The sequence below is a fragment of the Halichoerus grypus genome, chromosome 12 (assembly GCF_964656455.1).
Source record: "Halichoerus grypus chromosome 12, mHalGry1.hap1.1, whole genome shotgun sequence".
NCBI lineage: Eukaryota > Metazoa > Chordata > Mammalia > Carnivora > Phocidae > Halichoerus > Halichoerus grypus.
Window position 1 is genome coordinate 71,565,916 of NC_135723.1, and position 144,179 is coordinate 71,710,094.

General features: G+C 36.3%; 1 protein-coding gene and 1 long non-coding RNA gene across 2 annotated transcripts; one reads left to right on the forward strand and one right to left on the reverse strand.

Annotated features, from left to right (window-relative positions):
* Nucleotides 1-16,896: 16,896 nt before the first annotated feature.
* On the reverse strand, nucleotides 16,897-62,359 carry PPP1R3A (protein phosphatase 1 regulatory subunit 3A). Its single transcript, XM_078059852.1, has 4 exons — nucleotides 61,572-62,359; nucleotides 21,854-21,912; nucleotides 21,617-21,741; nucleotides 16,897-19,701 (listed from the first exon to the last, which is right to left on the reverse strand). The coding sequence occupies exons 1-4, from the start codon at nucleotides 62,357-62,359 to the stop codon at nucleotides 17,305-17,307; spliced, it is 3,369 nt and encodes a 1,122-aa protein (XP_077915978.1). The 3' UTR covers nucleotides 16,897-17,304.
* On the forward strand, nucleotides 40,537-42,276 carry LOC118552104 (uncharacterized). The gene is made up of 2 exons (XR_004925362.2): nucleotides 40,537-40,625; nucleotides 42,117-42,276. It is a non-coding gene; the product is annotated as an uncharacterized LOC118552104 (long non-coding RNA).
* Nucleotides 62,360-144,179: the final 81,820 nt, after the last annotated feature.

Consider the following 144,179-nt stretch of genomic DNA (forward strand, 5'->3'; position numbering starts at 1 on the left):
ATTTTAAAAGTTAATTTTTAATTCCTTGGAAATTTCTTCATAACCTTTCCCTATTTCACAATGAAAGACAAACACCATCTTGAAGTTGAAATGCAAGTGAATTCTGAAAAAAAAAAAAAATGTATTTGTACTAGAACGGCAAATGTTTGACAGAAATTGGAAAGTGGCTCTTAAAGAAACTCTCAGCAGGAGAGCCATAATTAGTTTTAAGATTTACTTCTAGTGGTTTCTCAGATCAACAGGACTTTGTTTACTGTAGCATCTTGAGGTATCTAGGGGACATTCAGTCTTCAAATATCAAGGGATCTGTGTTTTACTGTAGTCAAAGAGCAATGTGAAAATATATGTGAAAGTCACAACAAAAGTTCCAAGTAGAAGTCATTTAACTTGAGGTCAGCTCTCTTTACATGGAATATATATTTAGACTTTTCAATCTTAAAAATAATCATTGTATAACTGTCCCATACTGTATGGATTTGTATATATTTATTTGGAGAAAAAAAATCCTCTTCCACTCTTTTGTGTGGTATATATTCTGGTTTTGGAGATAAGATATAAAAATACATACAATAAAAATATTTTTTAGCTTACATAGCAGTGATGGGAAAACAAATAATCATTTTACTTTTATATATCAAATTTGTCTGAAAACTAAGTCTGGTAAATTTTAAAACTCACTGGAAAAGGACCATAAAGGCAGAGAACTTCATACTGGCATTAATGAATTAAATAAGTATTTTTTGAGCCTATATGATATACTAATTTTTATTTAGATATAGAAGTATAAAATGTGGCTTTCAACTTACCATTAGTTGATAAGAAATGCAAATAAGGTAAAAAAATAATGATCAAAATATAGAATTATTTGCCAAATGAATGAAAATATTAAAAATAATTTGCCAAGAAAGGAATGATGTTCCTATCTGTCAACCATCATCATGAACAAAAATTATTCGTGACAGTTTTAAGCACAGAGTCAAGCACAGCGAGTCCATGACTTCTAGAAGCTGGTGATCATATCCTTATTTTATAGATGAGGAAACAGAGGATCACAATAGTAAGGGCCTTGTCCAGCGACACACATAAAAATTAATGATAGAGTGTGCCATTAGAATAATGAAGGTGAAATGAACTATGGCAACAAGCCTGAATTGGTTTTCATGCCTATAGTAATACCTCTGCCCTCCTGCCCTCCACTTTATGCCCTGCTCCCAAAATAATCTTCCAGAAATGCCTTTGATCTATCACTGACTTGTTTAAAGACCTCTTCCAGGCTCCATGAAATCTAAACTTAAGGCTGCTTTCCTTACTTTTTTTCTTACTGCCTTTCCCTCCCTCTATGCAAACTAAGTACAAATCAAGCTATTCTCCAAAACACTCTGAACATTTTTAAATGTATGCCTTTGTGCATACTGTCCTTTCACCCCGTAATGCCTTGCCTCTTATCTCTGCAAATGCAAGCTTATCCATCCTATGTTCTGCTCAAAAACCACCTCTGGGGCCTTCCTTAATCTCTTCCAGTTGGAATTAATCTCTCCCATACTAAGCCTATTATACCTCTGGGGTATGTATCTATTGCTCCTAAAAAACTGAAAGTTCACTGAAGACTGAGACCTTCAATCTATCATATTTGTATCGTCTGCAGTTCATTGAATAACTTACATAGAGCCGCAGAGAAGTAGCAATGACATAGCAATTTATTAGTAATAACAATAAACATAATTAAAATAGATGACTTTTATTAGGCACTCACCCCGTAGCAGGCAGTAACCTAAGTGCTGTAGATGGAATCAGAATTTGAAGCCAGACAGTCGACTCCAAGATCCTTGTTTTTAGCTGTGTAGGTTCTGGAGTCAGCTGCTCTGGATTGAATCCTGATTCTACCACTTACTGGCCGAGAGATCTCTCTGTTCCTCAGGGCTTCATCTTTAAAGTGAAAATATTAATAGTGTTTACCTCAAGTTTTTAAATAGATTAAGTTAGATAATTTGTGTTAAATGTTTAGGGTAGTGCCTAGCACATAGCAGTGCTGATTTGTAGTTAACTCTACTTATTATAGATTGTTCTAAGTATTTGGTGAGTTAAATTAACTCAACTATCTTGGGTAAAACACTTCTTACTTTCTCACCTCCTATCGCTTTAAGGACCTACCCGTGAGCCACCTCCTCTTGAAGTCATTCCCAATGTCAGGATTATTCTTTCACAGTGTGGTACACTCCTGATTTTCCACAGCATCTAACTATAACATCTGTTAGCTTCAGGAAATAGTTATGATCAGCTATGGTTAGCAATAATGTAAGAAACAGCTATGGAATTACCAACTTTTTCTCAGGATAATAGAAAAATGATTATCTAATTTTTTGTGTTTTGAATCTAATCTTTCCACTGACTCACCTAAACATGTAAAAACTATTCTTGTGGTTGGCAGAATACTTTGAAAATCCTGAGTAGGAATATTTAAAACAAAAACTCTATACTTGGTCACAACTACAGCAGAATTCTAATTTATAAATTGGAAGGCAAAAACCTCTCAAGGTCCCCAGGTAGCGTTAACATATCAAAGATGAAGTGTTTACTCAATATTCTAGTAAAATCCCAATTTAATTCAATCTTTTCCCGTACAAGAATTGTTTTGGTATCTGAGGAACCATACTCAATTTTCTAGGTTATATTAAAGCATGTTTTTGATGAGGTAATACATAAAGATGTATTTTCCTATAATGAAAAGTAAACATATAGTAGGCATTTTCCCTGAATAAGATGAAAGGGATTTTACACTTGTCAGGACTTGATAGCTTGTTAGGTCAGCCATACGCCATGATATGGTTCAGGAGGGTGACACAAATAACCAGAGGAGTGGTCGCAATGTATTTTGATGTTGCTGTGTTTTGGTCATGCGTTTTGGAACTGAAACATGATAGTAGTCTAAATCAGTCACTGGCTAATTGGTTTTCAGCACTAAAATAACTTTTTATTTCTTTTCTCTAGTTATTTAATGAGAATAATTTATACAATATTAGGTATTTTATATTTTAGTATTAGGTGTTATTTTATATTTTAGTAGGATATACTTTCGTGGGATCATAGCAAATACTAACCTGCTTTGACTCAGTCCTAAAATCTTGCAAGATGATATATATATATATATATTTAAGTATCTGAGATCATCTTAAGGCAGCAAAGATTATCATCACAATGGCAAAGATTAGGAAGAAAGAAAGGGAGAGTGTGACATAAAATGAAGTGGAAAAGAAAAAGCCTAGAAATCTAAAAGCTGAGTTCTCTCTCAGGTTTCTCTATGGGATTGTGATCCCTTATACAGGCCACTTTCAGCTTTTTCTGCTACAAGTGTGAGGAAATGAGAAAATAATATCAACTACTTCAAATGTATGTACCTAGATTTCATGACAAAGGAGATTTGATTCCATTAGGCATTTGGACATAGACCTTTCAAGCCCTAAGCAATCCTTGGAAACAAGCATTTTAGCGAAGGCCTAGGAACCTCTAATAACAAATCATTTCTTTCTCTTTAACATAATGATGTTCAAATGTAAGTTCTACATATTTTAAATTCCATAAAAGGATATGTGGTAGTATAATTTATGGATAAATCATAAATATTTGAAAAATCAATACCACAGCATTTCTGATCTAATTCTAACTTCTTTTTCTATTTTAAATTTTACTAATTTTTTATTTTAATTCCAGTACAAACATAAAATTCTAAATTCTTATTATTTAAAATTTTAGCACTAATCAAAGAGAATAAAAGGCAATATACTCAACCAATATCTGTTGCTATTGTTAAAACTGGCATTGATCAATGAAGCCTTTTAAACAAAGCCTTTCTTAGGAGTAAACTATCTCACTATATTACTGTGAGATAATCCTAAATGGACATTATTAAACAGAGACAGGCAGTGCACATATTGTTCTTCTCCCTTTAACACCCTTTTTAGCTAATATGCAGGACTGAATTTTTCTCCCCTCCAGTTCCCATTCCTGCCATTTCCTATGATATGACACATACAATACTGGGATAAATACAAACATTTGATAGTGTTCACAGTTTGAATCCAACAATTGGAGGTGGAGCTCTCTCATGAGAAAACACAGACCGAAACCTGGAATGCAACTTTAACAAGCTGCAAGTCTAAAGACATAGCCTCCCTGCTAAGAATAGCACAAAAACAACCAACTGACTTTGCAGCTGACAGAATCTGCAATGTTTCTATTGTCCCCACAGCACAGAAGCCCCCAAATCTGATGATATGATTAGGTTGTTCTGCATGTGAGGATCAAGAAGCCAGGTGAAAACAACCACAAATTAGGATGGAGACAGGGAGAAATAAACTCAGAGAAAGAAAGTGACAATGAGCTTATAAACAAAAATTCTAAAGCACATGAAGAAATCAAATACCAAATACAGCTAATCAAATCAAGAATTGGCACATTCACTTCAGGCTAAATTAATTTTATGAAATATTCTAATAAAGACTTTGGTTATCTACATTTATAATACTGAAATTGATAAATGGAAGAATACTTCTATTTTTTTTTTTTAAGATTTTATTTACTTATTTGACAGAGAGAGAGAGAGTGAGAGCAGGAACACAAGCAGGGGGAGTGGGAGAGGGAGAAGCAGGCTTCCCGTGGAGCAGGGAGCCCGACGTGGGGCTCGATCCCAGGACCCTGGGATCATGACCTGAGCCGAAGGCAGACGCTTAACAACTGAGCCACCCAAGCACCCAATACTTCTATTTTTTAAATGGCAAGGAATTATTTTTTAAAAAGAAGAACAATGAAAATGGCTAGGCATGAAAGAGAACAAATTCTATACATTTAAATAAAAATCATGGTTATTAAAATTTGAAAAATAATTTCTACATCAGAGTAGAAGAGAAAAGCAGTGAATTGGAAGAATAATTTAAGGAATTCATTAAGAATGCAGTATAGAGAACAAAGAGATAGAAACCATAAAATATAAACTCAAAATAGCATGGTACAAATAAATTCAAATATATTAGTTAATTAAAATACTGTGAATGGCTCAAACTCATCTAATTAAAGATTACAGATTGGATTTTTTTTAAATACAGCTATAAGTTGCTAGCAAGAGGTATGATAAGGTGATGTGAATACTAACCATAAGAAAACTAGTACAGCAATATTAATATAAGATGGCATAGAATTTAAGGTAAAATATTAATAAGGATATCATGGACAAAAAGAAAGGGAAAAATTCACTTAAGAAATGTTAACAATAATGAGCTTATTTGCAACTAAGAACTAAGAGTCTTGAAATATTTAAAGTGAAACAGGCATAATTACAAGAAGTGGATTCCTCCATTATATTAGTAGATTTCAAGGAATGCTAGTTGAAGCAGACTAAATATATAATAAATATGTACAGAATTCTATACCCAAAAATGCATACATAGAATAATAATTAAATTGATAATGTAGTAGGTTACAAAGGAAGTGTTAACATAGTTCAAATAATTGGCAATAAATCATATTCTATGACACTAATAATCAGAGATCATAAAAAAATTAAATGTCCTGTTAAATAACACATTTATGTGTTAAATTACAGTGGGAATTCTGGGAAACAGGAAATAATTAGAAGTGAATGGAAAATTTAAAAATATATATATATACACACACATACATGTTTTGAGATATAGATAATTATCTCAAAACCAGTTCAATGAAGTTAAAAATGTTAGCATTATTTTATAGTATTATATGAACTTTTTTTAAGAAAAAGGATTAAAAATAAATGAGGTATACATTCACCTCAAAAGAAACAAGGAAAAGGATTAAAAATAATACAAACTAGTTGTTCTAATGTGAGAGTTTTTGCAAAGTGCATAAAAGAATATGCAAAAATCAATAGTGTTCTTATACACTATTGGAATAACTAACAAAATGTCAAACTAATAACTATTAGAACTAGTGAGAGAGTTTGGCAAAGTAATTGAATAAATGACACATAAAAATCAAGTCTTACAATATATTAATAATTTCCCAAAAGAAATATAGTGGGGAAAAAATAACTCATTCACAATAGCACCAAAATCCATAGATTTATAGGAATAAATCTAATAGTAAACAGGCAATGCATTCATGGAGAATATTGTAAATCATAGCTGAAAACAAAAATACACTGTTCTTACAGATGGACTCAATATTTTTAAAATGTCAGTTCTTCTCTACACGTTCATTAAATTCCACTAAAAACAAGTTTTCCATGAAATTTGATAAGCTGATCCTATAATTCAGATGGAAAAACAAAGGGCCAAGAGTTGTAGAATTTTAAAGAACAAAATATAGGAACCTTACCCCACTGATAAAAAGATCTACTTTGCCCCCTTCTGATATCAAGATCTATAAATCTATAGAAATTAAGGCCTTATAGGAGGGCACTTGTGATGAGCACTGGGTATTGTATGTAAGTGATGAATCACTAAATTCTGCACCTGAAACTAATATTACCCTGTATGTTAACTAACTGTAATTTAAATAAAAACTTAGGAAAAAAAGAAATCTGGGCCTTATAGATTTACAAAAGGAAAAAGAGAGGCAGAAACATATCCACACACACAAAAAAATTGGTGCATTACAGATACATATTACAAATCCCTACCTACCCTTGAGAACTTGGAAACATTTCCTTTACAGGAAGTCCTCATCACTCTCTGCCTCCAGTTACTGGGATACAATGGATTCCATCTGGAATGAACATCTTATTCAGATGGAGCCAAATGAATTTCTCTCTCCTAGGAGTTTAGAACTGACATCCAGAAAACTCTAAGCAGTTAACTTTAGGACATTTATAATCAAGTTGTAATACTGTTATTGGATAATTCTATTTTAGGAACCATACATCTAGAAGAGTAAGTCAAAAGAGAAAATCCACTGACCAAAACAGGAAAATGAAGTGGACACAGGGAAAAAAAAAAGAAAATGGGAAAATATAAAAGCCAAGAGAAACTCCATTTCTGATGGCTTTTCATGTTCCTATTGATGCCTGTTTTCACTCTAGCCCTTCCTTATGATATGTTCTTTTTTTTTTCCCTTAAACTACTTTGAGAGGTTTTGGTTATTTCCAGACAAAGCACTTGGAGTGAATGAGTTGACTACTATCAAATTTCCATTGGCTTTAACAATTAAAAAAATGAGGCCCAACTTTATAAAATACTAGGATCTCTATAACTTCAAGCATAGAACAGCTTTATACATACATAAAATTGACCCCAGTGATTTTTTTTTTTAAATGAGGAAAGAGTATACATAGAAAGACCAGTATTCAGAAACTGCCCATCTATGTCTTGTGTGGGTAAGGTTAGGTTGAAGTCAGTAAAGGCACAGTTAAAGGCTTTTAAGGCAGTTATGCTAAGCTTTTGCCATTCGTTCGGCAGGAACATATTTTGTGGTCTTAAATTATGATAGTAGTTCTTTGGGTAAAATTGCAAACACACATCTCTTAAGCAGAAATGAAGGAAATGCTTCCATTTGAATCCATTGCCATTCACAGTCCTAGCACAGCACACCTGTTTTGAAGTGAGGCCAAAAGTTAAGGTTATTGCAAAGGCCAAAACTAGATGGAGGGACACTGGTTCTGTCTTAAAATGTCTTTGTCTCTCACTGAGTATCTTAGATCATTTGTTTATATTTTAATTTATTTTGGCTATTGTAATGCTATTGACTTACCTCATGTTTGTTAAATGCCAGTAGTATGATCTAATTTCTTTCCAAAAAATTTTTCTTCCTCTTACAGATAATGAGAAAAATGTATACTCATAATATAGCTTCCAGCAACATAGACTATTATAATTTTGAGTAACATAACATATAATTTTGAGTAACACACAGCTTTTGCAAAGGTTTCTTTTATCTTGAAAGGTCCACTTTGGCTATCATGTATAATGGAGTTATCACGTCCTGAGCCCTCTGAATAGTGTCTAGTTCCACAATGTTATAATTAACTTGTGTCAGTAGTGTAAATGACTTCTTTCCAATGGTTTTTGACCAGTGCATTCTTTAAATAAGTCCCTGCTTTTGTTTTTTAATCACTGCCCTCAGCATTACTGAATTGGCAAAAAATGTTGCAGTTCTTTACCTAGGATAACCAGGTGCTGGTGTATCTGAATTATATTCGACGACCCTAAGGACAAGAATTTTGTCTGTAGGTTATAGAGGTATTCATATTGGAAGCTTCCCCTTTTATTCATGTGACACAGAGTGATTTATACCTACTGGCTAGGATATTTTATTGGATTTTTAGGCAGACCTTGTCATTTTTCAGTCAAATCATGTAACTTTTGAAATTGAAAAGAGTACTATTAGTAATTAGAGTGAGACATCAGGCAAAAATAAGCACTATATCATTCACATCAAGATGTATCTTCATTGTAGTTATTAAGATTGTAACACTTAATTGTAATGAGGTATTTGGAGGGTCTTATTGTGGTTTCCTTGATGCCTAAAATTATAGTGTTAAAAAGATGGCACATCTCTGAAATTGAAGAAATGAAGTGTTTACAGGAACAAACAGTCCTTCCTTTATGCCACTTCTTTTCCTAAATCTTACCTCTATTATTAAACTGGTCACAAGATTGCAATTGTTGGTTTATGTCTCCATCTCCTTTGCTACACTCAAGCTAAGTGAGACATGGGACTGGTGCGTTTCTTGGGGCCTGGAAGGGAATCAATGTATACTTTTTTTTAAATTGAGGTCATCTGAATAAATTGAAAAGAACATAATAGTTTTAGGAACTTTCTTTTTTTTTTAGGAGCATTAATAAAGATAGGATTATCTGTGAAAAAGATCATGTGTTACATGTAATGTTTTTATATACGATTTGGCACCATGTAGCATGCCAGTATATAACTGTGATTTATACGATAACTTGGTATATCTGGATTGAAGGAGCAACACAATACAATGGTTAAGAGAGAAAATCTACTGGAGTCTGAATCTAGATTTTGCCCCTTACTAGCTGTGTGACCTTGGAAAAACTAGATTCTCAGTGCATCCATTTCTATCTGTAAAATGGGATGATATGTACTTCTCTCATGGAATTGTAAACATAAATGAGTTTTTGCACATAAAGTGCTTAAAACAGTGCCCAATTATTGTAAATGCTTAAGAGTTGGCTATTGCTTTGTTGTTATAATAACTCTTATTATAATAACTATAATAAGTGTTATTATTATTACTATTATTAAAGAATGAACCTCACATGCACAGATCAATAGAGATACAGATGTAGATATTATACTCAAATATCCAGACTAACTGGATACTGAGCAAGAATGATTTTCATTCATGTTGCACTTAAATTAAATACTGATTTAAGGATGGGAATAAGACCAGGTAAGCTAAATAACTCACATGGGAGAAGATAATTCATTAAAACCGAAATCTATAGGATTTACCCCAAATATTGAAGACTATGAAATGAGGGACATTTGTATGAAGGGCATTTATAATCTCTTACCTTTACTTCCTATTTCCCTTTTCAATTTTCAAAGAATAGAAACATATTTAAAATATTTCCACTTATATCTGTGAAGGTGGAAAATAAATTATCTTTTCTTTAACCTTTATTCATTCCTTAGGTAAGAGTCAGAACTTTTTCACTTGAACATGGGGATTTTACATGCATAATTAAAATGACAATTGAATTTCCCAAAAATTCATGGATTAATTGGGAAGAGTCATTTGATGTATAAAAAACATGATATTAATATCATTTTAGAATGTATGTATAAACATGATTTAAACACGTGATATTTTCATAAATGCTCCTTGCTAAAAATATTTTATAAATTGAACATTAAAAGCCTCCTACATAAAACTATTAAAAGTAGATTATGGTTTATTTAAGTGTTTACAAAGAGAATGTTTAACTTCTTACAGTGATTTTTAAGTACCACCTCTCTGCTGTTTGAGATTATGTTTTACAGAGTTTGTCTTTAGGAAATTTTAAATCTGTTTCCACTCAGAACCAAATAAATACATAACATTGATGAATTCTACAATGCAGTAGATGTGTATCTTTTTTTTTTTTTTAAAGATTTTATTTATTTGACAGAGAGAGACACAGCAAGAGAGGGAACACAAGCAGGGGGAGTGGGAGAGGGAGAAGCAGGCTTCCCGCTGAGCAGGGAGCCCGATGTGGGGCTCGAACCCAGGACCCTGGGATCATGACCTGAGCCGAAGACAGACGCTTAACAACTGAGCCACCCAGGCGCCCTGGTAGATGTGTATCTTACTTTAAGTCTTAAGAGACTAATTGCTGATAGTCTCAAGCTGTTATGTGACATGATACTACATTTCTAGGCCATATACTGCTTTCCTTTAGACTCTGCTGCAAAAATAGGCATATTTTTATGTTACTGTTTTAATTTCATATCTAATATATAAGATGAGTGTCTTCAAGGAAAGGATAAATCTTTTACATGTTATATCATCTGCATCACTACACATTGTATTAGTAGACTATCTTCACTGCCATTAGTGTTATTTGTCAGATGTTGGAATACCCATGTATCTGTGTGTGTGCATGTGCCTGTGTGCTTGTGTGAGTGTATTTGTGAATACATATATATATATTCACAAGAGTTTGTATATATATATATATATACATACTCTTTTATATGTTAATAAGGCAAATGTTTTCTTTAAAAAAAAAACCAGTGACTATTTTTGCTGGTTGTGTTAGTTGCTTAACCCGAAAAGTTGACATGCAGAACAGGTGTGAAATTGAGAGATCAGCCATTTTCAAAGGGCATGGCAGCAGTTGAGAAGATTGAGTTTCTTACACTTTATACCTTGTGATGTTTGTTGGTTTTTAAGCTACTGCACTACTTTATCTGAAAGCATGTCTTGTTCTTTTTTTTTTTTTGTATTTTTAAAAATTTTTTATTGTTATGTTAATCACCATACATTACATCATTTGTTTTTGATGTAGTGTTCCATGATTCATTATTTGTGCATGCAGAATGTGCCCTCTTTAATACCCATCACCAGGCTAACCCATCCTCCCACCTCCCTCCCCTCTAGAACCCTCAGTTTGTTTTTCAGAGTCCATCGTCTCTCATGGTTCGTCTCCCCCTCCAATTTCCCCCCCTTCATTCTTCCCCTCCTGCTAGCTGCTTCTTTTTTTTTCTTAACATACATTGCATTATTTGTTTCAGAGGTACAGATCTGTGATTCAACAGTCTTGCACAATTCACTGCACTCACAATAGCACATACCCTCCCCAATGTCTATCACCCAGCCACCCCATCCCTCCCTGATTGACTTATTTCGCTCAGCATAATACCCTCCAGTTCCATCCATGTCATTGCAAATGGCAAGATCTCATTCCTTTTGATGGCTGCATAATATTCCATTGTATATATATACCACATCTTCTTTATCCATTCATCTGTCGATGGACATCTTGGCTCTTTCCACAGTTTGGCTATTGTGGACATTGCTGCTATAAACATCGGGGTGCATGTACCCCTTCGGATCCCTACATTTGTATCTTTGAGGTAAATACCCAGTAATGCAATTGCTGGATCATATGGAAGCTCTATTACAAAGCTGTCATCATCAAGAGAGTATGGTACTGGCACAAAAACAGACACATAGATCAATGGAACAGAATAGAGAGCCCAGAAATAGACCCTCAACTCTATGGTCAACTAATCTTTGACAAAGCAGGAAAGAATGTCCAGTGGAAAAAAGACAGTCTCTTCAACAAATGGTGCTGGGAAAATTGGACAGCCACATGCAGAAGAATGAAACTGGACCATTTCCTTACACCACACACAAAAATAGACTCCAAATGGTTGAAAGATCTCAATGTGAGACAAGAGTCCATCAAAATCCTAAAGGAGAACACAGGCAGCAACCTCTTCAACCTCAGCTGCAGCAACTTCTTACTAGAAACATCACCAAAGGCAAGGGAAGCAAGGGCAAAAATGAACTATTGGGACTTCATCAAGATAAAAAGCTTTTGCACAGCAAAAGAAACAGTCAACAAAACCAAAAGACAACCGACAGAATGGGAGAAGATATTTGCAAATGACATATCAGATAAAGGGCTAGTATCCAAAATCTATAAAGAACTTATCAAACTCAACACCCAAAGAACAAATAATCCAACCAAGAAATGGGCAGAAGACATGAACAGACTTTTTTTTGTCCAAAGAAGACATCCAAATGGCCAACAGACACATGAAAAAGTGTTCAACATCGCTCGGCATCAGGGAAATCCAAATCAAGACCTCAATGAGATACCACCTCACACCAGTCAGAGTGGCTAAAATTAACAAGTCAGGAAATGACAGATGTTGGCGGGGATGCAAAGAAAGGGGAACCCCCCTACACTGTTGGTGGGAATGCAAGCTGGTGCAACCACTCTGGAAAACAGTATGGAGGTTCCTCAAAAAGTTGAAAATAGCAGGTCTTGTTCTATCAGTTTTCACATTAGTGAATTAAGGTATGCATTATTATTCTTTTAATTTACAATCTTTATATTATTTCCCATGAAATAGAATAAAGGGAATGTTTCCTGTGCTAAGAAGAATTCCTAAATATAGAGAATCAATTTAATTATTAAGAGAAACAGAGAAAAAGGATTATTTCTCTCTTTCCCACATCCTAAACCCACTGCATTACTCTGTCTTGTTATTCTCTTTCCCCTCTCTATGTGGTCTTTGGTAGTTTACTAAGCCATCCTGACTTTGTTTTGATTAAGTTTACTCATTTTAAAATCAGACCTCAGAGTATCCTGTCTACATTTTAGAAATAGGATAGGAAGGAGACATCACTGCAATTCAATTCTATCCATGAGTACTGAGTGAGGATTCCTACAGACTAGACCTTGTGAGGTGGTGGGAGGGAAGAAGAAACCATTGTCCCTATCCTGAACAAGCAGGCAGTCCAGTTAGGATAATTACTCAAATGCCCACTGCATGCAGGAAGATGAGTGTCAAAAGAGATCTGAAAACAAAGAGATCCCACAACCTGAACTAGGAGGAGACTTCAAAAGAATAGGGGCTTGAGGTGTATATAGAAAAAATGTGCAGAGTTGGATAGGAAGAGTAAAGATGCCTGAAAGTGCCCTAGACAGAGGGGTGTACATGAGCAGCCACAGAGGAACAGATGTACATGGCATGTTCTAGGGACAATATGACTTGCTTGACTGACAGAGGACTTAAGGCAGAGAGCAGTGGGAAATAAGGCCTTGTGGTTCAGGTGGGGTGATAAGGATGATGCACTAAACCAAGACCAGTAACTTGATTAGGCATTGAATGAAATGTGCTGCAATATCAGATTGTGGAGGCATCTCAGCCAAATAAAAATGAGTTCTCTGTAATCCACTATTGATTTACCCATACCACTCTTTATTATCATGAGTATAGAGAATTGGATATATTAGGGGAAAAACTTAGGGAATTTTTCCTTAAATTTTCACATAATATATTGTTTCACATTGAAAAATGAAGGTGTGGTGCCTGGGTGGCTTAATCAGTTGAGTGTCCAACTCTTGATTTCAGCTCAGGTCTTGATCTCCAGGTCGTGAGTTCGAGCCCCCATGTTGGGCTCCATGCTGGGCGTGGAGCCTACTTAAGTTAAAAAAAAAAAAAATGAAGGTAATATATATGCATTGAACAAATATAGAAACGACACAAAACAAAAATGCTGAACTTTTTAAAGAGTTGTTTGTTTAATAAGTTTTTAGCATACTACAATGATGACATTTCATGAAAACATATGAGTGTTCAAAGCTAGGCTAGTGAAAATTTAATTTGCTGTTTAAAGAGGTTCGGATAAAGTTATGGAAATGTATTAGATTAATAACCAAATCTATTTTTAAAGATGAAAAGTAGATTATGTTGCTATGATTTTTATTATGATCTATTTCTGAAAATAGAAAAGAATAGGCAACTTAAATAAATAGAAGTAACTTTCTTAGCTGTTCTCTTCATACATGTGTACAACTGTGAAGACACTGGAAGAGCATGACCTCCCATATTTCTTTCATACCTTGTTGTAGAATCCAGTTTGACCCTATTCCTCAGTTCCACAAGAACTGGCTGAGACAGGATTCAAAGAACAAAAGACAGTGCTTATTGCATAGTTTGATTTCTGTATTCACTCGGTGAAAATTTGTAAGAAAGGGCAGAGATCCTGGTAACAGGAATCAGTGGATGAACTGGCCCTGGGGATGACAGTCCTCCTGCCTGTGTCTTTACTAGTTCTGCTAGTTTGTTTTTTTGCTTTGTGTGCTTTTTTTATTCATTTATATGCAAAAGTCAGCCAAATACAAAAGGTAACAGGCCTGGTAATACCAAATAACACTCATGACTGAAAAAAATTATCAAGAAAGTGCCATGAATGCTGTCTGGGAAAAATAAAATAGTTTATGTCCCCAAATTTGGTCTGCATATTTTTAAGTTTCCGTTTACACAGCAGACTAGTTTAAGATAACAAGTAAAAGATGATCCTGTTTCTCTCACAAATGGTTCACAATGGTCACTATTTCATTATCAAAATATTAGAACTCAGCAGGGAAGCAGAACTGCATTAACCCAACGTTCTTGAATGTTGGGAGGTGAGTCATTTCACTGATTCATTTCCTTTTATGTGGAAAATCTATTGGGATATTGATGACTTATGCAGATGTGATTTTTTTTAAGATAGTTGATTTTACTACCTATACTTGCCAATTAATTTTCAGAATTTTGTTTCTAATAGTCAGAAGCCCAGCAAAATAAAAGGTGATAGTTATATCACATTTCTTAGCCACTATAGGAGGCAGATGTGCAATGCAGTTCTCTTTGCCTATTTTCATGCCACACCCTCTCTTTTGGCCCTTAACCCATATTTAGGGGGGACACAGTGAAGGCAGCTATACTTATAAAGATTACCTTGTCATGATGATTCACAGTCAAATCTTTATTAACCAGGGGCTCCCAGTTCTTTCTGAGATCCATTTCTCTTGCTCATCATAATGCTGCGATCAAAATGGGTTGCAAAAGTCTACCTCTCCACCTAGCAGTAGTTTCCTAAGTTCTTAAGACTTTATCTCAAATTCTTCATAAGAAATGTTTGGAAAGTCAGTTAAATCACCAATTATTTCTTCACTGCATGCAGAGAAATACACAATTAAATATTTAAATTCTTTGAAACTTCTATTGTCGTATTACAAATACGCAATGAGAAGGTTTAGTAAGTTAATGTTACCAAACTCAAGTAAAAGAGATTAAAAAAATTACATTCCTTTATGTATAAGGGAATAATTATAGTTCGGGCACCTGTGTTAATAAGTAATGTAGTTTCTTTGCATTAATAAGATATGGCATATTGACCGAAACTCTTAAAGGTAGAATGCAAAAACCAAGCCATTAAGATCTAAAGAAATACTAACCTTAACTCCGCTGTAATTTAGACCTGTCAACAAAATTATCAGGATAGCAATTTTAGAGATAATATTCTAGGTATGGCCTACAGTGTTCTACTTGTATTTAATGAAAATATGCTTTTTTAAGCAATCAAGTATTTGCCCTAAGTTCTACTTCAGGATGTTTGTATTTGTTCAACTAAAAAGTTAAAGTCAAGCATTCAATTTCAATGGGACTTGAGACAAGCATACAATTAGGGATTTGGAAATAGCTGTGTACCTAATGAAGATTAGGGAAATCATTTACTACTACATGAAAGTCAGTTTAAATGCTTTGTTCTCATTTTTTATTCCCATAAATGCATGTTTCTTAGAAGTATGGGATGATATATGCAAGTTTTACTCATTGAATTTACCTTTACAGGTAAATAGATGCTCTTTTCTCTCTGAAGATCATGTTACGTACTGTATGAAGGAAGTTCCTATGAAAAAGAAATCACCCAAATGGACTCCCACAGTTACTCTCTTCCATATTCCTGGCCAAATCAAAAGTACGTATGCCTCCTCCCTGGAAAGTAGCCATTCAGGGTATCAAAGGAAGTACTGTGCCATAGACCAGAGCACAGGATTTTTGCATCTAGCAATCATTTAATAAATGGTTGTTGAAATCTTGTATAAAAATCTTTGCATTCCCACTATGTGACCAAAATGATTAGTTCCATTATTTCACATACTTAGCCATAGAAAATAACAGTAGCTAAAGTCACTGCTACACTGGATATTCATTTCTCCCTGAGTAGATTGCCATATCTACTTATTTGCCCACTAAAAACTTGAGTTATCATCTAACAACCTGATGATTATATAACAATCACCAATGATTATTTCGTCTCTATGTGCACCTTGGAAAATAATTCATTGTCTTATAACAAAAAATAAAAATTTGTTTGAAGACAAAAAATACTACCAAGTAAAATAGTTCGTTTGGAAATATTTTTTAAATTATTATTATTATCATTTAATATTTGATGCTTTATAGGTACAAATTCGTTCTGAAGCAATGCTTGTGGAACTTTTAATTTTAGAACTTCAACTGAATAATTGACATCAAAATTGTTCAGCTGTGTTATACTTTCTCTTCTTATAAGAGAAAAACATTGCTTATAGACAGGCCCCCCACAAAATTTTGTAGATTGAGAGATCATCTCCCAATTGTTTCAGTCTTTGTCGGATTTGGCTTATGAGTGCTCTAACTTTGTAAATATAAGGGAGGTAAAAGATATCTGTGTATAAAGTATTATTCAAGCAAACAAGGTCTTTCTTTAAGTTTATGCATTTCGATATACATGGTTGTTGTTCTTAAAAATATGAAATCAAAGTTGAAAGATTTGATCTATCAAAATGTGCTGATAAATGATATAGGGATAAATGCAAATTTCATGGTCAATACCAAAAGACAAAAAAAAAAAGTCCTCTGCCATTGTTCATGTTTTATCTATTTTTTTAAAAAACCGCAGAAGGAAAAATACTCTAGGGAAAAAAAATGAAGCTTTACTGCAAAAGAAATGAATGCAAGAAATGGCACTTTAAGTAGTGAAGAGACGTGAAGCATTGCAACTTCATAGCCTGCTAAGGAGCAACAGCTGTACCTAATTTCAACTTGACGTGCTTCAGATCTCATATTCATATAGGTATTTAATGATCCAAACATAATGGTCCTATATAGAATAATTGCTTATATGAAGGAGCAAACTTCATACGCATTCCTTTTTAAATGATCCTTCAAGAGAAAAACTGCACTGGCTCTTTGAACAATGAGTAATTTCTTTCACCAATCCAAACGTTTGGGGCTAAAAAGCTCATCTTTTATGAGAAAATAATAATAGTGGTGAGGTTACTTCTTTTTGACAGACTCTTTTTGTCTCCCCCCTTCCCAAGATAGCCAGTACAATGAAAAAAGGTAGAATGCCAGGCCAATCATTAAGTCATACTGGTAGATGGTTACAAGAAATATGACAAACAAAAGGACATACGGTACTTTAGAGTTGGTGTATTTTGAAAGCAGAGATTGGTTGCTTTCAGTTTGACCCTCCTGGGCAGGGAGACTAGCAGAAGCAGAGCTCTCAGATTCCTTGTCACCTGAAGAGCCCAGTGATTGTCCAGAGGCTAATCCTTCATTTTCATGCCTGGCCTCTTCCACAGTCTCAATAGCTTCACTGACAAAAATCGTTGGCTGTAGAGATTTTTCCACACCGTGTTCTCCTTGTTGAGAAATCTGGCTTTTAAATCTTTCTCTGCTACTACCTGAGGTCTCTGTTCCTGAACTTTTGGAAACTTCTTCAGGTATAGACCCAAGATGAGGGTGCTTCTCAATACCCTGGATTTCACTTGTTGGATTACAATTATATTCTGATTTAGTAGAAATAGATTGGAGAGTCATGGTAGTAATTATATTCTCTACAGCAATTGCCTGTTCATGAGATGGCACTGAGGTTTTAGCATGGTGATTGGAAACGTGAGAGACATTCTGAGAAGCTCTGTTAGTGTCTGAGTTTAAAGCAGAATGAATAATAGCATCTCTGTCTGTTTTCTTTGATAATTCTTGGACCTGTTTATCATCTCTATTTTCTGGAAATGTTTTTTTGTCTTTTGGTAACATTCCCAAATGTGAATCCAGTTCTGAGGCTGCTTTTTGATTGCCTGTAATGACCTGGAAAGATTCTTCTACAGATGTGATATTTCCAATGCCACGTTTCTTCCTGTCATGTGTCTTCCCGGGATTGTACATAGATATGGTTTCTTCTTTCTCCATTTCATCTACATGTACATTACAAATACCTAAACGTGATTCCTTTTCAAAATCATTGTCATAGATTACACCTCCTGTATCTCGTTGACAAAGGGTATAATGTGAATCATCATTTCCCCCTTCATGTGGATCAAACGCTGTTTCCTTTACCTCGATGGGCCTGTCACTTCGTGCTGTCTCTTGAGGTAGCTTGGCAATTATTGCTTTTTCTCTAGCAGACATGCTTTCTAGAGCACTTTCTGATGTTGTCTTAATTATATAAGCTGTACCTGCTTCTGCTTTCTCAGTAACACCATGATCAGCTAGAGAAGACAGTTCACAGCTCACTGTTTCTTGGCAGGTAAACAATTCTTCCGTAGGAGTAGCTTTCAAATTCCTTGTATTATCTCTTTTTCCCCACATGTCTTCACAAGCAGATTGTTCCTTGTTCTGTTCTGTTCTATATGTCTTACTCTCTCTTGCTTTTCTCTGACTTTCTAGAACATTCCAACTTTGTTTCTGTTGTGCATTCTTATTCTGATCTTCAGGATTAATCCAATCTGATTTTTCTTCTTCAACTTGGAAAAGACAATCATTCCTCAAAACATTTCCACTTCTTGGTGAACAAACTTGACCAGGCATCTCTCGTAAAGTAGTGCCTTCACTAGTCAAGAGATCATGCTCTGGAGTTGTTAACACAGCGTTTTCCCAACTTAGACTTATCCTTGGTGAATGAAACATATCTGCTGTGATTGCCTGGTCGGGAATTGTGGTATCTTTACTCAGCAGGACAGTTAGGTCTCTGTTGCTAGTTTCTGTTCCTTCCATACTGATTTCAGACTGGCCCATCTTCCTTTCTTGGTCGTGTGAGAATGAATGAAAATTTTTGCTTTGTTTTACATTAACACCTAAATGTATTCTTTGCTCCTCCTCCTCAGTCTTACCGTTGCCATAATCTTTCTTAGAAGATCCTTTTTCCATTGATTCTTCTGAATGCAAATCCAAATGGAAATCTCCTCTTAAACATTCCCAATCTCTTATTTCAATTTTCTCAGCTCTTCCTTCATGTTTTTTATTAAGGTTGTCTGCGACTAGTTGATCTGAGGAAGGACAAGATATTTGCACTCTGCCTCTCCCTTCTGCTGGATTAGCATTATCATCCAGTACTTCTTTGCTGCCAATGTGTAATTGCACTAATTCATCACTACTAGTATCTCCCAATGGTGGCTTGATTTCTCCTATATCTGAAGTAATTTCCTCTGAAGGCTGATGTCTACACTTATTTTCTGAGGAATATTTTTCTTTGCAGTAAAAATCTCCCTTTAAGGAGCTTTCTGCTGATGAACTTGGAGACAAAGGCCTTTTAAACAAGTCAGGGTGTACTTCACCATGGATTTGCTTCTTCTCTAACCCCTCAGCTTTATTTGGAAAATTGACCGGATCTATTGCAAATGTATTCTTTTCATCTCTGGAAGCAGTACTTCTTATTAAGCATTGATTTATCTTAAGGGATAAAAAACAAAACAAAACAGATAATGATCAAATGATTTTAAATATACAAAATGAATTAGATTTCATTAGTGAGGCTAGCAATTAACTGGTAGATTTCCTTGATTCATTTCGTTTGTGGATTTTGTATAAATTCTGAAAGCCGGATGTTTTGGGGGGATCCTTTTAGGCTATGACTTGGGAATGAGATTAATAAGAAAAGGGACCAAAATTAATCACTCTCCTTCCCAGTTTCCAAATATCACATTGTATTATTCAACTATTCTTGCTTGTCATTGCACTTTCTCCTCACTTAGGTTATACACATTGATAGCTCCATGCTAATCAATTAGAGAGCAGCTTCCTGGGTGCCCCTTGCTGCATTTACACTTGCTATAGGTGCCCCTATTACAGTTTCTCTTATTAATATGTTTTCTGCAAAGCCTCTGCAAACTATTAATAGCAAAACGTCACTCAAAGAAAAGTGAGGGAGTTAATGTCTCTGCAAATTCTGTTTTAATGACCCTCTGCCAACTGGTACTCAAATGTATTTGAGCTCTTCAGTGATGCCAACTGTCAGGATTTAACAGTGAGATGCCTGTGTTTTTTTTTTTTTCTCCTTATAACTGACATTTGCATGATCTCAATAATTATATGCAAATCTTACGTTTTCCCCTTCTTCTCACATAAGGCTCATGTTACTTGTCAACTGCACAGCTGTCTTGTAAGCCAATGCCTGTGGGTTCCACAGATTTGGTTGTATTTCCATCTATTATAGAGCTTCATTGTTTTATGCATTAACGTCAGCATGGAGCAAATTAGCATCTAAATTACAGCTCCCTGTTCATTTATTGGATGTACAATCTCAGTAACTTCTAAACAAACTTTTATATTTGAGCCTGCTCATTGTAATGAGGTGTATTGGTGAAGCATGTGATTTTTCAGGGCCCTTTCATTATATTCTGTGGTTTGAAAAAAAAATGGTGATGTTAACTTTCAGCTGGTGAGAATTCTCACAATGGGTGACAACTTTGTAGTTTCTTAAAGTTGGAGCAAAGTAAATTGCATACTTTAGTGATGCAGCTTCCATATCACTATAGAAAAGGTGGAAAATGTGGGGAAAGAGATGAGTTCTATTTCTTTTCTGTTTCAGCACTGACACTTGAAGAGGAAATGTCATTTTAATCTTCGATGATTATGAATCCATGTATCCTAATGATATGAGCTCCAACCAAACACAGTAAAGGATAAATTGCATTATGTGACTCATTTACTCCCATTTCTTCCTTTGTGATAAAAATGCTATCTAAACCATCCCCCCAAAAATTCCAAATAGATTGAATGTTCACCAAGTGTGAAATTTATGATAACAAATTTAATACTAAATTGTACAGTACTGAATCTGTTTCCTGTTTAAAAAATATAGCACAGACTATTTTCTCCTCATTTGGTAATTTAATACTTTCCAATGATATAGAACTGTGAGATTCTCACAAAGATGGAAGTAAGTTTTAAAAAAATGCTGCTAAATGCAAGAATCAGACTTGAAAAGCTGGACAGACTCTAACAACCATCTAGCCCAGCCCTCTCATTTTACAGACGAGTTTATGCTAAGTGTACACTTGTCACAAAGATTAGAAATGCACATCAGGATAGTGCTACCTCTTCTATAATTCCTACAAACTATTACTCAGAGCCGCTGGTGAAGAGATAAGAAATGAATGTCATTAATTTACCACTGCAGAGACCAGAAGCAACATACTGAAATCAAAGTGCCTTGTTGATCAAGCTAGAGATGCAAGGACAGAATAGGCGTGCTTTCACATTTGCAAATTATATTAGTTGAAACTATTGAAAGGCAGGCATTGCAGCATCTTTGAAGCATAAATGGATTCATCGTCTGTAATACCGTGGCAACCAGAACACTTACCATCAACTCTAATTCTTTTTCATTATGTTCATCATGTTCCCTGTTTACATCTTTTACATTTCGATTACTGGTTTCCAAGGCTGCCTGGTCCTCATGAGAACAAACAATTGTTGGGATATAGGTATCTGCAAAGTTAATACAATTGTGTCTGTATAAGATTGTTATCATTGTAGGCTTTAACAAAAGACACAGATTTTGTTTAAAAATTAAATTGAAAAAATCAAATAAAAATATTACCTGTAATCTTTGAATTCTCAAAGTTACTCTCGCCTGATGTTACTAATGATTCTTCTTTACTGTCAAATTTAAAACAAAATGTTATAAATGTTTTCTGAGACTACCTCTTCTAAGTATTTTTGTACAGGGGAAAATTCAAACAAATAACAAGCCAAATAAATATTATATAACGTTTCATATTTTCTTGCATTACTTGGTATGCTTTTTAAATAAAATTGATCTCTTAGAATAATTCAATAGTAAATTACTAGTAGAAAAATTTAAAAATAATTTCCACAATGCCATATTTCTAAATAAGATTGTGTTGCCTATATTTAAAACTTACATAACCAAAGTAAAAATATATGTAAATGTTGATTAGTCCATCATTCATGAATTTAGTCTTTGCAAGTGAGAACATTTTTCTGTTGGTTTAAATGATAAAGTTTTATGAACTGACAGTCCATTTGTGGTCGTGGAAATTGCTTTTTAACGTTCCAATTATTAATTTTTTTTGTGTTCCATTTTATTCAAAATTCTTTCAGTTGGGTGGATATAACATTAACTCTCTCTCTCCAAGAAAGGAGAAAAAAACAAACTTACTAAAAACTGAAAGGCAGCTAAATTTATACTCAGTTCAAAGACTTTATGTGTGTATTGCCACGGGCTAATTTTACAACCAAGACTTCAGATTGCTCATATGAAAGCATGTGTTTTCTTTCTTTAAAATGATTTGGGTTATACTTCCTTTATGATAATCTTCTGCATAGTGATTAAGGAAGATAAATATATTTTTCTTTCAAATGTACTCTACTTGTAGGTTTATGTGTGGCATCATTAGAATTTAGATTTGTCCATGACACTCAGCAAGAAAAATGTTAGTGAAAAAGCTCACTTTGTGTATAGTTATGTCACAAGTCAATCTATCAGAAATGATTGGCCCAGTGTCCACATTTTCTTGTATTGTCTCAGCTGAATTTTCTTATAATGACTTTTCTCAATGACTTTTTTTCTCCAATAAAATGCATCTAGAGAGTTGGCAATTGCTGATAAAGTTGTGTAATGGAGTCTACTCTTCATTGCATGGATAATGTTGATCCAAATCCCAGGAAAGCCCATCTTTTTTCAACAAATCATGAGAAAACTAGCAAATTCTTCCATCTGGACTACACAAGAAGGTAATTCAGTTTTGTCTATATTTATATGTTTAATTTAGCTTTACCAAAAATATTTGGTATTTTCCAGTGGGTCCATGAAAGAAAATAATGTTTCTACATACATAAAATATCATTGGAAAAATACAGTATTTACATAACTGATACTGAATCTATAAACCTGTATTGTTTAATGAGTCCAATAACTATGCAAAGATTTATTTTTGTGGAATCTAACTGCAAGTTGGTGCATTTTTCTTTCTCCAAATACATGATATATAGGAGCTTAAAAATATATAAACCATTAAACATCATTTAGTTGTTCCTGCTTCCTCTTTATCTGCATAACAGTGTTGAAAATCTCATTTGTAGAAGGAAAATCATAGCCATTTAAGCCTTCTGTTTTTGACTAACCAAAATGCTATCAATCATTTTTCTAACTTAATTCTCTAAGGTACTTCAATTTTTAAAAAATTATTGCATCAAAAGGAAATAAATCTGCTTTTAACTAATTTGGGGGACAAAAAATTAGGTACTAAACTGTGTATTATTATATTGGTGTCTTATAAAACATGTAAATACATAAATATAGGAGAGAAATCTTAGATTCAGGGATAAATACAAGAAAGAGAAGCTGAAATACATGAAATTTAAATATTATACCAAATATCTATGAAGAAAAATAATAGAAGATGTGTAAGATTCCTACAAGGAAAAGAATAAAGTTGTATCAAGAAATACTAAAAACCGGGGGACGGAGCAAGATGGCGGAGGAGTAGGAGACCTGGATTTCGTCTCCTCTCAGGAATTCAGCTGGATAGGGATCAAACCATTCTGAACACCTACAAACTCAACAGGAGATCGAAGAAAACAATAGCAACAACTCTCTGAACAGAAAAGCGACCACTTTCTGGAAGGTAGGACGTGCAGAGAAGTGAATCCGAGGCGATATTCGGGAGGATAGATGGCGGGGGAGGGGCCTCCGTCGGCCGCTTCTGGCAAGTGATAGAGCCGCGGAGCACAAAATCGGAACTTTTAGAAGTCGGCCCTGCTGAGGGACGTCGCTCCAGTGGCTAAGAGGGGGGTGGAACCCTCGTGGGACAGTGTGGTCTCGGGACCCTCGAGGTCACAGAAAGACCGGGGGTGCCTGAGTGCAGCAGAGCTCCCAGGTATTGGAGCGGGGAAGCCGGCTGCAGAGACGGAGCCCAGGCGCGGGCTCTCAGCTCGGGGTTGCCATAAACTGTGATCCGCGGCACAGTCGGGCCACTGCTCCTCCAGCAGGGACCCAACAAGCGGCAGATCCGGGGAGACTCACCTTCTTCCCCCGGGAGGAGAGGTGCGGGAGCGCACCCCGGGGATCTGCTGGGTTTGGAGACTCCACCCGGGGTCAGGTGCCAGAGATAGAAACGCTCAGTCACAGGCCTGGTGAGCACGGAGTGCGGCCGGAGACCGGGGAGACGGGAGTGACTGATGGCTTTTATCTGGGGGCTCACTGAGGAGCAGGGCCCCGAGTTCTCAGCTCCTCCGGGGTGGAGACTGGGAGGCCACCATTTTCACTCTCCGCCTCCAAAGCTGTACGGAAAGCTTGCAGGGAACAAAAGCTCCCGAGAGCAAACCCGAGCAGATTACTTAGCCCGGACCGGGCAAGGGCGGGGCAATTCCTCCTCCGGCAAAGACATTTGGGAACCACGGCAACAGGCCCCTCCCCCAGAAGATCAGCGAGAACAGCCAGCCAAGACCAAGTTTACCGATCAATGAGAACGGCAGAACTCCAGCGCTAGGGGAATACTGCATATAGAATCCATGGCTTTTTTACCATGATTCTGTAGTCTTTCAAGTTAATTTTTTTTTAACTTTTTTTTTTTGAATTTTTCTTTTTCCCTTTTTCAACCAACATCTTATCAATCCCTTTTTTAAAAAAAATTTTTTATTTTTCATTTTTAGAGTCATATTCTATCCCTTCATAGTAGTTACCCGTATTTTTGGCATATATATATAAGTTGTTCTCTCTTTAAAATTTTGAGATAGTTTCTTCTAACAGATCAAAATATACCCTAAATCTCTAGTGTATGGTTTTTTTCTACTCCCCTGCCTGATCACATTCTCTCCTTTTTCTTTTTTTTTTTTAAATCCTCTTCTTTCTTTTTTCAAACAACTTCTTAGCCATTCCTTTTATAAAATTTTTTATAATTTCCATCTTTACAGTCATATTCCATCCCTTCATCATATCAACCCTTATTTTTGTACATATATAAGTTTTTCTTTCTTTAAAATTTTGGGAGGCACTTTCTTCTAACAGACCAAAATACACCCAAAATCTAGTGTGGCACTGATCTATATACCAGCCTGATCATATTTGATCATATTCTGGTTTTTTTTTGTTTTGTTCTGTTTTTGTTTGTTTTTATCTTTATCTTTATCTTTTTCTTTTTTCTTTTTCCTTTTTTCTCTCTTTCCCTTTCTTTTCCAACTGCTTCAGGTCTTTTCTGATTTGTTTAGAGTATATTTTCTGGGAACCTTGTTACCCTGTTAGCATTTTGTTCTCTCATTAATCTATTCACCTCTGGACAAAATGACAAGACAGAAAAAATCACCTCAACAAAAAGAACAAGAGGTAGTACCGACTGCCAGGGACCTACTCAATACGGACATTAGTACGATGTCAGATCTAGAGTTCAGAATCATTACTTTAAAGATACTAGCTGGGCTTGAAAAAAACATGGAAGTTATTAGAGAAATGCTTTCTGGAGAAGTAAAAGAACTAAAATCTAACCAAGTCGAAATCAAAAAGGCTATTAATGAGGTGCAATCAAAAATGGGGGCGCTAACTGCTAGGATAAATGAGGCAGAAGAGAGAATCAGTGAGATAGAAGACCAAATGATGGAAAATAAAGAAGCTGAGGAAAAGAGAGATCAACAACTACTGGATCACGAGGGCAGAATTCGAGAGATAAGCGATACCATAAGACGAAACAACATTAGAATAATTGGGATCCCAGAAGAAGAAGAAAGAGAGAGAGGGGCAGAAGGTATAATGGAGCAAATTATAGCAGAGAACTTCCCTAATTTGGGGAAGGAAACAGGCATCAAAATCCAGGAAGCACAGAGAACCCCTCTCAAAATCAATAAAAATAGGTCAACACCCCGACATCTAACAGTAAAACTTACAAGTCTCAGAGACAAAGAGAAAATCCTGAAAGCAGCTCGGGAGAAGAGATCTGTAACCTACAATGGGAGAAACATTAGATTGGCAACAGACCTATCCACAGAGACCTGGCAGGCCAGAAAGGACTGGCATGATATATTTAGAGCACTAAACGAGAAAAATATGCAGCCAAGAATACTATATCCAGCTAGGCTGTCATTGAAAATAGAAGGAGAGATAAAAAGCTTCCAGGACAAACAAAACCTAAAGGAATTTGCAAACATGAAACCAGCACTACAAGAAATATTGAAAGGGGTCCTCTAAGCAAAGAGAGAGCCTAAAAGCAACATAGACCAGCAAGGAACACAGACAGTATACAGTAACAGTCACCTTACAGGCAATACAATGGCACTAAATTCTTGTCTTTCAATAGTTACCCTGAACATAAATGGGCTAAATGCCCCAATCAAAAGACACAGGCTATCAGATTGGATTAAAAAACAAGACCCATCGATATGCTGTCTGCAAGAGACTCATTTTAGACCCAAAGACACCCCCAGATTGAAGGTGAGGGGGTGGAAAACCATTTACCATGCTAATGGACACCAAAAGAAAGCTAGGGTGGCAATCCTTATATCAGACAAATTAGATTTTAAACCAAAGATTGTAATAAGAGATGAGGAAGGACACTATATCCTACTTAAAGGGTCTATCCAACAAGAAGATCTAACAATTGTAAATATCTATGCCCCTAACATGGGAGCAGCCAATTATATAAGGCAATTAATAACAAAAGCAAAGAAACACATCGACAACAATACAATAATAGTGGGGGACTTTAACACCCCCCTCACTGAAATGGACAGATCATCTAAGCAAAAGATCAACAAGGAAATAAAGACTTTAAATGACACACTGGACCAAATGGACTTCACAGACTTATTCAGAACATTCCATCCCAAAGCAACGGAATACACATTCTTCTCTAGTGCCCATGGAACATTCTCCAGAATCGATCACATCCTAGGTCTTAAATCAGGTCTCAACCAGTACCAAAAGATTGGGATCATTCCCTGCCTATTTTCAGACCACAATGCTTTGAAACTAGAACTCAATCACAAGAGGAAAGTCGGAAAGAACTCAAATACATGGAGGCTAAAGAGCATCCTACTAAAGAACGAATGGGTCAACCAGGAAATTAAAGAAGAATTAAAAAAATACATGGAAACCAATGAAAATGAAAACACAACTGTTCAAAATCTTTGGGGTGCCGCAAAGGCAGTCCTAAGAGGAAAGTATATAGCAATACAAGCCTTTCTCAAGAAACAAGAAAGGTCTCAAGTACACAACCTAACCCTACACCTAAAGGAGATGGAGAAAGAACAGCAAATAAAGCCTAAACCCAGCAGGAGAAGAGAAATAATAAAGATCAGAGCAGAAATCAATGAAATAGAAACTAAAAGAACAGTAGAACAGATCAATGAAACTAGGAGCTGGTTCTTTGAAAGCATTAACAAGATTGATAAACCCCTGGCCAGACTTATCAAAAAGAAAAGACCCAAATCAACAAAATCATAAATGAAAGAGGAGAGATCACAACCAACACCAAAGAAATATAAGAATTTTATATTTAAAACAAACAATTATAAGAACATATTATGAGCAACTCTATGCCAGCAAATTAGATAACCTGGAAGAAATGGATGCATTCCTAGAGGTGTATCAACTACCAAAACTGAACCAGGAAGAAATAGAAAACCTGAACAGACCTATAACCACTAAGGAAATTGAAGCAGTCATCAAAAATCTCCCAAAAAACAAAAGCCCAGGGCCAGATGGCTTCCCAGGGGACTTCTACCAAACATTTCAAGAAGAATTAATACCTATCCTTCTGAAACTGTTCCAAAAAATAGAAATGGAAGGAAAACTTCCAAACTCATTTTATGAGGCCAGCATTACCTTGATCCCAAAACCAGACAAAGACCCCATCAAAAAGGAGAATTACAGACCAATATCCTTGATGAACATGGATGCAAAAATTCTCACCGAAATACTAGCCAATAGGATCCAACAGTACATTAAAAGGATTATTCACCACAACCAAGTGGGATTTATCCCTGGTCTGCAAGGTTGGTTCAACATCCACAAATCAATCAATGTGATATAATACATTAATAAAAGAAAGAACAAGAACCATATGATCCTCTCAATAGATGCAGAAAAAGCACTTGACAAAGTACAGCATCCTTTCTTGATCAAAACTCTTCAGAGTATAGGGATAGAAGGTACATACCTCAATATCATAAAAGCCAGCTATGAAAAACCCACAGCAAATATCATTCTCAATGCGGAAAAACTGAGAGATTTCCCCCTAAGGTCAGGAACACGGCAGGGATGTCCACTATCACCACTGCTATTCAACATAGTATTAGAAGTCCTAGCCACAGCAATCAGACAACAAAAAGAAATCAAAGGCATCCAAATCAGCAAAGAAGAAGTCAAACTCTCACTCTTTGCAGATGATATGATACTTTATGTGGAAAACCCCAAAGACTCCACCCCAAAACTGCTAGAACTCATACAGGAATTCAGTAAAGTGACAGGATATAAAATCAATGCACAGAAGTCAGTGGCATTCCTATACACCAACAACAAGACAGAAGAAAGAGAAATTAAGGAGTCGATCCCATTTACAATTGCACCCAAAACCATAAGATACCTAGGAATAAATCTAACCAAAGAGGCAAAGGATCTGTACTCAGAAAACTATAAAATACTCATGAAAGAAATTGAGGAAGACACAAAGAAATGGAAAAACATTCCATGCTCATGGATTGGAAGAACAAATATTGTGAAGATGTCAATGCTACCTAGAGCAATCTACACATTCAATGCAATCCCCATCAAAATACCATCCACTTTTTCCAAAGAAATGGAACAAATAATCCTAAAATTTGTATGGAACCAGAAAAGACCCCGAATAGCCAGAGGAATGTCGAAAAAGAAAAGCAAAGCTGGTGGCATCACAATTCCGGACTTCCAGCTCTATTACAAAGCTGTCATCATCCAGACAGTATGGTACTGGCATAAAAACAGACACATAGATCAATGGAACGGAATAGAGAGCCCAGAAATGGACCCTCAACTCTATGGTCAACTAATCTTTGACAAAGCAGGAAAGAATGTCCAATGGAAAAAAGACAGTCTCTTCAACAAATGGTGTTGGGAAAACTGGATACCCACATGCAGAAGAATGAAACTGGACCATTTCCTTACACCACACACAAAAATAGACTCCAAACGGTTGAAAGACCTCAATGTGAGACAGGAGTCCATCAACATCCTAAAGGAGAACACAGGCAGCAACCTCTTCGACCTCAGCCGCAGCAACTTCTTCCTAGAAACATCGCCAAAGGCAAGGGAAGCAAGGGCAAAAATGAACTATTGGGACTTCATCAAGATAAAAAGCTTTTGCTCAGCAAAAGAAACAGTCAACAAAACCAAAAGACAACCGACAGAATGGGAGAAGATATTTGCAAATGACATATCAGATAAAGGGCTAGTATCCAAAATCTATAAAGAACTTATCAAACTCAACACCCAAAGAACAAAGAATCCAATCAAGAAATGGGCAGAAGACATGAACAGGCATTTGTCCAAAGAAGACAACCAAATGGCCAACAGACACATGAAAAAGTGCTCAACATTGCTTGGCATCAGGGAAATCCAAATCAAGACCTCAATGAGATACCACCTCACACCAGTCAGAGTGGCTAAAATTAACAAGTCAGGAAATGACAGATGTTGGTGAGGATGCGGAGAAAGGGGAACCCTCCTACACTGTTGGTGGGAATGCAAGCTGGTGCGGCCACTCTGGAAAACAGTATGGAGGTTCCTCAAAAAGTTGAAAATAGAGCTACCATATGATCCAGCAATTGCACTACTGGGTATTTACCCCAAAGATACAAAAGTAGGGATCGGAAGGGGTACGTGCACCCCGATGTTTATAGCAGCAATGTCCACAATAGCCAAACTGTGGAAAGAGCCAAGATGTGCATCGACAGATGAATGGATAAAGAAGGTGTGGTATATATATACAATGGAATATTATGCAGCCATCAAAAGGAATGAGATCTTGCCATTTGCAACGACATGGATGGAACTGGAGGGTATTATGCTGAGCGAAATAAGTCAATCAGAGAAAGACATGTATCATATGACCTCACTGATATGAGGAATTCTTAATCTCAGGAAACAAACTGAGGGTTGCTGGAGTGGGGGGTGGGGTGGGAGGGATGGGCTGACTGGGTGATAGACACTGGGGAGGGTATGTGCTCTGGTAAGTGCTGTGAAGTGTGCAAGACTGTTGAATCTCAGATCTGTACCTATGAAACAAATAATGCAATATATGTTAAGAAAAAAAAAAAAGAAGATAGCAGAAGGGGAAGAATGAATGGGGGAAATCGGAGGGGTAGACAAACCATGAGAGATAATGGACTCTGAAAAACAAACTGAGGGTTCTAGAGGGGAGGGAGGAGGATGGGTTAGCCTGGTGATGCGTATTAAAGAGGGCACGTTCTGCATGGAGCACTGGGTGTTATGCACAAAGAATGAATCATGGAACACTACATCTAAAACTAATGATGTAATGTATGGGGATTAACATAACAATAAAAAATTTAAAAAAAAAGAAAAAAAAAGAAATACTAAAAACCTAGAAAAATTGAGATACATACCATGTTCATAGATAGGAAGAAGATATATTAAAGTATTAATTCTCTCCCAAATTGATTCAATCCAATTCTAATCAAAGTCCCACAACAGTTTTTGGGGCTCCTGGGTGGCTCAGTCAGTTAAGCATCTGCCTTTGGCTCAGGTCATGATCTTGGGGTCCTGGGATCGAGCCCCACATCAGGAGCCTGCTTCTCCCTCTCCCTCTGCCTCTCCTCCTGCTTGGGCTCTCTTGCTTGCTCTCTCTCTCTCTCTCTCTCAAATAAATAAAAATCCACAACAGGTTTTTTTTTTTTTTTTTACAACATTTGAAAATAGGATCTTAAAGAGAAGACTAAAGGACTGAAGGTAGATAAAATATTTTTGAGAAGTAACTGTGAGGAGAAACCTGCTCTACCTGATTTCAAGAGATCATATGAAGTTTTAGTTTTTTAAGACAGTTATGGTGGTATGGAGACAGACAGACAAGGATTGAGAGCATAGTGACAGATTTGCACATATCTAGAACTTGGGTATATGACAAACATGGTATATCATATAGCAGGTAATAAGGGATTGTTCAAAAATGAAGATAGGGAAAATGGCTGCTTCTATGAGAAAAGATGAAATCAGCACAACATATATTCAGAAATGAACTCCAGATGGATTAATATCTGAAATGTCAAAAATCTTGAAATTCTTTTTTTAAAAAGATTTATTTATTATTTTATTTTATTTTATTTTTCAAATATATACATGCATTTTTATTTTGACATTTGTGGCCAATACTGTGTAAGACCAATGTTTATGACCTTACATTAACTTCTCCAGCAGGACCCATATACAGCAGAAGTGTTCGTATTGCTTTTATTTCTGCTTGTTAGACTAATAGTATCCTAAAATAATTTAGCCATCTGGAATCATACTTATGCAAAATATAAAAAGAATCTAGATGATTTAATTGTATTCTGTATTTCTGTAATTCTATATGAAAAAATAGTAAGTGAACTCATGATGTAATTTTCCCAAAACACAGCTTTTATTATAGCATGCTCTAAACTAGATAAACCTCTTTCTGTAAACATTGTGCATGCTCATGAAAAGTCTGGTTTCCTAAATAGGTATAATGAACAAATATAAGAAAAACTGTTCAAGAAATTTACCCTTGAAACTTAAATTTACTATTACCACATTTGGAAAATAACACAGAAATGTTCCACTAAGGAATGCTGAAATATAAACAATTTGAATTTTAAAGTCATTTATTCTTTTGAAAATGTATTCCTGTTTTAAACAACAACAACAACAAAATCTAAGATTTAAATCTGTCTCTATGAATAGCTTAAGCAATATACTAAATCATACTTACTTAGAACCAACAAAAACATTGGCAGTAATGCAACTAATGTCTAATGAACCCAGAAGTTCGGATAAAATTAGAAATCTGTGTATCCTCTATAACAAAATATTTCCTTAATTCAGAAAAAAAAATCTAGGGGCGCCTGGGGGGCTCAGTCATTAAGCGTCTGCCTTGGGCTCAGGTCATGATCCCGGGGTCCTGGGATCGAGCCCCACATCGGGCTCCCTGCTCTGCGGGAAGCCTGCTTCTCCCTCTCTCACTCCCCCCTGCTTGTGTTCCCTCTCTTGCTGTGTCTCTCTCTGTCAAATAAATGAAATAAAATTTAAAAAAAAAAAAAGAAAAGAAAAAAAAATCTAGCATCTGATTTAAGTATATAAAGCCAGAATATTCTTTTTTGCCAGTGTTCTGTTGAAATGTGAAATTTATACAACCAGTTTGATTAAATTGACCAGTAGAGGTTTATTTTTACTCCTGTATACTTCTGGTATCTGTTTAACAGGTTTTACTTTGATGGAATTAAGTTGCAATTGTCACTGACCTAGTTATCAGAATTACGCTTAGTATCAATTATTTCTTTATTTTAGAGAGAAAGAGAGCACGAGCAGGAGGAGGGGCAGATGAAAAGGGAGAGAAATCATCAAGCAGACTCCACACTGAGCATGGAGCCAAACAGGGGGCTCGATCTCACTACCCTAAGATTATGACCTGAGCCAAAACCAAGAGTTGGACACTCGACCCACTGTGCCACCCAGGCACCCCAAAACCTTGAAATTCTTAATAGAGAATACGTGTGAATATCTTACAGACTTCAGAGTTGGAAATGTTTTCTTAAATAAGAAGAAAAAAGTGGCTATAAAAAAAAGATTGTCAGTTTAACTATATTGAAATTTAAAACTTGTTCATTAAAAGACAGATTTATAAGAGAAAAATATAAATTACAAACTAAGATAGAATGCATGTGTTACATAAAATCAACACAAAAAAGCATCAGTAATATATAAGAAACTCCTACAAATCAATAAGAAAGCAAGAACATTTTCATAGACTCAGGGGAGAGGGACAGACATTTCACTGAAGAGAAACTTCATATAGCCAGTAAGCACATAAAAGGATAGGCAGTATTGTTAGAGAACAGAGAAATGTAAATCAAAACCACAAGGAGATATTATTTTAATATCATTTAATTGATAAAAATTGATAAAAATAACAATCTAAATGCCCACCAACAGAAGAGACACACAGAACTATGGCATATCATAAAAAGAAATATTACATAGCACTCAGAATTAATAAACCACAGAGACATACAACAATATGGATAAATCTTAGTAACATCGCATTAAATGAATAGTTCCAAAACATTACATCAGAGGATGTTCTTTTTTATAAGCTAAAAACTACTAAAATAATTTGAATATATATATATATATATATATATATATATCAAGGAAAACAATATACTAAAAAGTTATATAAACAAGAAAGCTTGATTTTAAAGATTATGGTTACGTCAGGTGGGGCAAGTTGGGGTAAGGGATGAGGAAAGGAAGTGATTAGAATTTGGTTGTTGTTTTGAGTGGTAGTTTTGCAGGTGCTTATTACATTATTTTAAAATATCTAGTTAAATTCTAATTTCAGATAATTTATTAAGACAAATGGCTTACTCTCTGGCTTAGATTAGAGGATGTCTTTAGATAAAATCCCACTCTGAAATTCAAAGTGCCAGTCATATGACCAGTTACATCTAAAGAGTATAATTAAAACAACTTTAGAAGAATTGAGGATAAAAACAAAGCACCTGATGGTTGATGATAGGGCCCAGAACTACACAATTGTCATAGAAATGAAAAGCATTATTGAATATTTCGGGTCTCCCTTTTATGTTACCTGAGCTCTTTTAAGCAAGGAAGTTTCTTATTTCTTTGTATTCCCAGGGGCTAAAACAGTGCCTGACCCATACTGGTGGCATAATAGATGCTGTTGAATAAATGCACAACATCCTTTCTACTCTTCCCCTTCTCTTTACCTCTTTGTCTTTTAATGCTTAAAGTTTCACCCCTTCCAAAGCTCAGGACAATGTTTTTAGTTATGACTTCAAATAATTAAACAACATTTTAAAATCTTATAAACTTAGAAATTAAAAAGTCAAAAAGATATGTATTTTGTGGAGAAAGTTTATTTCCAGTGCATCTTAAATCATATAATATAGCCTTTTGTATTATTTAATCATAAGAAGGGTCATTCATTCTTCTAGAAGATATTTTGATCACCCACTCTCATAACTTAATAATAAACACTGGGATATCATAACGTCTTACTTTTAGGAAGCTAAAATGTAAGGATGGAAATAGACACATCAACAGGCAATTATTATAATCACTATAATAAGTGATAAGTATTATAATACATTATGGAATATGAAACATATTCTCTAAGAAAAAAAGGGAGGACAGAAACAAGGAGGGTACTCTGTGGGGAAATCATGGAATTTTTTACAAAGGAAGTAATATTTTGGGTCACTGAATTATTGAGGAAAGTAAGAGTTTGGCAATTAGAGAAGAATGGTATGGTCATTCCAGACAGAGGCAATAACAAGTGGTAAAAGATTTTAGGGTAAGAAAGCACAAGAGACAGAGACACATTCAGAAACAATGAAATGTTCAGACGGTTCAAATTGTATTGGGGGGAAAGAATGCCAAGGAACAGAACTAGAGTTAGTTTGAATAGGTTTTGGTGTTTTTAGTAAGTTTTTATTTAAATTCCAGTCGGTTAACATACAGTGTAATATTAATTTCAGGCGTACAATTTAGTGATTCAACACTTATAACATCCGGTGCTCGTCACAAGTGCCCTCCTTAATCCCCATCACCTATTTAACCCATCCCTCAGCCCACCTCCCCTCTGGTAACCATCAGTTTGTTTTTGAGTAGGTTTTAAAGGGCTTAGCATGCCAAGCAGAGTGGGGCTGAATTCTTTATGCACTTTTTAACCACTACAGGGGGTGGTGGGGAAAGAGAGTTCAATGGGAGAGAGACATGATCAGATGTCCATTTTAGAACCAATCTCTGGAGGTACATTTAGGGACTTCTCTAAGGAGAACCTGAATGAGCCACAGTGGGGCAGGTAGACTAGCCACGAGAAGACTACAATATTTCAGGCACAAATATGATGAGGGTTAAAGGTGACGGCAAGGAAAGAGGAGAGGAATCAAATTTGAGTTACAACTTTTGATGTGGCAAAAATATGATTTGTTGATCAATTCCCTGTAGATAGATTTTAAAAATGACTCTCTCTGCCTGACGTTGGTTACATTCATGAGATTTAGAAATCTACTATTTTCCCTCCTAAGACCTAAGCAAGGAAGAGTTAAATCTGGAAGTTAATTGGGGCCCCTGCACTACAAGTCAGGAAGGTGTTGAATTAATCTGCAGCGTGGTTTCTGATCTCTTATGGGCTTGGTGATCTGCTTCTGAGGTACCCATGAGAAGCACCTTCTTCCCTAATCTCACATGCTTGGAAAGGGGACCCACAAGTTATGCTTAGGTTCCTGGCTTTTATTCTAGTCCTTCACTGGGGAAAAATAAAATGCCTTCCCATCCACACTGTTCACCTGGGCCATAACATTCTAAGTAGTTATTAGCCAGCCTGTAAGTAGTGCCTACTAGTTTTGCTAGATTTGGGCATTCTATCTAGATGAATCTCTAAGGAACTAGAGATCAAGCTCATAAAGGAACTTGCATCTCCATTGTTCAGGAGCCCTGCTACCTGTCCCTCCCTTCTCCCATGGATACTATAGCTCTTGATATAACAACATTTCCCCAAATCGCCTTTCATATCAGAAGCACCAGATCTGATCTCTCTAAGTTTTAAATTAATAGACCTGCACATGGAGGTGGGGAGGGAATGGAGAATGATAGAGCTGAGAAACTCCCAAGATGATTTTGATGTGAGACCAGATTTGTAAACCCCAATAAAGATGTGATGTATCTCAGTGCACTGAGTCCATTGGGTCTAGCTATGCAGACTGCCCCTTCCCTCAATGATAGGCAGTGGGGAGAGTCATTTCTCTGCTTTAGTTGGCCCTCCTGGTCCCAAACCTGGTTCCCCTACTCCTTGTTAGTTTGCTATGACTTTGTCACATGCTTTCCTACTATTTAGAAAACACTTAAGAGTGGAGAGAAATAAAGGCTAATGCAGAGGTTTCTAGTTTGAGAATTTAAAAGGATGGAACTAGCATCACCTGAAATAGAGAATTCAGGAGGCGAAACAAGGGTGAAGGAAAGCAATGAGTTTCATTGAGGAAATGTGTTAGGCTTAGAAGGCCTTTGGGCTTTTGACCAAATGGGAAGTGAAAATTAGTGTTTATTGAATGAAAAATGCCCAGATTTTATTGTTTTTTTTCTCTCTTATAATATCATTGCACAAAGGCTTGCATCATTTTTACAATTTAAATTTTCCCCCACTTCAAAGAAATGGGACATAACATTGAAATTTTATGTGATGGCCTCAAGTAGATAATAAATATGTTTTGAATATATAAAGAAATTAATGGTTTCCAATCAATAATGATCAATAATGATCCATATGAAATATAATAGCCACATGACCTCGGACATGATAATCAACCTCTCTATGCCTCAATTTTCTCCAAAATATTGCCTCCTCCTTATACAGGGCAATTATTTAGCACAGTTCTCCATACATGGAAGTGTTTAATAAATTTATCGTTATTATCACTATTGTTATTATTATTATTGTTATTAGTGATGTGTGGTAAACACATTCTACACTACCATGGTACCCAAGTGCCATGCCTTTCCTTTCACTTGGAGTTATCTGTAGTTTTTAATGTTTACCCTGTATTCTCTCATACCTTTAATTCACAAGCTACTTTCAAGAGTAAAATTTGTAACCCATGATAGCATACTTGCTTAGTTGTTTTTACAATGCCCTTCTCAGAGGACCATCCTCCAAAGAAAAATCACTAGATCTTCAGTAAAAGTAACCTTTTATTGAAAAGTGTCCTCTCCAAATACAGTGTGCACGGGAATGTTAATCCACACTTTCTTTTATTTATTCAGTGTCAAGATTTAGGCACCATGTTAATATTACCACCTTACTGCAGTTTCTGCGTATGTGGCACTTCTGCTTTTGGAGTTAATTTTAACACTGTTGAAATGTAGTCATTTTTGTATAAGTAATGATATGATTTTCCTAAGGTCCTATAATGCCATTGTGCTAAAAAGCTCATACGTCTCTTAAAATATGAGTAAAACCTCTCAGAGACCTGTTCCACACAATCCGAGTCTGATGTGATGGAATTACCCAACCAGTCCGGGTAAATGTCAGGATTGGGTTGCAGGCAGCAAAAGTGTAACTCTGTTCCAAGAGCAATAAAAAAGTTGGCATAAAAAAGGATCATTTCCTATGGGCGCCTGGGTGGCTCAGTTGGTTAAGCGACTGCCTTCGGCTCAGGTCATGATCCTGGAGTCCCTGGATCGAGTCCCGCATCGGGCTCCCTGCTCAGCAAGGAGCCTGCTTCTCCCTCTGACCCTCCCCCCTCTCATGTGCTCTCTCTCTCTCATTCTCTCTGTCTCAAGTAAATAAATAAAATCTTAAAAAAAAAAAAAAAAAAAAAAAAAAAAAAGGATCATTTCCAAAGTGGTCATGACTTGTATTTGTGTCTCCCTAACACTGCTGCAAGATGCTCGGCATTGCTCAGAGAGCACCATACTTGGAATTCTTGGGCACCACCTTTCACTCAGAGAAACAGCTAAAAAATGCATAAATGTTGAACTCCTCAAGCAGTTCAGCCTGTCCTCTTTGGTCTCATTTTGTTTCCTCTATCCTCCTCCCTTAAAGAAAGAAAGGAAAATAAATGGAGAGCTTTTAAATTAGAAAAAATAGGCACCTCTTTGAGATTTTTTTTTTAAGACACTTAAAAAGAGTACATTAACATTGGCATTGGCACTGACAAATGGCTACTCCTAGAAATACTGAAAAGGCTTTCCTGGGATAATATTGTATACTATTTATTTTCATAATTTTATGGTGATATTTTCCTAAAAATTCACTTTCTAGTATTCTGACTTTTTTTTTAGCCACTTCTGAATTGGCGGATGGGGGAAAGCAAAAGCTTGTACTTAACGAGAGGTAATGTTGAAAATACATTAACTACTAGAGCTTAATATCTGTCCCTTTGGTGTTACAATACCAGTAGTCTTCTCTTGATCCGGAGTAAAACCGAAAACAGCAGTGAAATATTTGATCAAAAGACAGAGAATTAAAGAGATAAATTTCTAATTGTGAGCAGAAGTATCTAAGGAAAAAAGATTTAAAGGCATGATGCAGAAGGAATTTAGATTGAAAAGACAAATTATATTCAGTTCCTTGATGATAAAGAAAGGACAATAAAATGAAGACAGCTCTGCATTATTAACAGGGATTGAAAGAAGCAAGAAATAATCTCAAAGAGAAAACATCAACATTTTTAAATGGCTTTATATTCCCTTCAATCCTGAATCTGGAGACTAATAACTAATATGGTAAGGAATATGGTTTTTGTGGGCATCACATTCCTTATCTTCGAAGTAAAGGCTCTGGATTAGATTAGGGATATCAAATACAATGCTCTCATGCTGGCCTCTCTCTCTAGCACCCATGGCAAGGACTGATAACAGATCAAGGGATTTCCTTGCCGAGACCAGATTCAACTCAATGAACCTTCTCCACACAGCCAGGCAGCCACTACCCATCAACCCTTTTATTGCTCAAATTGGAATGAACTTGCTCTTCTCAGTTTTGCTATTAAATAACATGCCTTCCAGTTTTAGAGTTCTATATTTATATAACTAATAGGAGTATTTATGAATATAATTTTGAAATGTTTTATTTGGAAATTTCTTAAACTATTTAAAAAAATAAAAATGCTAGCAGAATCAGTAGAAATAGCTGCTAACTCAAAATTTCAACACAGTCAAAAATAAACTCTTGGTAAAAATCTTATGGTCAGCATTATCAGTTCAAATTGATAGAAATCCTACCTGCACAGTTTGTGAGCTAATCTTATATTACTTGTAGTAAAGATTACAGAATCATTTACTTCCACATCATTTTACTTATGTCCATGTAAAACTTTTCAAATAACAGAACATTACATATATCACAACTGGTTGGATAAACAAATGTATTGGATAATACCTATCATATAGGCTCATTTATTACTTATAAAATGTAATCATAAACCATGGCAAACCACAAGCCCCTTGAGTAAACTCTAGTGAACAGCTCAAGCATTCAAGAAACTAAGCACATGCCACGACATTAGGGACCAGATGGTTTTATTGAGTCATTTTCCTGTTTTCCATAAAGCTGATTTACTACATTCCTAAAAATCTTTTCTATTTCTATTTCTCAATTAGAGTATTGCCCATTGCCTCGGTGCTTGATCTTGAGAACTTACTGAAAACAATTGCACTATGCCTTCTCAATACAGGAAATTTCAATAACTGAAAAACATACCTTTGTTGAAGAATCCTTTGGTAAGTTTCTTTTCCAAAGTTTCTTCATTTCATAACTTGGTTGCCTACTAAGGATTGCCCATTCAAATCTGCCTTGCCATGTCAAAGTGCTGGGTGCTATTTTTTCTGCTCACCTCACCTCACAGGAATCAGGACAAAAAAAAAAAAGACTATTTAGATTTAGTTTTGTGATTGAATCTGGGCAACATGTGCATTTTGTGGCAATGTGTATTTTCTCAAGAGGTACTACATTGTGAGCATCTAGTGAAGAATTAAGTAGCCTCTTGGAGGTCCATGTGTGAACCAAAAATTGTAGGTTGCTTTGGGAGGAGATAGAATTATAAGCAGAATCCATGAATTTTAAGTAAAGAAAACTTATAGGTAAACCTGGCTCAAGGAATGACTCTGCCACAACCTGCCAGTTATATTCCATTGAGAGAGAAATGTGAATGTTTTAAAGCAATGAGTACTGGAAAAACTAAAGAATACACATCACAGGGATATCAGAAAAAGTTCTTAAACTTATTGGCCCAAAGGCCTTATTTTACTTGAGTTCTTAAAGGAAGTAATCGTCACCCATGGAGTAGGTGGGTGACAAGAAACGAGTGATTGTTCAGCTGAGAGTCCTGCTACTTCCAAAGTCGGACATCCTTATTCTCCAGAGTTCCCCGCAAAGCGACTGCTAAGAGTTTTATACCATCTCCGTCTTCCAAAAATTATCAGAGTATTGTCGTGTGTATTTTTTCCCTAAGGATACTAAGTTGCAGGCATTCTTTTTTTCATAACGATGTTGATTTATCTGTGGTTGTGTAAAAAGTCACTATCGCAGAGTCATGACTACTGAGCCAGCTAATTGAAATTACAGAAACTCTGATTAAACACGCTTTCTTTGTGGAATCTACATGTAAGTATTGCTAGGCTATTTGGTTTGTTAAATACTGAGCTTTGACATACAAGCTCTTTAGCATTTGTGTTACTTATTGTTTTGAAAGTGTTTTAAGAAAAAGTAATTTAAAATGTAAATTGATACATCCAGTGTATGTTCGGAAGGGTTAGGAGGCGAAGTCAACACAAAGGAGCATGAGACTTCCAGACTTTGAAATCAAATCATTCAAGAAGTGACACCTCTCAGAAGGAATTGTTGCCAAAGGGAGGGTGACAGGTATGAGGTCAGAGTACCAACCTGTAGCTGCTCATCTGAGCATCTTTGCCCTCAATTTTCTCAAAATAGCAATGTTTACAAGTGGTTGTTCATTTGTTATTTTTTTTTTTTTTATGGGGAACAAAGTGCTAAGAAACTTCTCCAACTTTTTCCCCCAGCTTCTACCCATTCCTGTCTCCTGACAAAGGATCTCAAGCATGTGTCAATACTATTTCCTTCATCTGGAAAGTAAATCAGGCGAGATGGTGTGTAATTCAGTAGAAATACTGGAAGAACAATTCTTCAGTATTTTTTATAGGAGATCATAGATTTTATGTTTGTAAAAAAGCACCAGATATCTTAAATAGAGTAATTGGGACCAACTTGCCAAAGCAAGTTAGAAAAGTTAAAATTGTGCCTTCCTGCGACTACCTTGAATTGTTAAATTTAAAAGTTATAAAGTAATGTTTTAGCTCATTTCTTTATTGCTATGAAATTAATGTATGTCTGCTATTTCCTCTTTATTTTTAATTTTTTATACTATCAGCTACTGCTTTGGTTTTAATGAGTGTTTATGATATGAAATCTGTTCTAATTCATTTCCGTGTTCAAGCAATTCAGTTTCACAAACTTATTTCCAAAGTAGCTATTCTACTTATGCTAATCACAGCATGAATTGATATATCAGGGAAAAGAGAAATATGGTAAATTGGGTTGGATGGTTTATGTTAAAATCCAAATAAGAACCCTATTATCCAACTGGATTTGTGTTTAACTGCATTTGAGAAGTTTTCTAGGCAGAGGAATAAGACTTAAAGCATTATTTCTGAATTTAATGCTTTTGTGAACTTACGTCACACATTAAAATCATCTTAATGCACCTTTTTGTCAATTCTTCACAATAGTGTTACAAAAGGAAGGGAAGAGAGGATACATTTAAAAAGCAAATGAAAAAGAACTCAATGGGAGCCTATTAGGCTACCTGTTGATGAGCATGTAAGAGAGTCATTAATATGCGGCTCATTGACATGATAGGCCATAATGACTCCTCCAGGGACGGTTCAGTCTATTGTGTCAGAGACTAGTTAGGGATTCATTAACGCGAAGACTCATGACTCCTTAATATGCAAATTATTAATGCAATGCATTGAGGCATCCCTCACAAATGTCCACATTTTGCATTACATGTCTTCTTTGCCACCCTTTACCCACACCTTTTGTGAACTGTTTTCTTTTTTCCATCCTCTGTTGCAGATCTCTTCACAAAAGATTCTGTACTCCTGTGGAATCTACCACTTCACATTCAAAGACCTCCTCCCCTTCAGCCCACCTTTCTGGGATTTATTGCAGGTCCACATATACAAACCCCTTGAACATTTTGAAAAAATCAGTAAAAATTCAGCATAAAATCTGATTTGATATATTTCTCCAATGTCAAATTGGTTTTTGGCTAAAGTCAGGGCAATGTGAACAAAGGGGTTGTTTTTAAGAAATGAAACTCTGAAACATTAATAGTATCATTTATACTGAAAGTGGGAGGGGAAAGAGAAAAAGAGAGCTGAGAAAAGCCCAAGAAAGAAGACACAAGAAAAAAAAGTTTAATTAAACCAAGTAGGAAGAGTAAGTATTCATACCAATGTAATACATTAAATGAAGAAATGGATTTAAACCACTCAATGTCTGGCATACAGCAAGCAATCAATAAGTATTAGCTGTTATTATTATGCTGGCATTTTGCACTCTGCACAAAGATGAAGTTAATATCCACATTTCCTATTGAAACAATAAGAAAAATGTTATTGAGTGAAAGTTGTTCCATCTATAAATTAACATACCATAATGAGGGGATCAAACATATTCTTTATTCCTACAACAGAATTAGCTACAGCATTCATGGAGAGGTCCTCAGGCATCCTTTGAAACTTATCCAGATTTCATGTATAGAAACTATGTTTTAATATACCCTTTCATGTGGGACTTTATATACTACCTATATTCATTTTCTTGCCACTCTATTATTCTAACCTGGCCTAAAACACAATACCTTCTCTGCTAAACTTCAGGAGAAACAGACTCTATTTCTAATTTCCATTAGCCCTCAACTCTGCAGTAGGTCTACAGAAGTCTATTTATCATAAAATTCATATCTCCATACAAAATCAGTAACATTTTTTAAAGCTAACAGCTTTATCGAATTATAATATATATGCCATAAAATTCACCCACTTTAAGTGTACAATACAATAATTTTTAGCATATTTAGTATATTTTCAGAATCGTGCAGCCATCACCAAAAACTAACCTTAAAACATTTCCAGTACCCCAAAAAGAAACCTCATGTCCCTTAGAATCACTCTTCATTTCTCAACCCTAGCCTTAGAGACACTAATCTTCCTGTCTCTATATATTTGCCTAATTTGGACATTTTATACAAGTGGAATTATGCAATATGTGTTCTTTCATGTCTGGCTTCTTTCACAGAGCATAATGTTTTGAGGCTCATCGATGTTGTAGCATGTATCAGTACTTTCTTTTTATTGCTTAATAGTATTCCATTATATAGATATAACACACTTTGTTTATTCATTCACCAGTTGTTGGGCATTTGGATTTTTCCACCTTTTGGTACTTGTGGATAGTACTTCTATAAACATTTACATTTGTGTGGGCATATGTTTTCATTTCCCTTGGGTAGAAACCTAGATGTGAAATTGCTGGGCTATGGTAATTCCATATTTCACATATTAAGAAACTGTCATACTATTTTCCTATAAAGTGGCTGCACCATTTTATAATCCCACCACTAGTGCATGAAGGTTTTAATTTCAAGTCCTCACCAACATTTATTACCTCTTATTGATCATAATAATTCTAGTGGGTGTGAAGTGATACCTTATTGTGGTTTTGATTTGCATTCCTAATGATGTTGAGTATTGTTTTATGTGCTTATAGGTCATTAAAATAGCTTCTTTAGAGAATATCTATTCAGATGCTTAGCTTATTTTATTTTATTTTTTTTTAAAGATTTTATTTATTTATTTGAGAGAGAGAATGAGAGAGAGAGAGAGCACATGAAAGGGGGGAGGGTCAGAGGGAGAAGCAGACTCCCTGCTGAGCAGGGAGCCCGATGCGGGACTCGATCCTGGGACTCCAGGATCATGACCTGAGCCAAAGGCAGTCGCTTAACCAACTGAGCCACCCAGGCGCCCGCTTAGCTTATTTTAAAATTGAGTTCTCTTTTTATTATTGAGTTGTAAGAATTCTTCTAGATATAAGTCACTTACTGGATATATGATTTTCTCCACTATGTGGGTTGTCTTTTTTTTTTTTAAGACTTCATTTATTTATTTGAGAGAAAGAGTAAGCACAACAGGGGGAGGGGCAGAGGGAGAAGGACAAGCGGACTCCCTGCTGAGCAGGGAGCCCTACACGGGGCTCGATCCCAGGACCCCGAGATCATGACCTGCACTGAAGTCAGATGCTTAACAGACTGAGCCACCCAGGTGCCCCCTACATAGACTTTGTTTGACTGAATCTCTTTAAATAGGAGACAATATTTTTAACATAAATAATCTTCATTAATATAATTATCACAAGCAGCTAATTATACTTCACAGTCTTCTAATGTTAATTTCAATACTAAATGCTAGAAAACATTCAACAGTTATTGGTCCTACCCAGGTTCTAGACTGAAGTAGATGTAAGCAGATTCAGAAATGCTGCAAATGAACACGTAGATTCAAGGAAAGAAGTCCAACTGATTTAGGAAGCTCACAGTACAAACATTATGCTATTTTCTCTGGAGCCTACAGCTAGAAGAGATAGAATAAGCAGGGAGGAGCTCATCAGTGCCAAGATGACTCTCCCAGTTGAAGGCCTTTAGATCCCTGATTAAATAGAGCAAAGTTTATTACCAGGAAATCCTAAGTAGATGAAATGAGAAGGGCTCAGTAAGATAAAACTATGGTTGGAGATCAGTACAAGAGCAATATGGTACTTGGGAAGGACTAGTTGAGAGCCAGATATGAACCAAAAGGCAAGGAGCCTTTTGACTGAAGACGTTGGGCCACAGACGGGGTTGCAGAAGGAGTCTGGGACAAGAGCCAAATTCTGCTGAGACTCAGCTACATTGCCAAAGATGAAGATCTCTGCCACACTCTTAAGGCAACAGCAGACTCTGCAGTCAACACTCTGAAGAATACTTTTATCAGGTGGGCTTAAAGGACTCAGTCCTTCTATTGGACATCATGCTAATTCAGAATAATGTTGGACAAAACTCAGTGTGTATTCATTCAACAAATATTTAATATTTGCTAGGCATTATACTAGAAGTTAAACCATGAGCACAAGCCAAGATTAAACAAGCTCTGCCTTCATAAAGTTTACAGTCTAAAGAAAGATAAATACAAACCAGCAGTTTAAAAATCACAATTGTACCATTCACGAATGGGGAAGCATGGGGCCCTACAGAAAAAAATACTAGGAACACTACCCCAAACTCAATGAAGGCAGTAGCATCTGGCACGTATGTGGGCTTGTAAAGAGACATCAGACTGGAAGGAGGTCAGATCCTGCAATCTGATTGCAGATCATATTTAAAAGCGTGATTTTCTGAATCCTAAAATATACATTTTTTTCAAGAAGGAAAACTGTTTTAAAAGAAAACTCTTAAAAGTTGACTTCATTCTAAATGGCAATTAACTTTATCCTTAGTGTTCCTGCTCTTGCTTAACCCTGTCACCATACCTGCAAAAGCATTATTTCATTTAGATTTACTAATTTTCTTTTTGTTTAAATAGTATTACTCTTTTGGTACGTATTGAGACTAAATGATTTCCAATTTTTTTAATAATTATAATTCAGAACACTTGTGTTTAGGTCTTTTTGTTTACACCGGTTATTCCCAATCCTGGGGCACATCAGAATCACCTGGGGAGATTTTTAAAAAATACCTGTGCCTGAGCCCTGCCCCAGACCAATTCAGTTAGTCTTTGTAGTGGGGCCTGTGTATGGGTGCCTTATTTTTCCCTTTCCTGTGTGCAGCCAAGCTTGAAAAACACCGGTTTACGCTACTATTCTACACTGGCTTTTACTCTACAAAGGTATGGTTAGTGTGAAATTAAGTCCTTCAGTAAAAATACTCTGCTATTAAGAGTTTCCATGGGGTGGGGAGAGAAGAAGGTATACATAATCAAATGGGCTAGCATTAATGTAAATTTTATACAAATTGTACTTCTGCTACTGTTAAGTCTATAAAACAATTTTTATTTATCATGGAGATTACCCACCCATACTTCAGTGCATTTAAATTTACTTTTTTTTTTAACTGAAAAGAAACCTACGTGCTGTTTAGGGTAAAAGACATTCACCATTTCTACTTTAACAGCTATATTGCTCATTATAAAACTGATAGTTTTTGTAAGAATTTAGACCTGAACTAGTAAAACGTTTTCCAGTTGTACTATGTGGCAAATTGTCCAAATAATTATTGCAAATGCAAACACCATGAAGTGTATTGCCAAGGACACTAGTAGGTTAGATCCTATAAAAGAAACAATTAGAGTCTTGAGGTAAAAATAATAGAAATGAGATGACAGTTATTGAAAAAGGTAGAACTTGCAATATAATACTTTAAACATAAGTTTGTGGATAATGCTGGTATTTTAATGTGTTTGGAGTTTATCATGTATAAGAGAATGTTTCATATAAAAATACCACAACCACATATATTCTGGTCTTCTTTTTTCCTGATTTGGTGTGTAAGTGAGGGCACTTGCAAGATTGCACTTGCTATCTTTGAGGATCAGCATTTTACAACAGTTTGCTTCATTAATATGTATATAGTGTTGATTTTATGAAAAAAATTTCTTTTTATATGTCTCAATTTACATAAGCTTATTCCATATGTATAATACTATGATCAGGATACCTATATAATGTTCCTACTCTTGCTTATTCTGCAGATTGCAGATTGCAGAAATCTATAGTCAGGATAATCACAATAATGGAAAATAAAAATAATGATAGATAAAATTATTTAGTACTTTTTAACTCCAATAACTCAAATGTTGAATTCCTTCTTTGCTTAACTGTAGCTCAGCTCCAACACGGTGTACCAGTGGAAAAGATGGACCTAGAAAGATAGGAATGAGACTCTGGGAAGCTAGAGAGCAGCCAGAGAAAGGAGAAAGGAATCCTAAAGAGGTTTGGTGTCAAAGAGAAACTGTTTCTGTGCCTTTCCTGCATGAGACCCTGTGGCTAGGTAGTGACTGGTATGCCCAAGAATCTATAGGAGGCATAAGGAGCATGAGAACCTAATGCAAACAGAGGGGAAAGGTCCATCACTTGAAATTGCTTCAAGTATTGCCCTTGTGGCTTTGTTCATCATGGAACCCTGTTCCCCCAGATTTCTTCATGACTGACTCTCTTCACGTCTCTGATCAGCTGTCATTTTCTCAGTGATGTGCAATCTTTACTCCTCCTTCTTCTGTGGTATTGCATTTTATACTCTCAATTGCATTTACCATTTTCTAACATAACTTACTTATTCTTTATGTTAACTATTTATTAGTTTTCCCTTCCATTAGAATTTCATCTAACCAAGGAAAGAGATTGTCATTTTTTCACTAATGTACCTCCAGTGTTTAGAACAGTACCTGGCACATAGTATGTGCTCAATAACCGTGGTTGAATGCATGAAGACCCTTTATTCTTTTCTCCAGTCACTTGTGGTTTTTGTTTGTTTATTCTCTATCAGTGCACAAGCTAAAGGACACAGTAAGAACTTTGCTACTGGTATCTTGATGATTTTTTTCTTTCAAGTCAACCAAGACACATACTCTCTCAATCTTGAGGTCACTGGTATTAGAAGGAACCATACTAGTGTAATTTCCATATACCCATCCACAAGGATAAACATTGAGATGCCTGGACTAATCTTTCTCACTAAGTTAAAACGTAAACCTTAGATTGTAAAGGAAGAATTTGGATCAACTAATTACAAAAAGAAATTTTCCCTGAGCACGACTAGAGCAGTAAGATGAGTCACCCATGAAATAGATATAGGGATACCTAAAAATGCGTGCCATCATACATATCTGCTTTTTATAATAAAGATGACCTCTAGCAAAATTAAATAACTAATATTGATAATGAGAAAAGGATAAAACCTGTATTTAACCATTCCAAATACAGAAAGAGACAGTAAGTAAAAAATGGTTAAAAACAGAAAAGGTTTTTAAACATGAGACTCCCAAAACACAAGCAGAAGTATGATGGTATTCCTAAGTACCATAAGCAGTTTTTCAAGGCAATAAAGAATCTTTCATAAAACATGATTAGTGGAAAGCATGTTAGGAGAGAAACATTGGGGAAATTATGCTCAACACTTACAATTACATCAATCTCGTTTCTTGTAGTTAGTAACCTAGTTCATACTTTTCATTAATTTACTCTGAATACTTTCTGAATTAATATAACTAAAATACTACTCTATCCTTGAACAGGGAGACTAAAGTTCAAATTTTCAGCCTAGCAAGAGTGTACAGTTCTTCTCCAACTTTTTTTTATTGTTTTATTTTTTTTTTATGTTATGTTAGTCACCATACAGTACATCATTAGTTTTTGATGTAGTGTTCCATGAGTCATTGTTTCCGTATAACACCAAGTGCTCCATGCAATATGTGTCCTCCTTAATACCCGTCACCAACTTTATTTTTCAAGTTTGACTTCCACAATTCCATCCATTCTAGGCAATCTAATTGACTAACAAAATCCCCAAGTTGTCCTTTGCATTGCCATTTCCACACATATTTTTTACTCTCTGTAATACTCCCCTGCTTCTTCTCCACCTACCCAAGTTTTACCATTTCAAGGTCAAGTTCAGTTCCTCTCTGATGCTCTTCCTAATGAGGGCAGCCTGCATAATAGTCCTTTCTTGAATGCCCATTGCTCTGTATCTCCTATGATTTCCTCTGAGTATGTGTTACTCCATTTGGCACACATTACGTTGATAGCTAACTTTTCATGTATATAAATATTATTCCTTAACCAAATTCATGCTTGAAGATAGAAGCTACCTAGGAGTGTTCTACGTAAAATAAGAACTCTATTATTTCTTTATGAATAAGTGTCTTATCGAGGCATTGTGGTTCAGAGCCTTAGGAGATTAAAGAATTTAAATCACAAACCCAGTTTCTTCTATTAAATATTTTCTGGATTTGATCAAATAAATCCCTTTGCCTAAATCTCTTCTTATGTCAAATGGGGCTGGTGTTGCTTACTACAATGTACAAAGGTGATCTAATGGGAAATAACTTTGTATCACTTAAGAAATGATGATAGATTTAAAACACGTATTCCTTAAGCTTATATAATTAGAAATTTCTAAATAAAAGAACAAGGTAACTTATTAAAGTAGTAAATATCATAGAATTAAAGTTGTCAATAAGGTATAGTCCATACATGACATGAAAGTCCTGCCTAGTTTTGTAGCCAAGTTCTAATTAATGTTACAGATCCTTAGATACAAAATTAGATGAATGAAAGGAATTTCATACTGTAAGTGGTCAAGGAATTCCCTAGGAATTGGAGAAATACACACACACACAATTGACCTTTATAATCATGCCAACATAATTTTGAAAAGGATTTCTAAAAAATTAATTTCCTTAGAGGTTACAATTCATCACAGACAAGTATATTTTATTGTACTAAAAAAAAATAACCCCCTCAATTTCTCAACAGCTAAGCCTTACCCAGAAAATGTTTAATTCAGTCTCACAAATAACATTTCAGTGGAACCCATCTCCACTTGTATATTGAAAGTTAATTGGAAAACAATAAATTTAAATGGTAAAACTTTAATTTCCAGCCAACTTCATTTAAAAACTTCATAGAAAGTAAAAAAATAAAAATAAAAAAAATTTACAAATGCTATGCATTACCTACCTTTTTTTTTACTTGGGTTGTGACCTTAGCTTTTACATAATAAAGTTCTATAGGATATTAGGAAAATTATAGTAAAACTCTTAATGAAAACTATGAGATGTTAGTTGAGGGTGGTAATGTAAGAACTAATTGCTATATCAGTATAGGGGAGCATATTATTTTTGCCAATAATAAAAATATAATTATTTATGCTAATTTCCTAAAACATGTTGGTTTCCCAATTCTTACTGCCATAAAAAGAAAAATAACATAATTTTTAAAGTTTAAAATTTTTTTTTAAATTGAATCATTGTAATGTCTGATGATGGTACTACTTCAGTTTGAGTTTAACATTTTCACAAGATACTTTAAATGTATTTTATATTCTGCAAAATCAGTAATTACCTGTGAACTAGAAAGTTACCATTGCTTAAAGTTTTCAAAAGTTAAAGCTCTTGCCTATAAGAATCAATGCAACTGGACCCCTCTGTTATATAGTTTTAAAACATATGTATACAAGAATATGGGAAGTCTTCATATTCTTCCTGCAACTCTTCTTTAAATCTAAAATTATATCCAAAAAAATTGTACATGCTATTCAGTAGAGTGTAGCAGATCCATCACACTTCCTTTTTTGTTAAGTTTTAAGGTTAAACATGTAGACACATTGTAATACTCCTCTTAAATACTTTTGTTTTTTGGTTTCCTGTAGGGGAAGACCAGGCATGCAATCCCAAGACAGAGGTGACAGTACTGTATGACTTAATAAAGTTTAGGTTTAGGTACACAGGAGGAATCTGGTAGAGGCAAAAGGCCCAGTCAAGGGAAGACATTAAGGTAAAGAAAAGCAGATAGGACAGAAGGCGGGCCGAGAATCCACAGGTGTCAGAATCAGGGAGCATCATATGAGCACTACTACGAATATTGGCTGTGATCCTGGCCCTGGCAAGAAGGAAGAATGAACGACTCTGTTCTGATCAATAGACACACAGTATCTGCCTTTGGTCTTTCATTATCCAGCCTGTTAGATTTTTCTGGTTCTGGTCCCACTGGTCTGGACTGTGGTATGAAGAAAGCCAAAGGCTAACCCGGGAGTATTTATTTTATTTGAGATGTTAAGATTATTTGACATTACTTCAAAGTAATATTATGATGACTCCATGAATCAGCTCTTTAGAAGACTTAGGATAGAAGGAAAGACAATAATGAGAGTATCCCATAGTAGGCATGTTAATTTATTTCTCAATTTGATCTCTTATTGATACCTTGATAACTGAAAGTAACCATCTAAATTTAGATTGTCTATAAGACTGTATAATGGTTAATGTGTTCATTTCTATATTTAATTTTAAGTCGATTTAGGTAACAAATACGTGGTTATTGCAGGGACAAATTTCCTTTTTATCTGTTTTTATGATATATAAATATAGTCTTTCTATATTTTATCCTATTTTTAATTTTTAAAGTAATTTTTATTTTTGATCCAATGAACAATCATTACCTCATGGCCATAGAATATAATATGGGTATAGAATTAGTAAGAACCAGCAAAAGAGAAATCAGTTATTATTTTGAAGTTTTTTATTTACATCGCAGGGATGATGACTATGATTTTAAACAAAACATAGAATAAAGGAAGAAGAGTTAGGATTTGAGGAAATATGTAACTTTGGTGTGAGACATTAAGGGAATTAATTTGCCACCTGGATATCCAGATGGAGATGTTCAGAAGGCATCTGATTTTTAAAGACTGTGAAAACAATGAAAGTACTCATCATTAAAACTGTAACAAGTATAATTCATTCTTCAATTATTCAGAAGGTGCTTTTGGATTTTACTAGGCCTCAGGGTTATCAATGAGAAAACCAGTTGCCTTTATTATTAATTTTAAGAGCTTTTTATATGCAAATCCTTTTATTAGTTACAGTGGGGAATAATGTTTAGACAAATACATCATTCCTGGCCTCAAGGAACTTGCAGTCCAGTTAGGAAGATGACACACACATAGGTTTTTTAAAGTGCAGGGAAAGGCCATCATTATAAATGGCACCTTTGTAAACATTTCGACTAAACAGATACAGAGGGCCATATGATGGAAGTCCTCTTCCTTCCAGACATACAAATATCTGAAAAACAGGAAGTCTTTTGTTAAATGTTAATTTCTTTGCCTATAGATAAATTACATCAGATGCAAACACAGTAAACAGCAACCCTTTCATTTAAGGAAAGCTGTTTTATTTATACCCTTGAAATAACTACTCCATGAAAAAATATTGCCAGAATTATTTTAATTTAAAGGAAGAATAACAAAGCAATATAAGGGCAAAAGCAATCCCATAATATGGATAAATCAGGAATAGGACTAGGAGTCCTGTTGAACTACATGAGTTTAATGAGATTTGTAAACAAATGTCTTGAATGTCCCTATAACTAGCATTGTCTAAAAACTTAACTTGGTTTGCCAAAGTTAGCTTTAAATGAGCTATTACTAATACAGACAATAGAAAATATTAGAAAACATATGAACTATCTGAAGAATGCCTTTATTATATGTATAACACACATACACACAAACAAGATAAGGTTTAACTAAAAAGCTCATATATACGGATGTGTGTGTGTAGTTTTTCCACACAAAAAGACAATGCATTAAGAATAATTCAAATATAGATGGGTAGTATTACTTAACTGCTCCCTAGGTTCAATTCACTAAATAAATTATGAACTGGATTGGCTGTCCCAGTTCTCTGCACATATTCCTTGATTAGAACAAATAGCTTTTAGTTAAAACTGTACACACACACACACACACACACACACACACGTTCAAGAAATTTAACATCTATTCGGGTGAATTCTGCTTGTCGCTATTGTATTAACCTTTCTACAAAACGATACACTTAGAACCAATTTAAGTTTCAGTTGGTCTATATTACATTTGATTTTTGCAAACCTATTTGAAATTTTTCAGTGTCTCATACAGTTACATTCTTGAGTGAAATTTTATTAAAAAATTAGATATCTAGAAAATAGAGTACATAGCTATTCGAAATTATTCATTATTTGTCTAAGAGCGTTTCAAAAATTCTAACAGCCATCGTTTTAGGTAGAATTGAGAAATAAACCGAGTAATCTTCTGAAATATTTTGAATTCTCTTCCCTGGCACCCATAGGAAGTACAGTAAATAACAACAATCCCTCCAGTACTCAGAACTCAAAGCTAATGATGGCAGGACTGGGAGAGCTCTTTAGCTAGCTTACTATTATTCCCTGCAGCCCCTGGAATGTTAGTGCCCGTAGTGCACAGTCCTTGTAATAGTCATGTCATTCCCCCGTCAGAGAATCTAGTTGGGGATGAGTTTTTTCTTCTCTGAATTTTGCATTAAAATATGACAAACTAGTTTATTAGTTTACTAGTTAGGACCTCAGGGCAAAAATCTAAAGTTATTAGGTTAGTTGACCTGAAAAATAGGAAACAATCACAGAAACAATATGATTCTGCTTAACTTTGTAAGGGTAGGGACGCCAACATTTAATTCAACTGAGAATCAGAGTAAACAATGACAAGATTAAAGACATAGAACAATATGAATGGCTTTATAAAAGACCTAGAATTCCTGATAGAATACATTACTGAAGAACACAATCTTTCCAGAAGATGATTCAGGAGAGAATATATAACCATTTGACCTGGGTAGTTTTTAGAATAATTCTGCCTCAAAGCAAAAAATAGAATTAAATGGTCTTTTCTACAATATATGATTTATTGAAAATGATTCAGAAATCAAGTGTTAACACTGGAAACAATGATTCAACTTTATTTACACTGAACTCAATAGTCTTTTTTTTTTTTTTTAAGATTTTATTTATTTATTTGACAGAGAGAGACATAGCGAGAGAGGGAACACAAGCAGGGGGAGTGGGAGAGGGAGAAGTAGGCTTCCCGCGGAGCAGCAGGCCCGATGTGGGGCTCGATCCCAGGACCCTGGGATCATGACCTGAGCCAAAGGCAGGCACTTAACGACTGAGCCGCCCAGGCGCCCCAAACTCAATAGTCTTATACACCTATTAGAATATTTGTGAAAATTACATTTTTTTTTTACTGCATCTGAATGTGATTTTTAAAATCTGTGTAATTTTTTCTATTGGCAAATACCCAGAAGATTTAAGTTATAACAATACATTATAAAATTATCTGTAAGTATTTATCCTCAAAAGGAGACATTATAAAATTATTTGTAAGTATTTATCCTCAAAAGGAGATACTAGTAAAATGTATTTTTCCCAGCTTCCTTTCATTATATGGTTTATGAAGCTGACATTTACCTGCACAATTCTATGTGATTTGTAATTGTGTGAAGACATCCACAGTAATTTTTAAGAATGAGAATAAGCTTGGGGTTTTTCTTAGAGTTAGAGTCTACTTGATTTGTATCATGGCTTAAATCTGTAAAACAAATCAGAATACCATCAGTGTTAAATGGGCTATAAAATCTGTTTCACATAATTAAGAAAAGAATCTACTATTTGGCATGCTTTACAAATATAAATTTGGGGGATATTTTGTCTTTTGGTAAGTAAAGGGGTGAGTAAAATTCAAATCCAGAGCCACACATAGGATAGTCATGGTCTTACGATGTTAGCATTTCATGTCTCTTTGTGACTCGAATAGCGTTTAAGTGCAGCACAGACAGACCATTTCAGACCCCCTCACTTGAGGGGGAAGGAGTAGTAAAATTACCTAAGACAGCTTTGTGTAATGTACACATTACAATGCCGTATAACAGTCCAATTTAGGGATTTCTATTTTGTCATAAAATCTTTAAATAGCAGGATGATATAATTAAGCCTTCAAAACCAGTTATTACTTATATAATAGATAATAACACTACCATGCCGTTTACCCAAGTAAAACTATTAGAGAAGCAGAATAAAAACCTGAAAAGATTCGAGACATATGTTTTGAGGAGCTTTTTCTTTTTTTATATAGTGGTGGGGTACAGAGAATGCTTTAAAACAAAGGAATGGGGGCGCCTGCATGGCTCAGTCGTTAAGCATCTGCTCAGGTCATGATCCCAGGGTCCTGGGATTGAGCCCCACATTGGGCTCCTTGCTCAGCGGGAAGCCTGCTTCTCCCTCTCCCACTCCCCCTGCTTGTGTTCCCTCTCTCGCTGTGTCTCTGTCAAATAAATAAATAAAATCTTCTTTAAAAAATTAAAAAAATAAAGGAATGAGCAAAATGCAATGGTGTATAATATATTTTCTTAGAGGAAAGAGTTATGTAAAATTCAACTTCACCTTCTAGGTATAAAGTGATGATAGGTGAAGTTGTGTGCAGCTATCTTATTTATTTAGTCCAAAAGAACTATTTTAAGAACTATTTCAAGAAGAAACATGTTGTAGTTTATTTTTTTAAAAAAGTAGTGTTCAACTTATGAACAGGCAATGTTCCAAATTTTTTTGTAACCCAGAAATTGCTGGAATTTGGGAATCATTTTCCCCTAGCAGCAATGGTATAAATACTAGTTTCTCTGGTTAGTGCCCCAAAGCTTATTGAATCTATAATACAACTAATTTTGAAACTTTTGTATTAGCCTGGGTCCTGGCAGCAGAAATGATAGTAAGGAAATAAAGCATTCCTCCCTTAATCTTGAGCGTAGGACTAGCCATATAGAAGTTTTAAAAGTGATATTTATCACCAATGTCATTTTGAGTATCTATGGAGGGTCATCAACTGGGACAGATCCTATATATGTTAGCTAATGTAGTTCTCATAGCACCTCTGCCAAGTAGAAATTATTAACCCTATTTTGGCCTTTGTAAAAAGGATACAAAATATAATTTATCCAAGTGTACACAATTAGTAATTAGACTGAAAGCCCAAATCTGCCCCACTTTAAAGGGTATGCTGTTTCCATTATGCTTCATTGTTTATGGAATCCACCTTTTCCGCTGAACACACACGCTCACACACACACGCACACACACGCACACACACACGCACACACGTATATAAAAATTTCAGGCATGGTTTCAAAGTGAAGTGTCAGAGCTTAGAAGATCTTTTAAGTCTATCAGGTCACTAAGCAGTCAGGCTCACCTCAGGGGTCTGCTCCTGAAGTCATTTCTCATTATTCCTGTTGGGGTTTTGGTCTAAAATCTTAGAACAGGGACAAGAGTCACAATCAGCAAAATTGGAAAAAGTTGAAAAACTAAGTGTCCCAATTCATAATCTTTTTTTTTTTTCTTGCCTAGAGTTTTACTGGCTCAGAGTGCTTGGGCCCTATAAGAATTTTTATAGGCTTGGGGCGCCTGGGTGGCTCAGTCGTTAAGCGTCTGCCTTTGGCTCAGGTCGTGGTCCCAGGGTCCTGGGATCGAGCCCTGCATCGGGCTCCCTGCTCAGCAGAAGCCTGCTTCTCCCTCTCCCTCTGCTGCTCCCCCTGCTTGTGCTCTTTGTCCAATAAATAAATAAAATCTAAAAACAATAATAATAATTTTTACAGGCTTGCAGATGGGCTTCGGATGGGAAGTTCAAGTTTGTGGAGATCCAGAGGATCCATGTAAGAAATGGCATCCATAGTGATTCCCTTCAGCTAGAGCTTGAGAATGATGAGACCCTCTTGTTTCCCTTCTCTTAGAAAAGGTGACAAAACTACGCCAGGGAGTCTAGGCTTCTAGGGGGATGGATTTACAGAAAACCAGGAAGCCACAAAGCCCTGGTAGATCTCCAAGGAAACTAAGCTACTTGGCTCCTTGCTGTCAACCAGATGGCAGCTTCCAAACGGTCCTCTTGACGGGTCCTGTGCAGCTGTGTTTTATGTTTCCATATGGCCTTGCCAGAGCTCCCCCCCTTAAGCAGACCTGGCTTCCACAATTAGTACGGACTCACAACAAGTTAGTTATGGAATACATTAAGTCCTAAAGGCCTCATGGGGCTATTTACACCTCTTTGGACTATTTCCAGGATCCCAGATTATACTGTAAGTGTAAATTAAGGAAGTCTCACGATCCAATGCCTCTGACTGGAACATGCAACATTACCATATCTTCTGCTCCATTTTCCAGTGCTTTTCTTGGCCTCATTTTAACGATTTTATACCACCCTGAAAGGTAAACTCTGTAATCTTAAAATCATGCTTTAGAAAGTCTTTCTTTCTTTTCCCTTCTTGAATGTGCCTGATTCTATTTCTCATGCACAAAAATTGAAGACTGATCAATTTTTTCCTTTGGCATTGAAGTCTTTCAGGAATTTATTTGCATTCACCTGTCCAAGTTATAAATACCATCCAACACCTATATCATGCCATTTCTTTACTTAAAATAATAAATTGGTTTCACTTAATAAAATACAAAACCAGATGAAGTCAGTCTGTGTACCCAACGGTTGGGAACATACATTTAGCAGCTGGTGAGGGAAAAAAAGTTCACTCCCTTAGCCCATGCACAAGATCAGTTATAGATCACATATTTTAGAAAACCTGAAACATAATGTAAATGGTTCTTATTTTATTTTTTATCCATGGCTTCCATTGTGTACCCAAAGAATCGGGGTTGATGTTGTTTGTCCCTTTCTCTGTTCTCAGTCCCTGTGAGGACTTTTTCTTTGGGACCTCTCCTCATCTTCGCAGGGTCATGTTTCTTAGCCATGTTTCTCATGGATACTGGTGCCTAACAACACCCAGGTCCTTAATAAACACTTGTTGAATGAGTTTTGGAACCTGAACAAGGTAGACTATGATATCTGGAGAAATAATGCAAGTCCAAGAATCAGAAATTAATTAGCTGAACAAGGTTTGATAATGATGATGGCAATTATAGTTGGCTTTTGATGACTACTTTATATGTGCCCAGCACTGCACTTAAAGCTTTAAGAATATCTAATTTTACGTTAATTGAATTATCACAATGTCAGGCATCATTACCCCTATTTTACAGATGAATAAACTGAGGTGCTGAGAAGTAAAGTAGTATGTCCACAGTCACATAGCTATAAGTATATATTTTACTGGGATTAATATACAAGTCTGTTCAATGCCAAACTTCATGTCTTTTTTTACCCCTTCCCATCTGGTCCTCCATTTTATCATCTAGTAAACATGGAATATTTAATGGTCATTAAGATAACCAGTTTTAAGATGTTTCAGATATAAGGTGACACACATCTCAGGAAAAGTTAGAATATAATTAGTTTTGCTTATTGATTAAAGTCCTGTAAGAGACCAAGAAGTGGCTCTCCAAAGCTGAAAACTTAGGAACCTTGGAAGGAAAGAGGAAGGAGATTTTTGGGCAGGTTGAGCCTTTCTAGGGTTTTTGAGATCCATCTAAAGCTAAAGTTAGCCTTGTCTTTTTACACTGGTTAACATTTACTGATAATTTACTATGTTCCAGATACTGTGCCAAAAGTTTACATGTATTATTTCACAGAAATCTCAGCCAACCCTATAAGATAGTACTATTGTTATTCCCAAAACAGATGAGGAAACCAAGCTTAACTTGCCCAAAGTCACCTGCTAGCATGGTGGAGCTTGGACTCAAAGCCAGATATGTTTAACTCTGAAGCCCATAATTTTAACTGCTTCTGAATGCTATTTTTAGCTTATTTATCCATGTACATTTAAGGTAATTTATATCAGTGTCATTTATTTCTTTTGGTCATTTATTTTGAAATAAAGTCCATGGGATGAGGATCAGCAGTCTGCTTAGTGTGTTTGCTAGCACATACACCTGTGCCGTGTGTGTGGTGACACTTACCAAGTATCTCCTGATGTGGGCCTTTTGGTGCAATTAAATACCTCTGGGTCACTCTCAGTCACATGTCTACAAGTAACAAACTCTGCTTTCCTCTCACTCTAGATATTTCTTTCTGTCGAAGTGGATAGATTAACAAACATCAAAGAAAATGTAGAGATTTACAAACTCTGACCTGAAAAAAATCTCCATAGAAAAAGCATAGTGTCTAGGGTGATTGACGCAACAGAAATCCTACCTCACTAAGTGTATTCCCACAGTTGGTTCTGTACCTATTAGAAGGGATTATTGATGCTTTCAGAAGATACAATCTCCAGGACACTGATAGCAAATTAACTTTGGTATTAAGAGGAATTCAAGTTAGAGGTTACTGTCTACGTTAGGACAGCTTATTTTCACTTTAACTCTGAGTTATATAACCCACTATTGTTAATTACTTGCATGTATGAAGCAAAAATCCACATAAATTTCTCTTCTGTATTTATCTGTTGGGAGAAGTGACCTCCAAATTAAGCTATGGAGGAAGTGTGGAAACATTCAAAAAAGACCCATTTAAATTATGTAACTCTTTGGAAGGAGAAGGATGTTTTAGAAGCTATCACTTTTTGATCAAATCAGTATTAGTTCACTTTTATTTTAGCCAAATACACGTTTTGTAAAATAACACTAATAAGGTATGCTACTTTTCCCTACCTAAATTCTTCACAATGAAATCCAACTGCAATATTCATTTAGAAATTTGATAATGCTCTCTTGTGTGAGTTTTAGGAATATTTGAAACCCCATTGCATATAAATTATATCATGGAAAAGCTGTATAAATATTCTATTACGGCACATGCTGTTCTAAGAATCTGTCAGGATTTCCTTTATACACTCCATTTTGAGTGGTATATAAATCAGATATAAAAATTCACGTTGGACTGAAACTCTGCACAAAAGGCCTCCTCCAGAGGCAAATGCTTTTTTCAAAATGTGGTTTGAATTATGTTGGTCATTTTTAAGTTATAGAAGTGCAGAAAATGTATTTGTGGTTTTGAAGGAGAGAGATTTTTTCCATTTTTATAACTCATTAGGAAACTTTACAGGCCTTTAGACCATTTTGTGGTTTAGTTCTTCTCAGGTTTTTCCCCAAAGCAATATTAAAACTTGAACAGTGTCCGCTCTGAATCCAATGATTACTGTTCTGAATACGAATGTGTGTATGGATATATATAGTTATACATATCTTAGAGTAGGAGAAGTTCCAATAATGTCATGAGTGGGGTAGAAGATTAGGCCTATCAGTGCCCATTTTTGTTCTTGGAATCAAGTCAACTTTGGCCTATCAAAGGAATCCCCTATTTTTACCAGTTCAGTATGTATCGCTTGTAATTTTAAAGCTGCATCTTTAACTTCAGAGAAATCCTCTGAGTTAAACACTACTTCTTCTATTAGCTCTTTGACAATAAGGCTATGACTTTTCTAAATTTTGCTTCTCTCTAACAAAGAGAACAAGTTGCAGCACATTTAATAGGTATTCACTGATGATCTCTTTTGTAAAGTATTTAATGTGTACGTTTGTGTATATGAATCAGTTTGTTAAATAGTATTGAGTTTATTTTGTCTATATAGCTAACATGTTCCTGAGTAATTTCATAAACATCTAAGTTACTATTTTAGCACATGTAGAGATTATGTTTATATTATTCTCTTAATAGCATCAGTTAAAATCTGAGAAAGTTTTATTTGGACTAAGAAAGTTGGCAAAATTCACAAAGTTGAGTAAGCCAATCTTTCAAATGACTTTAAAGGATAATGAAAATAGAAATATTTTATATGATTGAATTGCTTCCACCTATGTTATATTTAGTTCATTAATGCATGAGACTAACACACTTAGTAGTTACTATTTACTGTCATATAATAGATCAAGGCATTAAAGCATAAAGAGGCTAAAATTTTTCCAATGTCGTTCCTTATGTTTTTATTAAATTCCACTTAGAATCTCGGTGTCTTGATTCCTAATACAGTTCACTCTTCATCATATTACAGTATTTCTGGTGCAGTTGCTAGAATCTTAGGTCTAGTAACAGTTAGGATGGACCACCCAGAGAACAGTCCAACATTTGCCTGTGACTTGTGGAGCAATGTGGACTTTTCCACTAAGACACTTTGAGGAGCAGAAGTGATCTATCTCCTCCTGGATGTTTTATCTGCTAACCCAGTCTCATGGAAATTAGCCAACTCTACAATAGAGAGAGCTGAATGCATTTTCTTTCTTTCTTTTTTTTTTTATATTAACAGGAGAGCAGGGTTACTAATGAGGAATCATATCCCAAATCTCTAATCTGTGAAGCTGAACATACTTATTTCTATTTGGGTCATTTTTTAAAATTCTCCATTTGCTTTTACTAACTTATACTACTTTGTGTTCTATAATATTATATTTGGTTGTAATTATAAAATTTTGTGTGTAATTTATACATAACTCGTATACTTTTGTCTTTCTCTTGGTTTGTCACTAAATCATAGCTCTTATGATTTACCTTAACATGTACTCCAAACAGCCCTATATGCCTCAATCATTAAGAAATTTTGGGGGAAGCCTATGAATATCTGAGTACTAAGAGCATTTTGAAACACAGTTTTATGTTAATCAGAAATGTTTTGAAGTATTGCATAGACATTTAAAACCCACTGAAAACAAATATACTATAAATGTCAAAATGAAGTGTTACATGTTAAGAATCCAGATTCCATGGTTTGAACTTAACAATTTGTAAGTCATTAGGCAAGCAATATGCACATTGTGCTCCCCTCCTCCCCCATCTACTAAATTATACCCATACTTTTCCTTGCATTTGGAGGAGCGATAACATGGTGCTATTATTTGAATAGCACTGACCTTGTTAAAGCCTAGCACCATTGTTTTATATATGATGAACAGTATATTTTTAAACAGAATGGCTACTTCGTACAACACATGAAATAAAGAATGACATAAAAAGACTTTAAGATTATGAAGAGTAAAGAATGTAAGATAGATCCTCACCTTGATTTTACCTTTAAACAGCCTTTTATTTGTCTATTAGGAACTTCTTCCCGTGGTTTTACAGGCTCCGGCTCTTGTTCTTTCTTTTGACAAATCAATATATAATTTGTGCCATTATTATTTGACCAAAATGTACCAACAGAAGTTTCATAACGTATACAAAACTCAACTTTACTGCCATCTTTTTGATAAGGGGGAACCAATAAAATCTTAAAGGAGAACTGGTCAGTTTCACCATCACATGAATTTGGGACATATTCTGCTAAAATGTCATAATGTGTCTGCCAGTCATCCAAGGACATTCTCACATATACTAACTTCTCAAAAGAAATATTCAAAACTCGAATAATGCCCTTCATACTTGTAGACCCAGGAGGATACTCAGTTGACTCCAGTATTGCTTTCTGTACTTGAAGTTGCTGCATAAGATCTTCTTTTGAAGAAGGCAAATCAAATAGTGGAGATAAAACATATTCTTCTGTGTGAAAAATGTCCTTCCTTAAGTCAAAACCGGTGGAAACACTTGGTAAATCCCAGCAATCAAATTCTTTGACAGACACAAGATTGAATCCAAAGGTGTCAGCGAATGAAACTCTTCTTGCACCTGAAGATGGAGTGTCCAGGTACATATCTTCAGAAGAATCAGAACCTCGTCTACTAGGTTGAGGCGAGAAGCCAGGTTTGAAAGTAGCTTTAACTTCCTCATCTTCAGAAAGAGAATCAGATAAATTAGGAACTTCTAAAAAGTTATCTTTGCTAATCTGACTAGGTTCTTCAGAAGGCTCCATTGGGCTCTCTGATATCAAATAAGGGAGGACTGTACAACTAGTAGAGGCTGATATTTGAGATACTGAGGCTTAAAATAAGTATTATGTTACAGTTGACATTGCAGAGAGGAGTCAGCTCTATAAATAGGTCCAATGGCGTGTAAACTATGCTAGCTTGCCTCCAAAGGCCTTTAATATGATAGCATCCATGTTACTCTCACCAGTATGTTTCAGATTTAACTGTTTTTAAATTTGCATGTGTTTATGAGCTGAGTTCCAAAAAGACATTTAAATCATTTTTTGCTGTGTTGAAAAATCTGAAACTCTATTTAGAATTTAAAAAATTGTTTTAACCAGTTGATCTTAAAAATAAAAACATGGACCCCTTATTTTAAAGAAAATAAAAGTAGTATCCAATACTAACATGTAGTTTTGAGCTAAATCAATCCATTGAAGCGGACAAGGGCAGACAGGAGAAAAGAAGAACATTTATAGAGTGGGGAAGAATCCAGTGCCTAATAATGATAGCTACTATTTAACAGGGACTTACAATGTAAAATGTGAACTATAAAAGGGTTAAATAGAGGCACTGGGAGTCCTGAGGAAACATGATTTAGATGAAGAAGGTATCATTTGAAATAAACCGTGAAGGGTAGGTAGGATATAGACATGCAGGGCTGGAGTGAGGTGGATTTTCCAGGTGGAAGAAATGGACTGAGCCAAGGCCTAGAACAAATAATTAATCAAATCTGTTATTTTAAACATTTGTAAGTTTCTTTTAATTAATCTATGGAAAAATATACGCAAGTAATATGTTATTGACTTGAAAATGTAAATGGGCAATGGTAGGCCTGGCCCAGGAGTGAAATAGGTAGAATAAAGTGTTCATCTTTGGCAAACTGCCATTTTTATGCCCACAAAACAGAAGTTAATACCATGACATCTTGGAGTTTGATGTGAGTTTTAAAGTGTGAGCAGCCTGTTTAGACCACCACATTTTTTGTGTTAATGTAAAATCCACTCTGGAATGACAATCATGTAAATACCTACAAAAAAAATTTTATTTTATTTTTTTTTTTTTTTTACAAAAAAAATTTTAAACATATATATGCTTTGACCCTGAAAGTTTCCAGCTAGAAATTTACCCTATCACTGTAAGTATACAAAGATAAATATAGATATATGTTCATAACAATTGATTATTTTAAAAACTCTAGAAATTATCCAAATATCCACCCACAGGAAACTGGATAAAAAATGTGACACCCATACAATAAAATGTTTTATAGTCATTAAAAAGGCTAACATAGCACTTTATATGTTGATACAGAAAGATAACTAAGATGAATTGGTAAGTGAGAAAAGAAAGTGTGCACAGATATGTGCCTAGAAAATTCCTGGAAAGACAAAAGAAATTGTTAGCAGTGGTTATCTCTGATCATAGAGGCTGAAGGTCATAGGGGAAAGGAGATTCCTATTCTTCACTCAATTAATTAAATTGTGAAAGGAGATTAATTTTTTTTTTTTAAAAAAAAGAGAGCTGCCCAACGGGATTTCTTTAAAATTACAGCTTTGTAAATACATTATAAGTTATTGGACAATTTGAATTGCATAAATAGTGGCTCACGAAATTATTTTTTAAAATTAAAAATGAGCGGTGTCTAGAATAAGGAAATGAAATTATTTGGGCCTTACCTCATCCATATAGCAAGAATGAGTGGTGACCTCATGTATTGTTCAAGAATGGAAAATGGCTATCCCTTGCAAAGTTAATGACCGTGAGCTTTGAGTAGCAATATTCCGAGGTACCTAAAATATATCACTAGGTATTCAAGGAAATTAGTAACAAAATAATTTATAGAATCAGTCAATAATCCATACAGTCATGTAAATAATAGAAGAATGAAAATTCACAGATACAATGATGTACCAAAGTAATCTAACTATTTGAGGGTTACAAGCAGAGGCATAGAGCTAAAGACCCCTGGGGTTGTATTCTCTCTCTGCTACTTATTATCTGGGTGATGTTCAGAATTTTGCTCAAACTTTTTAACCCTCATTTTCTTTCATTGTTAAAATGCAATGTTAACAATTAAATGAGCTGCATGTTAAATGTCTAGCACAAAACCTACAGTAACAGTGGCAGGCATTATTTTTATTTCTAAATACGCTTGTGAAAGGCTGATTTCTAAAACACATTAATAGATAATAGACCATAGAGAGTCCACATATATAATATTAAGTAATAATCTGTAATTTGATTTTTGTGTTTTTCAAAGACTCGAGTATGTAACACTTAACTTTATAAGACATAAAATAGCTCTACTTTAGAAAATGGTCCTATTATTTGAACTAAACTTTTCTCTTCTTACTTTGTGTCTTTACCCAGAGCACTGCTCCCTTGATTTGTAGTAATCACTGCCTCTCTTTTGAAGTGTATAACCTTTGCATAATTTTAGACAGTTGAATGTCCCCCCTTAGTCACCACTTAGCTAAAGCCCAGTGATTTTTAATCTTTTCTCACATGTCAATCCTCCAGCTCTTTCTATCATTTTGTTACTCCTCTATGAACCCCTTCCAGCTTACCTATATTATTCTGTTAATGAACTGCCCCCAGATGAATGCAGTATCACAGATCCAGTGTCTCTGGAGCACGGAAAGAAACAATACTGGGTTCAGCCTTGTGACTTGGTGTTTGTATTCAGTTAAAATTCACATCACCTTGCTTCTTTTCCACATCATAGATCAGATCCACATCCCATTTTCTCATATTCACCACTACTTCAATTTTAACATGACTTGTACCGTACTCTTCTTCAACCGCTTAGGCGTACTTTTTTTTTTTTTTTTTTTTTAACAGAACTAGGGCTTTTTTTTTTTCCCTTAACAAACTACAGCTCAAGTTTTCATGTATTCCACTTCTTTGTATTAATCAAAGATTCTCAAAGGTAACTTTAACTTAAAGGACTGTATCAGTCAGGATCCCAGGAAGTGGGAAATCAACATCATGCTCAAAATAAGATAATTCCTTCCAGAAGGGCTTATTTACAAGCGTCTATTTAGAAAGTATAAATGCAGAAAAGCCCTAAGGACTAGTGCAGTAAACTGGGGGCCAGTCACATCAGCATTGTTACCATCCTTCAAGGGATGAAGAAAGGGACAATCATCTGAACCCAAAAGCAAAGAGTGCCCTGAGCTCCCTACTGGCTGAAGAGGATCAATGATCTTTGGTCAAGGGACACTGCCAACCAAATATGACCTTGCCAAGAGAGATCCAGGAACAAAAATATACTGAACTTACTCTTCTCCTTTCCTGTGATGTCCTACCAGGGCTACACATTGGCCAGAGGCTACGGGGACTATAACAATTCATTCAGGTCAGCCTCCTGGTATAGACAGCAGGATGGAGAAGGGTGAAAAAAAGTAGCAAGCGGATTTGGAGGAGCAAACAAAGATATCAGAAATTAAAAGTTTATTATTCAGTTATCATTACATGCTTATACATTATGTTTAAACATATGTAATTTAAAATATGCATATATGTTCCTCTTGCTTAATACACATTCTATCTCAATGCTAACTGAGTTCCTGTTACCTGATATTTTATTGTTACAGCGAGAAAATTTGAAATATCTAGCATTCGTAAACTGATCCAGTGGAAGTCATAAATAAGAAATACTGAGTTTATCCACAGATAGCTAAGAAAGAAGTAATCTTTTTTGAGACTAGTTATAATGTCACATTTGTTTCCTGTTGGCATAAGTCTTTGCAACCTAAACTCAAGAAATATTTTGTCAAAAGAGAAGCCAGAAGAGTGATTTTTAACCAAAGATACATATCAAAATCACTGAGAGGTGTTCAAACTACACAGGCTCAGGTGCATCATCAGATCTACTGAATAGAGCACTGAATAGAACTTCCAGGTTGGTGATAATGCACAAGTGATTCTGTTAAAGATTGGTGAAGATGCATAATCTGCGAGTCTTTTGGACCCTATAGGGTCAAGGAGTCAGGGACTTATGTTCTAGTTAGAAAGAATCATAGCTATCATCCCTCAAGTATTATGCGGTTTGTTTTAGGATTTTTTTTGTTTTTTGTTTGTTTGGTTTTTGGGGGGGGGTTGTTTTGTTTTTTTGAGAGACACAGAGAGAACATGCGCACAAGTCGGGTGGGGGGAGGCAGAGGGAGAGAGAGAATCTTAAGCAGGCTCCACACTGAGCCAATGTGGGGCTCCAGCTCACTACCCTGCGATCATGACCTGAGCCAAAATCAAGAGTCAGACGCTTACCCAACTGAGGCACCAAGGCACCCCTGTGCTTTTTTTTTTTTGTATAGAGTCTATAAAATAACTTTTATAAAAAATGACATAAAAATTTAGTAGAGTTATAGAGTAGCAGAACTTTAAGGCACTTAGCAATCATTTAGGCTGGTCCCCTCACTTTCACATAAGAAAACTGAAATCTGAAACAATGATGACCCCATCATTTAGTAACTGAGCTGGGACTTGATCTCAGCTCTCTCTTGCTTTGAGTCCAGTGTTCTCCATATTATCCCATACATTCACCAACTTTTAGCTTTAGAATTCAAAATTAACAAAGTAATCATTTTTTTGAAAAAATACACATTAAAATTCATTTGTTCTAATCCAGTTTATTTTTTTAAATCAATTAACTTTTGTGAACTTTCTTTTTTCCATTTGATGAAAGATCTCCAGAGTGTCCAGATAATTTTTCTTTATGACAGAGTCTCTCAACCTTTTTTAACCTTTGCTGCCTTTGGTAAATATAACATCTTACACTGTCCTCTCTCTCCCTCAGAGACTCTGCTGTACTCCTATTTGGGAATTACTGATCTAAGTTATAAAAATGAATTATATGATCTTTTGATAACTAATATTGATACTTAGTATTTTAAAGGACTATTAGTTAAAGACACAGGTTGGCTCATCAGATGCCAATTACTGGAAAAAATCCTCTGTAAAGGTGCATATCTACCAATAGAGGATGCACAGATAAATCAGCAGAAAGTGGAAATTTTGCCAGGTGAAGATAAATTTTTAAAGGTACGTGTCATTTATCCCATGGAGAGATGAATGATTCAGTGTAGGTAATTGATCATGTTATAGCAGAAGAGTTTGTCACCAAAAGCAGCATCCTCATTCTTTAGCTTAATTTACAAAAGAAAAACTAGTATAATATTCAAGCACCAACTGCTTATTTTATATGGATTAAATAATGCGCTTTAAACTCCTTTGATTGAAATAAAAACATATAGATACAGAGTTAAAGAAATCTAGAGTTCGAAGTTTGCTAAGCAAGCAAGCCTCAAGGCTAAACGCTTCATTTTACATATAAGAACATTGACATCTATGTGGTCAGCTGGACTCTTACCTTGGGGTAGGGATGAATCCAGCACTAGCCCTAGAAGGAAAATATGTTAAAAGCTTCTCAAAGACAGGTATAACCTAGTAATATCTTAATAAATTTTTAATTGACGTTTATGGGTCCTTTGGGTTACTTACTATAGGCAAAAATTTAGCATTTACTATGGATTTCTCCCAAAGTTCCAAAGATACATATTTGCTTTATGCAATGTTTGGCACAGTTTTGGGTAAAGATGAATACTTAATACCTCAGTAACAACTTAAAGAATCTTAAGCTGAATTTGCCGTGCAGGTTATGGTGCCTAATAGTGTTTAATATTATAAAAAAAGCCAGCAACACTGTCAGCATTACTTAGCTGTAGTTGTCTCAACTGTACATATTAGTTTAACAGGCTAGGAGCTCGGAACCTGTGGTATATACACCTTGCAGGGTAACTGGATGGAAACAAAGGATCTGAAAATTCTCTAAAATTATATGTTAAATTTGTGCGTGTCCACATTTAACTGTGTTGAGTATACAAAATTTACTTCCTGGGTCTCTGAGCCAAAGTTTTAAGAATGATTGATATCTGCAAATGATGATTTGACAATCAGGAGGAGGCGGTCCTGTGAATTACAAGTAGAATATGTGCCAGTCTGTCCCTTTCATGCACCTCAAGTTCAGCCCAAACTGAATCAGTACCCATTATAAAAATCTCTTTGCTATGCAATATGAAAAATACATGACGATGTTTATATGAACACATACACACATTATGCATATCTAATCTGACTATTTAGGTGAGAAATAAATAGAACTTGCTTAATTTTTCATAAGGCACTCCCGGTACAGTGAATAAATATATTAGCATCATTTTAAATTTTCTCATCGCAAATCATCTTTTATCAATAGAGTAGCCAACTGTTTTGGATTCTTTTAGATTTTTCTTAAGAATAAAAAAGAAATCTAGACATAATCTCTTGCTTAACCCAGTAGCTTAGTCACCTATATTTTTTAAATCCTATAACAAAGAATTGTGAAATATGTAAGGAAATTAGAAATGTATGTTCTTCCAGGTGGAATCAGCTTGAAAGTTTAAATGATTTGCTCACTGATGATCAGTGTTTGGAAAGTTATTTGGTAGAACACATTTGGGAGCTTGTGTTTATTCATTATGGGTTAAAATTGTATCTCCTAGAGTAGGAAAGCTCCCTGGAAATCATTCTGTCCACCTCCACCCTTTAAAGACTCCCTTTTAAGATTTATTAACAGGAGGGCGCCTGGGTGGCTCAGTCGTTAAGCGTCTGCCTTCGGCTCAGGTCATGGTCCCAGGGTCCTGGGTCGAGTCCCACATCGGGCTCCCTGCTCCGCAGAGAGCCTGCTTCTCCCTCTCCCGCTCCCCGTGCTTGTGTTCCCTCTCTCACTGTGTCTCTCTCTGTCAAATAAATAAATAAAATCTTTTTAAAAAAAAGATTTATTAATAGGAATGTTTCTATCTTTATCTTAGATGAATTTAGTGATAGCAAACTGCTTCATAAGGCAACATATTCCACTTTTGAAAAAAACTAATAAAGAGTTCTTTGTCATTTCATGCCACAATCTAATTTACATTAGTTTTTGCTTTTTTATTTTGATTTTGGAAGCAGCATTTGATATTCTCATAAAAACTTACTATGCTAATCAAAATCTTCATAAAAACGTCAACTGAAGCAAAACTTTTGAAGTATTATATTCATGCAGAAAAGTTCACAAATTATTAGTGTACAGCTCATTGAATTTTTCCCAAAGTGAACTTAGCCATTTAACCACCAAGTAGTATGAAAAAATAGATTACCAGTGCTCCAGCCAGAAATCCGTCTCCTATTCATTCCCAATAACTGCTTCGCAAAAGTAACCACCATGGTGACTTCTCACACCACTGATTAGTTTTCTGGTTTTTGAGCTTAAGTTAAATGGAACCAAATTCTTTCATCACAGCTAATTAGTAAAGGATGGAATTAGTCCCAAAGCTAGTACCCTTCATCTACTCACCACTTTACAATAAATTCAATAAAATCCAGAGGGGAGAGAGCAGCACATTATGAAAAGAACACTTGAGTCAAGAAAATTCTATTTAAAATATGGTTCATGGGGATGCCTGGGTGGCTCAGTCAGTTAAGTGTCTGCCTTCAGCTCAGGTCATGATTCCAGGGTCCTGGGATCGAGTCCCACATCAGCTCCTTGCTCATTGGGGAGCCTGCTTCTCCCTCTCCCTGTCGCTCCCCCTGCTTGTGTGTGCACACTCTCTCTCTCTTTCCCTCTCTCTCTCTCTGACAAATAAATAAAAATCTTTTTAAAAATAAATAAATAAACTTGTAAAATATTACACTTTTCAAAGCACAAATTCATTAGATACTATTGCTTTTGTAATGAATGCTTTCTTCTCTTTTTGGTTGTGTAACTTCCTTTTAAAGACAGTACCTTACAGTGTTCACTTTGCACTTGAATAACCACAGAAGAGAAAGAAGAGTTGTAAATGTTGTATCTTTTTCCATTGGAGATGTCAACTCCCAATCTTTCTGTCTCCCACCCCCAAATCCCATAAGCCCATCTGAAAAACACTCACACAAACCATACCAAAATAACCCAAAAGAACCTAAGAAGTTCCTAGAGACCTAAAGGGTAAACAGACAGGGATAGGAAGAATCTGATAATATCCTTTCTACACTTCTGGAATTTAAACTTATTTTAATTTGGTAATTCCCTCAGAAAGGTTAAACATAAATTCTTTCACATCCCTAGCTCCCACAGAATGAGAATATGATTTCTAGTCATGTTCTCTCATTAAAATAAAATTTCAATATCATAAAACAATTAGATGATCCCCAAGGTCCTTTTTAATTTTCTAAATCTGACTCTTATGACCCATGAAGTTTATTGCAATGTGCTTAAACTTGTGTGTTGAATTGTGCCTGTTTGTTCATTGTGTGAGTAAATGTGTGTGTTGGGACAGGCACTATCGATTGACTCCCCAAACTTCCATTTTGTAAGGCTCACTTCAGTAAATATTAATACTCTTACCCTCTGCCAGGGTGGATAAGAAAGTGCCCTTGCCATTTTATAGCAGGACGTGTAACTTAACTTCTCCATTATGAATTAGACAGTTTTTTTAGGATACCACAATTAGTGTTCATCCTTTTACTTCCTTAAGTGTATCAGTCTGTGACTTTAATTTTAAAAATTTTAGTTGATAGCTTTCCACACATTATTTAGGTAATTTGTGTACATCACATATACATCTGGCTGAACCACACTAGATTGCTAGAGTGAATGGCATTTCACTCTTTACAGGCAATCTGCATGCCCAAGAAAAAGACCATGAAGATATAATATTGTAGTTATCATCAAATTCAGATCAGACAGCATTATTGGGTTCTTACTTGCATACTATTGCAGGATTGACTCAAAATTTCAGCTTAATTTTCTGTACTATTTTCATAGCATGAAGTAAAGGAGGGCTAGCTGTTGAAGAGCTGGAAAAGAATTTATATGGTATCATGTCTCCCACAGCTCCAAGCGCACAGCCTTACCAGAAGATGTTTGTATACTACAATATATATAAGCTGGAAGGGATTCTAGAAAGTCTGTAGCCCCTCTGCTACATTGTATTGTTTTGTTTTTAAAGATTTTATTTATTTATTTATTTGACAGAGAGAGACACAGCGAGAGAGGGAACACGAGCAGGGGGAGTGGGAGAGGGAGAAGCAGGCTTCCCGCTGAGCAGAGAGCCCGATGTGGGGCTCCAACCCAGGACCCTGGGACCACAACCTGAGCCGAAGGCAGACGCTTAACGACTAAGCCACCCAGGCGGCCCTCTGCTGCATTGTATTGTAAAAGAAGCATGTCTACAAGGAAGAAGGGAAAATTTTTCCCCTCCTCTTATTAGAGCACTAGCAGCATAGGCAAAGCTAGCATTTGGTCAGCTGGCTCACAATTCAATGGTCTTCCCCCTCAAACCCTTTAAGTAAATCTTGTTCAGTATTTAAAAGAAGTGCTTAAAATGTGTCCCTCTGCCACTCCTGAAGGTGTCCTGATAAGCAGCTGAACCCTTCTTTTCTAAATATTTTTATTGCATCCATACGTAAGACTGGGATGGTATTTAAACTCTAACTCTGAGGATCAGTCCAGTCCCCTAAAAGGGAGCGGTATCTATCCTCTTTATCCAAGCAATCACACTGGGATCTTTATCATACTCCAAGACGATGAAAAAGTCTACAGGTGATTCCTCAATTGATAAAGGAGTCCTATATCACTGCTATATCATCATTTCTCTGCTTATCCTCACTTGGAGGTGATTTCTCCACTTCCTATCTGGAGTCTAAGGAAGAGTGCTTTGTGTATTTCTGAAAACCTCTTTAAAAGAACGACTGAACAGGTTTAATATATTAACAGTCGCCACAGAAGGTCTCGTATGTATGAAGTTGCTTATCATACTCATTTATATAAGAAGCCCTATAGGATAAATTTCCATCATGTATTATATAGACTTACTTGAAAAGACCTTAAAGAATAATAGAGCACAAAAGAAAAGAGACTTATCCATGAAGAAGTAGACTAACATTAGATCATTTTCAAGTATAGTTTCACATAAAATATAAAGATGTGAAGGAAATGATCCATTAAAAACCAATATCAGGGAATTAGAACCATTAGAGGAGATGTGATAAATATATACTGTCACTACTTCTCCCTGGTTACAAAAATTTTAAATTTAGGAATGGCCTATTTCCTTTCCCCAGGAGAGTAATCGGAATTTAAATTGGGGGCGAGGAGGTGCCTCATAAGATTTCCTATCTAGAACTTTCCCAGACATGGAGAGAGGGGTCAAAAATATGTGTTAGCCTGCTTGGAAGGTGATATTTTCTTTTACCCTTTAAACACTGAAACTTATGGCCACTGTAGGAAAGAATTAGGATTAACCATCTTATATAATTATAGGTTAAATCTTCTGAACATAGGTGAAGTGAAAATAGAATATGAATAAAGTTCATCTGCCCAGTCTAAGATTCAGGAGTGGCATAGCAATCTCTGTTTCCAAGGCTCAAATTACTACAATTATCATAGCATACATGGTCTGTGGCCTGACACTGCAAATTTCAAAAAGGAAACCAGAGTATACAGAGTAATTTTCTTCTGCTCCATGTGTCCAGGTGTCACTCATTCACCCTCTACTGAAAGTTGGAGTTTGGAGGCCAGGTAGGTGAATTTACTTTCCACACCATCCCTATGAGCTTTTGTCTAAATTATCTGGCTATACAAAAGATCAGCTTGAAACTTACTGCTCACCTCTTATCTAGTCAATGGTTTGATGGAACAGCAAGGAATATCGTTAAAGACAATGAGGCAGCAACTCCTTTAATTATTCTCTCTTAAGAATGTGCCATTTCAGACCATCTATTTCAGATTTGGAATCGTGACATTTTAACCTCTTCTTGATTAAAGGTTTCTATCTCCATCTCAAAGAATGCTTACTTATATGTAGTTTCTCACAAATGGCTTAACCTTTCTGCAGCTCAGTTTCATCCCTTATAAAATAGAGATAATTACAGGGAGTTCTATTTGCCCAGCATGTGGCAGGCATGCTCCACGCATGGACTCCCCATAGGTCTTCATATGGAGTTCGAAATATGTCATAAGAACAAAGACAGAACCGAAAACAGAATTGGGACTAAAAGCAAGACAGGGTATCAGGCATAGGGGAGTTGAATGTTGGTGTTCGAGAGTCCGTTGGTCCTTTGGGATCCTTCTGCCTTTTACACGTTTCATTCACTTACCTAAACAATTATAAAAAACATCATGCATAATAAGAAATAGAACTTTACAACTAGCATAAATTAAAACTCTCAAAATGTCTCATTAGGCTTAGAAGTAATGTAGTACTTTCCGTTTTCTTAACAGTTACAGAAACAAAGTTGGGAACTTCGGATGAGATTTGAGTTTTCAGTTATTTTTCTAAGGGAGATAAAAGATGTGGCATACTGATACTTCAATGAAGAAGTGAATTATTATCCCATGATTTCTCCATTAAGAATAAAAACAGCCTGCACTTGGAGAAGGGTTTGTATAAATTTTTTAGAAATTTTAGTTTTGAATGGCACTTATGCTTCCATTTTTTAATTATACAATTTTTATTTTGTCATTGGTAAGTGCAAAGTTGTAGGCAATTTTCTCCATCAATCATTAGTGATTATTGGTTTTAATCTATATTGGTAAATATTTTAGAAATGTTTCTCACACAATATAGATAATAAATAGTAAATCACCATAATTATGAACACATCCTTGAAGTATTTTCTTGGTATTAGAAGTATGTAGAGCTGTTACTAGTAACATGCTATCAAAATGTGATCCATAATCAGATATTAATTCGATACTATTGATAAACACTGCAGAACATTTGTATGACTTCAGGTTTTTTGACCACAGTATTCACTATTAGCAAAATGTTGGCAGCCATAAAGTGTCCCTTTTATGACTTACCTCTAGTTAATAGAAAGCCTTACAATTAATTTTAAAATACATATGCTTAAACCAAAATATTTTCACATGGTAATATCTCCTTGTCTTAGATAAAAAAGCAGGACCCAGGCAAAACAAGAGAAATTGATTCTATGTCAATAAATTATGACCTTCTCTTTCAATAAGTGGTTAAATGGAATGTTTTTATTCATTTTATGTGAAGGAGGTTGAAGTGGAAAGAAGTTCACTAAATTATTATTGACTTACCTATTATTTTTAATAGGCTTAGAAAATCAGATCCTGATAGAATTTTGACAGGAAGAAACTATTTGCCAATAAATAAATCCTAGTGTGAAATTAATTTACTCTTTAGTTTGGTTGCTGAAACAAAATTCTAAATCTTTAAATTTCCTTCTAAATATAGTAGTTCTTTGTGGTATTAAACATGTAGTTAATATAGTTCCATTTTGTATTGTATCTTCTAAGAAAAATGGAGAAAACCTTCTATGTATGTTGCAGCTCTTTGAAGTTATACTACTACTTTCAGATTTGATTGTGAGCATTTATTTATTCCAGTTTCATTATTCTTTCTTGACCAGGTAGTCTTTTGTCTTTATTTCTTTCTTGTATCAAAGCTACTAGCAAATGCAGTAATAGCATTAGGGACTGTATGTATAAAGGCATCACATAATGGGGAAAGTAGCTGATCATTTCTCCAGCCTTCTCCACTTAACCCCAAACAGGCTCTCACTGACTAGAAGAATTTTAGTAAGAGTAGTCTTCTTAATTCTGATCAACAGAGAGCACAGGGTCTAGTCAGGAAGGGCTGCCTCCCCTGTGTCTCCTTGAGTGTGGCCAAGTGTTCATAACTCCCCTCGACATGCACACGTGATCCCAATTTTTTCCCTGAGGTGGAGATAAGAGAAATAGATTTCCGTGCACATAAAAGTAAATAGCAAGATAAATATTGTCCAAAATTTTTAAAATCGTGAAATCATTTATTTTGAAGCAAAGGTCTATAACTACTCTTAGAAACCTCATAGTAGTGTCAAATGCTTTTAAAATAATTTATTTTTTATCTTTTTTTAAAGATGTATTTATTTGAGAGAGAGAGAGAGCACAAAAGGGGAGGGGCACAGGGAGAGGAAGAGTGGGAGAATCTCAAGCTGACTCCACGCTGAGCATGGAGCCTGACATGGGGCTTTGATCTCATGGCCCTGAGATCATGATCTAAGGTGAAACCAAGAGTCGGAGGCTTAGCGGCCTGTGCCACCCAGGTGCGCCCTTTTAAAATAATTTAAACTAAATGAAGATTAAAGGAAAACTCCATAATCTTTAAAACAGTGGTCAATAAACTAACTTCTCCAGTGGGAATGGTAGAGCAACATGGAGTTATTTCACACTGAACTGAATAAAAACCATCAAAAACAAGGGCTATTCTTATGTTTAATTATCAAAGCAATTGATTTGACCTAATATAACTCAGAATACTTGATAGTAATTATTTCACACTTATACTCTTATTTAGTCACAACTATTGATAGGAGCTGGTCATCTTTCCCACAATAAAATCATGTTCCTGACCTATTATCAATACACATAGAATATAGGAGTTATTTTTTAGCTACCAATGATAGCTTTGACCTCATTTTAAAACACCTCACTTCATTTATCCTTAACAAGGGTCTAGATGAATGACTACAATTCAAGGCAAAATCTCTGGCTAGAAACTCAAGAGCCAGAATAGCAAAGATGTTTGGTTCTTATACCAAGAATAACTGGCAGATAGTATCTCCCAGGAGCACTGTGTTGAGAAAAATTGTAGGTCCAAATTCAACTCAGTAGGAAAAATGTTATGGTAAAATCTTGAATGAGAGCAAGAAGCAGGGAGTAAGCTCTGAATAGGTGCTGGTTACTATGGATTTCATTAATATTTATTCAGCACCTACTATGTGTAGGACTCTGAACATCACTGCAAGAGATATAGAGATAAATCAGTTACCGCCCTTGACTTCAGGAAGGCAGCAGGGTGAGGGAGGAAGAAGAGGTAAACCAAATCAAATGAACTGAATGATAAATGTTACATATGAGGAGAACAGACAAAGTTCTAATCAGTTTAGGGGTTTAGGGGAGAGAATTTTAATTCAAAGGATTACTTTAAGATTCATGGAGGAAATGGTAAAAGATTTCACAAATATTGTTTTGAGGTGAAGAATGAGTCTTATGCCATTTCCTGAACACATGAAAAGCCTGCAAGTTTACCAAATTAATCCAAGTATTAAAATCGAAATTTGGCCAGTAATTATAGTTCAGTGTAATGGAAATTTGTCCAAACTTCTATTTAACTATTCTATGATAGTCTAGATTTGATTTTTCGTTTTTTGTTTTTGATTCCACAGCCAGACTGTATAGTATGTTTCTTTACTTCCCCCTCTAAACTGCTAGACTTGCAGCAGGCGACCAAGGCTTAAGGATTTAATTGATATTTTGAATCTGTCAAGAACCCCTCATTTGGACTCTTGAGCCTCCTGGTCCTATTTCGAGAGTAGCCTGCCCCATATAAGCCATAATACAGTTTGTAAATTGTCCAACTTAGCTGTTCAGCTGCCGTAGTCTAAAGTTTAAAAATATGTAAGTGGGTCAGTTCTAAAATTAATTCAGCCTAACTTTGCCTGAAAACACTAAGAATATGACCCATCATGAGGGCCCAAATATCACCCCCAAGCAGACAGAAACAGTCCCTAGAGAACAAGGGCCCAGAATGCTGGCTCTGTGACATGCTCACTCTACGGCCATGTCTGCAGCCCTTGAGGATAACCCAGGGTGTGCTGATCCTGCTGCTCAGACACGACAGGTGCTGGTTTTAGCTGATGCACAAATGAAAGTAGTTTGATCAAATGAAATGTTTAAATGTTAACAATCATAACTAACATTTATTGAGCATGTATAATTTACTAGACATGCATTTAACCTTCTAATAATTAAAAAAGAGGCGTTATTATTATGCCTACTTTACAGATTTAGAAACTGGGTCTGGATAAGAGGCGTAGCTGGAAGTTGAACACAAAGTCTCAAAAGTCTGTGACTTTTCTCACCACCTTATACTACACTGTGCATGTATTGCTTTCCTTTGTATCTACTCATCATTTATTAAGCACTACTATCTGTCAGTCACCATGCTAGGGATTCAGAATATAATGACAAGGTCCCTGTTTTCAGATAACTGATACAGTGATGGAGACTGCTGTGGACAGAATTATGTCCCCTCCAAATTTATATGTTGAACACCTAACCCTCAATGTGACTGTATTTGGAGATAGGGTCTTTAAGAAGGCAATTAAGATTAAATGAGGTCATCAGAGTAGCTCTAATCCAGTAGGATTGGTGTCCTTATGAGAAGAGCAAGGGGCGCTAGGAGTGTGCAAGCACGGAGAAAAGGTCATGTGAAAAGATAGTGAGAAACAGCCATCTAAAAACCAACAAAAGCGGTCTCAGTAGAAACCAACCCTGCTGACACCTTGATCTTGGACTTCCAGCCTCCATAACTGTGCAAAAATAGATTCTATTGTTTAAGTCACCCAGTCTATAGTATTCTTTTAGGGCAGCCCTAGCAGGCTAATACAGAGACAGATACATATGTCATTTTCTATAAAAGAATATGAAAAGAACTAACAGATGCACAAATATATGGGAAGAATAAATTTTAACTTACTTTAATAAAAATATGAAGATGGGTTACAAAATTTAATTCCTAGAGAATATACAGTTTCTTTATTTTTGTCTGTAACTAATCTGGTCTTCAAGAGGCCCCATCTGTGGTTTGTTGGGAGAGGCATTAACTAACTGTCCAACCCATTTTAAAACTTAGACCAATATGACAATAGAAATAACATGTTTGGATAATATTCAACAACTCTGGGAAATGTTTAGTCTCTCAGATTTCTTACTCTTTGTACCACCTCCCAGGTTCTTCTCCAACATGACATCTGGGTGTGGGGGAAGGGTGGCGGGGGGGGCATTCCTTGGACGAGGTTGTCTGGCTCCTCCAGCTCCCAGTGATGCTCCTTAATTGCCTAGTTTCTGGGTGCTCTATGGTCCTCCCATGCTGAAATCTGAGCAAGTAAATGGTGAACCATTCTTTTGGCTTCTCCAATGTGCAGATTGCTCCCCTAGTAGGTTCAGCCTCACTTTTACTCATATTGCTGCTATAAACACTGAGCTGAATATCCTATTCAGTACCAGCCTAGGTGGTCCACTCACAGAAATACATCACACTGCCAAGTCTTGGCAAGTCGCCAATCAGACTCTTAGCTACCCAGGGGGCCTATAATACGCAGGAAAGGGTAAGAGTGAATTGGAAAAATAAAATTTCAGGCTGTGCCTTCAAAATTACTCTGTTATAGCTGAGCCCCAGCCAGAATGGTATAAGAAAGAGTATGAGAGCCACTCCACCCATAGTCTCAATCGGGCAAGGCCTTACTCTTTGCAGTGATATCTTTACTCATAGAAGGGATGTATCTGTTCAGCATATTCTCCCATTCTCTCTTTTCTTGTCACATTTCTCTAGGATTAGAAAGGAACAGGTTTTTTTCTCCATCCTCTTCCTGTCTAGAAAACTTACATAAATATCTATGGACTAGGTCCCTAAGTCTGTGTTAATGATAGACATAATGGAATTTGGAAACTCCAATTCTCAATCACTGAAATCCAGACTATTGCCTTGCCATACATTCTACTCTTGAATACTAATTACTACTTCTTTCTTTTTCTTTTCATTCCTTTTGGAAGAAATCTTAACCTACATCAAAGCAGAAAGATCATTTCAATGGATTAGAGCTCACAAAAGCAAAGGAGTAAGCCACAGGAATAATATTCAACATAGAGATCCCATTAAACATTTGCCATGTAGCTAAAGGTGAATGATTGATTCTGACTTAAAAATTATGCTTCCCAGAAGAGATAACCTTTGAGCTGAATCTAAAAGGAAAAAAAGAATATTCGTTAAAATATTTTTAGGAGTGGCTCAGTTTAAAAATGCATAGCCAGTGGTTCTTTTCTAAAGTGGGCATATTTTTGTAATACCAGAGAATTCACAGCAACAACAACAAGATAACTTGAGAATCATACCCCATAAATATGAAAAAACCCAAAACTCTTCCATTAGTTCACACATACTATAAAGCACCTATTACATGCTAGGAATTGTACCAGGTGTTACCAAAAATGAAAAGATGCACTCCCTACTATCAAGCAACACAACACACGAGCATATTATTAAAAATGTTTAGCGTGCAGTAGGGCATATACATCTTAGAAGAAAAGAAGAGTTATAACCACTAAGTAGCGTAAAAATAATTTTCCAAACGACGGAAGTCAAACGTTTCATAGTAAAGCCAGGACTGACCCTTATGCTAGGGTCCCCCCTATCCAGCTGTGCAGAGTCCCACCTAGGGTCCCCCCATCCAGCTGTGCAGGGGTCCTCGTGGCACCGTAGATGACATCTTGCTTGCAGTCCATAAGAAGAAAGATGCTAAAAGATTCGGACCAAATATGTATACAGGAAAGCTTACTGAAAGATTATAGGTAGAAGAGGATATTTTGGCACAAATGATTATTATTGAAATTATGCTTTCAATGATCACTAAGACTTAATTGAATCTTCAATAGAAATTTTGAAGTTTATAAGAAAGAAGTTACATACTAACTATTCTTTAATTTCATAGCACTCTAGGAAAACTTTACAAAATACCATTCTGAAAACATAATGTATAATCATTCTCCATTCATAGAGTAAGGAGTCTCCTTTCTTTCTCTTAACCCGTGACCTAATTTTATGTAAAAATCATATTATTGAATACAAAATAATATAAGTGGAAGTGAGGCAGGTAGTAAAACCACCTTACATAGCAAGCATGTTATGACTAAATACATATATTGTCTTTGATTAACTAGTCAATAAAGTATTAAAATTATCATCTGTAAGTATTTTTAAACTGATGACATTTTATAAGTTCTGACATTACTGCAAATGGTGGGCACAAGATGGAGTTTCAGAAACACATAACACTTTACTTCTGTTCTGTTCTATTGACCCTGTAATTTTAGTCCAACAGTAAGTAAAAGTAGAACTTCCTCTTAATACGTACTGAATTTGTATCCAGCAAAGTCTTGAATATCCTTAATGAAAGTGGAATCTAGAAATGTATACATTAGACATCCAGTGGTAGCTTCAAAATTCTACATATGTGGGGCTTCAAGGCAGAAATCCAGCTAAGCCAGGGGTCTTGTGTTGAAGCTGCATTTACAGAGCAAATATACTGCCCTCTGTTTTATTGACTATGCAGAGCAAATCCACTGTTCTGCATTTTATTGACTATAAGATAGTCAATAAAATATCAATTTTTAAAATACTAATATTTTATAAAATTTCATTTGGCCTTTACATAAATTTAAGAAAGTATATATTTTTCACAGGAAAAAATTACCATTCTTTTTATTTAAGATTGAATTTAAAGTATGGCTGAGAATTAACATGTTTTCACTCCCCAAGCCATTCAGTGGCACTGCCATTGTAGACACATAAAATCCTATGTGGATAACTCCCCCATCTTTCTAATGCTAACTCTCTTCTAAACTCAAGAGTTGTATATTTACCTTCAGTCTCAACGGCATATTAAACTTACTATGTCCAAATCTATGTTATGTTTATAACTTACTACACTCTCCTCAAATATTTTTCTCTCCCAGATTTTCTATTTTAGTTGATGGCACCAGCAGCCAGCCAGGCATCAGACTGGGTTTATTCTTAATTCTTCCCTTGGCCTCATCTTCAATTATTAATTCCTTCCATATCCCATATGAGGCATCAGCATCCATTCAATGATACAGGCCAGGAATATGCAGCAATTATGTCCAATACCCCATCTATCTAGCTAGAGAGAAAATGATAGTAGCAATGTAGATAGTACTCCCTCATCCCTGATGCAATCAATTACCAGGGCCAGTAGATGTTACCATCTGTAAAGTGTCTTGAACTTAGGCTTTCAGGTGGTAGAGAGGTAAATCAAGCTGAGGTATGTGTGAACTTGTATACTTGGAAGATTCAAGTATACAAGTTCACACAACTTGAATACTTTAATTTCATAGCAGAACAGCATGCAAAAGGCAGAACTGGAATGGTGTCCATGTAACCAAAATAGAAATATAGAGGGACAAAAAGGTCCTGGGAGTGAATCACAAGGCAAAAGCTCAGTCCCTAAAATTAGGTATAATACCTGAATGAATCAAGAATAGACAACAATAATGTGAGGCTCTTTACTGTGAGACTAGGATCTTACAAATTTTCCCTGACTAGGGACAAGATTAGTTAAAGGATCAGAGGCAGAACTGAACAAATATTTATGCATATATATATATATATATAAACATAAATGCATTCATATATACATACATAAAACAAATTCACAATATACAACAATACACAAAATTGCAGAAACAACCAGTTATTAGTCTTCTTCAATGCATAAGTTCCAAAGTCCAAATTTTAGGTTCTAATTTCTAGGTTCCATTTACCTTAATCTCTACCATATGATGTTGGAAGAGTAACCTATGTACTCTGAGCCTCATCTGTAAAATAAAGATTATAATACCATCTACCCCATAAGATTGTTGAGAGGTTTAAATAACTTCAGGGGAGTTAATAAATAACAAATTTTATTATTACCATTATTACTCACCAAAACATCATGCAGTGTAATCTTTACCGAGACCTAATTTCCTTTAGGATAACCATCTGCTCTATTTTTTCTCTCATCACCATACAGATAGCACCCAAATCTGCATTTCAAATCCAGAGAGCTTGCCTGCACCTTACTTACCTTTACTGTTTATTTGAATGTTTCCACTTGAATGGACTTTCATACATTTTACAAATCTGAAACTTAATACATCATCTTCTCTTAGTTGCTGTACACACCCATAACCTCACCAATACCTGAGAACCTGGGCCAAAGAGACTCTAAAGAATTGTAGGACAGTGGACTCCTCCTTATGGTAAGTTAACCTTCATCTTCTCAGCTAGATTGTAAACTCCTTAGACACTTAGGATGATTCTTCTGTTTGCTCTTGTGAGGCAGGGCACCCCCTGAGAGATAAAATTTGTATGTTTGGGTGGGGGAAAGGGACAATGGTTCTCTCATTGTCTCAACTGAGAGCTTTGTCACAGAATGCCCTTTGTTTCCTTGAACAAGTCCTCCTACCTAGACTTCCCCTCAGAAGACAAATCACCATGCAGTCCCTTAGGGTAGTCGCCTTGGTAAAGCAGGCAAACAACCCACTATCTAGAGAAAAATATTTGAGAGTTTTAGAAGGAAAGATTACCTTGCTCTTAGGGGTTTGTACCCAGGTAGGTATCAGATTCTGGAACTAACCCTAACTCAGCATTCCTGAGATCAGCCAGCACACTGGAAATGCCGACAAAGCTGGAAATCGAGTTCCAAACCCCCTGGAAGAGAGAGAGATTGTCTTCCCTTTAAGACGCTGAGCCCGAGATCTGGAGCAGCTGGTACCGTTGCTCGTCCAGAAGAGGGCCAGGCATGAGGGCAGCACTGTGTGGCAACAAGAAGCAATTCTAGAGTCCTGAGCTTGCACCTCCACCCCCCACACATACAAGTGTGTGCATTAGCGCCCAGCCCGGGTACTCGGGGAGGAGGGAGAGGACTAGCTGTAGAGAGAAGTGGGAGTTGGTTAGGAAAATATTTACCATAAGGCAGATGATAGATGAAGACCTCATCTAAGGCGAGGGTGATGGGGCTGATCACAAAGCTGGCAAGTAGAGACTGATTCTTCCAGAAGAGTAAGGGATCTGGAAATCAAGGATGTTGGCTGGCGAGAGAGTAGTAGAATCACAAGAGTTGACAGAAGAATCAATCTCCGAGATAGAGAAATTGAGTCAAATGGTGAATAGAGGGAGATGAAAGTGTGGGTTGAGAAGAGAAGAGATTTCTAGAAGATTGCCTATGGAGAGCAATACTTTGAAGCACGGAAGGCCCGAGTGACAAAGTGAGTGGGAAGACACTGCAGGGGCTGCCGTCCGCACGCTCATTTGAGGGGCAAGACTGACTTTGAAACAAAACTATGAAGGAAGCGATGCCAGTGTTTCATCTTTCCTTTTGGAATGCCTCTTTCCTTTTATCCCCATGAGCTTGTCCAGGGCCTTTGGCTCTTTCCTCTCTTTGAAGGATCTGCCCAGATATCTGATAGCTCATTCCCCAGGTTCCTTCAACCTTCATTGTAAAATGGCCCTCTTATCAAAAATTGCCACCTCCTCCCTGGGAAGCGCGAGCACGCACACGTGCGCACACATCTTATCGCCCCTCCCTGCTTTTCTCCTGAGCACGTATCAATATTTAACATACTGCACATTCTTTTCATTTCTCACTGTTTATTGTCTGTGTTTCCCATTAGAATTTAAGGTCCCTGAGGACAGGGATTTTTGTCTGTTTTATTAACTCTCTAGCCCCAGTACCAGGAACAGTGCCTGCTGCATTATTATATGGGCTCAATAAATATTTGTTGAATGAATAATCAATATCTAGATGGGTTTTTTTGTTGTCACAATGGCTGGCCTCCTTCACTAGGGATTTGCATGTTCACAAGCCACCACCAGGGAATTTCTGCCAGTAACCACTGTTTTAAATGATTCTTGAATCAGTTCCCCACTCTGTTGAAAATTATCTGTCTCATTTTCCGGTTTCTTGGAATTTTTCCAGATAATTGGGAATTATTTTTGAGAAAATTATCTAAGTGAATGTAGATGGTTAAAATTAATGTATGGCGCAATCCATATACTCTTTTCCATTGCAGGGGTCCTCAGCGACTCCTCCCAGAGAGCCAGTAATGTGAAAATTTCAGGAAATGTGACAGCCCGTTGGGAGAAAATTTGAGGGCACGAGAGTATTAAACATCCCATGTAGAAAACTGACTTTGCCTTCTATGTGTATGTTCAGCACTGGGTCTTCCAATGTAATTACCCTGGCTTCAAGCTAATGTGTCATAAAAATGAAACTTAGTAAATTCCATAGCTATTGACTAAAATGGGTAACTCATTTAAGGAATACCTTTTTAGCACAGATATGGGCTTTTTAGCCAAGACATTTTTACTTGACTACAATTTAAACCAATTTCCTTTTGTTTAGTCCACAAGGAAGAGTGAATAGCTAGTTCTTGTTATTTATCTTTCTCACAGTAATATTGTGAAGGTTTAATAAAGGACAATACAATACTTTTGCAGGTATAAACTGCAAGAGAAATCATGATGGCTTTATTCTTAAGTGGTTCCATGTCACCTTGCTATTTCATGCTTGTCATTCACTAATTAAATGTCAGTTCTCAATAGCTACACAGGGAAAAGTGTTATTTGACATAATCTAAAATAGAATCTAAGTACACCCAATTGTGCTTAGATACAGATACTCTTTGTCCTCCCATTCCTCACCTTCAGCCAGTCTCTCTGTTCTCCTTCATCGTTCTTCCCTTCCCTCTACTGCACACCTGCCATTTCCCACCCCATTTCTCACCATCCCATAGAATAAGTGAATGCTCACCCCCTCCATCTGTTATTATTTAATATTAACCACTTCCATATCTACTGTCCTAGCGTTGTACAGATTTCCTGCTGCCTTTGTGTTTTGGCTTTTATTTTGTTTTCATATCAGGGACTGTGTAACTAAGGATGACTCAGCTGGAACTAAGACCCAATGTTAAATAAACTCACTGTGACTAAAGTGTACGGTGAAGAGAATGTGAGAGCTAAAGATTGGCAGAAAGAGGCAGCCCCAGTCTGATTTACCCGTGGCAGGATTACACTCCCCCACCATGGAAACAAATGTGTGACTTGTCAATGGAAAGACAGCGTTTTGCAGATAAGATTGTTCTTAGAATGGGGAACTTGGGGCGTTAACCAGCTTCTGTAGTCCCTCATTTTATCTTCAGCAGCATTAAAACCATGAGCAGTATTGTGAGAAAATATAGCTGTCTCTTGAGAAAGAGTCCATCAAATAAAAGGAGGAAATCTATCATAAATGACACTTGTTTGATATTCTCCACAACATCACCGTAAGGCAGGAAACTAAGTTTTAGAGAATTCGAATGGCCCGCCTGGCTTCACAGAGAGTGGTAGTCAGAACTCAAATCCAGGTCTTTAGAATCCGTACCCAGGGTTCTTCCTGTTTTGTTATATTATATACAAGTCTGTACCTTTTCTGACCTGTATGCCAGTAAAAAAAAAAAAAAAAAATGTATTGAAGTTCACTCCTTCCCTATTTGAATGAATATTTGCCTGGTATTTTATTATAGTATAAAGTGTACAATACAGGTCATCTATGTTTCAGGTAAATGCCTGTTGTGATAAAAACCATCACAAAGACGCATCTTGACTAGGTAAGCTTTTTCCTTAATACATCGAACAGTCACGTTGGTCTGATTATATTCAATTTTGCACAACATTTAAATGCTTTCTCCAGTGCAACTTTTATCAGTTGCCACAGAGAACAAGTATTATGCACACTGTACGTATTGGGTATAGGAACAAACGCAGACATGAACTGCGAGTGCTTTCCTTCTACTCCTTGTGTTCTAAAAGTCAAGTGTCAACTTGTTGTTGTTGTGTCTCAATAATTCCTCTTCAGACCTGTCAAACACCTCAAGGAAATTCATCCAAATTCCCAAATTTTCACAAAAACATAATCCCACAAAAAATCCTAAGAACTCTGATTAATGAAAAGTGGAGAACTAGTTGTGATGTCTCTTCTCCAATACCATTTTCAAAATATGTGTTGCATTCCAGTTGACTTCAAAGGGCCTGTATGCCAGCTCTATTTATCCTCTGAATTCTGCACAATATGCCCTCAAAGGGAACAGAACTTTGTTTTAACTATTTGTATATTCCAAAGCATTTGTTTTATGTACAAAGCAACCACATGTATTTTTTAAGAAAAGGTTGAATTCTAAAAATAGTAGTAAATATGTCTGAGGATTCTTGTTTGCTCTTTCAAGACATCTTACTAGTTTTGCTTGCCAAGATTGTTTTGTGCCGGATTACAGATTTTTTTTTGTTTGTTTCCAATAGGGATATTTTAGGGATATTGTGCATGCCCAATATCCAATGCCCCTTCCTAACAACATCGTGGTTACTTTTGGAAAATTACATCTTCCTCATTTTCTGTAATCTTTGTGAAATCCTGGGGCCCTCCCACTAGGAAGCCTCAGGGGAGGATACTTTCTTACATTGCCTCCATACAACAAGAAGGAAGGTGTATGACCTAAATTTGGCCGGACTAAAAAGTTGTAATCTTGGATAAGTGAAGAAAAAAAAATAAAAAAGAACAATTGGAATTCCATTCTTCCCAGAGTGGTCTCAACCAGTCTGTTCTTCTTTGTAATTGAGGTAAAATCTTACGAGGTTCACATAAAATTAACCATTAACCATTTTAAAGTGTACAAATCACTGGCACTTAGTACATTCACAATGTTGTACTATCACCTCTATCTTGTTCCAAGACATATTCATCACACTGACAGCATTAGGCATCCCCATACCCACTTAAGCAGTTACTCCCCACTCTCCCCTCTCCCCAGCCCAACAACCACTCATCTGCTTTCTGCCTCAATGGATTTACATGTGATGGATATTTCATGTGAATGAAATCATGCAATATGTGGCCTTTTGTGTGTGACTTCTTGCACTGGGCGTAATGTTTTCAAGCTCCATCCCCGTTGTAGCCTTGATCAGTGCTGACCAGCCTGTTCTTGTCCCCAGCCCTCTCCTAGCTTTCTGTTTGTATTCCTCTGCTCCTGCCTGGGTTTCTGCACCTGCCATGCCCAGCTGTTCTGTTAGTGCCCTTCTTTCCAGTCTTTCACATTTCCTTTTTCCCAGTGGTGAGCTAGTCATTGGTTTACTTTCCCCCTTTTTTTTTTCTTTTTTTGAGAGAGAGAGAGAGCGCGCGTATGCAAGAGCTCACAGGAGTGGAGGGAGAGGGAGAGAATCTTAAGCAGGCTCCAAGTTCAGTGCAGAAACAGAGCCCAACTGGGGACTTGATCTCTTGACCCTGAGATCATGACCCCTATGGTCATCTGTCCCTCCGTTTTGATAACTTAGCAAGAAATTAGCTCAGTGAGAAGATAGGTTGGTATCAGAGGCTGAGATCCAGAGGCTTCTCCTTTCCTGAGGCCAACTCCTCTAGCAGGGAATTTACACTTGAATAGAACACATTCTATCCCTAAAGCCCCTTCAGCTGGGTGCATGCAGCCAAGCGAGGCCCAATCTAAAACCCACCTCTACTGGGGTTGTGAGAATTTGGAGGAGATAGACACTTTGCTCCATTCTTGCTTGCAAGTTTTTTCTCTTAATAAAACTTATTTTATAGCTATACCATGTGATACTAGTGGTATGTGTGTCCATAGTCCGTTTGCCAATATATAAAAAAGCCAATTCATAAAAGCCAATCCAATAAATATGATGAGAGGCACAAACATAAACAAGACCCAAATCCTTAAACAACTCAAGTCTAGTAGAGAAAACACCATGGACACAAACTAATATAAGATGAACGATGATGTTTAAATCATAAATCCTTTAAGATCCACAATCAAGGAGCGTCCAGATTTTGCTTCAACACTTCCTTTGAAGAAAGAATTCACTCTTTCTTGAGGTTCATGCTAAACCTATTCCCCCATAATCTATGTTTGTGTGTGTTCTTCCCTTTAGAGCATCAGAGAGGAAGCCTATCCTTCTTCCAGCCAACCACCCTTCAAATATCTGAAGATATCCAGATATCGCATCAACATCCACTCTCAACATCCCTAATAACTTCAGTTGTCTTACAGCTACAAAGCGCCATGGAGACATAGGAGGGAAAGACCTCTTTCAGGTGGGTACCTGAGTGATATTAATTGAATAAACAGCATTTGACTTCAAGTTTAAAAACATTTTTATAAATGAAGGCAAAAGGAGTGTTATTCTGGGTGGAGTGAGCAGAGAAAGCAAGGTTTATATTTGGAAAAGTGAAGATGGGATCCTAAACACGTCACTAGTTCAACAGAGAGATTTGCGGAAGAACACTAAGACCATGTAGGTAGGTTAAGAACACAAACTCAAGTTTGTAGTACAGATCATTAGAAACCTTGAAACAGTTTCAAACAGAAGAATGACGTCTACAAGATAAGCTCTGGGAACATTATTTGGGTGTAGAATGGAACCTAGAGAGAGGAGAATAACTAAGAGGTTATTATGGAACTCTAAATGGGATGTAACAAATGCCTGAAATAGAAAAATGGTGGGAGTTATGATAAGAATGGGTGAAATGCAAGATACAGTGCAGAAATAGAATCACCCTTCATAGCACTATCGTGTCTGTCTCTTTACTTTCATATTAAGAAATCACTGCATAAGAGCTGTAGCTTATAGACGTCTACAGGGACAGGATTTATAGACGTCTACAGGAACAGGATTTATAGACGTCTACAGGGACAGGATGGTGAAGTAGAAAGCAGCTGCAGTCACACAGGTTATCTCCCTCGTTTCAGAACTGTTGCCATGCACAAATTATTTTACATGGGAGTCTCATTTGCCTAGTCTGTAACACGGAAGTAAAAAAGTGTGGTGGTGCCTGGGACAATGACACTAACTAAATGTTAGTTCTGTCCTCTTGTTCTGATTTCACTTAAGAAGTTTTGTCAAGCTGCTTCGGTGTACTAGGAAATATGTTTGGTGATGAAAGCCGCAGAACTTGATCTCATGGTACGCAGAGACCGCTGTGTGAGATACACAAGTGTGGTAGATTGTATGGCTCACAATTACTGCTTCTGTAAAAGGATTGTAGCTTCCAGCCATGGTCACGTGACTTGCAGGGCTTCTCTGGGAATCTTTCCCACCCCACTGACTTCAAGAATGTGAGCATACGCAATGTATGCTCTACCTGAGGGTTTTTAAGAGGCATTGCCGTTTCGGCTATTCCTTTTTCCCTTCTGCCGTGAAAAGGACGTGTCCCAAATGTAGGTTACTGCTGGAATGAAGGGAACTCATGGATCAGAGCCGCAGTTTTTCCTGCAGTTGCTGCAACCAAAATGTGAGAATGAGAAATGGACCACTGAAATTTAGGGGGTTTTGTTGCTATAGCATAACCCAGCAAATAATAATAAGGATGATGATAATAATCACAAATATAAAAGTGAATAAGTAATTGCAAAAAAACTGTGATATAGATGAATAAAGAAGAGGGACAACCAACTCCATCTGGGAGGAGAGATGTAGTCAGGGGGAGACTGGAGGAGGGAATGATGCTATACCAGAACATGGAATCAAAAGCAGAAATGGGTTGGGCAAAGGAAGGGCTCCCATGAAAATTAGACATTCTATGTTAGACCAAAGTGCGAACAAGGGACAGAACAAGGGCTGTTCAGGAAAAGGAAGATAGTGAAGTATGGTGGGAAGTTAGGATGCATGTGGTGATGACATGAACTCAAAGCTTGGAAGGCTGACCCTGACTGTTCAATGGAGACACGGCCTGCCTTAGCCATTCCCAGAAGTTCTGACCTTCTTTTTTCCTATAGCATCTATCGTCTTCTAATACACTGGAAAAGTTACTTACATATTATATTTATCATTTACTATCTCTCTTCCACCACCAGAATGTAATCTCCATGAGGGCAGGGATCTTTCCCTGTTCTGTTCACTGGTGTGTCCCAAGCACTAGGAACAGTGACTAGACATAGTAGGTGCCAATAAGTATTTGTTGAGTGAATGAATCCAAGGTCATTTAAAAGTCTCCAAAGTTGGGGCGCCTGGGTGGCTCAGTCGGTTAAGCGTCTGCCTTCAGCTCAGGTCATGATCCTGGGGTCCTGGGATCGAGTCCTGCATTGGGCTCCCTGCTCAGCGGAGAGTCTGCTTCTCCTTCTCCCCCTGCCTCTCCCCCAACTTATGCTCTCTCTTGCTCTCTCTCAAATAAAAATAAAATCTTTAAAAAAAAAAAGTCTCCAAAGTTATACTAAGTAGTTTAGGTTTTATTCCGACGAGTATTGGGAGCCATGGACAATTCTAAGGAAAGGAGTAACTTTGCATCTCAGAAATATTACTATAAGCAACAAATGGATCAAGGATTAGAAGGAGGAAAGCAACAAACTCTGTCTTACTGCTTCTTCTTATGTGAAATCTGAAATAGCCATACTGTAAAATGTGAAAAAAACAAGGTCTTTAGGTGCTTATTGAATGTTTCAAAGCACCCTGAAAGAAACAGGGGTAGAAGGTGAGTGGGGCTTAGGAAGAATTGGGCGATTTTAGGGTGGAATAAAAGAGTGAGAAAGCCAGGAAAATATGAGATTTTAAAAGAAAGAAGGCACAAAGTAGGGTAGTGATAGGACTGTGGGGGCAAACAGAGTATATGAGTCACTTGTATGTTTAACAGTGGTCAAAATAGACAAGGTTGAGAGAAATGATGGAATTAATTCCTCAAGGTTAAAAAATGAAATTAACCTCCTATACCTCTCATCTCTCTCTCTCTCTCTCTCTGTTTCTCACTCTGTTTCTCTCCCTCTCTCTGCCTGTTTTTCTCTCTCTCTCTTTCTCTCTCTCCTGGTCCTCACGTGTCTTGTCTTGAAGTGTTACAAACTCCAAAACTAAATACCAAATACCACTTAAGTATATAAGGTTTGTAGTAGTTGTTTCTTTATCTCTCCAAGAAATTATTGATACATAGTACAATGCTGCAGGTCATTTTATATATAATATCTTCTGCACTAAGATAGTAGTACCTACAGGAAATAGGAATAAATTATTAATTATTCCTGTATGTTTAATCAATAGTTATTATAAACTTTCACTGATTATTTTCTTTCTTGTGGCTTTTTTTAACTGTAAAACAAATGTGTATTTTTCTACATGTTTATCTAGGTGTAGAATACAGAAATTGAAACAGTGGTTTTTATTTGTTCTACATGTGTATGAAGGATTTAATCCTTTTGCGATGTTATCCATCTATAATCCTTTTGTTATTAATCATGAGATTTTAATGGCGAATTCTGAAGTGTTTTTTCCAAGATAAAAAAAATGTGAAAGACTCAGGTTATAAACTGTTTATCTTCAGGAGTGCCTGGGTGGTTCAGTCTGTTAAGCATCCGACTCTTGATTTCAGCTCAGGTCATGATCTTGGGGTCCTGGTATTGAGCCCTGTGTTGGGCTCTGTGCTCAGCAGGGAGTCTGTTTCTCTCTCTGCCCCTCCCCCTGCTTGTGCTCTCTCTCTCTCTCTCCCTTTCTCTCTCAAATAAATAAAATCTTTAAGAAAAAAAAAACCTGCTTATCTTCATACTTATTGTATTGTAATTTTTTAGTTCCAGTTAGTGGGTTTTTTTTTAATATTAGCAGTTCTAACTATTTAGTACCTTGACTTAACACTGTTATAAAAAGAGGATGATTTACTGTTCAAGCAGACCACTGGTGTTCAAAATTGACTTCTACAGTATTTTAGATTCAATCAGTCTATTGACTGAGAAATTTATTTCATACTGTTAGAAAAACCAGTATAATCAGATAATTGGTGTCTGTTCTAACTGAAGATAGCCTTCTAAATGGTCAAAAGGCATTCAGTGTTCATGAGAAAGGAGAGTTTCAGATGGTCTCTGGAATCCCATCTATTGGTGTCACTTCTGAATTTTTTGCAAAGTGATATTTTTCAAACAGCACAGATGAAGACGTTCTGTCATTAAGTCATCTCTATCTTATATTGGCCTTCATTCAAAGGCCATTTTTACCTGACCTGCAAATAGAATGAATTTAGCTTCCATTTAGATACAGTAAGGACAATTTTCCCTTCCACCAGAACCAGAATGGAGGAACAGTGGAGGCCGAACATCTATCAGCATGGGAAGAGGATTTACGGGAATACCTACCCAGCCAACACGAATGACTTTCTCTATAGGCATTTTAGACAATAGAGAAAATCAAGAAAGTGGAGACAACAATGGGAGTGTGACATCTCTTCAGAAGATTTATTTGGCTCTCTAGGGAAATCTTACTCTAGATACACTAGGATATATTTCACCAAGTACTCTCCTAAATCCCGGATCCTATGTGGAAAATAACTTACCTTAATAGTGCATTAAGATTACAATATTTTAAAATACATATTTCAAATGTAAAAACAACTATATTTTATCTGGAACAAAGTTACCATCATTAGCACTGGACTATGAAGACCAAGAAAAACTATTTAAGTTTTTGCTGTGAAAGTTTTATTAACTATACAACCTAACACTAACCTTTTCCTACCATAATTAATAGGAAATCTGATCACATAGACAAGTACAATTTTTATATCTTCTCTTGTTTGTAATCCTTTTCTTATACTCCCTATGTATAAATATATCTTTTAAGATACAAACAGTATACACCTTTTTGGAACATTTGTTACAAATGAGCTACAAAAATAAAAACTTTGCTGTAGCGTACAATGCATTTAAATAGTTTTAATCAAAATGATTTTCTTTTAATTAAATAAAAATCAATAACCATAAGGATTTATTCTTCATAGATATTTTTACTTGTCATTTTTATTTGTCAGATAACACAAAATAAAAATATAAAAATAATTTTCTTGATTCTACATTTAGTTTTTAATTATTCTCAATGTCTTCTATGCTGTTATTTAGGGAATTAATAAGGGTCCTATTTAATGCATGCCTTAGGAACATTAATACTAAATTTTAAATATTAATGTTTTCCAAGCACACACAAGCTAATAGATCCTCCTACATAGAACATGTGCTGTTAGTTGTTTAATAAAATGCATAAAAATTATTTATAAATCAATATGTAGTAAACAGTGTGGTTATGCCATTATATCGTAAGTTAGGTGAAATTTTAAAATCTTTCTCATTATTATCTTACCATTCAGTTGGTGATGTCAACTAAAATTAGTCTCAAACCTGGGCCAATTGTACTCACAAGCTGTTTAATAGACCACAGCTGACTTAATAGTACCTAGGAATATTCACTACTGTCTTTAAGAGCAAATCAATGTGGTAAAATGTAATAAAATATAAAATATTTAAAACTTGCCTTGTGACAACTGTAACTTTTAATGAGTGGGCAACTTTTTTGAGGTTGGTTAAGAGGCTGATGAAACTTAGTGTGTTAAAGAGGAGGGTACTTGGTCCTGCCACACCTGCAAACGGGGCCAGGCACCTTCTCGCAGCCTCGCCCCCACGAAGCGGCCAAGACAAGGGCCAGGCACTGCAGTTGAGGTTCTCTGGGCTCTGATGAGCCAGCGCTGCAAACTGTCTTTTTTTTTTTTTTTAAATTTCTGCAGTGATAGTACTACTGATGCTGAATATGTATAATGAAATAACACCATACATTGCAAACTAAGAGAAACTCTATATTTTGTAACATATATAGTATGTAACATATATTTTCTTTAAAAATAATCATCTGTAGTATCTTACTGAATATCAGAGAAATGGAATGATAGAGTTTCTATATATTTATTGATTGATATTTTACATAATTCATTTTAGTTCATCTTTACGGTTACTTTCTAGTCTTAGCCATTTATCCCAGATCTGGAACTGGTCTTCATTGTCTGCTGGAATCACAAAATACAGTAATCAACAATGAGAAACTCCTGGTTACATTTCACTGAACTGGAAAGTCAAACGTCTTTGAGTAATGAAACAAGGAAGAGGAGGGTGGATATGGAGAAAAGATACGGAGAAGCTAATGTAACGATGTGACTCTTCAACTTAAAGTTTACAATCTAGTTAAAGAGATGGAATCCACATGAGGTGTTTGTACAGATCTAAAGAAAATGTACATGTATAAAGCAACATTACCAGCTGTGCTAATGAAAACAGTATAAATTGGGCACATAGATTTTGAGAGGAGGCTGAGCAGAGGAAAGAATCACCAGGAGCCCGTGCTAGTATGATTTCTGTAAAGGTTAATGCAGTGATTGACAAGAAAACTGGATTTCTACAAAGTAGAAGGAATGCTTTCTAGGTGGAGTGCTTCTTTGAAAAAGCACAAACTATGGACTAAGTGAAAATGTTGGTGGAAGGAAATGCGATTTATCTAGAAGAAATAAAAATCTGTGACATATTGTTGTCCACGGAGAACGGCAAAATTAAAAAGAAAATCTATAAACCAGAGTATACTCTAGGGATTAAATAAAAATATATTACATGTCACATAGTCTTTGTTACCATAAGCATCCACGTGGGGCTGTTTATTAACTATATTATACAGATTTTACAAAGAAAAGGAGAAGAGTGAAATATTCTATACTCAAAATTATTAAATAATATTCCTATATTTATTTCAAGATCCTAAAAGAAAAAGCAATGTAGAGCAAGTTCAGGATCATAAAATATTAGAATATCACTTAGATTAAAGGAAGAAAAGAAGATACTTGAGTTTATGGTAATTGTCAGTATTTGTAAAGTTTTTTAAAAAGGAAAAAATGAGCTTAGTAGCATCATGAGGAACTTAACATTAAATGTATTTTCTAGTGATAGATGATTATGGCTAAAAAACAAAAGCAAAGGGAGATTCAGGGGACTGTGTGAAACAAGCCGGGGAAGGTTTATGTGAGGAAAAGGTTAGAAAGAGTCGAAGCAGCATTTGTAATAGAACACTTGACTAAGAAGCTGGAAACTGATTCTCAGGGTTACCTCTAACACTAAGTAGCTAACCCAGCTTGTCATCTATTAAAGTTTATGAACCTTTTGCAATCATTTCCAATTCCATTCTTTTGAGTCAATAAACTGAGTGTAATGTAAGAGGATGGATAATGTCTTCTGGATTTGGACTCAGAAATCAATCAGCTCTAAAGAGAATTCTGAATATTAAAGATGTCTTTACTAAATAAGCATTTTTTCTAAATTGTCCTCTGTGGTATGATCTAAATGGCTATTTTCACTTTCTTTTTAAATCTATATGGGGAGTCAGAGTATATTCAAATAAGAGTAAAAGTTTGACCTTTCCTTTACTGCTCGTGAATGGAAAATTCTCTTTGACATAACAGATTTTGTTTTGTTTTGTTTTAAGTAAAGGTTTTTTTGATGCCGTATGGAGACCAGTTTCTATCAAGTACTGATTTCTCTCAGTAATATTCAGAGAACATTTCAGGGGTTATCAACCAGTGGCACTGATCTCACTGAATGAAACCAAGGATAATTATTGATGTCATGCTCATTTGCTGTCATGCAGAAATACTATTAGAGAACAAACTTCCCAAAATATACTTTCTACTCCTGATTTCAATGATGTTACAATTCCTTATCTAGTTCCTCGCTTCCTTAAGGGCATCTAACCACAAGACTCCGACTGACCTCAAAGGAACTTGATTAAGTAACCTTCAAATTCTCAAAACAATGATTATCCAGTATGTAAAGAAAAGTAACTATCAAAGTTAACCCAGATGTTCCTGTAATGAAGATTCACTGTAGATCATCTATTTAATGAGTTAAAAGCAGAATATGAAAATTCAAAAGAAGTAATGCCAATATTAAAATCTTGGTAAAGTGCAAATGACCTGAGGATATTCATAAGTAGTCATTATTTACAGTCCCCAGATTTCCAGAACAAAAGAAACATTTTTAATTTGATTTCACCCTAAGAAAATGACCAATAGAAAAGAGATACTTGGTTGGTGAAGATTTTAAGATAGTGCCAAAAAAGGGGGGGAGGGAGGGTACTGGCAATAGAATATAAACATGAAATGCAGTAAGTAAAGATAGACTTCAAGAGTTTTCATAAACATTGTCATTCATACTTACAGAATTTACAAAGCAAAAGGGAATATGAAGCCTTGTATGGTACTTTCTAGTTTTTAAATTGTTTCCTGCTTTCATTGATTTACTTCATCAGAACATGTCCAAAAGGAAGAACTGTTAAGGTGATTATTATCTTCTGTGGGCACTAGTTGAGAATATTTTTCTTATGCTGTAATTAAAAGCTCTAATTCTCATTAATCATAATGAATAAGACGGAATATAAAAGTTGAATGGTCTAAGAATGCACCTTAGAAAACAGAATATTGGAAAAGGCGATTTGCTGTTATTGTAAAACAAATGTTGAGGAAACTATGACTACAAACAAAAGATTGAATAAGGTATCCTAATTTGAAGGGTAAAAGGCAATAAAACAATTTCCACTGCACGTATCAAAAATCATATTCAGATAGGATAACATTTATGCATAATGTTAATTCCCTAGTTTTCTGTTTTAATTTACCTGAATGCATGTAAAAAAAAAAAAAAAAAGCTTCTATAGGAAAAGAAGGAAAAGAAAAATATGTCTTCTTTTGTTAGTTGAGGTACAACCTCATGTACTTGAATTTAGTAAGAAATGTCAGAAATGCTACAGCTGGTAATTGCAGAGTGAATCTAAATCAAATAATAGCTTTTTAATCATTAGAATGATCATAGTAATTTGAAAGGTGAACATAGCAAGAATGATGTTAACATAAAATTGTTGATATCAAAAACCGAAATTAATACTGGATCATTTCCATCATTAATCAGGAAATAAATCTCTCTTGCAAGAGAACTTTCCTAGAGCAGCTAATAACTGCTATCACACTTTCCTGAATCCATAAACCAAATATAGATCGAACAGTGACTGATATTAGGAGCCTGAAAGTGACAGTTCCCTCATGAATTTCACCAGACCACGTGACCTCTGTGGTATTAAGACTTGAAGGAAAATTATCTCATCATGAAATAATTCAGCAGTCAGCTTGATGAGTATGCTGTACTGCAAAACCACAGATACCTGTGTCTAGCTGATTTTCTGCCATTATCTGCATATTTAGAGATTTACTTGAAAATAGAAAAAGATGGAATTAGTAATAAGTTTTGTATTAGTATACAATAGTAGCAAATACAATAAGAATAGGTTAAATAAGTGGGAATAGGGCTAAAATGTGGCCTCTAAATCTTTGCTCATGATTGTTACTGGCATGCCCCAAATCACCATTTAGATGTTATCCATACCTATCAAATACTTTTCCATGACAGTAACATTTCTTTTTAGTCTTAGAGACTCAGACACATAGGAAACAATTCCAATAGAATGCCTTTTTTTTTTTTTTGATGTCCCAAATCACTAAGCCAAAGTTACCCATTCTCCATGATTTTTTCATCAATATACTACTATTCCAAGAAAGCACATTTAAATATTTTTTCACCTTATGCAGTGTCCCTGACAAATATGTCAAAGCAAGAAGCAATGTCTATGACTTCCACCCAAGGACTTTGGAATTGTTATCAGAGTTATATGGGAAATAGTTTGGCCAAAAATATCAATATTTCAAGTATCTATATTTATTGACCAAACAGATCCACCTCTAGGGATTAATTTAACAAATAAATTTATTTATTTATCTAACTGATACTCTCACATTAGTGGTCAAAGATACACACACACACACGTCTTTACTGATAGGCTTGTGTAAAAGATGTTTGTTGTAGCAATATTACAATAATAACAAAGTGGAAACAACCTAAGTATTTATTAATTAGTATTTTATATTTTCATACAATAAAATGCTATACAACTTAGTAATATAAAGTAATTGCTCATAATATCTTGCTATACAAAATACACATAGAATTGGAGAATAAGAAGTTCCATGATTGCATTTTCTGGTTTTTTAAATAAATATAAAACTTCATATATGGTAGGGGTGCCTATGTGGCTCAGTTTGTTAAGCATCTTCCTTCAGCTCAGGTCATGATCCCGGGGTGCTGGGATCGAGTCCCACATGGGGCTCCTTGTTCAGTGGGGAGTCTGCTTCTCCCTCTGCTGCTCCCCCTGCTTGTGCTCTCTCTCTCTCTGACAAATAAATAAATGAAATCTTTTAAAAAAAAAAACCTTCATATATGGAAGTTAGGAAAATTCATATTTTAAAAACTAACTACAGTTTGGACTTCTTTTTCTAGGGTCCAGTATAATGAACTTGAATCAAAGGAAGATCTTAAACGACATTACAAAGTAGTGATAATTACCCTCCTTGACTTCTAAGAGATAGTGGGTTGGGACACTGAGCCCCAGAAAACCAAGGAGATAAAAAAAGAGCTTTATAGAGAAACTCAGTAGGTCCTAGATGCAGCCTAAAGTAACAATTAGAAAGCCATCACTTCCAGTACAAAGTGGCCAGTAAACTTTACGTCTTTATTAACAGGTCGGAGGCTGAGATTGCTTGAGGTGATCAACAGTAAAATATAGAGAAACTTTGGAGTGACTCTAGCAAGGGAACAGACTTTCCCTACACTACATAGAATAAAGGTGAAGAATGTGAATGTATTCAGGTTACACATATACCATTTATTAAAATCTAAGTACATTTTTCCCCTGAACTGTGTCTTGTAATCAGTGTGGACATTTACTCTGGTAGTGTCTCTTTTATTGATATATTTTTGCTAAAATAATTAGTATTTGAATGGTGTATTTTATAATTGGTGACCTCGTATAATTGGTGACCTCCTAAAATTGGTATTTTATAATCAGAGAACCAAGGAATATCGGTTCATACTTGTAAAGGCATATACAGTGTAAAGAAACAAACATTGCTGAGAAACAGAATAGCAGGGGGTCATCAGAGGATGGGACACTTAATTTTAATTGAATACACAACTGAATACTTGATTAGAGGCTTTTATTTGTTTTGTTTTTACTATTTTGCATGAAGTCTGTTGTTTTTCCAACCCGCCATTTTGGGGGAATGCATGCATAACACGTATCTCCAGTCTCTGCTAGTATGTAAGTAAGCTCCATGAGGACAGGCACACTTGTCTGCTTTGCTCAGTGACGTATCCCATTCACCTAGAAAAGGACTTGCCATATAATAAGTGCTTGTGACTATAAAGATGAGAGAATGAATGAATAAATGAACGAACTTAATTGCTTTTTAAAATGAGCCTTGACATTTGCCCTAAACTCGTGTGGACATAGAATCCTCATACTTTTCTCATGCTCCCAAAGGAAAAAAAAACTAAACAAAACCAAAAACCTGTCTACTGATACATGAGGTTAAGATTTAGCCAGCAGAAATAACTTGAGTTCCAGAATTTCCCTTCACGTCTCATGGTGCTCTCTCTCATTCTGTACAGCACCGTGTGTGTAACTGTTTGTGCCTCTCCAGGGACCACTGACACTAGAAGTATTTTCTTTTCACCCGCCTCACCCAGTTTCCCAACTTTGAACTTTTTTTCTATCCTATATCCACCTACAACAGCAATAACATAAGATTTTATATCATTATCATATGACCCAGCAATTCCATGCCTAGGAACATACCTAGGAGAAGTGAAAACATATGTTCATACAAAAGTTTGTACGTGAATGTTTATAGCAGCATTATTCATAATGGCCAAAAACTAGAAAGAACCACAATGTACATTAACTCATGAATGGATAAATACAATGTGGTATATCTACACATTGGAATATTATTTGACAATAATAAAGAGGAATGAAGTTCCGACACATCCTTCAACATAGATGAACCTTGGAAATGGTATTTATGCTGAAAGACTGTATTGTAGGACTCCAGTTACAGGAAATGTCCATAATAGACAAAGCTATAAAGACAGAAAGTAGATCAGTGGTTGCCTATGGCTGTGAGAGAAGATCCAGGGAAAGGGATTGACTGCTAATGGGTATGAGATTTGGGAGGGAGGATGATGAAAATGTTTTAAAATTGATGGTAGTGAAGGTTGCACAACTTTGTGAATATGTCAAAAAGAATTTAATTGTAAACTTTTTTAAATAGGTGAATTATATGGCATATGAACTATATCTCAATCAAGCTATTATTAAAACCAATAATAATTTAAAATTTTTAATGTATTTACATACCCTTGAATACACTAAGGAACAAAATTTCCTTTGATATTCTCCTCAAAAAGTTAGAAATTTTTAAAAACTATATTTTTCTAACTAATTCAACCCAATTTAAATTGATTGGGACATGTCCATCTCTGCCGATTCATTATTTCATCAAACTTTTAATTTGATTATTTTTTCTTATTAGCTCTTCAGATATTGCCTGGTGCTAATATGTTTCCTTCTCTCTCTTCTCTTCTGAAAATAGGAAGGAGGAGTAACGCCTTTGAATGTACATCTATACGGCATCTTGCTTTTTTGGTATTCCCAAAGGTGCCCCACATAGGAAGATTCAATGCATGGGATCCCAATGAGAGCTCTTCACTAAGCTTTGAAGCTTATTTATGCTAGAGAAGGAAATGAGAAATCAGTGGAGTAAAAGAGGGTGTTAAAGCCAAGGTATTTCCCATTTAATCGTTTTTACGGTTGGCCCTCTACTTCCTACAGCACCCACCTAGACCTTGCAAATCAATTTGTTTTTAAACATGTCTCTGATTTTGCCATATATCAAAAAGATTTCTTAACCTATCTACTCCCAATTCCCAGATTATTCCAAATACTTCAGAGAATAACCACTTGTCCCATAAACTGCCATTTCTTAACCACATTCATTTGACATATTCATAGCCAAAATGCTATTCCCATCCCCTCATACTGACAAAAATGTATTCAACTCATCAGGATTAACAAAATAGAGGGTGTGTGGGAAAAAAAGACTATAGAGTTTAGTTACATTATTTTTTTCTTTCAACAGAAAAATGTGGCAAGTAGGAATGTCCATTGAACAATTACATATTTCATTTTGCAGCCTTATCACAACACAAAGTTATGTGGGAATTTTGTAGCTTCCCATCAATTATCAAATACCAGAGCACTAGTCAGTTGACTACTGGGGCAATTATTGGCCTAATAAATCCAACAAATTTGTTCTTACATACCAAGAAGACATATCTCCAAAAATATATGTGTGTAAATATATTTCATCCAAAAAAGATATATTTGAGGCCATTCCATAGTTTCACTTTATGAAATCTAAAGACACGAGGATAGATCAGTTTAGACTTACTAGTTCATCTTTTAAAAAATAGTATATTTGCAGTAAATTAAATTTTCTACCAAACATTTCAAATTTCCCAATTCTCACATAAAAAGATAATGCAGCCATCATAATGTGCCAAATATTATACTGAACATTTAATGGCTAATAATCATAACTTCTTAAATAATGTTACTGAAAAACTAATTTCTAAGATAGTTCATTAAATAAATGAAATATCTATTTGAGATTCATTTGTAAAAACTGATCCCAAGATATAATTCTGAAGTCTAAGAGTTATTGTTCCTGATTTCATAACAACGTGAAGGCAACTCATCACATTACGATTCACATACGGTCTTAATCACTTAGTGTATTTCACCATTTATATTGAACACTTCCATAATTCTATGACATTTATTTGGTCAAATTATTAACTGAGGCAAAAATTTACAAACAGAGCTGTTGTGTGGTAGAGTATGTTTCCCAAGATGGTCAGCTGCTCAGTTGTAACGTGACCTTGCCTCTGCCATCAAGGGGTGGGGGAGGTCTATTTATTCTTGAAACTGGGTCGGCACTGTAACTGCTTTGACCAATACAATGAGGCAAAAGTGACATTCTGAGAACTCCAAACCCAAGTCTAAACAGTACTGGCAGCTTCGGTCCCCCGCCTCTTGGTACACTCAGTCTTAGGACCCTCCCTCTCAGAACTCAGCCACCATGCTGTTGAAAGACTAAGTCACCTGGAGAGGCCGTGGGTCGATATTTCTATCAACAGACCCGCTGAGCTCCCTCCTGACAGCCAGCAGCATTTGCGAGCATGTGAGTGAACCCTCTGAACATCCAGCCCAATCGGGCTTTCAGAGACTCCAGCCCTAGCTTCCAGCTGACTGAAGACCAAGAGACACCAAATGAGAACCACCCAGGTGAGCTCATTCAACCCACAGAATCATGAGAGATAATGGCAAACTGCTGTCTTAAGCCAGTCTGTTTTTGGAATGCTTACTCAGCAGTATATTCAGAGAACACGAGGTGACTGCCATTTTACTCATCATAGAGCACACCCATCCCCTCCCATCTGTTAGGTGAGGACGCGGGTGAAGGCAAGGAGAAGATTATTACCACATGACCTAGAGATATTGGAGAATAGAACATTTCATGTTTAACTTCATTGTTCTTTTTTTATTTTTTTAATTTTATTTTATTATATGTTAATCACCATACATTACATCATTAGTTTTTGATGTAGTGTTCCATGATTCATTGTTTGCGTATAACACCCAGTGCTCCATGCAATACGTGCCCTCCTTAATACCCATCACCGGGCTAACCCATACCCCCAGCCCCTCCCCTCTAGAACCCTCAGTTTGTTTCTCAGAGTCCATCATTGTTGTTCCTAAAACTGGGTCCTATAACAAAGTATTTCTTTGAAAAGAATTTTACCATAAACCATAGGTAAACTACTAGATGAATTTATTGAAGAATTGTGCTAAGCGTTAAATTTAACCTGCATTAAATGTACTTCACTTTCCCCAAACTCATCCACTTTCTTTGGACAGCTGAAAGTGGATTATGATTTAAATTCTTTTTTTGTTTCAAACAACCCTCCAGATGGTCTCTGCATCTCAGGATAAGCTGCCACCAGAGAAGGCATTTGATTTCTGGTCTGCCCTCATTGCTAGGTGTCATTCCCTAGAATGGGAAGGAGGGAAAGAAATCTTCGTGCATTGGTCTCCCCAGTCTTAGGTTTCTGGCCGCAACTGGAGGTGAGAGCACGTGAACGAGGTTTGACCACCTGGTGGCAGTAGTTCTCCGTGATAGCGCGGCTCTCCCGCGGGATTCCTCTCCTCGTCTGATGCTGGTCACAGCTGCACCCACTCTGGGCGTTTCCCTCGCCTGCAACCTGGCCCTTCCTTGGTTCTTGCAGATCCAAATAGCCTCTCCTGTAGCCAATTCTGATCATGTGCCCTGAGAACAACAGTTGTGTTTTTTTGTTTTGTTTTTTAACTGTGGTCACATTAGAATCACCTGGGGGAATCTCTTGGCATACCCATTTCCAACGTGTACCCACGACCAATTAAATGTGAATCTCTGGAGGTGGAACTCAGACATGAGTATTTTTAAAAGCTCCCAGGTGGTTTTAATGTGTAGCCAGGTCTGAGAACCGCTGCCCTAGACCAATCTTAGTTCTATGAATAGTTTAACTACTCGGCATTACGCTTTTCAGTAACATCACTAAATGGCATCTGCTCACGGATTCCTTGCTGAGCCACGAAGGAGCAACTGTGGGGCTGGCACGCTTTCTTCCTAAGATCTTAGCAAACTCTCTGTAGAGTTAAATTCAACTCATGTCCGGCGCTATAACGAGCTCTGGGAATGCAAAATCTAGTTCTATTTGCCCCCTGGTGCCAGGAGATGCAAGTCCACTGGAGGGAGGTGGGAAAGGCAAGAATGGAAGAATTCTGAAAATAAGTCATTTCAATATGTTGTGCCTGGTACATTAAAAGAGCGGGTCTACAGGAGCACTAAGAAGGGGCACTCTGAAAGAGTTTTTGGAGGTCCAGTCAAGCAGAGGGAAATGCATAAACAGAGGCCCAAATGAAAGCCAGGCAGAGCACAGATCAGGGAAGGTGTGATGGTTTGATAAGGCTCATGGACTTGGGGGTGGCGGGGAGAAAGTTTGGGGTGGGGGAGAAAGCTAACATTATTCTATTTGCCTTTTGCCTTTACTGTTATTTTTATTAAGAAAGTAGTATGTATTAATAGTAGAAAAATAAGAAAACAGACATAAGCTAAAACCCAAATAGCCAATAAATACATGAAAAGAAGCTCAGTCTGAGGAAAATGCAGAACTAAACCACAGTAAGACACCGTTTCACACCCATCAGATCGGGAAACCATCTGACTAGAAGAAGAGCTGGAAAGGACGTGGATCCACGGGAACTCTTCCATGCCATCAGTGAGAATGTAAATAGGTACAAAAATTTGGAGGGAAATTTGACAAGATGGATAGAGTTTAAGGTACATACACCCCACAACCTAGAAATTCCATTCCTAGGCACGTACTCTAGAGAAACTCTTACAAGTGAACCCAAGGAGACAGGTACAAGAATGTTTCCCGTGCTGTTATTTGTAAAACTAAAAAATTAGAAGCAAACTAAAAGCCCATCAAGGGGAGAACAGATGAACTAAATGTAGTATATTTAAATATTATGCATAAGTGAATAATGTTACACTATATTCTAATCACACTATTATTATACTATAAGTACCAGCAGGAAATAACCTAACAAGCAAAATGTTGAGGGAGAAAAGCTAGTTGCAGAAAATTAGATACCATATGATATCAGTTATCAATGAAGCCAAATATTATATTTTCATTTGGGGACCCATACAATCCAGCTATGATATAAAGAACAGTGTACAAATAAATATCACCTTCAGTATATTGGTAACAAGGAGGTCTAGGGGGTGAGTGAGGAGGCATGATCAGAGAAGAATACACACAGAACCTAAAACTATATTTGCAGTGTTTTATTTCTTAGCTTAATGGAGGGTACACAGGCAATTTTATGTTACATATTTCACCATTCTGTATATATGAACTCTTGCGCACTTCATTTATTTTTGAATGCAGAAAGGGAGTTGGCTAAGTGGAATATGGTACATAAAAAAGAGCCAATGATTAATGCGTGAGGTTTAAGCAATTGAGGACAGAAGCTAAGAAGCAGCAGCCGGCAAGGCAACTGCCACACGGAGTGACACTCAACAGTGACAAAAGAGCAGAAGAGAATTAGAACAGGATCAAGACGAGACATTGTTTTGATCTTTCTTAGTGAAGAGGAAGAATAAGTAAGAAGAAGACCATGACGCATTATCACATGTAATTTATACATAGAGTGTGGACGTGTGTGGTGCTTAAACCAGTAGTGTGTTCTTATAAAATAATACGGATAAGTGATTTTTATTTTTTTATTTTTTTAGATTTTATTTATTTATTTGACAGAGAGACACAGCGAAAGAGGGAACACAAGCAGGGGGAGTGGGAGAGGGAGAAGCAGGCTTCCCGCGGACCAGGGAGCCCGATGCGGGGCTCAATCCCAGGACCCTGGGATCAGGACCTGAGCCGAAGGCAGATGCTTAATGACTGAACCACCCAGTCACCCCCAGATAAGTGATTTTTAAAAAATCATCCTGAATCACCATACCCAGAGATCATTACTCTTAACATTTCTAACTTTGTGTTCCTCATTCTAGACTTTTCTTGCACAAATATATATTAAAATATGCAATTTGCCCAAAGAGGGGTTGTTGTGTAGATAGCCTTTGGTATCATGGTTCTTAACTTAAAATATCACACATTCTTCTGTGCCTATAAATATAACAGATTTAAATTTTATAAATATATCATAAAGACAGTAGAAAGGATGGATTTAAGGAATTAAAATCGGAAGCTATTTAGGAAGCTATTAAAATAGGATAGACAATAACCTATAGAGGCTCAAGATATGTGCAAGATCCGTATGGGGAAAATTATAAAACTTCATGGGAACGGGATAAAAGAGGCTTAATGAAAGCTCTATCACATTAATGAATAGGAGGAATCAATAACCTAACGGTACCTGTCACCACTGCAATTGACCTGTATAACCTATGCAATTGCAGTTTAAACTCCAGGGTATTTTGTAGAACTTGTCATGGCAATTCTAAAATGAACATCAAAGAACACAAGAAGAACCAAGACATTTCTTAAGAAAGAGGGGAGGAGGATACCGGATACTAGGGCTTATTACTAAGACATGGTAAGTAAAAGATACCAGGATATACAACTTAATGAAACAGAAGAGAAAGCCCAAAAATAGATCCACACACATAAGGAGATTTAATATATGACAGAGAGCCATGGCAGATCACTGGGGGAAATACTCATTATTTTAAAAACACTGCTGGGTTATCCATATGGCTATCTATGTGATGAAACTATATCCCTACCTCACATTATAAAGAAAAGGTAATTCCTGATAGATGAAAAAAATGTGATAGCCAAATTCTTACAATTTCTAAAATAAAATATAGGGAAGTGTCTTTGTAAACTTAACATGGTCAAGGATGTCCTAACTAAAATATAAAACATGCTACCCTAACAAGAATTATTGCTGAACTTCACCATATTAAAATTAAAAATGATCACCAAAAGACACCATAAAGAAAGTAAAAAGACAAACCACACAAAAAGAAAAAGACCAACAACCCAATGGAAAAATGGCAACCAAAATAGTATTTCACAAAAAAGGGAAGTAAAAGTTCATCATATGAAAAGGTATTTAACATCGTTAACATGTATGTAATATGCAAATTTTAAAAATTATACAGCATTTAGAGCGCTAGACTTGCAAAAATTAATGAATTGAATAACAGGTTTGGCAAAGATATAACAGTAAGTTGATACAACTATTTTGGGAAATAACAGGCACTATCATTTAAATATATGCACACCCTATGCCCAAGTCATTTCACTCCTAGGCAATATAATCAGAAGAAATTTTTGCATGTGAGCCTTAAATGAAATGTATAAGAACGTTCATAACAATGGTTTTTGTAATACCAGAAAATCTAGAAATAATTCTAATGTTCTTAGACAGGAATACGATAAATGCGTTCTCACATATTCTGTAATAAAATACTATATAGCAGAGAAAAAGAAGGAACCGTATCTGCACATACATGAATAAATTGTAAAAGGATAATTTTGAGTGAAAAACCAAGTAGTAGAAGACTACATACATAGAGCAAAGTACTGTAAAGTTCAAAACAAGCAAAAGTAAACAACACAGGGGCGCCTGGGTGGCTCAGTTGGTTAAGCATCTGCTTTCAGCTTAGGTCATGATCTCAGGGTCCTGGGATCGAGCCCAGCATTGGGCTCCCTGCTCAGTGGGGAGTCTGCTTCTCCCTCTCCTTCTGCCCCTCCCCCCTGCTTGTGCTCTCTCTCTCTCTCTCTCTCTGTGTCAAATAAATAAATAAAATATTTTAAAAAAGTAAACAACACATCATTTATGACTACATATGTGATTTTTTTAACTATTAAAAATTGGAAATGATCACTATGAAGGTAGAGAGGTATGTGGATGAGGTTAGGAGAAAAAAAACACATAACTTCAAAAATTTTGATAGTAATCTAATTCTTATGTTGGGCATAGGTTTGTGGTTTTTTTATTTACTATTATACTTTGTAACTTACATACATGCTAGATATTCATATATATTAAACATTACATAAATTTAAGGTAATAAATTACTAGGGCCTTATCTAAGGAAACTAACAAGGAAACAAGAATGGAGATAAGATACAGACTTAAAATATCTAGGGGAAATTTCTAGACTGAGCTATTTATCATACATGAGTAGTGAGGAAGAAGGAGGAATATAAAATTACTAATGTTGGGTTTGGATAGCCAGTGTTAGTATTCATTAAGGTATAACATGAAGAACTTTTGATATTTTGTTGGTTAGTTGACTAAGATTTAGCTTAAGATGGAAGATCGGAAAGTAGTGTACATATTCCCTTTTACACATGTTCTATCTGAGGCGCATGTGGAATATTTAGTAGATACGTCAGGCAGTCTCACCAATGCAGGACTCAAACAAACATGGTTCAGTGAGGGCCCTATGTATACAGGCGTCTTCCCTTTACAGAGGTATGTAAATTGTGGAAAGTTCCTAATGAAAGCATATAGAGTTAGGGAAACAGACTGAAGAGAAGCACTTATGAAAAACAAAGTAGAGAGAAGGATTAGTCAGATCACGAGACAGGATCACGGAGAGAATAACCATGGATTCGAAGTTTCAGGTAGATAACGCATAATGCGTTAGGAAGCAAGGGAATTCTAGCTGCCCTGCCAACAGACTTTGGCCCTTCCCAGAGCAGAGGCCCCCTTGTAAACTATCCCATCTGCTCTTAACCAGAGTTTTGCAGGGTAGGCTTCTTCTCGTCCTTTTGAAAGTGTTTACATTCAGGTAGCATAGCCACTTGTTTAGCAAAGTGCCTTCCTGGTCTAAAAGGAAAGAGAAGAGCATTGAGAGGATTTCAGTCCAGTCTTGAGCAGGCATATATTCAGTCCTCCTTGTGCTCTTCATACTCTACTACCCCATTCAGTATTCACCTTGGCTTGAGTTGTTTGGGATATCTCACCCCTGCTCCAGGCCTGTCCTCTGTATCACTGATCAATGTGCCACATTGATCCAGCGAGTGGTTTGATGTACATCAGTTTTTCCTCTCTCAGGTTGACCACTTGGGCTTCTGGCTTCAATTCTCTGACATGGTCTATTCTCAGACAGACTCTTCCACCTTCTCTCTCCTTCTCCCCCATATCCCACCAGACCCAATAGGTGGGAGAGGGGGCAATGGGCCCCAACACTTTAAAATTCAAAATATCCTTTCTGACTATTTAGTTGGTGATTTATCCAGGCAATTGGATAATGAGACACAAAATCTACAGGAAAGAGAGAAGCTTTCTGAAAAGGTTAGATCCTAAAGGGCTAGGCAGAAGACAAGCCCCATGTGTGCAACTTTGGAGTCACAAACAATTATTATTGAGAGTGGGGAAGAAGGATATGGAAAGAAAGCGGCATGCAGAAGATGACGTGAGAGACATCAAAGATAAATCTTGCTTCATTTACAAGGTTTAGTCACATCTTACATTGCAAATAACATATCTATCATCAATTATATTTTACTTAAATCCCTTGGGGCAAAAGTTTAATTGTCATATTTCTAGATGTATTTTAAACTGAATTCCTTGAAGGTAGAAACTAATAGAGTCTTATGCAACATTATATCCCCAACCTTCAGTATAATTTCTGGCACATAAGAAACACAGAATGAATGAATAAATAAATATAAGAATAAGAGCAAACACGTGCATGGTGCTTACCATGTGTCAGGCATTATTCTAAATGCTTAACATATATTAACTCATGTTAATTAAGAAATGAATAATTTAGATTAAGAAGTGTATAACTTTTCTACAAATTAATGAAAACCAGGGTTGATTTTATTTTGACCTATCACCATAACATAAGTATTTCCTGGAGACTCGAAGAAATAAAGGTGACATTTGAATATGATGGAAAAAATTAAAATTGGGGATTCAGAAATTGCTGTATTGTGGTGTATTACCATAACCCTTTGGGTTTTCAACCCATATGACCCATTCTTTTTCTTGGACCTGGTCACCATTTTATAAGTGAGCCCTTGACAGCCATATTTGTACATTGACCCTGCCCTCCTGGCTATGGATAATTGGATCAGAAGTGTCACCTGATCCAAATTGGACAAGTCAGATACTTCTGGTAATTTGAAGCCAGAATTGAGAACCACAAAGAAGTCCTATGTATGATTGAAGTTGGAACTCAAAAACTCAGGAGATGTGGCTTGGCAATATTCTGCCCTGTGAATAAAGAAATAGAAGAGGCCAACAGAGAAAGAGAAAGAGGAGAAGGGGGCAGGGAAGAGGAGAAGATAGAAAGAGAAGAAGAGAAGAAGGAAATAGTCACAAAAGGGAAAAAGCAAAACCAAGAGAGCTGAGTTCTTAATATTCCAGTTTCTAGTTACAGCCCCTTCCTGTCCTTCAGACAATCCTGCCTCCACTTAATAAATTGCTTTGTTTCGCTTAAACTGAATCAGGTTGTTTTCTGTTAATTTCAACCACAGAGTCCTAACCAATATACTATGTTACTAAAATATAATGGTATTTGCCAAAGATAATCAACCAGAAAACACTCTCAAAATTATAATGTGTTAATGTAACACCAACTGGAGCACGTGAACATGCAGCTACCAGACAGAATTTTAAAAGTCACCATCAATTTGAGGAAACAGTTTGAGGTAAGTTGATGAAGGCATAAAATGATCAGTAGAATATAATTATTTCTAAATATCACCAAACCACTGAAGGTTTGGGACATTGGAAAGGCATATAAAAACAGGTAAAACAATTGAAAGTGGTAGCTTGATCACATAGAAAAGAATATGGTAATAAAATAGATCATGATCATTAGCATCATGGATTCCAGAAAAACATGGGAAACAATATGATTGACTCAAAATAATATTGGCTACATTTAAGATCGCATTTGTCAATGTTTCTGGTTACTAAAGTAATATTTGTTATTAATCATAGAAAAGAAAGAAGTGTACAATAATTGGGTCTGTGAAACAAAATAGTGAATATACATTTAGGTTTCATTCACTGGAGAACATTTACTTCTTTAAAATGACTAGAGTAAATGAGTAAATAGTAAATGCGACAAAGAAGCAGCGATTAAGTATCTAGGAGTTTCTAAGCAAAGTCAACATGGGTAAGTGTGGGGAGAATATACTGAGCTACAAAGAAGGACTATAACAGACATTACTGCTTAAAAATAGATTCTAAACTTAGTCATATGACCATGTCAAGTTGCAATGACAGCACTGATGTTTGAGAATCTCTGGGCAAACACTGCCTAATGCAGCTGATAAGATTAACTGGCTGAAGTTTTAGGTAATACAAAAACAAAATAAAGTCATTCCCTATGTTTGTATTATTAAAAGGGTGTTTAATCATGACATATCTGCTAACATTTTAGATATTTAACATTTTATGGCATATAGAACCATAACTATCATACTGTGTAATTAGGTACTTTAAAAATATTAAGTAAAAATAAGAAGTTTTTTCAATTTGTGAAGAATTTTTGAAGTTGTCTCATCCCTCCTAATTCTATTTCACCTTACATAAAATTCTTTAACTATTATATAAAGTCCATTTTTAAAAACATGTCTTTTTTTTTTAAAAGATTTTATGTATTTATTTGACAGAGAGAGAGACAGTGAGAGAGGGAACACAAGCAGGGGGAGTGGGAGAGGGAGAAGCAGGCTTCACACGGAGCAGGGAGCTCGATGCGGGGCTGGATCCCAGGACCCTGGGATCATGACCTGAGCTGAAGGCAGACACTTAACGACTGAGCCACCCAGGCGCCCCTTTAAAAACATGTCTTAAACTAAGTTCAAAATCTCAAAAAGCATTTCCTTGTTTAAAAACGTACAAAATTGATAGAGCTTTTACCATCAAAAGTTGGCAATAGCTTAACATACAAAATATGTATCAGTGTTCACAACTGTGAACTGGAATTTACTTGTGCTCTCTTTTGCATTTTTATTGTTATTTTCTAATGAACCCATCATAGACCCATGATTAAAAAGGGATTTTAAAAGACTAAAGTTAAAAATGGTATTAAAAATATGAGTGTTGATGTTGACTATGATTTAACCAATTGTATGATTCATTTACAGAGGAGGATGAAATTATAAATTTTCTGAACTGTTAACCCTATAAAAAAGAAACAAGCTGCAAGAAAGAAAAATGTTGGCAGATACAAATCAATTATTTTAAATGTGTGTTGTATGAATTGTGATGAGAATGGATATATTCTGTCCTGAATCTTGGGTTTGGAGATGATCACAAATTGTGGTATGAGAGCATCCTAACTCAAATGTCCCTTTGAAACACATACACAAAAGAATTCTCTGAGAAAACATTCTAAATTTTGGTAGGCAAGAAGAATTCAAGAATCCCCCGAACTCATATGCATGTAAGAAAGGATGAAAACTGCAAGAATCAAGGACATGTTTGTAGTGTTATTTTAACCACAGAGGTCAGAGCTGGTAAAGTAATCCACAAGGCATTTTCCAATTCTGCTGCCCAAGAAGTGGAGAGAGTGACTGAGAGAGAAAAGTGGAATGTCATTGATCAATGGCTTTTCCCCCTCATTTTTGCTCTGGGACACTGCCCACTGTCATGGCTGAACCTGACCTTCATTAGCTCAAGGGAGAATAGAGAGCTAAGTTGTCAAATTTTTGTCTTTTTAAGTTTCTTAAACATCATCTAAGGAGATTTTTGTTTTTTTTTTCAGTAGCATCCATCCTTCATTCCACCTTCCTGAGCACCACCGGCATATTCCATCCACATCTGATCAGGGAAAGAGGAGGAATAAAGACCCCCTCAGGTGGAGTCCTGGCATTGGAGAGGGCTGAGGTAAGAAAATCCCATCCAAGATTATGAATCTAAAAGAAGAGACTTGTTCTCTGCTCACTTTCAGGGGCCCTGGAGGAAAGGAAATCTCTTGCAGAGTTCTCTCAGCCTCTGGAGCACAGGACAGGCAAATAGAGAGAACCAAAGAGCAATGTCCAGGCAGAGATTTCATCCTCCCTCCCCTGTGTATCCCGGACCCCAAGCACTGAATGTGCACAGTGTGCTACCAATAAATGTTAAATCAGGTTATGGAAAAAAATAAGATACACTGAGTGGTTGGAGTAAAATCAAAATGAGTATCGAAACATAGATATATATTAGGATGTAATACTTAAGTAAAAGTACTAAAAAAAAACATAATCAGAATGCTAATAAAAGGTAAAAGGCACCAGACTGTAACCTCCTTGAGAGGAGAAAACATGTCTCCCTATATTGCCAGGTGCCATGCTTGCCACATTTTCAGTATTTAGTAAGTGTGTGTTGAATACAAAAATGAATGAACAAATAAGTGAATGAATCAAGAGATGAATGAATAAAATTCAGAAGAAACCACCCTTCCCCCCTGCAGCAACGCCCCCAAGGAAGCTGACTGCTTCTTCCCCACCCAGAAGAACACAGATTTACTTTCTGGAGACATTAAAGACACAGAATGCCAGGAGCAGCGAGGGTGTGGCTGACTTACCCTACTAAAAATAAAGGATGAAGTATTAGAACACTAGGAGTAAAATGAAGATTTAGAACTTACCTGTAGAGAGAAAATATAGGAGGAATATGAAAGATAGGAATAGAGACATGTCAAACTTCTCAGCAGCAACCCCGGAAGCTAGAGCACAACGGGGCCTTTAAAAAAAATTGGAAGGGATGTTGTAAGCATTGTATAAAAAAACAAACTATTCTCAAATATAAGAGTAAATTAAACAATATGGAAGATCACAAACATTTCACATCCTATACACTTTCCTCTTGGAAACTGCTGAGGGGAGTAAGTCAGAAAAGAAACATGGAATCCAAGGCAAGAGGGGGACAAAAGGAGCTCTAGAGCTCTGGGTGACAACATGCAGCAGGGCTAGAGAGTGGATAATTCAGGTTGGAGCCAGAGACCAGAGGGCCTCCCAAAGGATGTCATCAAGAGAAGGAAGAAAACAAAATTATCTGGTGTGTTTGATCATATTGACAAGAGTTTTGTAGCTCCAGATGATTTGAGAAGTTAGTGATGAACGATGTGAAACTAAACAAAAACAAAACGGGGAAATGTAACTTGTACAAGACTGTAATCAACGCCAAGCGCTATGTATACAGCCACACTAGTGAAAACATCAGCTCCTGAAGAATTACGGTAAAATGTTAACAAGTACCATCTTTAAAATTGTGGATTGTGGGTTATTTGGTGGTTTCTTCTTTCTACTTTTCATCATTTTTTAGGCTTTCCATAGTTGATGTATACAACCTCCAAAATTAGGCCTACATATGCATTATGTTCTTGTTTTTGTGGAAAATGTTTCTGTTTCATTTTTAACAAGGATAGCTTCTATACTGAAATCTCTGGACAGGGAAAGATGAAAGCCATCTGAAGAAAGAGAAACTAAAGGATTACAGTAGAAGAGCCCACGACAGACTGCCCAGTCTGACAAAAGATATGGACGTCGCTTTCCTAACACAGATTAAAAATCTGTCACAGAGAAAATCTATAACAGTAATGGGGGCACTTCCACTATAAAGACGTCTGCTAGAAATCTCATTATACTAAAAAGCTGAGCATCAGACAAAATCTTGACTCGTCTTGCTGACAATTTCATCTCTCAGAAGGGAGTAGAAGCAAAAAGTGGAACTGCCTCTTAATTCTGACCAGGAAGAGAGAAGTGGTTGCTACTGGGCGCTGAGAAGAAAGATCGTCATGGGCTGTGCAGTCCCATGGATTCATACCTGCCTGAACAACACACCTAACGTGTGTGAATTGGTGTATGTGTAGATTTTGAAGTGAAAAAAAAAAAAAGCTGGAAGTCCAATGACAATAGATGACCACACATTCAACATGTACTCAAATTCCGAGTAACAGAGAGGGGAGGGGAGAAGAGTGTCTATTTTGAACTGTTCACATCTTTGAATCAATAATTTCACTTGGGAAATAACTGAACAAGATATTTCTCAAAAATTACGAAAATATGTACAAAGAGATGTTTGCAACAGCATTATTTGTCATTGCAACGTGTGAAAAGCACTTAAATGTCCAAAAAAGTCAGCATATTCACTCCATGAGCCATATGCTATCATGATGGTAGTTAGAAAGAATTTATTATAACATAAAAATGCAAATGCTTTCAACCACTTATATGAACTAAAAAAAAAGTCAAGGTACAAAATTTTACTGATTCTATTATATACTCAAAAATACAGATGTATATATGGGACGCCTGGGTGGCTCAGTTGGTTAAGCGTCTGCCTTCAGCTCAGGTCATGATCTCAGGGTCCTGGGATTGAGTCCCGCATCAGGCTCCCTGATCAGCAGGGAGCCTGCTTCACCCTCTGTCTACCCCTCCCCCTGCTTGTGTGCTCTCTCTCTCTCTCTCTGACAAATAAATAAAATCTTTAAAAAAAAACACAAATGTATATACATAAATATTTTATCCACTCCTTCAATGAATTTTAATTAACTGCCTACTAATATATTCCAGGTACTAATCTAGGCACAGAATGAGCATCGAACAAAATAAATAAAAATCCTGCCCCCAAACAGCTTTCTTTCTGGTAGGAAAAGGCACAAAAGATTCAGAGAAGTTATTTTTGGGTAGAGAAATGATGGGTGATATATGAGTGATTTTTAAAAATTCTTTTGCTGTACTTATCATATGTCCTCCAGTGAACATGTATTCATAATGGAAATATAAAATACTATTTTAAAATTAGCTGAAATGCATGCATATTTAATATAAGTGTTATATCTTGGTTTAATAAATGTGTAATGTCCTAATCAAGGAAGGTAATACATTCTATTATGTGTGTTTCAGATTACACCTGAATATTACACATACTTCTATATATCTCATTTTAATTAGAAAATTAACAGTCAGGAATGCATTCAGAGAAGAATGACCTGAATGATAAGAAGTCTGAGCGTTATGTCAAAAGTGATAGAGCTGAGGGAACTGGAACATTTAGACTAAAAACAGACAAAAACAAACAAACAAAAGACGTGTGGTAGGAAGAAAAAGAGTTAGAAAATCTAAGGTTAATTTCTGTCCCACCATTCCCAATAAATATCAGAAAATCACTCCCAGAAAATCATTCCATTTCTCTGATTCCAGGTGTGTGTTTGTGAGTTTGTGTGTGTGTATGTATGTACCCGCACACATGTGCACACACAGGCACACACGCGTGTGTGTGTGTGTGTGTGTGTGTGCATGTGCATGCTGGTGCAGAATGAAGAGAATATCTCCCCTATCTGTCTTTAAAAAATAGTTATGAGGCTCAAGACCAAAAAAAAAAAAGGTAAAAAGATGACATCTTTGAAAGCACATTCTAATTAGAGGGGCAAAAGAATTTAATATAGAATTTTTTATCAAGAAAAAGTGTTTCTATAATACAGTCACTAGTAAATTTTTATATAAATTCTACAGATGTCTATATACATGCATTCATACATATGTGAGTATATTTATAATAACTTTTAAACAAAATGGGATCACAACATAGACAGTACTTGGTAATCTGGCTTTAAAACTTGAATAACTACTATTACTAAATGTGTTGCCTCTGAAATATAAAATTTAGAATAATGGATCAGATATTGGACTCAGTCTGAGGTGTACATCAGTAAAACAGAATCCATCACACACATGCACAAAGCTCCCAGTCTCTGTGTAATCTTCAGGCAGTGACTAAATGACCATCGGATGTGGACATTTTGGCCGGAGCTCCCTGGGGAGGTTGGACTAGAAAACTCTCAACCCTTTCCCACTATAAGACTCTATGATTTTATTTTGATTCCATAAATTGTCCAACCGGGGCCTAATATGGTGAAAGGAAGAAAATTAACATTGATTGAGACTCCCATGCCCTTTGAGCTTTGCACTGACACATTATCTCATCTGATGCTAACAAGTCACGTAGTAATTATATTTTATAGCCGAGGAATATAAGGCTCAGAAAAACTGAGCAATCTGTCCAAAGACAAATAACCTTTGAGCCACAGAATCAGGGTTTAAACCCTTGTTTTCAGAAAGTGCTTGCTGTTTACCCTCTAACAGTTCTGAGATGCCTAAGGGGCTGCTGCAGGGATAAAGGGGCATCTGAGAAAGCATCATTCTGGGACATACGCTTGGCTTCAATTACAATAGCCCTGATTTATGTCTCTTCTATTAGAGCTCATTGAATCACTGGTCCCACAGATTAAAAAAAAAAAAAAGTTTACAAAACACTGCAGTCCACCATGTGTCTTTCCCTGTGTTTGTCAGGGAAGCCTGGGCGGGAATTCTACCCATGTCTAGGAAGTCAACAGACTGAAGCCAGTGGTTGGACAAGTAGAGAATTACGGTGCCATGGAGCCAAAAAAAAGCCGAGACTGTCTAGGAGTCTAGGAAGTCTAGACCAGTACAGGCCAGTGAGTTCAGGAGAAGCAGGCAACGACCAAGTACAGACCAAGACCAGGTCATCCAACAATGACCAAGAGAATCCTGGAGAATCCCGAGTTACCCTTGCAGGAGGGGTGTGACCTCTACCCTAAAGCTACTTCCCTGCAAACCCAGGCATTGCCCCTTTTCCCACTGTTGTCTCATTCTAAACTTTTTTGAATGAACTCATCCTCTCTCATGTTTTTTACCTATGCTTAAAATCTCTGACGCCCTGACATCTATTTGGAACTTTAGACTTCTCTATCCAATTCCTTGCTTTTGTAGCCAAATAGATGTGCCTTAGGCACCTTGTATGCGATTCATCTAATGTGCCTTCTTGTCTTTGCCTTAAATCTCCCTCTTGTCCTTATATTTCCTGTCTCTGTAAGACAGAGTCAGGAGACATTCTCAGAGTTTCCCCCTCACCCCATACTCAACCAACTACTAAGGGCTACCAGTTTTGCCTTCTAAATTTTTCTCAGATCCATCTTTCCATTTTTATCACCAATGCCTTGAGCCCTCATCATTTGCCACCTGCACGGGCGTGGGTGTCCCTCACCTAGACGGTGCAGGGTCAGAATTCCACCCTGTGCCTCGCATAGACCCATGTCCTATAGATGCCTTATGTAGGTCCATCTCCCATTCTCTTCCAGATAATTCCAATCCTCACCAAAGAGTTTCCCAAAAATCTCAAGCTGACTTAGTGGCCTTTCGCTATACTTTGTGTACTCTGGCATGGTATGCATAAAGTTATAGGGGAGGCTTTTCATGATTGTTTTGAGGACAGAAACTGGATTTTTCTTTTTTTAAAGGTTTTATTTATTTGGTAGAGTGAGAGAGAGAGAGAGAGCGAGGACAAGCAGGGGGAGCGGCAGGCAGAGGGAGAAGCAGGTTCCCCACTGAGCTCCCCCCAAGGAGCTTGATGCCGGGGCTCGATCCCAAGACCCCAGGATCATGACCTGAGCAGAAGGCAGACGCTTAACAGACTGGGCCACCCAGATTGGCCTGCAAAACTTAAAATATCCTATCTGGCCCTTTACAGGAAAATTTTTCTGGCCCCAACTCTAAAGGAATAATAGCTGGCAGGGGGATGGGTAGAGGGAGTGTCCATTCCCTTTTTGGTGGAACCCAGAAACTGGATTTCTCATCTTTGTATCTCAAGTGCCTAGGTAAACGACTAGATTCTCGATAAAATGATGTGAACATGAACTACACTGACACACATAAAAGCAAGCAAAGGTTGTTGGAAGATTTTTGGAAGCAGGGGCAGAGTCCCAGAAATACTGGTAGTTTCTTCTTACCTCAGGCACAGGGAAGTGAACTCTCCTGGGAGCTCCTATAATGCCCTATAGATATTATAAACACAGTGTGAGAAGACCCAGTCCCTGTGGTTAGAAACAAAACTTTGAAAGACTAAATTCTGTCCCCAGTTGTTATCCATGTTCTGTATTAAGTCAGTCTTGTGTTGTGCCTGGGCTCCGAGGGGTACACTCTGAGAGTAACCACCCACTCCGCCAGGGTGGTGACTCATTAAGACCCACCCACTCCTGTCCCTTGGTCCTAAAAATATTCTTATGCTCTATTTTTGTTTATATTCCATGAGCTGATAGTTTTGCTAATGGGGGGGTAGATACTAGTTTATCTTCTTGTCTCCATCTTTCTTTTCCTAATTTGTGCCCTTCTGGGGAAAAATTTATCAAAGATATGCTTGATCCAGTAGTAGCCCTCAAATAATTTGTGTTGTCCAATTCTTACCCACAACACTGAAAGGTAAGCGGTGGGAGGTGCTAGAACCAGGGATAACACCCTGTGTCTCCTGCCATCAAATCTCAAGGTTGGGACAAGGTCAATGATAGTTTGGAAGGAAAAGCTCACAACTAAGGAGAAATCTACTTAATCTACTTAAATCTACTTTGCTGAAGGTCTCAAATAGTTTTTCTCCAGTGCAGAAAGTGTTTTATGTCAAGGAGTCCATGTATCCATATAACTGTTACCCAGAATAATTGAGATTTTGAATGCATCATTTAACACAGTGATTTTAAAGTAAATTTGGCGAAAATAACAATTTTTCTTCTCTTGTATAAAAAGTCCTCCAAACGAACTATAGTTAACCAAAAGAGGTTTAAATAGTAAAGACTGATTTAACCATGTGGTGATTTTTAAAGGCTACGCTCCGATAGCGTGTTGGTTCCCAAGCTGGTTACAATTCAGAAAATCTGGAGCACTTCTTTTAAACAATTTCCCCTAGGCCCCTACTCTGGGGAAGTGGTACGTCTGGGATGCAATCTGGGAATCTATATTTATTTACTCAACACTTGGTTGATGCGAAAGCAGCTAGTGTTTGGAGATACCCCTTAACATGTTTGTGAAATTACAGTAAATGTTGGTCACTGTGAAACAGGAGCGGAGCATGTTAGATTTAGAATTATATTGTGGGATCTCAGTTCAGACACCGAGGAATCCAAGAATTACTGTTTTACATAACAACTTCGTCTCTAGCCCCCACCCCCATTCTGCTTAGATCTCAAAAACTGAACCTCAACCCTTCCTGGGGTCCTTTCGGGGTGGTGACCAGTTCTAGGTTCTTACACAGGAGCAAGGAGGACAGAAAGGAGTGCATCTGGCCCTAGTCATCAGTGCAGGCCTTTTGGCCTGGCCACATGGCCCGTGTGCACATCTCAGAGCACTTTGCTGCTCCTTTTGAGGTCTGATGGAGGCAGGAAGACTTTGCATGGCTATGCTATGATGATTATTATACAGCTATTTCCTTCCTGGAGCCTTGTCGCTCTGCCCCTATCCCCTCCCCCAGCATTGCTTTCGAAAAGCAGGGCTTAACTGCCCCTCTGTCTTCAGGGGATGTCCTACAAGCCTCTTTCTTCTCCACTTTCAACAGCAACGTTTTTCTAGACTAGAGAAAGTCTTTCACACTTCATGTTTCATAAAATCCTAACCCCACACCCCCATGCAAACACAGCCCAGCCTAGGGCTTCTAGAAACCCAAGCCAGCAACAGCGGTGTTTACACTCACCCCCTATCTCTTCCATGAGACAACAAGGTAGGTACTTGGTGAATGAGAGGAAGGAAAAGGAAAATACAGGAGAAAAGGTGTCTTAAAACATTATCAAAACCACAGTTAAAGGTGAAGAAATTCAGTATAAAATTAGAATTTCACTCAAATATTCTATAATTTCCTGGTGGTATTTGATAATCACAGATATTTGGGGAAAGACCTCATTCCCATCTGATGAAATATATCTCATCAAACTTGGAACATAACTTTATAGTGTGGGATCATTTGGTTGAAAGGATCAAAAACTCCTAGGTCAAGTAGGAAGGAAGTTATTTGAAGTTATTATCAGAGACAAGAAAGGACAAAAAAAAAAAAAAAAAAAAAGGTAAAAGCTTGGGCATGGGAAGGCTGAAACTGTAAGTCAAAAATTAAGATCCCTCTTTTCTCTTGTAATGTATAGGGTCCCTCATCTTTGATTTTTTCCCTGCATATAGCTCTACGATTCTGAGTTCTCTAAAGACTGGCTTATTCTGTTTCTGTGTGGAGTCCATAACTTGAAAATGGCTTTAATGTTCCATTGTATTGGCATCATCTTGGCTTATCATGAATCTTCACCTTAAAGCCTTACCTTTGTTCATTTGATTAAGCCCCTCAGTGCCCCCATCCAAATGATCACAATAGAGAATCAGAATATTTCAGTATCTTCCCAGTGTCCATTCAGGTTCAATCAACCATACCCCATGGATTGGTTTGTGCACCTCCTCCGTCTGGATGCTGTGAGTAGAATAGGTTCTCTATAAAAAGGTGCTTGGGCAGGAGGCTATGTTGATGTGACCACTAAAATTGAAATCTCCATTATTCCTGAATTCTGGAGAAATTTATCTGGCACTTTTAAACCTTCTGTATGCTATAAGGTTTCACTTTGCCCACAAAATGATGTGACTATATCTTTTATTATATTGGTAATACTATAATTAATAATAATTAATTCTGAGATGGCATATCATCTCTAAGCTTACGCAAATCCTAGATCTATAGCCCTGACTTTAGAAACCAACAAACCCACCCAGCAAAAAAAAAAAAAAAAATAGAATTAACACTCTGTCAACCCTAGATCTCTGTTAGTCATAAAGCATTTTTTATCAGTCAAACCAAATGTCTCTCTAGTGTTGAGGGTAAGAGACAATCTTAGTTAATGTCTATGAGTGCCAAATAAATTTTGTCTTAATTTTTATATCTTTTAGGTGACGATCCAGCTATCCATAAATTATTTTTCATTACAAATTTTCTAAAAGCCGAGGTAACGTAAACGGATTTTAAAAGCCGTCTGCCACTAGGTGGCACCAAATAGCCGTATTTCATAGATTGTATACTGAAACCATACGCGGGCCATCTAAGGACTATCCTTTCTTTGCTTATAATTTATAAAAATTAAAAACAAATTATTTGTTCTCTTTTTAGAATAAGCAATAGAAACTTCAATTTTTTCTAAATAACTAAAATTTACTATTATTCCTTTTTAGGAAATTGAAATGTATTCATGTAGCCTGTTAATAAATTCATGGTAACATTATTTGTTGGATTTCAAAATATGTTATTCTGTTCTTCCACTAAATGATTGCAGCATTAGAAATACTCGTTTTTTATTTTATTTAGAAATACGTAAGATGACCCTTTCTAGAGATTTGTGTGTGTATGTAAGATCTAGGTTTACTGAATGTAATCCCTGTCATCACAGAGTGTGCCTTTATTTTAATAGTGATGTTCTCAGTCCAAGGATGCATTTGGATTACGATATAGGTGCTGGGGCAAGAGATGCTTCTCCCTACCTACACTTGTAAATTTTCCTCTGTAATACAGGGCTCACCACACTACTTTAGGTTTTTGTCACCTCAAGGTGTGACTACTGCCATGTTCTCTACCTTGGTTGACAGAGGAAAAGCCCCTGGAATATTCAGCCAGTACAGAATGTGACAGCTTGTCTGTTTAGCAATGCCAACCCCGCAGAGCACATTATACAGATGCTCTGTGCATAGCTCTGGCTTCCAACAGTCATTCTAGGTGTTCATTTTAATTTATAAAGCTCTCCATGGCCTAGGATGTGTAAGTAAGTTATACGACGTCCTCATTCCCTATCCTGGCAGTTGAGGGATTTACCAGGTTGTCCTAGATGGGATGATGAACTCAAAGTTAGAGGTCCTGGACTCTACCATTCAATCTCATTTTCTGGCTTGAAAAGAACTGTATTATAGGGGGAAATTTATAAGTGTAGGTGAGGAGCAGTATTTCTTGCCACAGCACCTATATCATTCTTCACAATACAGAATTTTCTCGAAAATGTGGGTCCTTAATTTAGGTTCTATAAATAGTGTTTATTTATGTAGGAAGGAGACAGGGACTAGTGGAACACAGGGTCATTTCAGTTTTGTCTCCTGATGGAAATAATATTCTAGCAATAGGTATCTATTACAAAAATTACATGAAAATGAAATTAAGAGAATAGCATAAGACCAGCTTAAATGTACCACAGTTCCTTATGATTATCATTCAGCAAACGTTTATTGAATGTTGAGTATGGTTAAGATACTATATCAGAGACTGCAAGATGCTGCAGCGGTTCTATAAATACAGTTATTAAGTGGATAATTGTAACAAATATAAAACAGTAGTATTGAATGACAAGGTTTTTATTGGAATTATACAGTATCATTCCAAATAAGTTTTTGCTTTGGTAGAATATAAAATAAAGAAAGACATAAATATCTCAAGATAACAAACTTGCATGTATTTCAAGCAACTAAAAGTCTGGGAACTAAATTCAATATGGATAAGTAAAAATAAATTATCTTGAATATTTTTAACACATAATACATATTGTGTGTGTGTAATTTTCTCAATCAGAAACTACTGATTAGAAGAAAACAAGGGCTTAGCAGGTGTTCTATTTCAAATCTGTGCCTTTTCCAGAGGCATGCATTTCAAATTTCTTCTACATCCTGAAAAAGAAAAGCAGGTCAATTTGGATATATTCCCCTGATCAGAATCTAGCATATCTGGGAAAGACTCGTGCTTTCCTACTTCCAAACATCACTTAATTAAAAGGCTCTACATTTACCAATTAAAAAAAATAGGTTTTAAAATAATGGCCGGGGAAACCACAGTAAGAGAAATGAAATGTTAATACATACACGTTTCCTTTAATTATAACAGAACGATGGTTTCTTTAATCAGTAGTGGCGATAGTAAACAGATATTTTTAACTGCCAGTGAGAAGGACTTTTACAAAGATTAGAATTTTCAGATGGAAAGAAATTTTTGCATAAACAAAAGCAGTGTTTATTTTAATAAATGTTAATTATTAAGTCTTTTAAGTTACTGTACAACCAAAGTGCTCTGGATCTGCTCTGAAGTCCCTTCTGTTTCACTTGCTTCGACAGTCTCTCCTTCCAGTATCTGTCATCACTTGTGGTTTTCTCTTTCCTGAATCAAAAATAGGTTCATATTTGGTTTTCTGATTATCTTCAGCCAAAATGGTCTTTCAGCAGTTGTCTCTCCAGGAGTGATAGAAATGCTGTACCCACAAAATACATCCTTGAGCACTTCTGCCTAATGTTTGGTAGGTTGCCCAGGTGATGGACTGCTAGGCGGCTGTTTGGGTGTCATCTCTTTCCCTCACAAAGTTGACAAGAAAAACTAATGATGAATATTGGTTTCACTGGCCAGTGGCCCCTCTCTAGAGCTGTATTATTAGAAGTAATACATTGCATGTCTATAAAAACGCATGGAAGCAACAGATGAAATTTGTTCTGCTGCAAAGTCAGTAGTCTCCAAAGCAGACCATATGTTTTCCTCCCATCCTTTGCCTATAATGTATAGAACTACCTAATACTCAGCTGCTATAAGGAGGAGGGGGAATTTCACAAACACATCATCTTGAATATATAATTTTCACATAGCCAGATATCTGGCACTGATGTTGACTGACTACAAAAATAACATGGATTTTGATTAAAAATATATCATTAAAAGTGTATAAGACTGATGAATCACAGACCTATACCTCTGAAACAAATAATACATTATATGTTAAAACAAAACAACAACAAAAAAGAAGATAGTAGGAAGGGAAAAACGAAGGGGGGGAATCGGAGTGGGAGATGAACCCTGAGAGACTATGGACTCTGAGAAACAAACTGAGGGTTCTAGAGGGGAGGGGAGTGGGGGGATGGGTTAGCCTGGTGATGGGTATTAAAGAGGGCATGTACTGAATGGAGCACTGGGTGTTATATGCAAACAATGAATCACGGAACACTACATCAAAAACTAATGATGTAATGTATGGTGATTAACATAACATAATAAAATAAAATTAAAAAAAAATACTTGAATAAAAAAAAAGTGTATCCAGACATGGTTAAAGCAAATCCTTTTAATTTGGTCTTATAATCTCAATTTCCAAGGAATAAGAATAATGGCTAATATTTTTAGAAAATTTACTGTGTATCAGAAACTACACTAAGCATCTTACCTCCGTTACTTATGATTATTTGTAAGATGCTATCAATAGGGACTTATTATATACACAAATCTTGGGCAAGATCACACAGCTGTCTGTCTTAGATTTGAACCCAGACAGTCAGAGAAGAGAGCCTGGATTTTAAATCATTTCAATCTAGGGGCACCTGGGTGGTGCAGTTGGTTAAGCATCTGACTCGGTTTCCGCTCAGGTCATGATCTCAGAGTCTGAGATCGAGCCCCGAGTCTGCTTGGGTTTCTCTCTGCCCCTCCCTCACTCTCTCTCACCCTCTCTCTCAAATAAATGAATAAATCTTTAAAAAGAATAAATCATTTCAACATAGAGTTCTGTATTTAATAGCATAGCTTTCATATCAGTAATTAATGTTTTTAACCAACAGGTAATGCTTTATTTTTCATATTATTATTGTTCATCACTATGAAAACTCCATTTTACTGGCTTCATTTTGTTTTATCTCAAATATTCCTTTTATTTATGTAACAATTCATGAATATGTCCTCATTGGAAAATATTTAAGCAAAAGGCATAAAAGATCAAAGTCACCTCTCACTTCCCCATTCTGAGTTCCCATCTGAAAGACAACATATGTTAAAATTCTGTTGTATGCCCTTCCAGTCCTGTTGTTAAGAACTAACACACATACACATAGAAATATTTTATGAAAACCCAATTGTACTATGCCCATTCTTCTAGTACCCCTTTAAATATTGAACACACATACATATGAACACACCCAGAAATATCATTTTCATATATTCATAATTATACTATACCCATTCTTTCAATATTGTTTTTTAATAATTGTATATTTTACACTTTCCTTGTAAATCTTCCACATTTTTTTCAGGTGTTGTCCAACATTTCCTAATTTAGAAGCTACACATTTACGAATTCCTCACCTACTCAACAAATATATAGGGTATCTTCACTTTTCTCTTGCTATTGTAAATTTGAAAGTGACATTCTAATACATATTACTACTGTACAAATTTCACCTTTTATTTCCTTTCTCCATTAACCCAATGAGTCACCAAGCCATTTCATTTGCAAAAGTGGAAAACATGGTATTGTCAGATGATTCCTTATAGAACATATATTCTTTAATCCATACTTTAGAGCCACTCCTTTGGGTTTCTTTCTTCTTCCTTTTTTCTTTTTTTTTTTTGTTGATACAAATCGTCTTAATGTATAACTAATATTTGATTCTGAGCTTTTATTTCTATGCGTAACAAAAGAATAGACTAATACCAGATTCAACTGAAGACATTTAAATTAAACATTTTCACTGAAGTCGATGTAATTTTTTAAGCCTGGTACTGATTTTAAAATAACAAGTGCCAAAAATATTTTAACCAATAGTTTAAAATATCATAGACTGTTATATATTCAATTATCCCCTTAATACCTTGAACAATGACCTCATTAAATTATAGAGTACTTTTCCCCAGTGGTTTTGTTCTGGTTTGTTTTGCAGTCTCCCTCTCACAAAAGACACATGGCCACAACTGTGCTTTCCTGTGGCACCGTAATTCTATAAAGATATTTATAAAGTAAAGAACACACTTATACAAAAGAAATAAGATAGTGAAGGGTTGGAAGAAGATGCCATATAAGGAATGGCTGAAAGAAATGGTGACAGTTGGAGCACACAAGAAGATGGTCCAAGGAGAAGCATGACACCTAGGTTTAGACATTTGGGAAGTTGTCATAAAATAAAAGGAACAGAATGATTTTATGTTTCACATAGGAATAACTAGACAAGGAATAATAAGAGAAAAGATAAAATTAATATGTATTGGAGCTTCACTATGTACCCAGAACTGTCTGCTGCTTTACCAATATTTAATATTGTCATGATTCTTTTGAGATTTCTTTCTTTTGTTCCTTTTCATCAGAGCACTTAGGGCCATGAAGTTAAAAAACACACTCAGATTCACACAGATAGTGAATGGTGATGCTGGAATTTGGTCTTGGACCTTCTCCAAAGCTAATGTTCTTTCCTGACACCCTGATCCTTCTTGGTTTGGGCTTAATATAAAACAGAAGTTTCTGACATCTAAAACTGCCCCACCTGGTGAAGAAGTGGACTTCCCATTACTGAACTGTTAGCTGAGGTACTTAGGGGGAGATTCCTACACCGTATGGAAAGTCACCCCTAATTGTTGTAGGTTCCTACAATCATCAGAGACTGCAGTTTTCCCTAAGTGCATCAGGAAGTCAGTCTCCATCACCCTATCCAATTGGTAGGAACTACACACATCAGCACAGTTTACTTCACAAGATTAGCAAATCGTCACCTATTAGAGATCTGGTCCCTGCAGGATCTGGAAGCCTGTTCCGTACATGGGAAACCCTGAAACAGAATGAGACTACTGTATTAGACACCAAGGGGAAGTGGGCTAGCCCCAAAGAAAAACTGTACCTACTTCACTGCTTTGACCAAGACCAGATTGCAAAACACCTGCCAGTTCTGGGATGGTTTTCATTTTCCGAGGTTATAATTACCTAGTGAAATCAGGTCTAAATAGTGGAGACCCAGCAAGAATGAAAAAAATATTTTGTAATATCAGGGATTTTTGTTTTGACTTTTTTGGTAAACATCTCCTCAAATAGAACACACACAAAATATTTCACAGTTTACATTGCTTTTATCTATCAGTAATGACTGGTATTTCCACCTTAGGTAAAATTATCAAAAAGCCGTAATATCTTCAGTTTAGTAACTAGTTCTTTTGAGTTGATAAAGTTTAACACATACCCTTTAAATCTTAGTTTTAAGTCTGTTTTGAGTTTTTAATTCAAACTAAAAATAATTTGTAAAGTCATTTAAAAAATCTAACTGTATGGGCCCCTGGGTGGCTCAGTCGGTTAAGAGTCTGCCTTCGGCTCAGGTCATGATCTTACCGGCTTGGGGTCAAGTCCCACATCAGGCTCCCTGCTCAGCGGGGAGTCTGCTTCTCCCTCTACCCCTCCCCCCTGCTCGTGATCTCTCTCTCTCTCTCTCAAATAAATAAATAAATAATCTTAAAAAAATCTAACTGTAGACTTTAACACTAAATGTTCAGTGGTTAAGAATTTCATAGTTTGATTTTGTGCTATATTGACATAGATCTATCTCTTTTTACTGGTTTTAAATGTATAGACCATTAATATCCTCCAGTGACTATTTTCAACATGTTATTAGAGTGGTTCAAACAAGAGACTAATCTGGGGCACCTGGGTGGCTCAGTCACTTAGGCATCCAACTCTTGATCTCAGCTCAGATCTTGAGCTCAGGGTCATAAGTCATGGAGCCTACTGGAAAAGAGGGAGAGACTAATCAACCTTTGCTACATCTTTTATAATTTTATTGACTTTTTAATTTAATTAAATTTTAATTTAATTTTGTTTACTTAAGTTCTGTTTTGCAAGGTTAAATAATCCTAGTTGCCCCAGTTTCTCATTGTTGCACACAGGAGTCCTGCATTACCTTCAGTTTTGCTTTCATTGGCCCTTTTAATTACATATTCAAAGTAAAACGAGCAAAACTGAGGTTGGGCCTCCCTTAGCTAATGAGATTGGACTAAATCATGGCCCAGGGTAAGTTGGTTTGCTAATTTCTTAGAATTAGTAGTGCTAGTCTAAAAACTTAAAGAGTGATGTAAAAGAGAAAATTAAGGTAGTTTGCCTTTAGTTCTACTTGAGTTTGGGAACCTGGCATTAAAGAGGCCAACCAGAATCCAAATGAATATTAATTTAACAATTAATGAGAAGACAGAATGGGGGGAGATCTTCAGAAAGACTATCAATGCATTTTTGTACTTTCTACCATTCTCCAAACTTTAATTTGTGAGGACATGTTTCATCACACTTTCAAATTAGCCTAGATTCTATAAATTTTTCTTTTTCATTAATTTTGCCTGCAAGGTATACAGCTGCCAAATATTTCATGTAATAATTTTATATCATCAATTCGCATATAAAGAAGAAAAATAGTATTCTTCCAATCCCAGCACATGCACACACATACATGCACACACATATATCTAGTGATATAGCAAAAATGTTTTTGCAGAGACTATTAGCAATATATCATGTTGAAATTATTATGTATAATAAAATAGTGTTCTATTATTAATATTTATATTAACTCATAATAAAAGACTAACACTACATGTATGAAAAATAAAGTCATATTACCATCCTCAAATATGCAGGTGATTTTACCAATAGAAGCAGTATAAATATAAGTAGCATAATGCAAGAAACGTCATTACCATTCATTAAATCAACAAATATTTATTTTTTCCTAGATGCTCTGTTAGGTTATGGGAACATCTTGATGAATAAAACTGTTCCTGCAATTGAAAACCTTACCTTCCAGCAGGGAAAGAGACATAAACAGATGATTTCTAAAATCATGTGTGATAATTGTTCTCAAAGAGTGGTCTGCTGACCAGCATCATTAGCATCCCCTGGGAACTTAGACTTGCAAATTCTGTTTGCACTGCAGACCTACTGAATCAGAATCTCTGCACGATTTTGATAAAGTTTGAGAACTACCTTGCTACACTTTTTAAAAAAAGATTTTATTTATTTTAGAGAGAGAGTGAGCACAGGAGCAGGGAAAGGGGCAGAGGGGGAGGGAGAGGGAAAAGGAGAGAATCTCAAGCAGACTCTGCACTAAGCGTGGAGCCCAACATGGGGCTTGATCTCATGACCCTGAGATCATGACCTGAGCTGAAACCAAGAGTCAGATGCTTAACTGACTGAGCTACCCAGGTGCCCCTGTATCTCACCTTGCTACACTTTTATGTAATCCATAGCGAGTAAAATTTATGATTACAGGTGCTGTTGCTTAGGGGACCTTTAAAAGTGTGACATAGGAAATACCAGTCTCTCAAAAAATGCTGATCTATTTTCAGCTCCTTCCTCTGTCGAAATGAGGAATATAAGGGAATATAAGGGATGCAATAAAGTAGAAAATGGAGATAACCAATCAGAAGAATCCCTTCTAAGATGGGCACGTGATTGGAAGCAGGAAGCCTATATTCCAGTGTGCTCCTTGAGGTAGTTACCTGCTTTTATAAAATGAGTGGACTTTGGGGACTTTCAGCAGTGCATAGGTGGACTGATTCTAAATACCTTCTGAGGCACAAAATGCCGACAAGAACTGTTCTGTTTCACAACAAGACAGAGACCACAGATGATGATGGTGCAGATGCCCCAGGGAGAAGGCCCAGCACCTAAGTGTCAAGTCAGAATAAAGCCAATAGTCCCTGGAGGCTACAAATGGACCCTGACAGCAGCAGACACCTATTGTGAACCAGGCTTTGCTCACCTGGTGGTAGATGCAGATCCTCAGAGTAATATGGAAGGAATGGAACAGAAAATACTGCACCATTTTGGACAGAGTCACACTTCTTCAGACCAAGAAGCACACATTACAGCCCATAAATGTCCAACAATTGGCAAAGAAATGTCATCCAAGTAATGGTTTGATAGAGAATTAGAAAGGATAACTGAAGTACTTGTTGTCTGGTTGGCCTCTTTCATTCCAGGTTCCCAAACTCAAGTGAAACTAAAGACACGAAGGGCAGGCTTACACACCCTCCCAAGTGTGAGTTCATACTCAGTATGAGGGAGGACTGGGAGAGGATTCCATTATTTTTTTTTAAAGATTTTATTATTTATTTATTTGAGAGAGAGAATGAACGAGAGAGAGAGAGAGAGAGCACAAGTAGGGGAGGAGCAGAAGGAGAGGGAGAAGCAGACTCCCTGTTGAGCAGGGAGCCCGATGCGGGGCTCGATCCCAGGACCCTGAGAATCATGACCTGAGCCGAAGGCAGATGCTTAACTGACTGAGCCACCCAGGCACCCCCAAGGATCCCCATTAGATGGATTCCTCAGCTGTTCTAAAGGATCTGAGGAAGAGGAGGTGGGGGAGGATACGAGAGTGACTGTACAATCCTTCCCCCACGGGGAGGATATTGGGATAACAATACTTTTCTCATCTTCTCCCACAGCACTTCAACTTTCTTTTTTCCTACCAGATGCAGTAGTAAACCAGGGCTGTCGCTGCAGGTACTGGAAGGAGGGATGAGCCCTAAGTAAGAAACTGGAGCTCTACCTTTTAAAACTTATGTCGGAATTCCTAGGGCCTGATGAGGTGAACTGTGCCTTTATCCCATCTGGCAAAACTGGGTTGACATCAATGCGGCTATATTACCTAGTGGTCACGATAGCCCACTAGTTCTGTCCTGACTCTCCGTGACCGGAATTGGACTGAGCAGGAGGCACCGGCTGGACTAGTATGGCTACCGCAATCTGGACTGACATAGATCCCAAACCAAAGGTGAAAACATTTAGATTTAATGTACAGAAGGAAGAAGAGTCACTAAAGGTAGAATATTCAATGAGGAAAATCCAATATTGTATTGCTTCCTCAAAAGCCTCATAGCAAGAGATGATATCATCTCTTAATTTAATTATGCCAAATATCTGAAAGGGTGAAGCCACTTCTGCTTTTGGAATACTCCACATCAATAGGGCAAAGAATAAAGAGCTGGAAACCCAGAGGATACGCAACTATGCTTAAGGGATTTCACTGGAGTTATAGAGTTACAATGACATTTGTGTTGGGGGGGGGGGTGTGTGTGTGTGTGCACGCACATGCATGTGTGTTCAAATGACAACTCTACGCCAGAGGATAAGTTATATGTGGAGTCCTTGGGTCTGGTTTTAATGAGTAGCTACAAGATATAACATCAGTGAGGACAATTCTTGGCAAGACTTGGGCAAGTCCCTTAAGCCTTTTCTGATTTAGTTAATTGGGATCGTCTCTACTTGGTCTGCCAACTTCAGCAATGTTGTTGTGAGGCTCAAGTAACACAGTGTCAACGCAATTTATAAACTGAAAAGTTCCATGTAAAAGTAAGATCTTAATATTCTGTACCTTTGATGGTGCAGCTCTCATTTGCTTTTCCCAGTAGGAAAGCTCTCTGGAACCCTAAAAAAGGCCTCACCTACACACATTTGAAGAAGCTTGCATTCTTTGCCCTCATTTGTTTATACTTCTTAGTGGGATTTGATTTGAAGGAAAAGTTCTGCTGCTTTAATTTTTTTAAACGTTCTTTAAAACATTCTGGGCCAAAATGTGGCATATGATTAATACTTATGTAACTCTCTTTTTAACCTAAATCCTCTTTTTTGCCACATGTCTTCCATATATTGTGACTTTTTTCTGCAATAGGCTTCATTTAATAAATTTTATCCTATGTCTATATTGAAATATAGTATTAAGTGGCCTCATTCATTTATTAAAATGCATTTATTTAATACATATTTATTAGGTTCTATCCATATAAGATACACAATCTATGAGGCCTCTAGAGAAACAAGAAGAATCGGTCCCCGCTCTAAAGGGGCTCAGAATCTAGTGAAGAGAAAACTACTCAGAGAAATACACGGAGATTTTTCCTTAGTGGAATAGAAACAAAGTGCAGTGGGGCCTGGGAGGAATAATCGAATGCCCCTAGGTCAGCCAGGAGAGAGAGCAATCCAGGCAAAGGAGACACCACGTGTGTGGGAAATTCTAGAAACTGCAGGACAGTAAGGGTGAAGAGTAAAAGTCTGGGCGTGGAGGTAGGAAGAAGGGATATGGCATAGAAAAGGGCAAAACTAGACCAGAGGTGAAAGCTGCAGACACAATGGCCTTTTGTGCTAAGCAGAAGATTTTAGATTTCATTCTGCTTCTAGGCAGAGCTATAGGAGAATTTTGAACATGGTAGTGATTCCTTCCCAACCTATTTGGGTTTCAATATGTATAATATAAATCAATATCTTTTATGTGAGATCATATTTGTTTTCACTCACAAAAGTGTGTGTCAAATGAATGGATGGCTGGCTGGCTGGCTGGCTGGATGGATGGATGGATGGCTGGATAGCTGGATGGATAGCTGGATGGATGGATGGATGGATGGATGGATGGATGGATGGATGGATAGCTGGATGGATAAATGGATGGATGGATGGAGGGATGGATGGATGGATGGATGGATAGCTGGATGGATGTTGTTCTCCAGGTCTCAATCCTGTTCCATGACCACAGGATAAAGTGCTAATTACTTTGACTATGCAACTCCATTCACCATAGCATTAGAAGAAAATACTCAGGAATAAATTTAATCAGGAGATGAAAGATCTGTACCCTAAAAACAATAAGACCTTGGTAAAAGAAATTGAAGACACAAATAAATGGAAAGATATCCTGTGTTCATGGATCAGAAGAATTAATATTGTGAAAATGTCCATAGTGGAAGAAATAACAAGTGTTGGTAAGGATGTGGAGAAAAAGGAACCCTTGGGCACTGTTGGTGGGAATGTAAATCAGTGCAACCATATGGAAAACAGTATGGAGTTTCTTCCAAAAGTTAAAAATGGAACTACCATGTGACCCAGCAATTCCACTTCTGGGTATCTGTCCACAGGAAACGAAGACACTAACTTGAAAAGATACATGCACTCTCATGTTCAATGCAGCATTATTGACAATACCCAAGGTATGGAAACATCTTAAGTGTCATGGATGGTCATAGAAACAGATACAGATCGGTGGTTGCCAGAGGCGGGGTAGGGGATGGGAAAAACAGGTGAAAGGGGTCAAAAGGTACAAACTTCCAGTTCTAAAATAAAGAAGTCATAGGGATGTAATATACAGCATGACAACTATAGTTAATAATATTCCATTGCATGAGATGCTGGGTGGCTCAGTCAGTTAAGCGTCTGCCTTGGGCTCAGGTCATGATCCCAGGGTCCTGGGATCGAGTCCCGCATCAGGCTCCTTGCTCAGCAGGGAGCTTGCTTCTCCTGCCTGTGTTCCACCCCGCCCCCCCGACAAATAAATAAATAAAATCTTTAAAAAAATAAAAATAATATTCTATTACACATTTGAAAGTTGCTAAGAGAGTAAATTTTAAGTGTTCTCACCACAAATAATAAATAGTAATTATGTGAGATGATGGAAATTTTAACTAAGCCTCTGTGGTAATCATTTTGCGATATGTAAGTGTATCACATCAACTCGCTCTACACCTTAAACTAACACAATGTTATATGTCAATCATATATCAGTGAAGTTGGGAAAAATTATGCATCTTAAAAAATTCATGAGAACTTGACATTCTAAAGCATAGGATAATTAGAAATAATATTTCAGTTATTTACCAGATGATAAAATTCAGGTTTTAGGAAAATGTGTCCTATTTCTCTTATGCCTTAAGATGCCGTTATACCCCACCCCAACACACACACACACACACACACACACATAATGACTTGTGCCCAGAGGTTACGCTGTTCAATGTGCAAAGCATAGACCTGCTCCTTGGCTCTGCACTGGGGTAAAGCCTCTGCCAAGGTGGCTTTGCCCTCCTGTTACTCTGACCACAGTGAGGCTTTCTCATCCATCCAGTAACTTTCTCTTATAATTGCATCATCCCTTCCTTTCTTTGTGTTCAAGGCTCTGGCTGCTGATCACCATCTGTAAGGAAAAAGCTTCATTTTTCCATTATTATACACACAGCCCAGTCCCTTTCTTCTTTTTTTTTCAACATATACTCTCACTCCCCCTCACCCTTTTTCTCACTCTTATTGTCTCTTCTTTTATCACAGTTCCTTTTTGCCTGACAGTGTCTCATAAAATTCACTGGGGTTAAATCCTTTGATGATTCTTCAAGTGCTTTCTCTGCCCAAATTGTATGACATTTTTGTTTTAGATTTGTTTTACATTTTCACTGGATTCAAAATCTAGGGAATTTTTCACATTGCTTTTCTCATACTCTGTGTTTTTCCTGCCCATTTTAATTGCCTGATTATTGAACAAATCTTCTTCATTTAGGCCTTTCTAAATCCATCTGGCATGTGCCTTCGGTGGAACAAAAGTGAACATTGGAGAGATTAGATCACTAGAAACCGCTTGCTACTGATGGCAATGATGATAAAGTGGGAGACATATTTCACATTCAGATTTTATGTTTTCTTGGGTTTCCTAAATTCTATTTTTCATTTGTCCAACATAAATAAAGAGTTCTCTGATATTATCAATGCATTGATTTGGCTTGTCTGAGACGTTTGATTAGTTGGTTGGTTGCCCATCCTTTATTAGTTTTTAAAACCTGTATAATGAATCCATACAACTGAATTTATTTTTTTTTAATATGCCCTAAGACAAATTACTTAACTACCCTGAGCCTTAGTTTTCTCATTTGGAAATGGCAAATAAGATCTAGTTCACCGATATTTGGGAAGGACTAAATCAAAGGCATTGTACAAAGCACCAAGCTTACTGCTTGGAATATCTTAAGTGTTCAGTAATTGTTGGTTTCCTTCTGTCTTCTTTTTCAATAAGATTATTATTTTTTTTAATATAGAACATTTAGATTCTAAGAATGTGCCTTTATCACTATCTTCAAATTACTTTCATAGGTAGCTTTATGATTTTGTTAGTAATATTTATCTTTTAAGATGACTGGCATTGAGAAAAACACAGGATTTTAAAATTAATTTTGAGTCTATCAGGTTTTTTTTTAACACATAGCTATCAAAGACCCAGATGCGCACCATATGAGTTGATGAAAATGTACATAGGAAGTTGTGATAAAAGCTTTTCTTTTTAGTCTATCATATCTTAAATTCAAGGTTACTCTTATACAGCTGGTATATATTAAATATAATATTTTCAGTTGTATCAAGAATGGTTGGTCTAAAAAGTATGGAAAAGTTGAAGAGAGGATTGGAAACATTTCTTCCTGGGACACAGTGAAGTTGGGATGGAATCTTTCTAGAGCATTTCTAGAGCATCTCTTCAATATGGACAAGACATCACAATTTGAGAAAAAAAAATATTTGGAGAATTACACTTTGCCCAAAATGTAGACTTTTGATCATCTACAGTCTCTTTTAAAATAAATAAATGAGTAAAAATTCATCATGTCCTGGCAACATGGCATATACTGGTAACAGTGCCATTGGAAAAAGTGCATCTCTAAAAATACTTGAGAAGGAAGAAGTTAAAAGAGACCTCAACTAAGAAAGAAACATAAGTTAATAAGATCAAGGGAAGGTATTGTGGCAAACACTATTCTCTCCGTATCTATCAGCCATTCCCTCTAATCTCTTTCCTAACAGAACCCTAATTTGTCTCACTTGGCAATGGACTCAGCCCCAAGTGATGATATGTGATTGTTTCAGGGAAGCCAATCATTAAAATTTTGCCTCTTTCCCAGCTGTTCTTGAGCTAGTGGTGACATAGTTAGAGCAATGAGACACGAGGGGAAGTCTGCTGGGGAGCTTTGGCAAAGCTTTTCTTTCTTATAAAAAGGCATGGGAGAGAACATTCTGAAACTGGCCCAACCCCTCTTTTCTTGCTTTGAACATAAGGCCCGAAGTTTTGCAGAAAATCTTGCAAGCATCAGGTCGCAAATATAAAGTGAAGAATTAACACACAGAGGTTGACAGAACAAAAAATAAAAATGATCTGGGTCACTGATAACATGTTTAAGGCCCTGGACCAACCCTGAAAGTATGCATCTTCAGATTTCTTAAGGCACAATAAATGTTCTTACGGTTTAAACCACTGTTGTTCAAATGTGCTATTGCTTAAAAGCAACAGAATTCCCGAATGACACAAGAGTTCTCTTTTTGCTTTGTGGTTTGTTATTACAGTTGTTGCTGCTTGTGGTCTTTGGTTTTGTGTGTTTTTTTATACAATGTAACATAAGCGCAAATGTTCGAAAAATGAAAAATTCAGACAGCCCTAACATCCAAAAATTGGAAGCAACCCAAAGAGTCATCGACAAGTGAATAAGAAATTGTAGTACATCTGTACAGTAGAATACCACTTGGCAATAAAAAAGAATGAACTATTGATACATATAATGTGGATGCACTTAAAATCATTATGCTAGTGAAAGAAGTGAGACATAAAAGACATACATATATGAGTCGATTCATGGGAAGCTGTAGAATAGGAAAAACTTACCTGTAATTTGCTTAGATATCAAGAAATAAACATAACTATGTTTAATAAGGAAGGAGAAGATTTTTTTTTCCTAAGTACCATCCAGGGACATAAATGGACTGCTGCAGTCTGTGCCAACAGCTCTCTCTCCTGGCTTTATTACAATCCATGGTCTCTGCTTGTAATCCTCGGCTCTCTATGTCAGTTGTGCATATTTTTTTAACTTTTAATTTTAAAGGAATGATATGGCTACAGGAAGATTAAAAAATACAACAGAGAGGTTCTATGGACTCTTCATCCAGTTCCCCCCATGGGTACATTGTATAGAACTATAGTTTAACATTAAAACCAGGAAACTGACACTGGTTTGTGTCACAATGTGTGTATACAGTTCTATGACATTTTATCATGTCATGGTGGATACACATTTCAACTTTACTTTTAAAAATTTACCTAGTAGAGTGATGTTCTACATTTGATATCCACATATGATATGTACATCTCATGAACTAGCAGAACTATTCCATCACAGTGATGATCTTTGCTTCATAGTCATAGGAACTCCCCACACCCCATGGGTCCTAACCCCTGGAATCCACTAATCTGATCCTCATCTCCACAATTTTGTTATTTTGAGAATGTTATATAAATGGAGTCATACAGCATGTGACCTTTGAAATTATTTTTTTGCACTCGGTCTAATGCCCTTGATCCAACCAAGCTGTTGTGTGTATCAGCTGTTCATTCCTTTTTATTCCATGTAATCCACAGTATGGGTGTAAAACAGTTTGTTTAACCACCCACTGATTGACGGATATTTTGGTTGTTTCAAGTTTTAGAATATTACAAATAAAAGTTCTATGAACATTCTTGTATAGGTTTTTGGTGGACCTAAATTTTCATTTCTTTGGGATAAATGCCCAGTAATGAATGCAATTGCTGGGTTGTAGTAGTGTATGTTTCATTTTCTAAGAAACTGCCACAGTCTTTTCCAGAGGGTCTGTACCATTTTACATTCCCACCAGAGATGTACGAGAAGGCCAGTTTCTCCACATCCTTGCTAGCATTTGACATGGCCACTACTTTTTTTTTATTTTATCAGTTCTAATAGTTGTGTAATAACTAGCAACGTTAAACATCTTTTCATGCGCTTATTTGCCATTTGTGTATCCTCTTTGATCAAATGTCTCATGTATTTTGCCAATTTTCTAATTGAACTGTTTCTTTTTTTATTCTTAAGTTTTGAGAGTCCTTTATATGTTCTGACACAAACCTTTTTTTCACACGTGTGGTTTGCCAATATTTTCCCCTAGTCCACAGCTTATCTCTTCTTCCTTATTAAACAGGGTCTTTCACAGAGCAAAGGTTTTTTCAAATTTTGATGAAGTCCGATTTACAAATTTATTTTTAGTATAATAAGCTATCAGTTTAATATATACATGTGCTTTTGTTGAAGTAATAACTCTCTTCCCTTTTCTGGGTGCTTCTCAAATGCCTACTTTGTAAATAAATGAAACAATCTAAACCTAGCCTAAGATGGACTAATCTCCTAAGTAACCAGGTTACTTATATAAGTATTACCCAAATTAACTGTGTTATCATTTAACCGTTAATAAATTAAACACCCATAAGTTTGTTATCTTTTCTGAAAATCAGAAAACTACCAAAACCAGAATCAGTAATCAAAAATTGAAAATTGATTTATTTTTACTGTAGAAAATGTCATACTACACACAAGAAAAATGAAAATTTATTAGTAATATACTTTCTTTATGTGATTTGCAAAATTGCAACATCAAATCAATTAATGAATACTTTTCTCAGTACATTTTTAAATAATGATTTTATGGTAATCTCAAATCTCTCTGAGGTGAATCATTTTTCATGGTAAAATTATTTTTTTATATCATCATTATCTAAAAAACAATGAATATGTTCAGTCATGTCTCTTCTTACATGCTTTTTTCAGTTCGTATTTCAGAAATGTAGGTCTCTAGTTAGCAAAATCATCATGACACCTATTCTGTTCAATGGCTAAGACACGATTCACCTGGGACACTTTTAACTGAGCCTGTTCCACCAAATCTCCACACAAAGCATGCTTCTTACAAGCCCTTTAGAACTCATCTTATGCCTAATGGCTATGGTATGTACCTAATTGTCCTATATATTCACCTCAAGACGATCTGCTCTTGCCAGTGAGTGCCCTAGGAACAGGCACTGCTCCAAGAATAAGCAAGGTAAGGAAACACCTCTGCAGCGCAGGATATTCTCAAGGAAGCCCTTCCTGAGGTATGACCAGTAAGCCTGTTCCAGTAAGTTTGCTCAGCGCTTGTTTTCTCTTCCAGCTGAGTTAGCTCTTGACATTAGAGGAGTCTTTCTGAGGCCTCAAATCCTTGATGAACCTGATTATGGCAGAACCAGGGTTCTCAGAAAAATCAGTGTAAAGGATGGTTGTTAGGCAAGACAACCATAAGGTCTACCTTATCCTGTATCCAAGGCCATTAATGAGGAGGCAATGCAAAGGTAAGGTCTCTTAAGGGAAGTTTGATCCCAGACTCTCTTCTAGAGGAATCAAGACTTAGCTCTATTATAAACCTTTAGGATAAAATAAACCTTGAGGACGCTGACAGGTGGGTGCTCGCTTCGGCAGCACATATTCTAAAATTGGAAGCTGACAGGTGGAAGTCTAGCTTTGCCTGGGGGACAGGGGGAGCAGGAAGGGCAATCGTCCAAGAAATAAGTATGTCTACCTTCACGGCTACAAATTTCCAGAGGTGAACTACTCAATATGCAGTCAAGAAAAGCACTGAGGACGTTTAATCTGAAATGCAAGAACTTTTGGAAAGAGCTTGGGCAGCCAGTCACCTCTGGACTCTATTTCCTGACTACTCTTAATGAAAAGGCTCCAAGAAATACCACTTCATAACAAAAATCCATACCCAAATTCTTTAGGAAGAATCTTGGATTAGGTGACCTCTAAGCCCCCATCTAACCCAAAGTTTATGATTCTAAGATATTAAATATTGACAGACAAATAATGTGGACTCCATAAATATTTGCTGGAATTGGACTGAGTTGAATTCAGGAAGTAAAAGGGTCTATATTTTATGACGGCAGGTTATCTAACTCCTACAGTCAAACAGCTGTATGAACTTCCTTTCCTTTGAAAGTCTTACATTTGTTCACCACATTTCCCTGCTAAAATCTGTGAGGTAGAGCTTATCTTAATACCATATTTTAGAGGTCAAATTGCCTTCAATGGTTTATTTTAGAGTGTCCTTTCTCCAGTATTATTATGTCCCAACGTAGAGTTTTCGTATCTCTTATCTAAAAATAAATTACCTGAACTTGATTGCATATAGGATCATGGACTAATGAACATGGATTTTTGCTTAACAGGTACTCAATTTTTTCAAGCGAAGATACTTTCTGATTTATGATCCTTAATGACCTAGTTATTTGAAAAAACCATGGAAGGTATCAATGAGTTTTCTTCAATTGGTTAAAATATCATACATTTCTTTCACCAGTTCAGACATCTTTGTCTTTGATCCTGATTCACAGAATTTAGTGAGGAGGTGGAAAAGAGGATTGTTATAGAAGATGAATCAACAACACGATGGACAAAGGATCATAGAAGTAATGAAAAGATTTTTTAACTTCAAAAAATAAGTCAGAAAATGTGAGAATCTTTGGATAGGGAAATGAAATCTTACTTTAGCAGAAATTTATCTGTCTAGTACATACAATATATTCTTACGAGAGGAACCATATTTATTTATGATCATGAACCCAATGATAATATTCTATATAATAGTTTCCTGAAGTATACTCAACAATGCACTTGGTATTCACAGTTACTTAAGAATTTAACCCAAAAAACTAAGTAATTAACATACTCACAGTATATATTCCTATGTCATGCAAATTATTTTATATACCTATTTTATTTTATCAACTTTAAATTCACAAGGCAATCTAGATATTATGAAAATTGGTTATACAAAATATATTATCAGGATCCAGAAATGGCTTTGTATGGTTTCCCATGACTTAATTTTTTTTAAGAAATCAACTGAGCATAAAATTGTTATTTTGAGTTTTTATAATATGAAGATAGAAGGCATTATTATTAACAGATTAGGCAATCCATTTGTTTTAGCATGTTTATTGTAATTCAATAAAAACATACTTATTGACTTGCTAATTTTTACTAAACTAATTTAGAACTTGCTTTGACCTCCTCTACTCAACTACTGTAACTGTGCTATAACCTAATTAGGAAAACCTCAAGAGACAATGGTTGTTTCTTATGATTAAATATAAAGTGAGAATCTAGTTTTACTTTATCAGTTCACAGTTTGTTTTTATTCATTTACCTGGAATAAGACTGAAAATACTTTAACAGTTATCCTGTTATATATAATCAAAACAGAAAAGGCCTTTTACCTATATGATTTTTTGATTGGCATATATAGGAAGATGCTACATTAAAATACATTGTGTTTCAAGTGATTTATCTAAACCTGGAATGTCTTTTCTCAGAAACAATGTTGTAAATGGTGTTCAGAAACCCTGCTAGTTCATGAGATGTACATATCATATGTGGATATCAAATGTAGAACATCACTCTACTTGGTAAATTTTTAAAAGTAAAGTTGAAATGTAATTTCATATTTAAGTTATGCTTGAGATAAATCTAGTTTTATTAGAGGATGTTGATCGGGGGTACTAAATTTGTGGCAATTCTAAAAAGCACTCTAGGGCACTGTCTTTTCAAATATAAAATGTAAAATAGTTATTTAATAAATTATTTACTTTTTTCCAGTTATAATATGTCTTTACTGTGGAGAATTTGAAAATATGAAAGCAGAAAGGAAAAAGAAATCACCTGAAAATCCACTATATATAACCTTTCTTATCCTGTTGATATACTTATCTATTGCTGTGTAACAAATCCCCCCCCCCAAAACTTAAAGGCCTTAAGTTAACAAACATATTTTATCTCATAGTTTCTGAAGGTCAGAAATCCAGAAGTGGTGTGCCTGGGTGATTCTTGCTCAGATTCTCTCATGATGTTAGAATCAAGCTGATGGCCAGGGTGCAGTCATCATAAGAAGACTCAATTGGGAAAAAAGGATTTGCTTCCAAGTTCACTCACATGGTTGTTGGCAGGCCTCAGTTCTTCTTGGCTGTTGCCCGGAGACAGCACTTCCTTACCATGTTGGCCTCTCCACAGAGCTGCTCACAACATGGCAGCTTGCCTAAGCAAGTGATCTAAGAGACAGATCCAAAACCCTAGACAGAAGTCACACAGTCTTTTATAACCTAAGCTCAGAACTGACATACCATCACCTGTGCCATATAGATGGACCCTGGAACAATGTGGGAGGGGACTACATAAGGGTGTGACTACCAAGAGGTAGAGATGATTGTGGGCCAATCTGGGGGGTATTGCAATGGTACATTTCTTTCTGGTCTTTTTTTTTTTTTTTGATACATTTTTACATACTATTGTCCCACCATATAACAAAAGCATTTTATATGTTATTAAAACACCCTTTGATATTATTTTAGTTGTTAGACTATATTATATATTATTGACTATAATCACTTCTAAATATGCACTATTGTAAATAATTCTATGATAAACAGCTTTTGCATGAAGCTTTTCCATCTGCATTTCAGTTAATTTCTTTTGGATTGCAATCTAGCTAAGGGACTAATTTAAAAAGCTGTAACACAAGTTGCCAAATTGCTTTCCAATTGGATCGTATCAATTTAACTCACAGAGGGGTTTAAGAGTATTTCACTGCTCCTTTATCTGGGGACTTCAAGGTTTTAAAAGCTAATAGGACTAGTTTTTAATTTTTTTTTTTCTATTTTCATGTTAGTTTCCCCATTTCTTGATTTCTTACATTACTAGCTCTGCTCCCAAGCATAGCAACCCTGATTGTGTGTGTGTGTGTGTGTGTGTTTTCTGGGAAGAGTGGGAGAAAGAAAAAGAGAGACAGAATTAGTGAGGAACATTTTCCTGAGTTAAATGAAAAAGAGTCAGAAGAGGGAGGAAAGGAAAGAATTTAGAGAGGAGGTAATGTGTAACTGAGAAAGTATGGCCTAATACTATATTTACTGAACTGGGAGTGGTGTTAGCAAGGGAGGGATAGCAAGGAAGCAGCATGCCTTGATAGGACACAAAAGGCGACTGGCATGGAAAAAAGATTGGAGAATGCAATATCCTATGACTGTCCCTAGGGGACCCTATGGGGCCAGGATAACTGCTTTCCTCCTCTGAGAGTCAGAGGGGATGCTGAGAGAGGAAAACATGTGAATCTCTCCTTAAACTGGGAACATTTATGTTCTCTTACTTTTTTTTCAGTTCCTGTCTATTATGAAACTATTTTCCTGTGGTGAAATCAGGACAAATTAGAAATAATCTTTTTATAAAAGTGCATTCTGTACATAAGAGTAACATGAGATAATTCAGGGAACTGCCTCATACTTCCGTGCAGTCCTTAAACCCATGATAGAACCAAATTTTTACCACAACTTCATGCTTTTACCCAAAGATTGTAAGTTTTCTGAGGCTGCTATGTGGTAAATTTAAAATTTTGGATTAAAATATGTATAAAGAGAGAGAGGTAAACCAAGAAACAGACTCTTCACTATAGAGAACAAACTGATGGTTACCAGAGGGGAGGTGGGTGGGGGGGATGGCTAAAATAGGTGATGGGGATTAAGGAGGGTACCTGTTGTGATGAGTGCAGGGTGTCATATGGGAGTGTTGCATCACTATATTGTATACCTGAAACTGATATTACACTGATATTTAAATAGAAACTTAAAAAAATAAAAGATGTATTCTTAGATTTGTTTTTTAAGTTATCATCACAAACAAAAAAAATAAACAATAACTTTTTAGTGTAGCCTTAAATATTTTCCCTGGTCTCATTGTATCCTGGATATACCTCTACCTTATGCTGCACTGAAATTCATGTTTTATTGAAATAATCCACTTGTATATCTTCTAGCTCTCATAGAGTGTACGTTCTGGGCAGGGACCTAATCTTATACATCTTTAATTCTTGGAATACCTACCACAGTGCTTAGTATATAAATATTTGTTGAGCCATTAAATAATGCAGTCGGGAATTGGAATGCCAGATTGAATATACTTTTATATCTATCTGCTAAGTTCTTTCATATGAAAAAACAATGAAAATCTTCAGTTATAACTATTTTAGCCAGAAGATTGGGTACAAAGTAGACTAAAAGATCTGCTGAAGATGATACACAGCTAAAAATATATCTGACAATGTTCTGAGAGAATATATTTAACATCTAAAATACTTTGTCTGGGGCATGATGTTCATTCATTCATTCCAAGGAAGATGGTTAAATATCTCATATTTGCTAGACGTATTTGCTCTATTGGACTATAGGACTTAAGATTCAACTCCACTGGCTACAGGGAAACTTGGCCTAATTCTAAGTGACATGTGTTTCAGATATGTTCTAGAAAGCAGTGAGGAGGATGAACTGGAACAAAGAGAAACTGAAAGTAGGGAAGGTGATCAGAAAGTTATCAAGAATGACCAAGTGAGAAGTGATGAAGACTTGAAGTAAAGCAGCACCATGGGGGTAGATGGAAGACAATGGGAGGTGAAAGAGGTAACAATGAACGAAAGCTAATGCACGGACTGTGAGAATGTGGAGGAGGTAGCACATGTGACTTGGGTCTTCTTGGCTTCAGTAACAGGTTGGGTTGAGGGACTATTAATTGT

Excerpts from the sequence above, each read along its gene's own strand:
- PPP1R3A (XM_078059852.1), bottom strand. The coding sequence starts at position 62,359 with ATGGAGCCTTCTGAAGAACCTAGTCAGATTAGCAAAGATAACTTTTTA. Across the intron at positions 21,742-21,853 it reads TGAGAATTCAAAGATTACAG|ATACCTATATCCCAACAATT; the intron begins GTAATATTTTTA and ends TTAACTTTGCAG. Across the intron at positions 19,702-21,616 it reads AAAAAGAATTAGAGTTGATG|ATAAATCAATGCTTAATAAG; the intron begins GTAAGTGTTCTG and ends TTATCCCTTAAG.